Raw genomic sequence first — 144,179 nt, forward strand, 5'->3', positions numbered from 1 at the left:
TTTCTGTGCAAAAGTGAGGCAAATGTCCTTTTGGCCTGCATGACTCCAGTCTACTGCCCAGTTTTTCATCGTCTTGACACAAGAGTAAGACACTATTTAGAGAGAGAAAAAAATATTTTGTCTCAATCTTCTGTCTTTTTTGTCTACTTTTCATAACCAATCCTCTGGCCACAATTAATTTCAATGCGTCACTTAATTTTTGAGATATCGTGTCCACCAGGACTATGGATTCCTGTGCAAAAGCAAGACAAATGTTCTGTTTGGCCTACACGCCTGCTGCCTACTGCCCACTTTTTCATCGTCTCGACACAAGACACTGTTTATTAAGAGAAAAATTATATTTTGTCTCAATCTTGTGTCTTTTTTGTCAAATTATCATCACCAATAATATGGCCAAAATTGATTTCAATGCATCACTTAATTTTTGAGATATCGTGTCTACTAAGACTATGGTTTCCGTGCAAAAGTTGGGCAAATGATCTTTTTGGCCTGCACGACTCCAGCCTACTGCCCAGTTTTTCATGGTCTAGACACAAGACACTGTTTTGGGAGAGAAAAATAATATTTTGTCTCAATCTTCTGTCTTTTTTGTCTACTTTTCCTAACCAATAATCTGGCCAAAATTGATTTCAATGCGTCGCTCAATTTTTGAGATACCCTGTCCAGCATGACTATAGTTTCTGTGCAAAAGTGAGGCAAATGTTCTGTTTGGCCTGCACGACTGCATCCTTTTCAAGAGTTTTTCCGTGTTGACACAAGACACTGTTTAGAAAGAAAAAACAATATTTTGTCTCAATCGTCTGTCTTTTTTGTCCACTTTTCATTACCAGTCATCTGGCCAGGATTGATTTCAATGCGTCACTTAATTTTTGAGATACCGTGTCTAGCAGGACGGCAAATGTTCTGTTTGGCCTACACGCCTACTGCCTACTGCCCAGTTTTTCATCGTCTTGACAAAAGACACTGTTAAGGGAGAGAAATATTAATGTTTTCTTTCAGTCTTCTGTCTTTTTTGTCTACTTTTCATAACCAATTATCTGGCCAAAGTTGATTTCAATGCGTCATTTAATTTTTGAGATATCGTGTCCACCAGGACTATGGTTCTGTGCAAAAGTGAGGAAAATGTTCTTTTTGGCCAGCACGGCTCCAGCCAACTGCCCAGTTTTTTATCGTCTTGACACAAGACACTATTTAGAGAGAGAAAAATAATATTTTGTCTAAATCCTCTGTGTTTTTGTCTACTTTTCCTAACCAATAATATGGCCAAAAAAATGATTTCATATGCGTCACTTAATTTTTGAGATATCGTTTCTACTAGGACTATGGTTTCTGTGCAACAGTTGGGCAAATGTTCTTTTTGGCCTGCACGACTCCAGCCTACTGCCCAGTTTTTCATGGTCTAGACACAAGACACTATTTAGAGAGAGAAAAATAATATTTTGTCTTATTCTTCTGTCGTTTTTGTCTACTCTTCCTAATCAATAATTTAGCCAAAATTGATTACAATGCGTCGCTTAATTTTTGAGATATCGTGTCTACTAGGACTATGGTTTCTGTGCAAGAGTGAGGCAAATGTTCTGTTTGGCCTGCACGCCTGCTACCTAATGCCCAGTTTTTCATCGTCCTGACACAAGACACTATTTAGAGAGAGAAAAAATATTTTGTCTCAATCTTCTGTCTTTTTTGTCTACTTTTCATAACTTATCCTCTGGCCACAATTAATTTCAATGCGTCACTTAATTTTTGAGATATCGTGTCCACCAGGACTATGGATTCCTGTGCAAAAGCGAGACAAATGTTCTGTTTGGCCTGCACGCCTGCTGCCTACTGCCCACTTTTTCATCGTCTTGACACAAGACACTGTTCATTAAGAGAAAAATTTCATTTTGTCTCAATCTTGTGTATTTTTTGTCAAATTATCATAACCAATAATATGGCTAAAATTGGTTTTAATGCGTCACTTAATTGTTGAGATATCGTGTCTACCAGGACTACGGTTTCTGTGCAAGAGTGAGGCAAATGTTCTGTTTGGCCTGCACGTCTCCAGCCTTCTGCCCAGTTTTTCATCGTCTTGACACAAGACACTGTTTTGGGAGAGAAAAATAATATTTTGTCTAAATCTTCTGTCTTTTTTGTCTACTTTTCCTAACCAATAATATGGCCAAAATTGATTTCAATGCGTGACCTAATTTTTGAGATAACGTGTCTACTAGGACTATGGTTTCTGTGCAAAAATTAGGCAAATGTTCTTTTTGGCCTGCACGACTGAAGCCTATTTCCCAGTTTTTCCGTGTTCACGCATGACACTGTTTAGAGAGAGAAAAATAATATTTTGTCTCAATCTTCTGTCTTTTTTGTCTACTTTTCCTGACCAATAATCTGGCCAAAATTGATTTCAATGCGTCACTTCATTTTTGAGATGTGTCCAGCAGGACACATTGTATTGCAATAAAATTTTCTGTAATATTTTGCAATGATATTTGACAAGAAACTCTGGAAAATTGACAGGAACCGAAGAGTGAATGTAACATAATTTAAGGAAATTGCAGTCTGAAGGACGCTCCGTATTTTATTGTCATGCAACAATTTCTTACAAAAAGAGCCCACTACACAAACACTGTTCACTGCGCTCAGACATCTGGCCGTTTGAGATGGAAACACAGTTATTGTGAAAACGGGAACTCAAGATAAACACATTGTAGTGCAATGAAATTTCCTCTAATATTTTGCCATGGTATTTGATACGAAACTCTAAAAATTGACAGAAACTGCACAAAAAAATGACTGTAATATCATTTAAGGAAGTTGTAGTATGAAGGGCGCTCCATATTTTATCGTCATGCAACAATTTCTTACAAAAGAGGGCGCACTACACAAACACTGCTCACTGCGCTCTGACATCTGGCCGTTTGAGATCTAAACACAGTTAACAGGAACCTTAGATACACATTGTAATACAATGAAATTTCCTCTAGTATTTTGCCATGGTATTTGAAACAAAAATCTAGAAAATTGACAGGAACGGCCGAAGAATGATTGTAATACAATTTAAGTAAATTTAAGTATGTTTGTGGCGGCCGTTGTAGAAGTGAACACAGTTCTTGTGAAAACAGGAACTCAAGGTAAACACATTGTATTGCAATGAAATTTCGTCTAATATTTTGCCATGGTATTTGACACGAAACTCTAGAAAATTGACAGGAACCGCCGAAGAATGATTGTAATATCATTTAAGGAAATTGCAGACTTGCAGTATTGTGGCGGTGTGGACGGTAATTCTGTCCCCCGTTAAAAGTGTCCGGGGGGACAGAAATACCTTGGTAAAAGTGTCATCCCCGGCCCGTTAATTCTGTCCCCTCCAGGTTTTTTTGTCCCCCTAGTTTTGCAACGCAGAAGGCCAGTTCTCTATATTGTTTTCATGAATTCACTCTACAAGGTATACATTTTTTACTCTTTAGTCTGCCCTTCATGAAGATGAAAAAAAAATAACTTTTTGGTCTCTTTCTTAGATGTGAAATGTGAACACAATGTTTCGATCGATTCGGAGTACGGTGTAGCCCTATTCTACGGTGGACGCCTCATTGATATAACGCCTACTTGGATTGGACTACGTTCCCATCGTAGCGCATAACGAAATTTCCTATTGTATGAATTTCCTTTGTGTAGCGGGATACACATTATGTACACATATGCGATAAACGCTGCCACAAATCTTGCAGCATGTACTTGCGGCGATGCTCGCTCACGAACACGACTCGTATCATCGCATGGGTGATACTTGCACGGGGACACATTTTCCAGGGGGACACTTTCAACGTTGGGCAGGGGGACATATTTACCAGGGAGGGGGACAGATCTACCTAGGTAAATGTGTCCCCCCGGACAGATTTACCGGGTCACAAACCGGTTAATTTGTCCGGGGGGGGACACATTTACCAGGGGGGGGGGGGGGACAGAATTACCAGCCACACCGCCAAGCCATACATCCGCACGCCGTAGAATATTTTAGGTTTTGTTCATTAGGATTGTATTTGTTGCAATTAAAATGCTGTATTGTTACGGTCATAATAGCTTGATAATTTGACGTTTTTCTTATGAAATGAAATCTTTTGATGTCAAACATCGTGGCAAATGAGTGTACGAAAATTCATTTTAATATAACGTGTATTCAGTGGCGTAGCCAGGAATTTTTCAGTGGGGGGGGGGGGGCGCTGGGGGGGGGGCTGGAACATTTCATGGGGGGGCGTCATGTAGATCAATGATAATTATTTTAGAAACTCAAAATCTCAGTGGGGGGGGGCGACTGGGGGGGGGGCGACAAGATTTCATGTGGGGGGGGGGGGGGCTATGGCTACGCCACTGCGTGTATTTCTTGAGTTGTTGGCCCCAAATCGAGTTTGGTGGTGGGGATCGAGACCACTATAATAGAGGGCGCGCCACATAAATAGTGGTCTCGGCAACGCATCAATACGGATGCTGCACAATTGAAGAAAAGAACAACCTCGTTTCCGATGAACTACTCAAGAAATACAAAATGGATTCAATTGAAATTTCGTGCAATTAGTTTTCACGATGTGTAGCATGAGTAGTTTGAATGGCGTGAGAAACGGTGGAGCTATAAATATAATATGATCGTAACAATCTAGTGTTTAAAACGTTAACAATCCATGTTGACTTCCATTAGGATTGTATTTGTTGCAAATAAAATCCTGTATTGTTACAGTCATAATAGCTTGATTAATTGACTTTTTTTATGAAATGAAATCTTTTGATGCCAAACATCATGACAAATGAGTGTACGAAAATTCATTTTAATGTAACGTGTATTTCTGGAGTTGTTGGCCCCAAATCGGGTTTGGTGGTGGAGATCGAGACCACTATAATAGAGGGCGCGCCACATAAATAGAGGTCTCAACAACGCATCAACACGGATGCTGCACAAGTGAACAAAAAGAACAACCTCGTTTCCGATGAACTACTCAAGAAATACAAAATGGATTAAATTGAAATTTCGTGCAATTAGTTTTCACGATGTGTAGCATAAGAAGTTTGAATTGCGTGAGAAACCGTGGAGCTATAATTACAATATGATCGTAACAATCTAGTGTTTTAAACGTTAAAAATCCATGTTGACTTCCATTAGGATTGTATTTGTTGCAAATAAAATCCTTTATTGTTACTTTCATAATAGCTTGATTATTGAACGTTTTCTTCTGAAATTAAATCTTTTGATGCCAAACATCATGACAAATGAGTGTACGAAAATTCATTTTAATGTAACGTGTATTTCTTGAGTTGTTGGCCCCAAATCGGGTTTGGTGGTGGAGATCGAGACCACTATAATAGAGGGCGCGCCACATAAATAGTGGTCTTAACAACGCATCAACACGGATGCTGCACAAGTGAACAAAAAGAACAACCTCGTTTCCGATGAACTACTCAAGAAATACAAGAGGGATTAAATTGAAATTTCGCGCAATTAGTTTTCACGATGTGTAGCATGAGTAGTTTGAATGGCGTTAGAAACCGTGCAGCTATAAATATAATATGATCGTAACAATCTAGTGTTTTAAACTTTAAAAATCCATGTTGACTTCCATTAGGATTGTATTTTTTGCAAATAAAATCCTGTATTTTTACGGTCATAATAGCTTGATAATTTGACGTTTTTATTATGAAATGAAATCTTTTGATGTCAAATATCGTGACAAATGAGTGTACGAAAATACATTTGAATATAACGTGTATTCAGTGGCGTAGCCAGGAATTTTTTAGTGGGGGGGGGGGGGTGTGGAAGGTCATTCGGTCCCCCGGTAAAACTGTCCGGGGGGACAAAATTACCTAGGTAAAAGTGTCCTCCCCGGCCCGTTAATTCTGTCCCCCTCAAGGTTATTCTGTCCCCCAGGGATTTTTGTCCCCCTTTTTTGAAACCCGGGAGGCCAGTTCTCTTTATTGGTTTCATGAATTCACTCTCAGGCATACATTTTGGACTTTTAGTCTGCGCCTTCATGAATATAAAAATATTTAATTTAGTCTAATACTAGATGATATGTGAACACAACGTTTCGATTTGGAGTACGGTGAAATCTATCGCGATTCTACCGCGATAGGTCAATACAGCGGCGATGCATGGCGATGGCCCTCGTCTCATTGATACAACGCCTACTTGGATTGGTCTGTGTTGCCATCATAGCGCGTAACGACATTTCCTATTGGATGAATTTCCATTGTAGAGGGAGACGCATATGTACACATGTGATAATCACTGCCACATATCTTGCAGCATGTACTGGCGCGCGCGACACGCTGCTGCTCTCAGTATACTGCATAGGGACACATTTACCAGGGGGACACTTTTACCTGGAGGGGGACAAATCTACCTAGGTAAAAGTGTCCCCCCGGACACATTTACCGGGTCACGAGGGGATAAAATACGGGGGGACACATTTACCAGGGGGACAGAATTACCTGCTGTCACAGCGGCCGTTCGAGAAGTAAACACAGTTATTGTGAAAACTGGAACTCAAGATAAACACATTGTATTGCAATGAAATTTTCTCTCATATTTTGGCATGGTATTTGACACGAAACTCTAGAAAATTGACAGGAACCGCCGAAGAATGACTGTAATATCATTTAAGGAAGTTATGGTATGAAGGACGCTCTGTATTTTATCCTCACTGCAACAATTTCTTACAAAAGAGGGCGCACTACACAAACGCTGCTCACCGCGCTCCGACGTCTGGCCGTTCGAGATGTAAACACAGTTATTGTGAAAACGGGAACTCAAGATAAACACACTGTAATGCAATGAAATTTCCTCTAACATTTTGCCGTGGTATTTGACACGAAACTCTTGAAAATTGACAGGAACCGCCAAAGACACAGATACTGTTGAGGGAGAGAAAACCAATATTTTGTCACAATCTCCTGTCTTGTTTGTCTATTTTTCATGGCCAATCATCTGGCCCGAATTCAATTCAATGCATCACTTAATTTTGGAGATAGCGTGTCCAGCTAGACTATCGTTTCTGTGCAAAAGTGAGGCAAATGTTTTGTTCGGACTGCGGCCTGCAGCCTGTCGCAAAGTGTTGTTTCTCTATGTCGACACAAGACACTGTTGAGGGAGAGAAAAACAATATTTTGTCTCAATCTTCTGTCTTGTTTGTCTATTTTTCATGGCCAATCATCTGCCCCATATTCAGTCCAATGCATCATTTTATTTTGGGGATAGCGTGTCCAGCTGGTCTATCGTTTCTGTGCAAAAGTGAGGCAAATGTTCTGTTTGGACTGCAGCCTGCAGCCTGTCGCAAAGTGTTGTTTCTCTATGTCGACACAAGACACTGTTGAGGGAGAGAAAAACAATATTTTGTCTCAATCTTCTGTCTTGTTTGTCTATTTTTCATGGCCAATCATCTGCCCCAAATTCAGTCCAATGCATCATTTTATTTTGGGGATAGCGTGTCCAGCTGGACTATCGTTTCTGTGCAAAATGAGGCAAATGTTGTGTTTGGACTGCGACCTGCAGCCTATCGCCAAATTTTTTTATCTCCGTGTAGACACACGACAAAAAGTGAGGCAAATGTTCTGTTTGGACTGCGACTGCAGCCTATCACCAAGTTTTTCTCCGTGTTGACACAAGACACTGTTGAGGGAGAGAAAAACAATATTTTGTCTCAATATCCTGTATTTTTGGACTATTCTTCATGACCAATTATCGTGCCACGATTCAATTCAATGCATCTGGAATATAGGAGCTTCAAATTGTAAAGAATATGTTTTCTTGAAATAATTCGTCAGCATTTTCACGAAGAGACAAAAGTGGCCAAAATCATTATACAGGGTGGATACAAAAAACCCTGAAACCGAGATATTTTTGCTAATTGGAACAGAAGTAAGGCACATGTTAATCAAAAGGAGATATCATCTGTTAGGGTTGAATCTCCTCTTTAAAATGACACCCTGATCATGTAATTACATTCACGGTTGACTGAGCAGTGACCAATTTCATGAAAGAGAATTGCGCCACTTTTCAATTGTGGTTTTTGTGGTGTCACTTGTCACAGCGTGAAAGGCTATGGTTGCCAATCAACCCAAGTGGGGAAAAAAGAGATTTCTCCATGAAAAGTGGCGCAACTCTCTAAATAGACCCTTTCATAAAAATTGGTCACTGCTCAGTCAGCCGTGAATGTAATGACATGATCAGGGTGTCATTTTAAAGAGGAGATTCAAGCCTAACAGAAGATATCTCCCTTTCATTCACATTGTGCCCTACTTCTGTTCCAATTAGCAATAATATCTCGGTTTCGGGTTTTTTTATCCACCCGGTATAGTGATTTTGGCCACTTTTGTCTCTTCGGGAAAAAGCTGACGAATTGTTTCAAGAAAACTAATCTCTTTAAGCTGGGGGAAGTAATCGAACGCACTCATTATTTATTTTGATTTCATGCGCACGAAATAATTATCACGCGATATAATTTGAACTTTCAGGTTCTATGGAAACTCTATAGAAACAGCTAATCGGCATCGCTCATTATACTCATTTAAACTAGAAGATGACACGCCTATGGTAAGAAGTAATTTAGGTAATGTGTCCTGCTTGGAGAAAAATAATAAGCCTCCACATGATGAAAGAGAAAAAAACAACCACAATTTTGAATAAATAAACAAAGGAATCACAAAATGAACCATTCCCTATTAAGAATAACCGATTTGTTTATTTGCAATATTCACAATATCTTATAATATACATATTTCCCAGAGAAAACAGACATGACGAAAACAGTTAAACATTCAAACAAAGAAACAATAATCTAGAATTAATCATTTCAAAGTTTTCCCCAAAATGGTTATAGGTATTTCATACATAAATCAATAAATTTTTATTGTACATTTTCAGATGCTATAGAATAATACGCACAAGTACAACCAACGATTAATATTATTTTTCTTAATATTAGTTAAATTTGGCCAACATATTTCCATCAAGATATAATCCATCTCAAAATCCTTGACACAAAAAAAGTCAAAACCGCTTGATACCATTCCACTAAGCATTTCAGATATCGTAATCCTATAGAAATTACTACCAAGTGAAGTCAAACTAAAGCGCACACTCTGACAACCAAATATTTAAAGGACCAGCGAAGAAAAATGAAGCTGCTTTAATAGGCTGAAAATGTGACGGTACATACAACGCACACAACTTCTTTTTAAGAAGACTCGGGCATTTCCCAATGCAGTGCACCACCAAGGGCCAATTTTTCAAGCTTATGGTCGACAAAACACGGCCCATTTGAACGAGTATCAGTAGACAACTTGAGCTAATTTGTTATGGATTGAGGGCATAGCTGTCTGCTGTCATACCAAAAAACAACCATATTGATAAAAAAGAGAAGAAAAGGAATTTGTTGACCATCTCCCACAATGCACTGGGAAAATGAACTCTCCGTGGCAAACTCTTGGTGGCGCACTGCACTGAGAAACGCCCGGAAAACAAGAGACAGTTGTTCTGATGTTGACGCTTACGCAGGGGCCGACAATTTCCCAAGTGAGAGAATACATGGAGCTTGAAGATCACGATTTACATTATATAGATATATTATGTAGCTCCTTTTTGTTAAAAAAAAGAAAAGAATGTAGTACATTGTTGACGAGCAATATTTTGCAGATATATTTCCTGTTTTAATGTACATACAAGGTTCGGATTATCCACACACAAACAGAAAATCAAACATTGCCAGAGTGTGTAAATTGGAACTTTTAAGGCGTGTAGTTCAATACCGCAACAGCTTAACCGGTCAAGAAAATCGACTGCATGACACATTATCATATATAAACTCCCGAAAACTTTCATCAAGAAAAACTCAACTTGGAAATCTTCACAAACTATTGCCGCTTCGTGAGCTAGCTAAGCTCTCGATACATTTTTTTTTCTTCACTCGGCATCTTTTTCGAATACCAAACCCGAACAAATATACAAAAATTGAATATTTCTAACAACTCGAATGAAACAAACACCCCTCCCCCTGAAAAAAAAAGAACAAAAAAGAAACACCCCAAAACATACAATTTCATTTCATTATTATTATACAATTTCAATACATAGTGGAAGAAAACAATTACATGTATGTATCGAATAAAACACCAAAAAACAAGATATCAGAAAAATAATCATCCAGTGGGGTTTATGAAGCACAAATATTAAAATAAACCTTCTTGAGAAATGGTGATCTATCCAAGTAGGGAAGCCCTTTATTGGAGTGGGTAAATTTCGGTAAACACCAAAGAGTTTGCCCTCAAAAAAGGAAAAAACAGCGCGCGCCCTTCTATTGTATCCGCCCGATCTCGAAAAGGCCAATGGGATAAAAAGATAAAAACAGTACACCCAGCCAGACCGTCTGGGCACATTTCAAGATACATATTGAGATTTGAAGGTTTGCATGGTGGAAAGACATATTATTATATGTCTTATTATTATACGCATGCACTCTAATAGACAACCAAATTTTTGTTCAAGATGAGAAGATTGAACTTTTCAATATGAAAACGTAGTTAACATTTCTGAATCTTGTTCCTAATTATGCCATCAAGCATTCAAGCTGGAATGTCAATATATATTGTCTTTATACATATAATGAACAGAGCAGGTCGACACACACAGACTTAATTACTAACAACACTAATAGTTCGGCATTGAGTTCTTGGACGAATTTTCTTGTAACTGGTCAATCCTTAAAAAAAAAAAAAGCATCTACAATGACGCAAACACGCCAAAAATTGTGACCAATCAGTGTTCTTCTACTGCGGTGAATAAGGCAGATGATAACTATCAACCAATCAGCAGCCTCGGTGTCGTTTCTCAAGTACGAATGGCTCTGATTGGATGACGAGCGGGGTGTTTTAAATTTGTGTTTTTGCATATTCGCATAAAATGGAGGTTAGTTCTGGGCGAGCACTCGAACTATACCGAAATGTAGGCTCAAACCTTTTCAAAAAAATCTGAAATCACTTGTAAAAGAATGAGAATATACTCTACCGTCTTCATATATTTCATTCGAAAAAAAAAATCCGTTCATGAATATTTTGGCAGTAACATGAAGATGATTACTAACAAGACCTGTATCAAGCCAGAGTGGTTTTATCATCAGACCCTCGCATTCACAGCGACGGTATTCTACACATGCAGAAAGAAATTAACTTAAGGGATTCGAAATTTGGCCAATGGAATTTAAAGACGCCCTAATTTGACACAATATTAATAAAATATCAATAAAAAGGAAACATTTTACTAAGAAAAACTGCATTAATGAGTAAGATGAAATTTAGTCAATTGAAAGTAGTTCCTATCTCCCTTTAACGGGGATTATGATTACATTTTGAATTCATGTACAACAAAAGAGATTCAACAAACGATTATCCGTGTAAAATATTCTTGTTTTGGTTGACAGAATACATATATTATTGAAGTAAATCTTAACTTTACCTTTTCACATGGATTAGAAAATACTTAGAGCACGTGTATAATACCACACAATGTCTTTGTAAGTTTATCATTCAGAGTCTAAATAGTGCGGATTCTTTCTAATTTATAAAAGCAGTAGCTGCCAAATAGTGCAACGGTGTCATGAGTAATACAAATGCTGTACAAATGCTGTATATTGGGCAAAAACACCAGTCAATACGTGGAAGTTCAGATAACCATTGGTGCTGCATTTGGGCTGCTCTTTTACGGGTATGGAAGACCCATGTTCATCTTGATTTTATCTCATATTGTAACCTGCTCCTAGGCTATGGAATATCCCCTTGCACAGCAAGGGTCGATGACATGCGAGCAGATTCGGCGATTGATTTTGCGAAACAAGACTGTGTCTTGACCTCGAGATTCTGACCATTCGGCGGGCGCCTTCTATCGGGTCTTCTGTATAGTTGTTGTATAACAAAATCATGTCAGCCACATTGACCAATCAACAGCTTAGTCCACGTTTCTGATCGAAATGACGTCGCAAAGTCTAAAGTCGACTCTGATTGGCTGGCGCGCGGGGTTGCATGAAATTTGCATTGCTCACAATACAGGGCGAGTCAAAACAAACAAAAGACACCCAAATGGCAGGACCAATTTTGAATGAAGTTTTGCATCTAGCACTTTCAAAATCTAAGATAAGAAAGCCCAGTCATTAAGCTTTCTTTTACTAAAAGAATCATTCAAATCACTCATGTACTTTTCAAGTTATATTAGGGATGCATGTGAACTGTTTTCGTTTTACTGAAAAGAACACTTACTTTTTTGTGATCCGTGGACAGAACTTTAAAACGGCGCTTGTGTTCAAAATTCCGTAACTTGAAAAGTGCATGAGTGATTTGAATGATTCTTGTATTTAGGAGAAAGCTCATTGATTGGGCTTTCATATCCTAGATTTTGAAAGTGCTATAGGCAAAACTTTATTAAAAAATTGGTCCTGACATTTTTTTTTTTTTTTTACTCACTCCGTATATCAGATGTTACCGGTAGTTACGAATAGGGCTCCATTGGAAAACGACTGATACTCAGACTAACCAATGTATTGAACTCGGTCTACAGACAGATCCATTAAGCCCCGCCCACTGCGCACGTGGCCGTGGGCAATGACACGTGCACCTATCCAATGCCTCACTGCATGTTCAAGCCGCACGCGTTATATGCTAGAACACGCATGTCGGACTTTTGCGCACGCTTGTCGTACACGGCTGTGATTGGTCAACAGACATCATAGGGCGGGGCTAAATTAATTGGTCTATTTGGTAACACCAAAAACTGTCACATCAGTCATTTAGTGTGGCCAACTGCACTTGTTACAATGATAACTTAAAATTTACAATAAGACAGAAGTCTCACTAGCTCAATTTTGTATTAACAAAAATATATGTGCCTATACAAATTTGGATTTTGATTTGTTACAATACAAACAAAGTCAAGACAAATATTAAATACACAATGGAAACAAACTTGTTTCTGGCATTTTGTGTTTGTGTCTGCCTATTTTTCTTTCCTTGTTGTTTTTTGTTGTTGCTTTTAGGCAATTTTCTTCATAGTAAGGTGAGTTGGCACGGAGTTGTTGCAGTTAACAAATTATTTAAACTAGAAAACAATGCTATGAGGTAAATATCTTTCGTGAACTGGTGTATTTCAGATTTCATAACGCATATAAAAATGGGATAGAAAACGATTTTAGATGTCGAAAAAAAAATATACAAAGTGTTATTTTCCTGTATTCCATACGAAGCTGTAACAAACACTAATAGAATAAATGGCACTTACGACTAAAGCCAAAAAACACAGAATTTCAAGAGTTTAACGATGATAACTAGTCAAACTTTCTCAATTCAGATTCACAATAAGGTTCTAACTTTACTGTTCACATATGGTACACAGAAATACAAGCATATTATATATACCAAATACCAAAATGATCGTGAATAAGTGAAAACCACTCAAAAATGAGTTTGAGATTTGATTCTTATACTGGAAGGAAACTTCTTGCTTTCGTCAACTAAATTGACTGATGAAAGAAATCTCATTCACTTCTTTTTCCCCGAAAGTTGGGAAAATCTCTAAACTAACACTAGTGATATTGTTAGCATATTAAACATTTAAAAATCACTGCCATTTCACAACCATTTCTTTTGTTAAAAAAATTCCTTCCTCCGGCCACCTGTCCCTGAGAGTATAACATTGACAATTCATTGTTGTGATTTGTTTCATCAAAATATATTTACTGAATTGTTACATGTACATGAGGACGAATTTTGTTTATAGGTCCTTCTATAAATTCGGGGTCCAAATTGTGAGATTTTCCCTGTCACAGTCTACTCATTACATGTACTTTGTGATTTACCATTCAAGTACAGTATCATTAATTAACTCAAACCGCCCTGAATCCTTCAAAGTCCTCTTTGCCAAAGTGGAGGAATTTGGAGGATTGAGGTTATATGGCAAAAGCGCGTTACTGATTTCGTAGGATGCACTTTGTCAAGGTCTTGGGGAGGACTTTGTGTATTTTTTTTGCTCAGCCATGCATAAATATAGGCCTGGATTATGCTTGAAATCCTCTGTACTGCTCCAGGATGTCACTGGCCAAGTCTCAACATTCAACACATTCAGGATTTTGCAAGATTCAGGCAGTGGTCACCCCTCCACGGACCATATTCAGGAAATAATTTGCAGGATTGAGGCTATATGCTATTTTTCCATGAGGCCAATTTGAGGATTTTGCAGGATTGACGTTACATCCTAGCAAAAAGGCCTAGGGAGTTAGGGTTAACCCTAAACGATGTTATATTTGTTTGGTAGGGAGTTTGCTATTTATTATCACTCTTTGCGGACGAATGTATAAAGGATTGCATCAGCATTAAAAAGAATAAATCTCAGATGTAACAGGGACAGGAAACAAAGTGGGCCCATAATTTATAGAATGACATGTATAATTGTGTTGAAACATGAACAATTTTAAGAGTTGCATGTACATGCATTTAGCTTTGTATACAGACGGAAAACATATAATGGAGTTATTTTTGCTTTTAAAAAATGTCTTGCTCCTTAAATGGTGTTTACACGATTACAAATTCAACGTTTATACCCTGTTAACAAATCAAGACAATTTATCAAAATCAAAAAGCGACGGACTCAGCCTCAATTTTACCTTTTGTTCAGGGAAAACAAATTATTTCAAATGCAGCTGTACATTATTTTAATTTTATAAACATTTCAGCTTTGTAAACAAACAAGTTACAAAAAATATATATGATTTTTTTGTTGTGGGTGTTTCCTTGGCCCACGTAAATTTTAAAGATTTCTTCATCTTTTTTAGGAAAAAAAATGAAAACATCAATTTCAGTATTTTTAGGAGATCCGTTCACATAAGAGTTTCTATATGACCAAAATACAAAACAAAAATAATAATAAATGGCACATCCCATTGACTATTTGTTTCTCCATCCAATAGCTTTTATATGAAGATGTAATACAATAATTTCTGTACATTATATATGGCATTTTACTTTTCAATTATTTCAGCTGATTAAATTTGTACAAACCACATTTTCTCAAACTATTTACACAAAGGCTGAGAGAGAAAGAACAAACTGTTTCTTTTCCATCGAATGCAGCTTGGTAACCTCAGGAAGTATGTAGTTGTTTTTGTTTCACTTTTGCTTTCATTTATTTTATTTATTTTACAACAAGGTTTACTGGCAAGTCATGACCCAGGCACAGTTCTAGACAACAATGCAGCAATAGTGGGTTTAGCTTTCAGTTCCCTTTGATATTAAAGAGGTTGTGGAATGCTTGAAGACATTTCCGTCATTTTTCGGGTATATGTAGCCTAAGGTGTGATGAAATAAAAACGACTATTGTTTCTGTCATGAAATGAGTACAAAAGGTACGTACTTTTGAGAGCTGTTTTTCAAGTCCTGTCATGCCTGTTTCGACCCGAACGTGCAATTTGTGTAAAAGTCGTTGTTGCGGGCAGCAAACAAAACACAGTAAATCGTGACGTAATAAACAGGACTCCCGATGCAGAGTAGCATAAACGAGTCCTATTTATTACGTCACGATTTACTTTTTTGTTTTGCTGCCCGCAACGACAACTTTTACACAAATTGCACGTTCGGGTCGAAACAGGACCTGAAAAATAGCTCTAAAAATACCCTTTGTACTCATTTCATGACAGAAACAATAGTCGTTTTTATTTCATCACACCTTAGGCTACATATACCCAAAAAAATGACGGAAATGTCTTGGAGCATTCCACAACCTCTTTAACAGTACCCTTTTCTCTAACAAACCACAAAAAGGCAAATATTACAAAACTTGTAAGGCTAGACGATTTTAAGTGGGTACCATTTTAAAGAGCGGTTACAAGCACATGTTGACGTAAGGTGATCTTACTGCATCTCGTGATGGAACGGGATTGGCGAGGAAGGGGGGATCCAATGAGTTACTGGTCGATTCTCAAAGCGGTTGTTTTGGCCAAATTCAAATCTTCCACAGCTGTTCCTAGCTTTTTCTTACCCCTATTAACTTGTCAGATCAGGGATCAAGTAACCCTTTGTATTTCAAAGTAGCTTCTTCATGTGGTTTGAGGTTCCCCGACCTTTGAACCCCCATCTGTGACTTACCACCCAATTCTAACCAACCTTCAACTCTCAGCTGCATGCCTTTCTCCATGTCTTGACCTCTGAACTCAGGTTCCATAACCTTTGACCCCCACCTCTGACCTAAGACCCCCATTCTAGCCAACCCTAAAATCTCACCTGCATGCTTTTCCCTGTCATCATGTCTTGATGACCAATGAACTCAGGTACCACGAACTCTGAACCCCAACCTCTGACTTGCGATCCCATTCTAACAACCCTGAAATCTCAGCTGCATGCCTTTCCCCCATCTTTATGTCTTGACCTCTGACTTAACCCCAGGTACTCCTGTACCAAACCTCCAGAAAATGTATCCGTCAGCATCTGCCAGCATCCACCTTGTTGACCTTTGACCTCGCGAGCCTGGCCATACCGTCTGGACCGACGAGAGCAATCTGCTCCAGGTCCTTTTGATGCTTGTCCAGTTTTGTCTCATTTGCCTCCTCTTTCACAAGCTCTGCCCCCTGTTCCAACCCCTCAACCCCCTCCGCTGGGGAAGAATCTTCTTCAATTTCCTTTTTGATGGATGGGATGCTGTCCGACTCCCCGTCCAGGGACTTCTCGTCATCGTCGTCAACGTCCTCCGCAGGGCTCTCTTTGGCCTGCAAGCCCGCCATGCCCAAGTCGTACACCTCTTTGTACAGGGCAGGGATGGGCAGGTCCCCGCGGCCGACGCCCAGTTGCAGTTTCATGATGAACTGGGTGTGCAGGTTGTCCACTGTGCGGAGTTCGGGAAGTCGCAGGAGGATCTTGGCGAACATGTGGGGGTCTGAGCGGTGGTTGCGCTGCACCTCCACCTTGAGTGCCATCAGGAGCTTCGCCTGCATGGCCGCGATGGCCTTTCGATCTATCAAATTCTCCCGGTCTGTACATCAAAAATAATAACAAAAAAAGAATGATGAATGGAAAGGTTCCACAAGTTAGCGTTGTACATGTAGTATGAAAGGTTTTGATGCTCCAGTAGCTGTAAAATGGGCCTGCCACACCATCATTTTTGCTTATTACCGGTCCACTGTAAGGGAAAACTAGGTACCATCGAACACGGATAGGCAAGGCGCACACCAGGATGTATACAGCTCGAGTGTAGATTGTTGGTATTCTACCCCGGTATAGCTTCTCTACCTAGGTCATGACCAGGTTTGGATTTTATCCGTGTAGATCAACGCACCAGTGTAGGAGCCATGTTTAATTCTTGCTGGTGTGAAAGGGTCCCCGAAATCCCTGTGTTGGACGCGGGTCCAACACAGAGATTATGGACAGTTTGAAAGGCCCTTGAGTACATGTATATAGCTACAATCCCGGCCAAATCTTGCTGGGCCTTCTTCCTCCGGCCCCCGGTCAATGTTGTCTCTCATTGCACGGTCTGTGTTCCAGCTAAAGACAACAACATTTGACCGGGGGAGTGAGGGACCGGGGGAGGGTATGCTTGTTGTCACGTGTCCCCACCATTTTGGACGGGATTGTAGTTAGCTCTCTAGGAATTTGAGATAGCTCTGTAACCCAGAAAGACACATACCGTCGGCATACAGAACAATAGCAGACAGCAGCGCCAACTCGGTCAACGTCAGCCGCAAGCGGTGCAGCCGTTGGGAGAAATCGTAGAGTGACTCCACCAGCTCCGGGGGCATGAACTTGAGCATGTTGGGCCGGGTGATGAGCAAATCCTTGTTGAGCATGAAGGCGTCGTAGAGCACCAGCTCGATGCTGTCTTGCACCGTCAGGATCTCAAAGAAGCCCCCCTTGATCAGGACCATCTGGTCCTGCTGGTCTAGCACGGCAAAACCTACTCAAGGCAAAGGGAAAAAAAGTAAAGTCTGTGACAAGCCAAGATGGTACCTCAGGCCGGCATTTATGCCCAGTTTCTGTGGCTTGAAACAACTGAGAATATTTCTAACCCCCCCCCGCCTTGGATAAGATTTCAGTCCACAGGTTACTCCCCACCTAATGACGGAACCCATTTATACTCCTGGGTGGACAGAGGCCAGTGGGGGTGCAGTGGATTGCCAAAGGACACAACACATGGCTAGCAGCTGGATTCGAACCGCTAACCACTAGGATACACTCTCCCGTAGGGGCAAAGGAACAGTTCGCAGTTTCATGTACAATGTAGCTGCTCAGCAATGTATATTGCTCTTACCAGGTTCTCAGCTGATTTTTGCTTAGGAGATAAACTGTTCTGCTTTGCGGCTCCACAAAACTGGACACTGCTCCTTAAACCTACCCCAACCCCCACCCCCAATGGAGTGAAAACTTTCCATGGCACAGTGGACCAATTGGAAAGTACACTATGGGTTTGTTTGAGCATTCAATAGGGGACGTTGAACAATAGAGGACAATATATAACTGACATAGAAATCCTTGTCATTGGATTGGTTGAACTCGGATCACATGTCATTCATTATTGATCCCATCATCTAAGGAACAATACCATCACCTCCGTGCTTGCACCATCAAAGGCACCATCCCATCACCTACATGTATCTGCCGTACTACTACGTTTACTTCTCAGACCACTGGAGCATTGACAACTGAAAGGAACCGGTTCGCTGCATAAAATGCATACATGTATACCGGTACGTGTATCCAAGATATTGGAAGTTGACAAACTAGTTCTAGAGGCAAAGGGGACTTGGTCATGAATAGTCCCATCTACATGTACATGTATTAGGCTCTGTCCCAGCCTCGACTCCAGGGGCGTGTGCTCGTTCCTTACACTAACCCCTGGCTGTGATGATGACCTAAATGACACTGAATGGCTATTCACAGCGTACTGCGCGGGCATTTCGAAGATTGCACGCCGGGTGCGCCCATAATGCGCTCGCGCTCGCGTAATGAGCTTTGCACGTAACGTCACGTACAAAAAAAAAAATTATGATTCAAAAGTCGCGAAGCCTGTACGATATGGATTATGTCAGCCGCGTTTTTCGCTAAAAAAAACCTGTATCTGTGGTTGTCAAGGCACGAAAGGGGTACGTACATTTAATACAAATCTTTGCTAATTAACACAACGTCCAAACGTTGTGTTTGAAAGGATTGATTCTTGAAAATCACAACTTTTAACATTTTAAAGATGGCGCCGGCACGTAAAATGGATAAACTGCAGCCCTAATTATAATGTACCGTATTTTGGTACAATTAAATTACACAATTCCAGGGGTTACGATCGCGCAAGGCATGATGGGAAACAACATGGCGCTGCAAGATCGTACCCACGGAGTACGAGGTTGGCTCTGTCCACTTTGCAGATGGGCAACAACTCATGCTCCTCTTCAATGCCATATTGCATGTAGGACACATGTAGGACTCTTGTGTCTGCTTGTCGAGCATTAGGTGATTGTTCAAAACACCAGGTGTTTTTTTTTTGGGGGGGGGGGGTTTGGGAGGGGGGGGGGGAGCTAATGGATCAGTTTTCATTTATGAAAAAGATTTTAAAACATAGATTTTCATCCCCACCAGACAGAGTTGTAATGACTCCAGTCACGAATCGACTTGAGTCCAACTGAATTCACAAATTGATGGTGACTCGACTTGACTCAAGTCCGAACGGATAAATGACTCAACTCGACTCGAGCCACTGCGAGCAAATGACTCGACTGGAGTCCCTCACCAGAAGACTCGGCTCGAATCGAGCAAAGGATAATAAGACTTGATTCCAAAATTAAAAGCAAAACTTTGCAAAAATATTTGCAATGACTTACTGTGCAAAATTTATGTTCATGTCAATTTGCGAATACAGTACGGTACAGTGGCCGCTTGTCATGTACAAACATGTGTCACAGACTCCCACCTCATGGTTCTGGAACGCACAGAATACTATCCAGGAACCGGATTTTAAACACATTTTCCATTCGTTGTTTCATCATGGGCTTTGGGTGATTTATTATAAAGCTCCTGGACTTGAACGCCAGTTAAATATATGTCCTCCTTTTAAAGATTAAAAAGATAAATGCCCTTTTTTAAATAATCAGAAACAGTTTTGTAATGCAATTTGACTCGAAGCCAAACCAGATAGCATATATAAGATCGAAGTTTCACTTCTTAACTGTTTGTGATACAAATTCCTTTCTCTCGTCTTTATTCGTTATTGTATAGTGTTGTAATATTAGTGACTCAAATTGATTCAAGCTTCATATTTGACTCGACTCGACTCAACCTTCTTGACCTAATGCTCGACTTGACCTTAGTCACTTCTTTAACATAACTCGACTCGAGTCACTTCTTTAAAATGACTCAACTCACTTCTTTAAAATGACTCGACTCCCTTCTTTAAAATGACTCGAATCGACTCAAGTCACTTATTCGACTCACTTCTTTGAAATGACTCATTTTGACTCGAGTCACTTCTTTAAAATGACTCGACTCGACTAGAGTAAAAAATATCAGTGATTCGTTACAACTCTGTCACCCCCTCAAGGAGTTTCATGCATCTTACCTGGTATATACTTGCAGAAGGTGACAATTCTCTTGATGAACAGGGACAGCATTTGTGTGACAACAGAACACCACATCGTCAGGCCATTCATACCTGGACAAAAAAAAAGACAAATAAAGAAGAAAGAAACAAAACAAAGTTAATCTAGCTGTTTCTTCAAGTAGGCCTAATACGGGGTCAACATGTTTTTGTTAAACAAACGGCCAAGCAACCAAGATTTCAATCAAAAGTCAAAAGTGGTTACTGGCCTGGGTGGCAGTCTATTTAGACCCGCAAAATGGCATTTTATCAGTATGATTCATCTCCAAATGATTGAAAGGACTTTGTTATATCATGTATTGGATATTATAGATCAATACAAATGGCAATTAACACTTAATTGTAAATATAAATTGAAAAAAAGAAAACACTACAAAAAAGGGGAATCCAAAAGCAAACAAACAACCCCCACATAAAAAAGTCCAATAACAATTGCCTGCATGATTTACTGGGATGGCCATTTGCCCCATACATGTCCATGTATTTTTCTGTGAAGCTTTATAAAACTATCCGAGAAACAAGAAATCAAAACAACATGCTGCACCGTGCACAATGACTTGCTGCACTTTAATACATGTATCATCTTTCAAAATGGAAATTTGTAAGAGGATTTGTTTTTGTCGGTGCTTTTATCTTTTGTTTTCTATTGTAAAGCAGATTGAAAGCACAACGATGTTTTTTCGAGTCCATTAGGGATGCGATGAAACTCTTGGGAACTGACGTTGGAAATATTTTCAAAAAAAAAAAAATTGTTTAGTATCAGTTTTTTGGGTAGCCTTTAGCCAAGTCCCACGCACTTACCCGGACACGTGACGCACCCCGGATGCTGACACGTAAAAAGACTAACACGAGCGGCGAAGCCTCGAGGGCCTTTACCATCTCGTGGAGAACTCTTATGTTTTTCTTTACATTCGTCTACCGATTTGGTAGACATGCATAATGCATTACCCATTGTGAATTGACCAATGAAGATGCAGAATTACTTAAACGTAAATCAGCCGTAGCTTGGCGCCAGACAGCACGCGCCATGCTGTTGCTGGTAACCGCAAACCACCGTTAGATGATTGGTATATATTGCTTGATTTATATTACGCGAATAAATGAATAAGTGATTAGTTCCACGAGATAGTAAAGGCCCTCGCGGCTTTGCCGCTCGTGCTAGTCTTTTTACGTGCCAGCATCCAGGGTGCGTTACGTGTCCGGATGGTCCGGGTATAGGCGCGTGGGACTTGACTAAAGGCTATTTTTTTAGAAAAGCCATGACTATTTGAAGTGTGTCAATGCATGCAGTTTAAAGAGTAATCCTGCAGTCAAATTGTAATCCATGTAGATCGCATAATGCATTGTATTGAAAAGGTTTTACAAAAAGGGAAAAATGAACAGAAAAGCCAAACCATATTACACAACCAACTGAAAAATAGTAAACCTCTAATACAAAATTGGTTTATCAAAAGGAACTAAAACAATATAGAAAACAAACATGATCAACAAATTAATTTTAGTGAAACAAATCACAAAAATGTAATCAAGGGGAATAGGATATTGAGATTTTATTATTATTATTTTATTGGATATTGTCCAAACAGGTGGCTGTGCCCACTCAAAGGTGTGAGTACAATGGTAAGAATAATTTCATGAAGTGACAGATGGAAAGTTCCATTCCATGAGGCGAAGCTGAGTGAAATAGAACATTCCTTCTGTCACCTCATGAAATTATTCTTTCCATTGCATGAATGTGAAACATTGATTATTTGTTTTACACAACACCTGAATAAATCCTCGTCATCTGATTGGTCAGAGTCACCAATAGTGTGACCATGCAATGGAACTTCTATTTACCCTGGAATAGAAGTTATTTTTTGCGGTGCGGCTGGGCCTGGGGTTGGGGAGAATAATTCAATGATATGTGATCAAAGACGCACCAATCAGCATGATCAGATGACAAGGATTTATTCAGACATTGTACAGGGTGAGTAAAAAAAATGAAACCTAAATGTCGAGACCATTGTTTTAGTGAAGTTCTGCATGTAGCACTTTCAAAATCTAGGATATGAAAGCCCAATTCATAACCTTTCTTTCAGTACAAGCATCGTTCAAATCACAAATGTAATTTTCAAGTTACGGAATATTAAACACAACCACCATTTTAAAGTTCTGTCCACGGATCACAAAAAGGTAAGTGTTCTTTCAGCAAAACGAAATCAAATCACATAGGGATGTGTGAACATGTAGTTCTAGATATTATACAGGGCGATTCAAAAAAGTGAAACCCAAATGTCGGGACCACTGTTTTAGTGAAATTCTGTATGTAGCACTTTCTAAATAAATCTAGGATATGAAAGCCCAATTCATAAGCTCATCGACTAGATGTTGGCGTATAATAGACCTTTCTGCAGGGTACGCTATCTTCATAATCATAGCGAGGCAAATGAGGCAAACAAACATGGCGGCGTAAATAGTGTGTGCAGTGACCTGGTGACTCTCGCAAAGTTACAGCTGATTGACAGTCAAATGGATGGATAGCTGAAATTCTCCTGAAACATCAATCAGTATTCTGTCTCATTGCATTTTGAAGAAGGATCTTAGACTATAAAGCCTAAAACAGTGGCCGAACTGAAGTTTACGTGTAGGATAGTTAAGTTTTCGGTGTAGAACAGCACCGCCATCAACGTAAGACTTTCTATTTTCACTTTTCCATCTGTGGCATTTTCTGAAATGAAATTGCATTTATTTTGGTAGGAACTACAATCGCCTGCTCTACTAATACACAGGTGTTTAGAAGGACCGTATTGCTTTGCATGTAAACGAGTCGGGGTACAGTGCACAACCTATGAGACATTTCCCCATGTTAGAGAACTTTCTCATGTTCATACCGGGCTCCAGTTCCTCTTATTTCTGGGAAAACGGCAGGTCCTGTGTTGTAAGTAGTTCCTACAAATAAATGCAATTTCACATGTTCAAGCTCAGAAAACTCCATGGCTTTATAAGATCCTTCTATAAAATGCAATGAGACATGACCTACATGTACCTAGAATACAGATTGATGTTTTGGGGGAATTTGAGCTGGATCCACCATTCGTCAACACTTAAAGGGAATACACAACATTTGTAAACATTGAAAAACAAAACTAACACGTTTTTACAAAATACCTTACTAGGATGTTGATAAATGACAGTCTAAAGCATCCCGTAAAATTATGGCACCTGGTGTGAAGTCATTTTCAAGAAAAGTGGTATTTTGTATAAATTTCCAACAGTGGTCGGCCGACCACCGTTGGAAAAACCTAACTATTTTCCAACTACTGCTCCAAATTTACCATTTTTTTCAGTCCAAATTTCCTTTGCTTATTGTTACATGTTCACGAACGGGTGCAGGCCAGCTGGACTGGTTCCCTTACCGTACAATTTTCCGGCATCTATAAATTGATCCATTTCATCCTTAGTGGAGTCAGGGAACCAGACTACTTGAACATTTTTGGTTTTCTTGGTTTTACCAGCATTTTTGAACGCAAAACTTCAAACATGTCAGTGTAACAATATTTGATCTATTATACTAACCCCTTAAATAGCTCATTTCTGAAAATTACAGCAAAAGCCAATGATGTACACTCCCTTTAAGCGCCTTTAACAGACCTGGAATGATATCAGCACCCCTATCCACTGGCTGTGTATAAAGGTCACAGGAGCGTGATGGTTACGCACCATAGCCACAGTTTGATATACATCTACACGTACATGTGTTCGTAGATACTGCTGAAGATGATAATTCCAGATCAAATAAAAGCTGAAGTCAGACAGCACTGTATCCCCCGTTTATTTGTAAGCAGTTTATATTTTGAACATGCCAAAAGGTAGTCTTGATCCAAGACTGGATTTGAATTTTTCTTCCCCTAGTTTTGGACAAATGCAGTTAAAGGGAAGATACAACATTTGCAAACATCAAAAAACAAAATGACCATATTATCGCGAAATAGCTTACTGGATGGTTAGGGAATGACATTCTAAAGCACCCTGTAAAATCATGGCTCCTGGTGTGCTGACATTTTCAAGAAAAATGGTATTTTCCCAACGCTGGTCGGCTGACCAGCGTTGGAGAAAACTGGCTTTTTTTTCAAACAACTGCTCTTAATTTTTCATATTTAGTTTTTCCGCATTTTCTTTGCAATTGATTGCACACCTGTGAAGGGGTACAAGCCTGCTGGACCGATTCTCTGACCTTACAATTCCCCAAAGTTGACAAACTGCTCTGTTTCATCTTACATGTAAGTGGGGTCAGGGAACCAGACTCCAGTTTTTTCCAGCATCTTCAAGCCCAAAACGTGAAACAAGTCAGTTTAACAATATTTGCTATAACATTCTAATCCCCCATATCCATTTACTACTGATCATTGCAGCAAGAGCAAATGTTGTACATTCCCTTAAGTTGCTGCGGCGTTGGAGGTCTCTATCAACAAGATTGAACTTGGTAATATTGGCAGCGGTTCCAAAGAAACTTCCCAAGAAATTTCTGGGTTTTTGTTATTTTTTTTTTTTAATTAAATATGTTAGATAATTAAGTTGGGGATCAGTTTATCTGCAATCTGCCTATTGTATGCAGCGGCGGATCTAGTTTCAAGAAAGGGGGGGAGATTTAAAGGGGTTATGTGAATCTAAGGAATACCCCCCCCCCCACAACCTATGACGATTTCTCCTGCATTCTAAGGCAATTCAAGAATAAATTTACCAACTTCAGCATTCCATTTATTATTTTTGGCCCATTTTACTTAAGTTTCATAACATTAGTCAGCGGCTTGGGGGGGGGGGAAGTTACCACTCCCCCCCCCCCCTCTAGATCAGCTACTGGTATTCGGTAATAGTCGCAGTATTCTGAACAATTTCCACAGAATATGGATATTTTTTTAGATGACTCCTAATACAGCACTGCATGCCAAGACGGTGAATTTAGTGCCGTTGTAGCGTGAATTTACGTTTCTATGAAATTCGGACTCATTGGTAATACCGCGCATGCGTAAGTATGGTAATTAGGAAAGTGACCGGTCACGTGAGAGAGATTAACCAATAATAGGGAAAAGGGGTCCGATTTTCATAGGAGACGGATTTTCATGTGACACCAGAAATCAGACTTTATCCAACCACTTAAAATATTTGTCCACACAGAGACAGATGTGCTCAGTCAAAGATAGGGAAAATATTTGGGGGATACAAGCATGGCATATGGCATAGGGTCAGAGTATGTCATGAGAAAGATATTTGGCTAATGGGCCATCGCAGATTTGTCCTTTTACAAAATCTAGGTCGAATAATAAGCAATTTTAAACATTTTCAAAATGGCTGCCATTGCTTGTTATTCTACCTATATTTTTTCAAAGGACAAATCGGCGATGGCCCTTTAGCCAAATATCTTTCTCATGACTGTGTGCCAAATGCCATGCTTGTACCATCAAAGCCACAATCCAATCACTTATCTGCCGTACTAGAATGGCATATGAAAGTAAAGTCCTTTTGGTACCAGTTCTCTTTTTTCACCTGTTGTGAAATGTCAACAAATTCCCGTGTGAAGAGCGCGACTGCACTCGCATTGAATTTCCCTATTCATCTTGAGCTCTTTCAATTGTGATTATTGTTTTCATTTTGTAGGTCCTAGCAAATACTACCAGATTTCCCAATGTGTATTCTAGACGAGTGAACAAAACTGACAGTTGACGTGTTCTCGCATAATATAATCTTGATATATGTGACAGGTCAAAAGCTGGACGATACGACAAATATTTATTGTGCTGGAGAACGTTGCGAGTCTAATCTCACCATCTGCATCTACTCCTGCAGGAAGGATAAAATTGCTGTTGATGTGATTGTTAAAACCACAGTACAGGGTGTGCAAAAAAATGAAAACCACTTTTGACAGCTATTTTGACCTACTTGTTGAGCATATGTTTTAAAACTTCAATGTAATGGTATTAAAATATTGATTTTTAAAAAATAAGTGATGACAAAATGATTGCAAATGCATATTTTGTCTCTGACATAGAAGAGTTAGAAACTTCATGTGCTATTAAAAACCTGTTTGTCCATGGACGGCTTTATTCCATCCGCTTAACTGAGCTCCGGAGCTTGATTTGAAGACAAAAAACACAACACTAGACTTCATACACGTGGACAACAGTGATTTTGGTGACTTGTATTCAAATTAGCAAAACAACACTATTCTACCAATTTTTTAAAGATTTTTTTCACCATTTACGGTTGAAGAGCTACACATGTACTTCACTACCTTGTAAAAAAAATACAGTTCCAATAAGTTCAGTAAGTACCGGTAGGTCAAAATTCCTGTCAAAAGTGGGTTTCTTTCTTTTTGAACAACCCTGTGTTTTTTTTCCTTTCTTCCTTCGTCATTTTACAAATGTAGAGGGAAGACGTAATTTGATTTAAGGTGTACAATGTTCATGTATCTAACCTTTATTTCTTTGTCAGACTTTTGTAGTTTTGGGATACGGCTGTTGGTGGTTTTGGACAATTGCATCAAGTTTTAGCCAATAGTTAAACAGCATTCCAGTAATTTGTTTTTAAGGTTTGCAATTTGGTTTTATAACTGAATAATTTGTTGCTCAAACCAACCTCCCAATGTTATTGGTTTTCGTTACAAATGCAACAGCTCCATAAAAGATCCCTGATCATTTCAAGCCTCTTACTGTTTAAACAGTCACAGACAGTCATAAATTCCATCCGCTTTCCCTGCCACAGTCACCAACAGTCAGATCATATTTCTAACAAGCACTCTGACTAGACAAATTCAGTCAACAGACAAAAGCAGGCAACTGGTTGCACAGTTGTCTTATCAATCACCTTCAGTCAAAACATGGCTGTATCAAGTGGCATAAACAGTCACAGCCAGGCAATCCTGCTTTATGAAGGCTGGGAGCTCTTAACAAACCAGTCACTTGATTGATTTTGACTGAAAGGACAACTTGGCACAGAATGTATGTTTGCATAGGGGGTTAAAGGGAATGTACATCATTGGCTTTTGCTGTAATTTTCAGAAATGAACTATTTGAGAGGTTAGTATAATAGATCAAATATTGTTACACTGACATTTTTGAAGTTGGGTGTTCGAAAAGGTTTGAAAAACCAAGAAAAACAAAAATGTTCAAGTAGTCTGGTTCCCTGACTCCACAAAAGATAAAATGGATCAATCTATAGATGATGGAAAATTGTAAGGCAAGGGAACCAGTCTAGCTGGCCTGCACCCGTTCATGAACATGTAACCAATAGCAAACAAAATTTGGACTGAAAAAATGGTAAATTTGGAGCAGTAGTTGAAAAATAGTTAGGTTTTTCCAACGCTGGTCGGCCGACCACCGTTGGAAATGTTTACAAAAATACCATTTTCTTGAAAATGACTTCACACCAGGTGCCATAATTTTACAAGATGCTTGAGACTGTCATTTACCAACATCCTAGTAAGGTATTTTGTAAAAACTTGGTAGTTTTATTTTTCGATGTTTGCAAATGTTGTATATTCCCTTTAATATTGATGTTCGTTTATAGGGTATTAGGCATGTCAGTGTCCATAATGGTTGAAATTCTGTTTGTCTGTAATTTTTTTTTTACTGTCTTTTGGGGATTTTGTTTTGTTATGTTTTGTTTTGGTTGTATTTGTTTTTGTTTTGTTTTTGCTCTTTCTTTGTCATAGGTACATGTAACCTTAACCAAAATTAGCAAAACCTGTGGATTGTTTACATCACACATTACACCATAGACAAGACAATCCCTATATCCTTTTACATACAGTGTAGTATGTTTTCAATGCATATCCCAAATGTTCCGCAAACAATGGAAACTTATCTGCAAACATGACATCAGCCAGACCGTATCATATAACTGACAAATATTATTTAAAAACAATGTGTGTCATGTACATATAGCTGTCCCTATGTACGGTACGTGGATTACATACATTTGTACATGTGCATCTTGAGGACAGACACACAAAGGGAGAACAACAGATTCTCTATTGTCCTCAAGAGTTCATCTTTTGTTGAAAGCGGTCCTCGATCATGAGCTTGTGTGCTTAGTGTATGGGAGAGTGTAATATTATTCAGAAAAAGGGGAAAGACAACGCCTTGTCCTCGAGAGTTATGTAAAACATGACTACATGTCTTTATCTGTTTATGACCAAACCTTGTGTTCTTGCAATTGCTATCTTTGTTAGTTCAAATTATGTGCACCACAGCTAGAATACGAACCTCTTTTACTGTACGTGTTCATGTATTATTCGGACAAAGGGAAAGACAACACCTTGTCCTCGAGAGTTATGTAAAACATGACTACATGTCTTTATCTGTTTATGAACAAACCTTGAGTTGTGGCAGTTGTTTTCTATGTATGTTCAATTTAAGTGTACCACAGCTAGAATTCATGTACGAACCTCTTTTACTTTACACATTCCGGTACATTGGTTTTGATTTGTGACCTGTGACATGCAAAAAAATAATGGTGTATGGAAGCCCTTCCCCCCCCCCCCCCCTCCATTTGAAGTCTCTACCCTCTCCAAACTCTAGAGTTCTTACTGTTAAGTTCCAAGTCCGACTTCAGGTCCTTGCAGTCATGGACTCGGCACGGCAGCTCCAGGTTTCCCTTTAAGAAGTCGTCAAACTCGGTCTGTATAAAGCGAGAGTTACAAAGAAAGAACACCTCTTTTGGTCAATGTCAGCATGATACATGTAATATTGGACCTTTTATATGCACAGTGGCCATCTTGTATTACAGCGTATTTTTTGGAATAATTTTTCAAATAAACCACAAAGGGAGACGGACTTTTTGCTATTTTCCAGGTTTGCAGCACCGCTGATGTTGCTAGCATGGGTGTCTATCAGTTGGGGGGGGGGGGGGGGGGGGGGGGGGGGGGGGAGTCTCCCTTTAATTTGGGGGGGGGGAACACAAGTCCCTCCCCCCACTTTTTAAAGTGGGGGGATATCATATCGTTTGCCCCCCCCCCCCCACTTTTTTTTCGCCCCCCTCCAAAAAAATGTAGCCCACATATTATTCTACAGCTCAGAATAGCTGATTCAATAACTCCAAACTTAAAAATGATGTTTAAATTGTGATCCTTTGCTGAAAAAATGTGTTAAAGTGATCAGAAATTGCCTCAGATCGCACCACAGTGCGTCTAGAATCCAAAATTGTTCGGGCCCGCTTCGAGCCCCAAGCCATAACGGCTTCGTGTTTCCCGCTCGCATTAGTTCCGTTCAACGAAGTCCCCCCCCCCCATCCCCCCCCCCCACTTTGAACAGTGATTTACGCCCTTGGTTGCTAGAATTGTGACTTTGGACATGATCCCTGGTTACCTGGTATAAATGAGTTTATAGCCTAGACTCTAGGCCACTTAAACAAAGACATCGCCAACATGGGGAACCGCTAACATACATATACCGCTCGATAGCTCAGTTGGTAGAGCACCGGAACAACAATCCGGAAGTTACAGGTTCAAAACCCCACTAAGGTCAATTTCTTTGTTCAACTTTGAAAAATAAAGGGTTTTGTTTTTACGCTTAATTCAGTAACAATGAATGCACAAAACATCTAATTGTGCATACAAGTCCTGGTATCTTGTGTTTTTTAGTTTTGTATTGTACCCAGTGTCAACAAAAGAAGGAATTTAGTGACCCGAAATGCCCTTCGTGCATGGTTAAAAGAAAAGTGCATGTCTACGTAAACATTACTAAATACAAGGCGAGTCAAAAACCAAGTGGCCTTGACTAATGATTTTCTTCCCCTTACAAAGCAATAACATTGACACACCAACGAAGCATTAAATGAGCATTTCCCTTCCACACATTGGAAAACGGAATAACTGACATTGATCCATGCTATGAAAAGTTAATGCAATTTACTAAACTTTATAATCCCTTTTTTACAGCTTTTTATGGAATGCCATATGAAGCTACATGTACATGTATTTGGCTGAATTACACACAGAGATTACACACAGGCATTCAGATACAAATGTCATTTTCACAATTTTTGTCGCAACTAAAACATTTCTTTTACTGTCATATTTTGTGTTTTTAATATGAGGAATTTTTTTCTGAAATAATGAGGGTGGTTTTTGTCTGTTTTATGCAATTTTCATTCATTCATGAAGGCAGGAAGGTTGTTTCATTGTACTTGAACAGGGTGACGGTTCAATGTTCCGACACCCCTCTGTTCCGACAACCCCCACATAAGATTGTGTTACTCCCGGCTAGGGTTAGGGTTAGGAATGTGCAGTCGGAACATAGGGGTGTTGGAACACAGGGGTGTCGGAACATAGGGGATTCGAAACATAGAGGTGCAACCCTTGAACAGTAAATGATCATTGGTGGAAAGCTGAAGTTCGTGGTGTTTGTATTGAAATAGACATAGCTTGTAAACATTTTTATGAAAATTACGTGAAATGCTCACAGTTGCTAGTCAATACTATTTGTCACACTACACCACTGATGATTGATCACCACCCTCTGTTTGTACTGAACATGTACCCCTATATAAACCTTGTATGATGATGCCCCGCTTCATTGCATCTGATGAAGTAGTTGTTGCTACTAAAGCTACATGCAAACTTATAGTGGTACTAGGCCTTAAGAGGGATCCTGGCTTTTTGTCACACTACACCACCCTCCGATTTTACTGAACATGTACCCCTATATAAGCCTTGCTTGATGATGCCCCTCTTCATTGCATCTGATGAAGTAGTTGTTGCTACTAAAGCTACATGCAAACTTATAGTGGTACTAGGCCTTAAGAGGGATCCTGGCTTTTTGTCACACTACACCATTGATACCGGTAATTGATTGATCACCACCCTCCGTTTTTACTGAACATGTACCCCTATATAAGCCTTGCTTGATGATGCCCCTCTTCATTGCATCTGATGAAGTAGTTGTTGCTACTAAAGCTACATGCAAACTTATAGTGGTACTAGGCCTTAAGAGGGATCCTGGCTTTTTGTCACACTACACCACCCTCCGATTTTACTGAACATGTACCCCTATATAAGCCTTACTTGATGATGCCCCTCTTCATTGCATCTGATGAAGTAGTTGTTGCTATGAAAGCTACATGCAAACTTATAGTGGTACTAGGCCTTAAGAGGGATCCTGGCTTTTTGTCACACTACACCATTGATAATTGATTGATCACCACCCTCCGTTTTCACTGTACATGTACCCCTATATAAGCCTTGCATGATGATGCCCTCTCCATTGCATCTGATGAAGTGGTTGTTGCAACGAAAGCTAAATGCAAACTTATAGTGGTACTAGGCCTTAAAGGGAAAATACAACATTTGCAAACATCATAAAATAAAACTACCAAATCATTTTGAAAAACCTTGCTGGACTGTTAGTGAATGACAGTGTAAAGCATCCTGTAAAATCATGGCACCTGGTATACTGTCATTTTCAAGAAAAGTGGTATTTTTGTATCAATTTCCAACGCTGATCGGCTGACCAGCGTTGGAAAAACTGGATTTTTTTTCAAATACTGGCCCCAGTTGACCATCGCACTTGTTTGCAATCGATTACACACCTGCATATGAACGGGTACAAGCCGGCTAGACTGGTTTCCTGACCTTACAATTCCCCAATATATGTAAACTGCTGTGTTTCATCTTAAATGGAGTCAGGCGAACCAGACTACAGGAAAATGATTGTTTTTCTTGGTTTTTATAGCATTTTCGAACCCAAAACCTCAAAAAAGTCAGTGTAACTATATTTGCTATATATATTTCCAACCCCCCATTCCATCCATTTCTGAAAATTACAGCAAAAGCAAATGATGTATATTCCCTAGCTTTAAGAGGATCCTGGCTTTTTGTCACACTACACCATTGATAATTGATTGATATCACCACCCTCCCTTTTTACTGAACAAGTACCCCTATATATAAGCCTTGCATGATGATGCCCCTCTTCATTGCATCTGATGAAGTACATGTAGTTGTTGCCTTGAAAGCTAACATGTATGCAAACTTTCATTCCAGTTGACCTACCTTACTTTTATATACAGGGTGAGTAAAAAAAAAGCAGAACCCAAGCCCCAACAATTATATTTCATATTTGAAAAGATTTGTAGCACCAACAATAATTATGACTGGAAAGCCAATTTCATAAGCTACTTTTAGATGAAAAAAATTCTGAAATTGGTCAATCCGTTCAAAGAATATCACCATCTAAACACAATGACACTAAAACCTGTCTCGTCCAAAATATGCGATTTCAAGAATCGTCGCCACAATTGTCTTCAAACATCACTTGATAAAATCTCAGTTTAAACATTAATATTCAACAAAGTCCTTTTGAAGGCCCGTCTTAAAAAAAAAGAGGAGATTTTATAAACCATATTGTTTGCCTTACCAGGGTTTTTAATAAAGATACTGTGTACTACACTTGGTGACAGTTGTTGAAACAAGTGTTCTATGTCGTTTTCTTTGCTGTTCCAAACAGTCAAAACACACAATAAGTTGCTTTTATTTTTCAACGAGACAGGTTTTAGTAGGGTCAATGCGTTTCAATGGTGATATTCTTTGAATGGATTGAGCAATTTCAGTATTTGTTTTCATCTAAAAGTAGCAAATGAAATTGGTTTTCCAATCATTATTATTTTTGGTGCTACATATTTTTTAAAATATGAAATATATTTTTGGGGGGATTTGGGTTCTGCTTTTTCGACTCACCCTGTATTTGATTTTGCCTGACTAACAGGGCTGCCCACCACTTTTAGTCAATAATATGCAGTGGCGTAAATCTGTGCCGGCGAGTGGGGAGGATGGGGGATGACCTATATCCCAAAATTGCCCGGCCGTGGAAATTCTAAAAAAAAAAAAGGGGGGGGGGGGCTGACACCACATTCAGGATATAGATGTATTTTAATATACTCGAGCTTACATCAAAAAGGCGTATTTTAAAAGCTTTTGTTGTTTGTTTCTCCACTTTTCAGTGATACTGCATACATTTTGGTTGTTTGGGATTGAAAAATTACCTCAAAAATTATTTTTTGTTTTCTCATCACGAAAAAGTGGGGGGATGATTCAATAGCCCATCCCCCCCCCCCCCCCCCCCCCCCGTCAAACAGTGGGGGGGATATATATACCCCCATTCCCTCCCCCCCCCCCCCCCCCCCCCCCCCCCGGGATTTACGCCCCTGATAATATGTACTTTATCCCTATGTTATTTTTATTCAATGGAACGAATCTCATATTTTTACAAATATTTTTTTCTCATTAGGGCACTTCCTTTTGACTCACCTTGTACATAAACATGTACCATCACCAGGTGCTTTGACAAAAGAGATTCAAAAGGGACTTTTATTCAACAAAAAAAAAGGAACTTGGGGCAAAATCGTTAGGATGTCTAGACAATTAATAGCCAGCCAACAACCGCGATGAACGCGAATTTACATGTACCGATAAACTAGCTACCAGTACGTGTACATGTCCGCCCCTGACTATGGCCACTGTAGCATGACAAATCCTAGCCAATAAAAGGTTCTTTGAAAACACGAAAGCAAGCACAGAAGAAGCGGCCCCAGGATTTGAAGCAGCAAAGCAAAGCCCTCATCAAAGTATGACTGATGACGTTTCTGCATCAGTTCCCACTCAACAAACAACACCTGGACAACAAGGGCCAAGTACCCAGTAAGTTCGAGCGTGTTCCTAGCTCCATGGTTCGAGCAAGGACCAGTGGTTATGTTAACAGGTGGTTGGTTTGTGACGTACCTAGGGCAAAAAAAAATAGTTCTGCTTCTGGTTTCCCAACCTTTCCCATTCTGATAGCCCCTACCTTAATTTTTTTTTGGGGGGGGGGAGGAAATGAGAAAAGAAACACCCAAAACCATGAATTACTACCTTTTGCGCTTGACTGCATGCAGACACCTCCATATGATCATACACAAAAAAAATTCCCCGAAAATTCCCTATCTACCGGTACCGTACCTACCCAATAATGCCATGTAATCGGAAGCGAAACTTTTTTGGGTTTGGCCTAGCGCATGTGCACTGAAGTTGAAGTGTTAACGACTCTAGTCGAACTATTTTCATGTCAATGACCGTCAGAAAATGGCGGTCGCACAATTATTCGACTCTTGTTGTTTCTCTTTATTTCACAAAACTAGTTATTGTGTATTGTTTTGCACACCTCACATAATCGCCAATATTATTGTACAATGGTGACAAAAGTGACATATTCGCAAACTAACATGGAAAAACTGTGCAATGAAAATGACCTTTAGCGATCACAGTTTCATTTTCCATCCATTTTTGTTGATAGTTGGTCCCCTCTGCAGTATGCTATGGAAATTGCTATGGATAACCAGCTATACATCGCTGCGCGACCAGCCTTGGTAGGCTGGTTCCAAATAGTCGACTAGCATAGTCAACCATCGTCGACCAGACAGAGTTCGAGCTAACTTTAATCAAACTATGGTTAACCACTGGTCAACAATACCGGTAGTTCTTGTGAGTTCTTGCCCAAGATTGCTAAACTCTATGGGCTGTGTGCACAACTACCCCCTCACTGGCAAGAAAGGGAGAGTTGGCGAGATCAATTGGAGTAACATTCAAATGCACCGCCGACAACGCCCAACGCTCACTCGAAGACGCTATATGGCTTTGTGCACATTCAGAACAAATTAAGTCGTGCGTATGTATTTCACGCTATACGCGTTCGAACCAGTACGCACACGCAGTGTGTCCCGTCCACGGGGTTTCCAAAAGTGGTAATACCGGTACAGCGCCCTCTTTTGTAGGCGCACGAAGCCCATTATTACATGAAGGTGCATTCATGGTCATGAATGGAGGACACTTAAAATTTAAAAAGGCAAAAATATTGGTAATTTCTTTATTCTGTTTTATTTGTGTCAACAATCCTTGCATACATCAAGGAAACATCGCTTTTGCTATGGGCCTTATTCACGAGTCGGCCATACTGAATTGAAAGTGAGGTAAGATCTTAATTTTTGGAACTTGCGAAGAGAAATGAAAGCAAGTCAATTCCTAGTTAATTCCAGTCTGCTTCAATGAATAATTTTAAATTTGTAATTAAAAATTCTGGAATGTTTAAAGCCAGATTGAAAAAAAAAAACCCCAGTAAATTAAGGCTGCATTGTGCCTGCAAAAATAGTCTGGCGTCATCCCATTGAACAGTTAACACTTAATGAAATACATTCAGGGAACGCGACAAAAATGGTCAACTCATGAATAAGGCCCATAAAATTTAATAATTCTGTATAACAGATACTGCATGCTTGATCTGGAAAAACAACACGGTCTCCCTCGCAACTTAAGTGCAGTGATTTAGTTAAAGATATAGTCCATCATTTGTAATTTGTGCATTTTGTCCGTTTGAAGCAACAAAAGTGCTCAAAATCTAAAGAAGGGTACTGAACAACTAACCTGATGAAGCTTCAGCTCAGCTTCAGCTGTATATTCCGAGAAAAACAGCATTCTAAGATCTCAATTTCAAATCAAAATTTGCTGAATCATGTTTTGATTTGGGCCTGAATACAGCGTCCCAGACTCGTTTTCACTGGCCAATTGCAGCTACGCGTTGTCGTGCACTGATCCGACGAATTATAGCAACCGCGCGTGCATCGTGCCAATGCGTGCACGCGCTTCGCCGAATAACAAAACGAACTACTAATTTAAATTTCCTACGGTGCGTCTTAAGAAGCACCGTTGCAAAGGCCCTCTTTTGTTGATTACTTCAAAATGACAGCTTGCCAGAAAGAATAATTTCACAGGGAGTTTAGTCCCCTTACTATCTTTCAACCAAGTATATTTTTCAACAATAATTACGCCAGTTACTTTTCGGATAGCTGCAAATAATTGACTATAGCTTTAACTAAGTAGAAGATCGTTTAATGCTGATCAGGACAATTAAACTACTGAATAGGCCTACTGTGTACAGACGACAGATCTTGCTTTCTCTTTGTATGAGGGCGACACGCCTTATTGGGGTGACAATTTGGCGTCGCCCTTTTGTCAAAACTACCCTTAGGAGAGGGAATTTTACTGTTGCAAACCATCTAGATCAATTCCTCGTGGCCTGAAACATCAGAATACCGAAATTCGTGGAGGCAGGGTAAGGTAAACATGGGTTAGGCGACATTTTAGGTCCGTGCACAAGTCTATGAGAAAGTCGCCCTATTATAGCATTCGGTAGAATTATAATACGTGTAAAGGTACCATTAAGGAGACACGTTATCGTGATTTCTTCGCACGATGGGAGACATCAGTCATTAGGGAGACATTTAAATGCCTCCTTATTAATGTCACCCCCCCCCCCCCCCCCCCTTTGTGGCAAAATTTTATTGTCGCAATTAGGTTATATTTATTGCTCGTGGTCTAATTAGTAAGCATACGGAAATGCGTGGAAAAAAGGACAAGGGAATATTGGGTTAGGCACATTTAAATTTTGTGCACAAGTCTATGGGAAAGTCTCCCTGATGACCCATTTCCCATTATCATTATTTTCAGGACGTGCTTGTCAGCTCCACACTCAAAAACATTCATGCAGAAAGCATCCCCTCTTCTTTCCCTATCAAAGAAAATCAACCTTAAACTAGCTGGTCAACAATTTCAAGGGTTGCTCACATGGGATAACCTTTCAAAGGTCCAGCTTGACGTGAATGCCTGAGCTGATCAAATAGTCTTGCGATGTGCAATTTGCAACATCAGTTGTTGTTTGGCATGCCGCATTAGGCACGTTTGAGCTCACGATAGGTCACCCCGTGGCAAAAAAAAAATAACCTCCATTACGAGAACTGTGTAGGATTAGACCATTATGTTCAAGTAGATTTTTATTTAAAGGCTTTTTTTTTTGTTAATCCTGTCTTGTTTTTGTTTTTTTGTTATCAGCTTGTTATCAGGGACTGAGTGAGTAGACTCCAGCAGGCAGATAGCAAGTATAAATAGCTACACTTGGCCTGAGGAGTTTTTCTTTTTTTTTATTTATTTTTATTACTTTTTCCTGCCAGCTCAAACAGATGCATGCCCGTATCAACGTTTGTGTTTCAATACACACAGGTCTTTCCATGAAGTGGAGATGTATTCAATCTTTCGTTCCCTACTTGTGCACATGTCCAGAGGGTACCATGTAACAGATCAAGAGTAACATCGTGACACATTTTAGATAACTACATATGTACATGTACATGTTTAAAGGGAATATACATCATTTGCTTTTGCTGTAATTTTCAGAAATGGATGGAATTGGGGGGTTGGAAATATATAGCAAATATAGTTACACTGACTTTTTTGAGGTTTTGGGTTCGAAAAGGCTATAAAAACCAAGAAAAACAATCATTTTCCTGTAGTCTGGTTCCCTGACTCCATTTAAGAAGAAACAGAGCAGTTTACATATATTGGGGAATTGTAAGGTCAGGGAACCAGTCTAGCTGGCTTGTACCCGTTCATAGGTGTGTAATCGATTGCAAACAAGTGCGATGGTCAACTGGGGCCAGTATTTGAAAAAAAGCCAGTTTTTTCCAACGCTGATCGGCCGATCAGCGTTGGAAATTGATACAAAAATACCACTTTTCTTGAAAATGACAGTATACCAGGTGCCATGATTTTACAGGATGCTTTACACTGTCATTCACTAACAGTCCAGCAAGGTTTTTCAAAATGATTTGGTAGTATTATTTTTTGATGTTTGCAAATGTTGTATTTTCCCTTTAAGGAGGTCACTCTGTGTACAACAAAAATTGTTATTACAAATGTTGGCAGTGACTTCTTTAATTTTTTTTGCTTCTTTTTCCATATGTTTAATAGAGCACTCAAAGCAAGAAAAACAAATAGGATTAACAGCCTGGGGGGGGGGGGGGGGGGCATCCGACAAAAATATAGGGGGACAAAAAATAAAACTGCAATATTGAAATTTGAAGGTGAGGTGTACCGGTAAGCGCTTTTTAGAAAAAAAGACGGCAAACATATAAAATGTTCACACAAAAGAAGACACTGCTTCGTCTCACCTGTTTTGTGGGGTAGTTGGCTGCGCTGCCTGCCCCTCTCGCGAGGGAAGACGGCTTTGCCGCCCCACTTGGTGCAAGGCACCAGGGGCCGATTTCACGAATCTCGTCTTATCTTGCGACTCATCTTAGAACTCAAGATGAGTCCCCGCTCTAAGATCGATCTTAGCTAAGATGCGTCCTAAGACCGATTTCACTTAACCCATCTTACAAGCAAAACGCATCAATGACAATTTGATGGCTGTTTCACGTTTGGTTTTACCGCTTGACCAAAAAGTCATTGAAAAGAACCGCGCGAAAACCAATTTCCCTAGAACACGAACTTTTGCCAGAAAAAATTACTCAACTCAATATATTTCACAGCCAAGTTGCGATAGGGCAATTCCTGCTCCCCGTTTCATCACTCTATTTTAAAAAAAGTCGACTAAGTGTTGGCGTAGGCTATCATTAAATTTTGTTAATAAGCTATTTCTACATCGGTTTTCTTCCTCAAAACTGTTACTCTAAGACGACACTCGTCTTTAAAGGCATTGATCTCCATACGATATACAAATTAACGTACGCATTAATGAGATAAGACGACCCTCAGACCGATCTTGAGTTATTAAGATGAGTTCAACCGCATAGCTAAGGAAGTGAGGACGTCACGGTGTTGAATGCATCCTAGGGTTGGTGAAATCGATCCTAGGATAAGTCATGAGTTAAGACAAGTTACCCTTCCTAAGACGCGTCTTAGCGTTTCGTGAAATCAGCCCCTGGCTTGCGGCACATGTACAGGAATGGCATTTGGGACAAAAGAATCTTACATAATTCTTGGCGGTCTCTGAGTGGGCCTTGACGACGTTCTCAATCAGCTGCGTGGTCTCTGGGTCCGCCTCTATTAATGGTGTGGACTGGTCCGCGTCGTGCTCCTGCAATGCCTCGATTGTGAAAGGCTGGATGTCGGCAAATTCCGTCTCTTTCTGCTTGTTAGGAATTCTCCCTATCCGCACCGCTGCCCCAAAAGAAAAAACAAGAAAGGTGAACCACTTTTATAAAGATGCATTCATCATGCTATTTTTCCAGTTTTATCCTGAAAAACACGGTAGATTCCTTGTCCCACCAAAAAATCTAACAGTCCAATTGGGCACGTTTTCAGAAAAGTGGGGGTAGTATTTAAAATCGTATCTAATGTATTGCTGAGTAGAATAATTGGTCTCCCAAATGCTTTTTGGTTGGTTTCATTGGGATGTTTTGTTCAAACGATACAACAATCACAATACGGGACTTAAAAAAACCCACTTTGGCCACTTTTATTATTTATCAAGTTTTACAGATCAAAGCCGGTAGAATAAGTCACACGTTACTCTTAAATCTGTTGAGTGTTTCCCTAAACCTGCGCTTTCTCACTTTCAAGGAAAGTGGCCCAAGACGATTTTCAACCCTGGAGTTCGATGAAGTATACATGTAGAATGCATCGATTTGAATGAAATAAAGTTTGTATGGTAGATTGGTTATCTGACTTGAAGAGGTAATTTGAAAATATTCCAAAGCTCACATGCAATATACAAATGTACCTTTATCAAGTGGTTTTCGACTGTAAGGTTTTTGTGTAACAACGTGTACATGTAGGTTTATAAATTGCTTTTTTTTTTGCAATACAAAAGGTATTCAATTTTGAATGAGACTTTGACAGAAGAAAAATCGGCCCATGTTTAGTAATTTTGAATTATTAAATGCATGTACAAATGTACTTGACAATTTCAAATTATTGGCTACCAGACAATAATTCCATTCTTGCGGAGTATCGGCTGGTCCCCACCCCATATCCGTAACGTACAGACCAGGAGCCAGCCTGCTCGCAAAGTGGATCTGTGCCCAAAACATTTTATTTATTTTTTTCAGAGGGTTGCAGACATCCACAAAAGTAAAAAGAAGGCTTTTTGGTTGGAATAAAATATCCAAATTGAAATGTATTCATTAAGAAATTGGATTTGTTGAACATGTTGAATGAAGCGCAACTTTAACCCCCAAAAATATATAAACTTTAACCAATGAGAGTATTGTAACCACATTAGTTCCTGGGAACAGACGGCAGAATTAACACGGAGCAATAAGTGAACAGCTTCAATTCAGTCTGACAATTAAAGATTGTAAAATTATCATTTTAACAATTACAGAGAGTTGTAAACTTATGTCAATAACCAATAAAAATACTCATTTCAGTTTTTCCCACCCAAACAAAAACAATTTAAAGGAAGTTCTTCCCTTATTAGGTTTTCATAAAACACTGGAAAGAGTAAATTTATTCCGTACTTAATTTTGACAATATGTAGACCATGTTGCATTTGTTTGCAAATTGGATATTAATGTTGTCACGTCAAGCAAACTTTCAGCAAACTATTCTCTTTGTTATTGGTGTCAAAGTGGTGACATACATTAAACTGTTTAACTGTCCTGCTTTTTAAGCAGTCACAGACAGTCAAAATGCACTTCTGCTTCCCCTGCTTCACAGCAAGCACTGTGTCTAGTCGAACTGGGTCAACAGACAAAGCAAGCAAGTTGTGGTCACAGCTGTTTTATCACTCACCCGGAGTCAAAGCATAGCTGTATCAAGTTACTTAAGCAGTCCCAGGCAGTCAATCCTGCTTTATGTAGGCTGGGAATTCTTACGGGTTAAAAACAGTCACTTGATTGATTTTGACTGCAAGGAAAACTTGGCACAGAATGTCAGTTGCAAAGATGGGTTCATGTGGGCTTTTAAAATACATGTAACACACAAAAGATACTGACATGTGGGGTGCTGTGGTCCAATGGTTACGGTGTTCAACTCGTGTGCTGTGGTACATGGGTTCGAGTCCTGACCGTGGGAACATGGTGCTTGCACCCCTGAGCAAGGCACTTTACCATTATTGCTTCGTCCTTCGGATGGGACGTAAAGCCGTAGGTCCCGTGTGTTGTGTAATGCACGTTAAAGAACCCAGTAACACTTATCGGTTAGAGAAGGGGTTTGCCCCTGTGTTTCTGGCAGTGGCTGCAATATGCACCGCAGCACCTTGTCAACCCTTATAAGGTGCTGTACATAATGGGTCTCATATTTCTCATATACTTTATTTACCTTTCTTTAATAATAGACATAATTTCCAGCGCCTTGAGTACCTAATTGTTGGTATACGTGCGCTATATAAGACTCCTAATATTAATTAACGCCTGTTAATATTATTATTGTTTGGGTTGCTCGTCGGTTTGACGTCACAGGATACATGGTCTCTTTGTAACATTATACATGTATGTATACAAAAAAATATGAATTGGGTGAAAGTGATGACTGTTTTGAATGTTTTGCATTTCACAAGGTACGCACAATGTACATGTATGTACCAGTACATGTACATTGCAGAGTAACTTTATTATCAATCAAGCATGCAACTGGGGATTTATTTTAAAAAAAAAAAAGAAGAAGAGGAGTTAAGTCAGAACCACACAAGACTTACATGTATTGTACATTTCTTTCTTTTTTCAATTTGTAATGGCATTCATGAGAAGTTAAAAAACTGAGAAAATCTGCAGATCCGAGGAAAAGTGGCATGCCTGATCAATAAGTCAAAAGTTGGTGGCCAAATGTTACTCATGATTTTCTTTGGTTGGGTAAAATGCAAAAATATCATCTGTGTTTTGTTCCATCTGGAAGAACCCTGATATACCGGTATTAATATCTGGAATAAAATTGGTAAAACCCAGTGCATGGGAACCCACCCGAGCGAGGCAGTCTGACAAATGTAAAATGTACATGTAACTCAACAAGCTCCAGCCTTCCCTTCCCTTTAATACACAGAGTACACACACAAATCAAATTAATCCCATGAAAAATGACTTGTTAAATGATTGGACTTTCCTGCTGAACTGTGCATAAGTTGATACAGCGGGGTCTACCCGATGTTCCCCAATACCTATGTTCCCCAATACCGAAGTTCCCCGAAATCCTTAGGATTAGGGTTAGGGTTAGGGTTAGGGTTAGGGTAAGGGCTAAGGTTAGGGTTATAGGGTAAGGATTTCGGGGAACATCGGTATTGGGGAACATCAGTATTGGGGAACATAGGTATGCACCCGATACAGCAATGCGTGTACACAATTGAATGTGAATGAGTTTGTTTCTGCATTCAATAGGGGACGTTGAACAATAGAGGACAATAGGGTCCCCAGTTCCGGAGAGGTCCCCAATTTGGATTCGTGTACAAAACATAGGGGAGGTCTTCCTAAAAAGTTAGTGTATAAACAAAAGAGGGGCAATAGGGGGTCCCCGATTGCAGGCAAATACACACTTGGGTGTGTACATGTATGACTTTTTTTCTGCATTCAATAGGGGACGTTGAACAGGGCCGTATCATGAGTCCGATGCCTCATACCGGTAGGTCAATTTCGGACTTATGAGGTGTCGGACTTATGAGGCATACATGTAAATTCCACCTCGTTCCCGGTAGGTCTGACAATGGACAAAGGCTGTTTCGGACTTATGAGGCGTCGGAGCTACAAGGCATCATACTGATGCGGCATCGGACCTACATGTATGAGGCGGAATAAATATATTTCATTCCTCGTAAGTCCGTGGCCTCATAAGTCTGACGCCTCACAGGTCCGAAGTTTCAGACTTTATGAGGCGTGGGACCTATGAGGCGTCGGACTTATGACCCCCGTAGAACAATAGAGGACAACAGAGTCCCCAATTTGGCAATGTGTACAAAACATACCGGTATGGGAGGTCTTCCTAAGTACAAACAAAGAGGGACAATAGGGCATGCTGTCGTTTTGAAGAAAAACAACAAAAGAAGGTCACTTCCAAAGATGTGCCAAGTGACACATATTTTTGGAAATTTCTGTGAATTTATCAGAAAATATCAGAACAAAAACAAACGCTCTTTTGTGACTATTCGAAATAATCCCCTCCCCTAAAAAGAACACCAAAAACAAAAACAACTGGGCCCAATTTCATGGCGCTGCATGCTTAACAGTTAGCAGAAAAGTTGTGCTTACAACATATCCGTACTATAGCAGGAAATTGTGCTGCTGAAATTTCAGCACTACCGTATTTCATGGCATGGAAGTGCTAACGATTGCACGCGCATGGAGATGTCTATTTTGACGTCACTGATTGAAGCAACTTTTTCCTCAGGCTTAAGTGTGCTTTCACTGTGCTTAATGATAGTCTCTTTAACAGACAAAGGCACAGTTAGCATTAAATCAGCTGTTAAGCAGAGCTATGAAATTGGGCCTGGGTGGAAACTCTGAACCTCACAAACTCACAAAAGAGATTTCTTGTCACACGGTGCACCCACAAACTTTCTCTAAATGACATGTAAGCCTTCAAAATTCAAATGTAATCTATTGTTGCCCCAAAATTGTCCCTCTTTGCCCTATAATTCAATGTGTGCGATTCACGGTGTATAGTGCTCCACCAATAGTTAGGCCACGGAGAGTCATTTTTCAACTTTACAGTCAACAAAACATGGCCCATTTTAACGAGTGTCAGTCATTTGTCAGTACAACTTGAGCTAATTTGTTACACACTGGGGCATAGCATTCTACCCCCTTACAAAAAAACACCATATTGATAAAAAGAAAAGGAAAAGGGCAAACATGTACTCGACTCACACGCTTACGAAACTGCTGACTGTAAAAACTAACAATTTCAAATGTCCCGCGCCGCGAATTTGTCAACCATCTCCCACAATGCACTGGGAAAAAAACTAACTCTCCGTGGCAAACTCTTGGTGGTGCACTGCATTGTGAATTGCCCAAGTTGCTTCAGTTATTTTCAGAGAGCACCATTTTCCATAATTTACCATCTTTGGACATGCCCAGTTCCGTGCATTTGGTGTACCGGCATGCCGGGCACCGGTTCCGCTGGTTCCGGCTCACCTCACACTTCCCACCGCGGACGCAGACGTATTCCTTCTGCCTCCGTAGGCAGCGGCGGAAAAACCCCTGCAGAAACAGAAACAAAGAAACGAAACATCGTTTGAGACTATAAGTTCAAACAATGACTCCACAATAAGACAACGAGGAATTCAGATCTAAAACTGCATGTTTTTAACATAACCTACATGGACAATGTAGTCACTGTTTTTGAGGAAGTGACTACAATATTGTATATTTACCAGCAAACCACGTTGGGATAAAACCCCGTAAAATATATATTCTCTACAACATTTGAAAATACATATGTAATTCATGTCATTGTCCAGTTGTTGTCTTAAAAGCATTTGTTATTGACAAGATACATGTATATTCATTAAAACCTGAGACAGTTTACCCATTCCTTTTGGTCGAGAGCCCATTACGTGGTTTAAACAGCGGTTGGCAAAAACACTGCTTAGTGTTTACATGTACATGTTAATATCAATGTTTAACCCTAACTTTCACAAATCCTCCAAAATCCTCTGTACATAGGTAAATGGAGGATTTTGAAGGATTGAGGCCGCATGGCAAAAATGTGTCGTTGATTTTGGAGGATGTATTGTGTCAAGGTCTAAGGCTGTACCGTACACATACATGTACCTTGTGTTGTTTATGCTTGGCCATGCTTAAATTTAGGCCTATATTTTACTTGAAATCATTTGCACTGCTTCTGGATAGCATCCGCACTGCCACAACATACCGTATAACAGTGATTGTCAGAAGATTTTGCAAGATTGAGGCAGTGGTCGCCCCTTCAATGAACTACTTCAAGAAAAAACAGATGATTTTGAAGGATTGAGGATGCATCCTAGCAAAAAAGCCTAGGGTATACCGGTACATGAACTGGTTTAAAAAGGCCAACGGACTGGCTTTTGATTGAAAAGGTATCGAATGGGGATAGGAGCAGTTGTAATATGTGATGTCTAAAACTGGTAAGGGGCCTGGTCACTGTACCGGTACAGGGTGTCCCCCAAAAAGTTGTGCAATCAGATATCCTTCAATTTCTCAAAAACTCCTTAACGTGAGTATTTCATCTTGATGGAGCATATTGATTATACTCTGTGCATGGGCGTCGCGAGGGGGGGGGGGCAAGGGGGGCGCTCCCCCCCCCCCCCCCGGAAAAGCCACAAAAAAAGGGAAAAAAAAGAAGAAAAAAAAAAAGAGAAAAAAAGAAAAGAAAAAGAGGCGCAAAGTCATAGTGGTGTAAATTTAATGGGTTGGGAGGGGGGGGGGCGAAATATCCCTGCCCCCTCTAAAACTGATGATTCGAGAAAGTGTTGAGAAATAGGCCCTACAAGATTTTTTTGGGTAAAAAATATGTTTTGCCCCCCTCTAGAAAAAAATCCTGGCGACGCCCATGACTCAGCTGTGTATCAGTAAAAATACCATGGAAATCCGTTCGTGCAATCCAGAGATCTAACAGATTATAAAAGGCTTTGCTGGGTTTTTCACCCATTCCAATGGGATGGGATTTACACAGTTACGATACATCAGAGTGAAAAGGTTCATGACAATCTGATGCACTATCACTAACTGTGTACTGGTAAATCCCATTGGATTGGGTGAAAAACCCATAGCCTTAAATTTTACAATGTGTTAGACACGAACGGATTTCCATGGCATTTTCACTGATTATACACAAGACTACCGGTATAATTAATATTCTCCATGACGATGAAATACTCATGTTAAGTAGATTTTGAGAAATTAAAGGATAGATGTACACGTAGCTGCCTGCACAACTTTTTTTTAGGACACCCTGTTTTATCCCCTTTTAGTTTTGTCACTGAACATTAAGAAAATTTGCCACTTTGCGTGATTACCGTAATTTTGCGTCAAAATTTGCAGTTCTGCAGATTATGCAGAGGACATCATAAAATATCCCAAAATACTAGTTTTGCATGTTTTGGACGGATTCATCACTTGATGTCCTTTGAAGAGGATTCAAGAAGGTTCGAACTTGAAGAATAAAAATCCGCCATATAAGGAGTTCTGGGGGTAACAGTGGTTAATGGTGCCCAATATCTAGAGCATTTTTTGCATTTTTTTTTTCATTCATTGTTGGAGTTCGTCTTCAAAGGGCAATCATTTACTCTGTTTTTCTCATTCTTTTCTTTCTAAGTGGCAGTTATGCAGACAATTCATTCTGTGGGACGTTTATTTCATTTTTTTTATAATAATTTTTTTTCGGTGACAGGTGCGTTAAACATCCGTGGGAAATAAAGTTGACGTGTATTTCATTCTCAAACATGCGTATAGCATGCATACATACATCATTGTTCCAGCGCCAAGAGACGTTCTGGGCCACTGAATTAAAGCCATTCGTGCCAAAGTGTCTAAAGACCATTTTCTAATATTTTTAGAAATTATACTTTTGGATTCTTTCCCTACGTGTTCAACTCTCAAAGGGTCATAACACCCACGGCAATTTACAGGCAAATTGTTCAGGCTGATCTCCAAGGGGAAAAAATATGATTTTCCTATCAATATAACATGTGTACCGGTAGCTGTTCACTTTTGAATGAGACATCAAACGAACAAAAATCCACTGACGTTTATTGAATTATTTTTTTCACAACATTTGAATTATTGGCTGCCAGTGCCAGACAATAATTCGGCCTCGCATGGTGGGTTCATTTGTGTGCAAAATGAAAGCCCCTTTCCATAGGGTTGCAGATGCCCAAAATTGGAATAAAGTACTTTTCAGAGGGTTGCAGATGCCCAAAATTGGAATAAAGTAGTTTTCTTTTTAACTCAAAACATACAAATTAAAAGTCTGCCGGCGAGAAAAAAAATCCTTTTCTTTTTCTTGAAGAGCACGTGGTACATGTAAGCAACTCACTATCAGTTCGGCCATTTTGGATTAAATAATTCATTGTTTAAAAACAATTTATAGAAAATTCATGTACATGTAGATGTACGTTAAAGAAATAAAAAACATTTGCAAACATCGACAAATAAAACTACCAAGTTTTTACGAAATACAGTACCTCACTAGGATGTTGGTTAATGACAGTGACAAGCATCCTGTAAAATTATGGCACCTGGTGTCGAGTCATTTTCAAGAAAATGGTATTTTTGTATAAATTTCCAACGGTGGTCGGCCGACCACCGTTGGAAAAACCTAACTATTTTTCAACTACTGCTCCAAATTTACCATTTTGTTCAGTCAAATTTGTGTATGCTATTGGTTACATGTTCATGAACGGGTGCAGGCTAGCTAGACTGGTTCCCTGACCTAACAATTTTCCGGCATCTATAAATTGATCCATTTCATCTTTAGTGGAGTCATGGAACCAGACTACTTGAACGTTTTTGTTTTTCTTGGCTTTTCCAGCATTTTCGAACACAAAACTTCAAACATGTCAGTGTAACAATATTTGATCTATTATACCAACCCCTCAAATAGTTCATTTTTAAAAATAACAGCAAAAGCCAATGATGTACAGTACACGTACATTCCCTTTAATATGAATGTCAAGTTTATCTAACGAGGAATCTATAAAAACTTGCAAATGAAATTTGTATGCGTGTGTAACATGCACCATGTGTACAACATATGGTGAGAAAATTGTACTTGTCTGCACATGTAATTTTAATCTAATCCGCCATAATTAAAGAACCATTTTAGACGGATGTTGCCTTAATTATGTTGTCATATTTTTGTCCATTTTTATACTGTTTTTATTCTTTATCCTTTAAACCAGTTTAAGGCTCCTGTTTTTTTATCCTGTCTTTTTTAAAAGGTTTTTAGCACTAGTAATGTTTTTAACTCATTGCTTGTTTTGGCCGTTGTCTTGTGTTATTGTGTGCTGTCACACAAGTGTTGTGTTGTCTTCTGTTGTCTCGTCGTGTTTTGTCTTGTCTTGTTACATGTATGTCTTACAGTGTGTTGTCTGGTCATGTTTTGCATTTTGTTGTCGTGCATTGTCTTGTCTTGTCGTGCGTTGATACTTGTCTTCTCTTGTCTTGTTTGGTTTTTCTGTATGCTGTCGTGTGCCGTTGTGTCCTGTCTTGTCTTGCCTTGTGTGGTATTCCGTTTTGTAGTTTTGTCTTGTAGGCTACTGCTTCCTTTTGTTTTGTCGTGTCTTTATTTATAAAGTTTTATATAATGTGCAATGTTTAATTTGAATTTTCATGTCTGTCATGCATTGTCTTGTCTCGTGTTGTCTTGTCTATCTTGAGTTGTTACTATGTATGCTGTCATGTGCTGTCATGTCCTGTCTTAATTGTCTTGCCTTGTTTGTATTCTGTTTTGTTGTTTTGTCTTCTACTGCTCCCTTTGGTTTAGTCTTGTCTTTATTTATAAAGTTTTATATAATGTGCAATGTTTAATTTGAATTTGAATTTTCACATCCATCGAGCATTGTCTTGTCTTGTCTTGTCCTGCGTTAATACTTGTCTTCTCTTGTCCTGCGTTGTTACTTCTTCTCTTCCCGTTTGGTTTTTCCGTATGCTGTCGTGCATGTGCTGTCATGTCCTGCCTTGTTTGTATTCTGTTTTGTTGTTTTGTCTTCTACTGCTCCCTTTGTCCTGTCTTGTCCTTTATGTCCTGTCTTAATTGTCTTGCCTTGTGTGGTATATTCCGTTTTGTTGTTTTTTGTACTGCTTCCTTTTGTTTTGTCTTGTCTTTATGTACAAAGTGTTATATAATGTGCAATGTTCAATTTGAATTTGAATTTTCACATCTGGATGTGGGATGTCCTCGACCGTAGTGATTTTTATTACTTTTGTTTTCCCAATACCCATCCTGATTGTGATGTATATTTTTGTATGGCATGAATAAATAATAATAATATGTACGTATCATACAAGTACCTGTACATGTACATGTAAAATTGTACACACATATACATGTACAGCATACACATCGCTATCCAATTTCATTTACAGATTGTGTGTATATGCATGCACATCATATACATGATGGTGCAATGCATAGAGGTGGTTGCACTTTGTTGAAAGTTCAAATGACATCATTTTTTCAAGGCCGCAGAGTCATGCAGCTGTGGGTATTGGTTACAAATTGTCTTGAATACTGTAATTCATTGACCATAGATCGGCCAGGTGTCCAGCCTACTGCTTACACTGCCTTAAAGGGAATGTACAACATTTGCTTTTGCTGCAATTTTCAGAAATAAATGGATTTGGAGGATAATATGTTATAGCAAATATTGTTAAAATGACTTGTTTCACGTTTTGGGCTTGTAGATGTTGGAAAAACCAAGAAAACCATTCATGTTCTTGTAGTCGGGTTCCCTGACCCCACTTAAGATGAAACGGAGAATTTATAGACTTTGGGGAATCGTAAGATCAGAGAGTCAGTCTAGTAAGCTTGCACCCCTTCACAGTTGTGTAATCAATTGCAAAGAAAACACGGAATAACTAATACCATTTTTCTTGAAAATGTCAGCACACCAGGAGCCACGATTTTACAGGATGCTTTAGACTGTCAATCCTTAACGATCCAGCAAGGTATTTTGTGATAATTTGATCATTTCGTTTTGTAATGTTTGCAAATGTTATATCTTCCCTTTAATTACATATGTGTAGGGCCTGTCGCGAGGGCGCGTGTGTATACCGCGCTTGCATCGCAACAGAGAACTGCAACCTCTCAATCTCATTGAGTTAAGAAACAATTGTTGACTGTCTGACATGGGACATACATTGTACATGTTGTTAGAACCTCGAGGATACATGTACACGTACCACACTCCGTTTTGCCTCGAGTGCTACGTGTACATGTAGGCGTACCCCCTCAAGCATAAAATTAATAGTTCATATCACAGCAGTCAACAATGTGTACAGATTGGTGCCAGCTGAGGTTATCACATTGTGAAATAATAATAATAATAATAATAACTGGATTTATAGAGCGCCAAATTGCCAAAGGATACAAGGCGCTGAAACAAAGAAAGAAGAACTACAGAAAGAACAACAGAAAAACAACAAGGGCGTACGACCAGCTATGGTGTGGGGGAAAAAAATGGGTTTTGAGAGCCTTCTTGAAGGTTGGCACAGTATCGGAGTTTCTGATAGGGATGGGTAGACTATTCCACAATCGGGGAGCAGCAATAGAGAAGGCCCGATCACCTGCGAGTTTATTTGTTTTCTGGACAACAAGAGATTTCCCATGAGAAGAGCGAAAGGAGTGAGACCCGGTTCGAATTGAGAGAAGAGAAGAGAGGTAATCAGGGGCAGAGGAGTTGAGAGATTTGTAAGTGTGGACCATAGTACGGAATTGAATGCATTGTGCAACTGGAAGCCAGTGTAACTGGTTAAGAAGTAATGTACAATACGTGTACAGGGTGAGCAAAAAAAAAAACGTAACCCAAATGGCAGGACCAATGGAAAGATTTCCATACAATATACGAAGTTAACTCAACACTCTGTCATGTCTGTGTACAAACCCTATGAGAGTGGACTGAAAAATTCTAAGTGTTTTCTAAGAAAATGCTTGTATTTTCTCACTGCTCAAATTGACTTTGATGACATGAAAATGATATCTGGGGGCTTGTTATAGTCAATACAGAGGAAAATTAGTGAACTTCGCATATGGTAATCTTGCCGGACCAATTTTTGATTGCCTGTAGCACTTTCCAAATACAGGATGTGAAAGCTAGCCCAATCAATGAGCTGTCTTTTAGCACAAGAATCATTCAAATCAGTCATGTACTTTACATGGAATTTTAAAAACAAACAACGTTTTAAAGTTCCGTCCACGAAAAAAGGTAATTGTTCTTTCAGCAAAACGAAAACAATTCACATACATGTACATCCCTATGAGAATAAGCCTCCGTACTGATGACGTCACACTATGTTTACATGTGCACTTTCCTATGGAGCCAGTGGGGGGTCCACGGATAGGAAAGCACACACGTAAACAAAGTGTGACATCATCAGTACAGAGGCTTTAATGTTTTTGTTTTGCTAAAAAAAAACACTTCCTTTTTGTGTGATCCGTGGACAGAACTTTAGAACGGTGTATGTGTTCAAAATTCCGTAATTTGAAAAGTACATGAGTGATTTGAATGATTCTTGTACATGTACTAAAGAAAGTTTAATAACTGGGCTTTCATATCCTAGATTTTCAAAGTGCTACAGGCAAAACTTCATTCAAAATTTTTTTTTCACTCACCCTGTATATGTACAACCATAGAGCTAGCTCTATGGTACAACATGCCAAAGTACAAGTGAATAACCCCAGAGACACAATCAATTGGTTATCAGAAGTTCACAAGGGGGGGGGGGGATAAGGGGGTCTAAACCCATCCCCCACCCCTCTCTTGGGTTGCAAACAATAGGACAATCATGCAGAAAAATACAGCAAAATGCCTGCAACATGTAAACCCACCTCTTGGTAGCTTATATATAACCACCCTCTTGACTAAAACCTGATCCGCCCCTGCACGTACACATACAATGACCATGTGCACGCTATAACCACAAGTCAATTGCAAGTCCATGGATACACAAAACGAGTCAAGTCACAAACACAAAACGAGTCAAGTCACAAATCACAAGTCCATAACAAGTCATGAATCCATAGGCCCAACCTCGTACCCAGGGTGTCAGGCAGTACGTGCCCATCACTACCTGCTCTTCCACCCTGGTATTGGATCATTTGCATGTGCAAGATTTTTGAACACGTATGGGTTATGAGGAATAGTCTGGTGCCTGCATGTGCGTTACATCAACGTTTGTTTTTGTATGCTGTGTCTGGGGTAAAAACATCAATTCGTAGCAGCGCGAGGGCGTGAGTTACGAAAACACGATTTTTATTCAATTAAACTGTTACGATCTTAACGAAACAATATGCAGTATCACATTTCATATTAATATTAACAAACTGGCAAGGAAATTAATATTTTTGAGAAGGCGTGGACGAATGATCGCTAAAACACGTACTGCATGTTGTGAATAACAACACCAAGTACACGATAAAGATCCATTACTAGCCAATTGCGGTATCGAATCAGGATACAGGAAGAAAGTTTCCTATCCAGGGTTTACTATTGGAAACCGTGTTGGAAATAAAGTAAGCACTGGGGAGGAGGTTGCCATACCTGTAGGCCCTACTCAATATTATAAACACATAACAACTCCATTACACGCCCATTACACAGCCAATCACAAGCTTGTTACAAGCCATCACAACTCAATCACACATGATCCTTAATTAACACTATACCAAGTTACATTGTACATGTACTGGTACATTGTAACAAGTTAATCACATTGTCAAATCACAGAGACACATGTCAATCACAAGTCCATCACCAGTCATTCACATCAGGGGATAAACAAAAACAAACAAGTTCTTTTCCCTCCATTAAGCATTAAGTCACTTAAATTATTTGACAGCCATCTGGAGAAACTAGAGCTTAATTGTGACTGACTTGATTTACACACCTGTTAACCCTGACAAAGTAAGCACATTGCAGTTGCACCTTGTCCAGTAATAGCCTGGAGATGTTATGACTTCACACTTTAATTTATTCTTATCTGTTATGGGAGCCAGGTGGGAATGATCAATGCTTTAAAATTGGCCTGGTGGTCTGACGGAGCACTGGATTAGTGGTCTGCGGGTAATTCTGCAGGTTATGGGTTCGAGTCCAGCCTGGGGTTGTAGTGCGTGTGTCCTTGGGCAAGGCACTTTGTCACTCATTGCTTCTCTCCACCCAGGAGTAAATGGGTACCTGTGAGGGCAGAGATGATATCTTATTTGCGGTTGATTTTAGCTGCTTTGTGCCGGAATGGCACCATCGAGCTGTATACTCCCCAGGGAGCTGAGATTGTCTTTGGAATGTTTCGTTGGCCCAATGAGCAGGGTAATAATGATGTAGCGCCTTGAGCACCAATACCTGAACGTGTGCTTTATAAATTATAATATTATTATTATTATCTACATAGGGATGAGTCCACATTAGCTGATCGACTAAGTGTTGATCGATTGAAAAGATTTGTAAAATTGGAACCCTGCATGTTCACGTGCATACATTGTACACATACATGTACACAAACATGCAACTGGGAATTTAGAAAAAAAGGAGTAAACTCCAAAACAAACTGGAGTTTGTACAGTGCTTTTCAATTTGTAACGGCATTCATGAGAAGTAAAAAAAAAAAAAACGAGGAAATCAGTGGATCCGAGGAAAAGTTGCATGCCTGTGTACAGTTTAATGACTTTTAGTTAGCACTGGCAAATTTGTGTCAATATTTGCCTCGAATTGAACTAACAGGGCAGTGCTCAAGGTTGTTGTTATTTAACGGTTTTCCTTTTTACATGTAGAACAAAAGGAGGTGTTCAAAAAGCAAACAGGGTGTTAATAAGACCCTGGCCTTGACACCCCTCTGACTATAACCATAACAATAACCCTAACCACCCCAACTCCAATACTCCATCAAAATCCATCCCCCCCATTTTGGTAGATTTTAATTGGGGGACTTGGTCCAGAAGGCCTGGCGTGACTAAATATCGATGGAGTATTATGGACTTGGGCCTAATGGCCTAAAGCAGTGCTAGGGATATCCGATTGATTTTGCCTAGCTTCCTGTACTGCTATTGTGATAAAAGTCATAGTCCATGAATGTCCACCAGTGTGTCAGTGGTGGATTGCATTATGTCATGTACAGTTTTGTATTGGACGCACAGTGATTGATGGATTTTGATGGACTTGGTCCAGTTCCTAGTAAAAGACGCTAGGGATCGAGTTAGGGTTTTTAAATTAATGATCTTCTTAGAGACTGGACACGTACTTTTCAGATATTATATAAGTACAGGAAACCTGTATTGACATCACTCTTTTTGTGTGGTTATGCTATACAAGCTGATTTACCCGATCATAGATCGGGCAGGGCGTAGTGTTGGGGATGAAAATGTGGGGAGTTAAATGTAAATGTGGGGATATAGTTGGGGAGACATGCAGTTATAGAAAAGCAATTTCTGTGGTGTGATCTGAGGCAATTTCTGACCACTAAAACCAATATGAGCAAAAGATCATCTTTTAAAGTTTTGAGTTTGGAGTAATTGAATCAGCTACATGTATTCAGAGCAATAGAATTATTATTGTAGGCTACAATTTTATTCAGGGAAGAAAAGTGGGGGGACCAAACAATGTCCCCCGCTTTAAAATGTGTGTGTGTGTGTGGGGGGGAGGGGGTGGTTTCCCCCTGTCCCCCGTCGATTTACGCACATGATAATTATGTGCCATGGCAACTGTCTGTAAATGTTCCCGTTGGTCTGTTAAATTGGCATTTTGTGAGGCAGTCGCATTTGGAAAACGTAGTGAAAAGGTTACTGTAGTACACAGGCGAAGGCTGATTGTACAGTTTTGACAATAAATCATAATGCAATAAAACATGAAGGTGTCATTTGAAACGAAAATGTTGAGTGTTACCATAAAATGGTAACATGTACTTCAACAAACGTAAACTTGAACTTCTCACAATTTGCGAGACCGTCTGCGAGGAAAAAGTCGATTCAACTTTTATTCAAGTTGGTTCAACCATCTATATAAGAGCAAGTTTTATTCGGCCTCCGAGAAATGTTTTCTCCTGAAAGGATCCGAGACCGCAGTCTCCCACGACGTCCGTGGAAAAATGTGGAGGGTGTCTTCCGCCGGGTCGGGCACTTCGGGTCGTCCTAATTTTTCCGTACGGACCGGCGATCCGTTTTATCGATTTTTTTGTGACTGCGTTTAAGATCGCGATATTTGAAGCAATGCATAGATTCTTCGTTGATCCCAAACAGGCCCCCGAAATTATAACGCGACACTGAATTATACGTGGCGGGCAGCGAACTCACAACGCTCAGCCTTGGTGGTAGATCATGGAGCTGTAAACACATTATGGAAGCAACAGCACTCTATCACGCGACGTCACATGCTTGTGCTTCAAATAGCGAGCACCGTAGACCCAACCTCGTTCCAGGGTGTGGATCAGGCTGCAGTACGCGTTGCCATCGACGGTTTTATGCAGAGCCCGGAAGTACACAGTGTAGACTTTCGATTGGTCAGACCGTGCAAGGCACTAATGTGTAGTCCTTCTGAGTATTCATTGCACTCGGCGCAGGGGCGGCAAGCAAAGCATAGGAAAGAATAGGGGCACTTGGTGGCCACGCACCATGACGAAAAAATATATTACCAAGGTCACCCCAGACTACCGTTCGATGAACACTTTTGTAGAACGGCCAAGTAGAACACGTAAACGAAACCCCTACGTTGAAGCCGCTGACCACGCACAGTCTCGACTCGCAGAAAAGCCAACACAGAGGGCGGCCAGGCAGTCAACGTGAAAGCGCACACGACGGCAAATTCCTGTGCAAAACGCAGTCACGAAAAATCGACGAAATGGCTCGCCGGTCCGTACGGGAAAATTAGGACGGCCCGAAGTGTCCAACCTGGCGGAAGACACCCTCTGCATTTTTCCACGGACGTGGAGCGATTTTGGCGCCGCGGGAGACCGCGGTCTCGGATCCTTTCAGGAGCAAACATCATCTCGGAGGCTGAGTAAAACTTGCTCTGAGATATCCAGCACTTGGCGTATGCAGGATTTTGCTGGGGTGAGGGAGGGGGGATGCAGGATTTTTTCCAGCCAGCCAGCAATCGGGAAATCAAAATGCTGGGGGGTCACCGTCTGACTTTTGGAAACAATCTTCCTTGACAATAGGTGGCACTCTTCGTTGCAGCAAAAAAGCTGTGAAATGCCATTTTTGGTTTAATTTTGTTGGGGGGGGGGGGATGATGCCATGCACCCACCTCCCTTCCCAAATATGACAGTGATATCTGTAACTCACCATTGTCATGTGAGATACATTGTTATACCGGTATTTACATATACAAATTGCTGATAAAGTGTTATGTACCCGATAGAATAACAACACAACAAAGTGATGCGTGTAAATGTACTGTGTAGCCATGTACGGTGTAGCCAACATTTCCGTACTGACATTCTTTAAACAACTCTCTATTATTTCAAAACTGTAAATTGCAACTCAATCCTGACATTGACACTCTCGACGGTTCAAGCCCGCCATAAATAACAAACATGTGTCGTATCGAAATATTCACCTGTTTTTAATCGGTGAACAATATACCCTTCACAAAATGCGAAGAAAAGTTGAACTCTCTGCTGTTCAGAATTCCAAAGAATATTTTGTATAATGTACGTATTGCTGTAGTTGTTTTTGTGATAAAAAGCATGGCAGTTTCTGATAGGCCTACAAAAAATAGTTTACCAAAATGTCTTAACTGTTAACCCTACTGTACCTCCCTAGGCATGTTTGCTAGGATGCAACCTCAATCCTGCAAAATCCTCCAACTGCCTCAGATGTAAAAATTATATACAGCGTCATCCTGCAAAATCCTCCGTTATTTCTTGAATGTGGTCCTTGGAGGGGTGACCACTGCCTCAATCCTGCAAAAAATCCTCCAGCAATCACTGTCAATATGTTGAGGCAAAGCCAGTGACATCCTGGAGCAGTGCAGAGGATTTCAAGTATTATCTAGGACTAAATTCATGCACAGCTGAGCATAAACAACACAAGGTCCGGCCTAAGACCTTGACACAGTGCATCCTCCAAAATCAGCCACATTTTTTTCCCATATATATCCTCAATCCTGCAAAATCCTCCATTTTGCAAAGAGGATTTTGGAGGATTTGGGAAGGTTATGGTTAAAATTAATGCTATTTTTTTATTTTGAATTATTACATGCATTGATATCAAATAGTTTTTTTTTTTTGTACAACAGTGTACACATGTACATGCACATGATTGTTCATGTACAGTGTACATGTACATGTCAATGAATTCTCTCTATTACATTGCATGAGACAAAGCAGACACAAACCGCGTACCAGTGCATTGATAAAGAAAACAGAAAAAATAGTGATAAAAGCTCAACAATTTCACCAGACACATACAAAAAAAGGTGACAGATAAAGGCAAGATAGCATCCAAGGAATAACAAACTCAGAAAAAAAAAATAATATAAAAAAAAGAAGATAAAAGCCAAATGCCAATGATGACCCTAGCCGACCCTTCCATAGCCCAGATAAATCCAGGGTTCATTATTTCTTAAAAGCATCAGCCAGTGAGTTGTGATGTTATGTTGAAATAGAATCAAAAAGAAAGGTGAATAGATCAGTGGTTATTAAGTCTCTTTGAACCCAAAGTACACATGCACTTTGTAGGTTTTGCTCGGACGCTCCTGCATTTTCCCAGAGTGTAAATTTCAAAAAGGATTGTTCAAAGATGTTTTGTAGAATCTCTTTTGCACAAGAGCATAATTTAGGATGGGCGGGGGGGGGGTATATACCCCACACTTTTTGACTGGTGGAGTGGGCTATTAGATTACCACACAAATTCACTACACAAATTCACCGCAAAACCTGGGTAGTTTTGCAAAGTTTGTTTGTTTAAAAATTTTGTTTTCCACCAAAAGCTTCCCTGAATCCAAGCAACCCATTAATTAACAACTGCAGTCATGGCAAAATAAATTGCATTGCAAAGTGCTACGTTTTCTTTTTTTTTGAATAGCAAAAAAAACAGTTCTCTTACGTTCTCAACAAGAAATTCTGTATCTTCTATATATAGCCAAATATTAGAATTGCCTGGCATTTGTGGCGTTGAATCAAGGGAAATCAGTCCCTGTATTGCTGTAAGAGTAAGACTGACTTATTTGTGATCCATCTGGAGAATAGATGAATTTCAAATTACCATTGAAACCGTGGGCCTCTGTGCTTTCTTTGAAAAAAAAGGATTAAAAACAGCAGGTGGTTCCCCAGGCAATAACAATATCTTAGCAAATAAGAGCCTCTGCTGGGATTGTATTGAAATTCATCTTCTGGGCTATTCCATGAAAACGTGGACTCGGCTGAAAAGTGGAGCACATTTACGAAACCTTCAGAATTACAAACATCACAATAGAGGGTCTGGGTGATATGGCAGTGAGCTGGAATATGGTTAAAAATGTATTTGTTTTGTAAAAAAAAAAGGGGGGGGGGGCTAAAAGCATCTAGTTATCACATCAAAAATGCAAGTTGTATAGTGAGTTTTTGCATTTAAGGTAGAGAGATAAAGGCCAGTCATGTATATTATGCCAAAAGTCTTTTTTTGTTTGTTTGATTGTTAGGCCAAAAAAAAAATTAAAAATAGTCGGTCTCTGGTCAGACCGAAGTTCCGGAATTGATGCGGCGATGTGGTTTTTTTGTGGTTTTTTTTGCTTTTTTTTTTTTTTTCAAGCTTGAATTGTACATACAAGGTGGGTACTATTTTGCTTTTTTGTGTCCTCATAGTATACATGTACATTGGTGTCCTCCATAGTTTGCCTTGGTGCCCTCCATTATTTGCCTTGATGCAATTTCCCCATTCCTTGGTGCTCCTTGGTACAAAAATTTGATGGAGGTGCGGCAATAGAGGGCACTGTTGTAGCTTCCGTAGTAAATTTGAAGGGAAAAAAAGGTTGACGCGCATGATTAAAATCGACACGCGCGCTGACCAGAGACCAACTATTTTTGGGGGGGTGGGGGCCTTAGTTTCTTATTTCTTAACTTGCACCAATGACTTGTACAGCGAGTAACCAGCCTTTTTGATGGGCCTGCCCCTACGTCATATGCATCCACACACTTGTTCTGTAGGTGTGGGGACTAGACACAAATTTTCCAATGGTACTATGGCATGTACATGTATGGGGACTGAAGACGCTGTGGGGACAGCAGAAAGTCCCCATAACTCGGTCCTAATTTGCCTAACAATAAAAAAAAACCTTCCCCATAACGCGGTGACGGCCCGCCCAGTGGTATCTGTGCATACATCGTCACCAATTTCACGAAGGGACGGGCATGTCAAAATTGACAATTTTTTCGATTTCAAGGTTTTTTTCACAATTTTGCTTTAAAACATGGTACTTAAGCATTCTCACATGTTTCTGTACGCAAAACATCATGAATTCCTGAATAACATTTATGACGTCAGGGGCAGGCATCTCGATAATTGCATTTTGCAATTTCACGAAGAGACGCGAACATGCCTGTCCCCGTGAACACGTTCAAAACATATTGCACGGAAAGGCGGTAAAAGAAAGTCAACGGAGATTTTCGTTTTCACGAAGGGACGGGCATCTTTGTTACATTCTCAGCTGCGCGCACGTAATCGAACACGCGCGCCCTTCCCTATGTAAAAGCACATTAAACAAGAAGGGCGTAGATGTGGAACAGTTGGATTTTCGCTTTCACGAAGGGGCGGGCATCTTTACTAATTAATTTTGGCTAATTAACCACTCTATTAATTATAATTACTGGGTTCAAATTAAAGTTTACCTATCAAAGAATTACGTCAATGTTTCCTTACTGCATAAAGTTGTTGCAAAGTAGTAGTTTTTGCTGTTTTAAAAACGGAGAAACTTCTCTTGTGATTATCTCAAAAACATTTTCTTTCTTCAAAATCCACATGTCCGTCCCTTCGTGAAACCGGTGACAACATGTTCACATACACGTAAACACAGACACCAAAATAGTATTTAAATCCATACATGTATGTGCACATGTTCAAGTTGGACAACAGCCGATCAAAAACTGTTTTAACTGAGTTTTGATAGAAGCAAAACCGTCTGACACATCATGTGTAAGGGGGCCCCTGGGAGACACACACAACAAATGACTTGGGAGTAATTTGATTAAAGAACAGGAAAAAGTAGCTGAATCTGCAAGTATTATACACATATTACTCACGATATTCTTCTCTTTTTTTCACACGAGTTAGAGCGTCGATCCCCTGAGCGAACTCATACCTGCAGCGTCACTGAATTTTCAACAACCCCTCTTTCAAATTTGCAAATTTATGTTTAGCTTTCTCCCAGGGTTTTCACACTGAACCTGTTGACCTGGGGTCAATAAAGTCACTTCATTAGAATCCAACATGTAAATGTTGCGCAGTGTACAAGTGCACATACATTGTACACATAAAAAGAGCCAAGTTGCTCATTATTGTCCTAAGAAAAATTATAAAATTAGTGTACTTTGTTCCCTTTGTTAAATTGCATGGCCTCAATCCTGCAAAATCCTCCGTTATTTGTTGAGTGTGGTTCTTGGAGGGGTACATGTACATGTATATGTGACCGCTGCCTCAATCCTGCAGAATCCTCCCGCAATCACTGTCAATATGTTGAGGCTTACATTGTAGATACTTTGGTAAAAGCCGTTAAACTGCCACACTGCACCACAATATTCAAGTTGCGTTCCCTGTGCTCTTCAACAAATTCTCTTCTTTCTTTTGTTTCCTTCCTAAATCTTCCAAAATATTCTGTTCAAAATGGAGGATTTTGCAGGATTGAGGCTACATGTACAATGTACCGGTACATGTACATGTACCGGTACATGGCAAAAATGTGCCGCTGATTTGGGAGGATGCACGGTGTCGAGGTCTTGGGCCGGACCTTGTGTTGTTTATGCTCAGCCATGTACTGATTTAGGCCTAGATGTAGATTTTTACTGGTACAATACAAGTGCGCATACATACATTTTGTACATGTATGTAAAAAGGCCAGATTTGATATGGTACCGTACGTGTAAACTGAGCAGGGTTGAGCTCATGTACAGTATAGGGTCAAATGTGATCTCAAGGTTTGGCAGTGGGAGTATGAATTTTGAGTGTGAAGAGTCACATACATGTAATTGCTCTAACCCAGATGTCACCAAAAAAACACGATTCCCCCCCCCCCCCCCCCCCCCCCCCAATGGAAATATCGGTACAGCCACCTGGATGTCCCTTTTAACAACTTCCAATGCAAATTTTAACACCCTGTTTTCAAATGTCTCAAATTAATTCATGTGGGGTCCAGGGCCCACTTAAGGGCCCGTAAACTTTTGGATTCTAGATGCTCTGTGGTGCAATCTGAGGCGATTCCTGGCCACTTTTCAAATACATTGTAACACTCAGTTTTTAAGAATGTAAGCAAAATGTTGTTAATTTTTTTAAAATATAAGTCCTTAACTCTTGCTCTTAAAATGTTTCTCCATACTTAAAGTGGACAACCCTGTATTTCCATCTCCATATTTGTTTCCATATTATTTTGGAAAAGGGTGTAGCCTATGACATAATTTTTAGGTTGTTGCTTTCTGATGTGTGTACTACATTGTACATGTATTCCTTCCTCCAAGTTTTGTCAAAAGTTGATAGGTTTATGATTTATCAATATTACATGTACATGTAAGTATGGGTAGAACACAATGCTTGAACACTTATTTAATTATACGATGAACTGAAATTGGAAATCAGTGTAATTTAATCAAAGTAAAACTGAAACAGAAGGGCAAATACATTGCAACTCTTCACCTAGACTGTTTTTACTTTCAGTCATGTCATGACTATGCAAATGAAACCATGCGGTCCTCGAAGTTTCTTCCCCCTTTTCCCCCTTGGCATAAGTTTCAGGTTTTTTACCCTTGAATTTATCCTGAAATTGTCTTGGTTTAATTTTAGTCCGTCCAGTTTCAATTTTCAAGAATACTTCACTCAGCTTCAGGCCTATATTTGTAAATAAAACCAAGATCGCCAGCAAGAAATTGTAACAGACTCATCGTATGTGTACTGTCCTCTGGCAGAAACTAGCCATCAGCGATTGTTAATTTCTACAGTGTACGACACAATTTGTAGGAGGCATCATCATTTTTATATTGTAAAAATGTACTGTAATTTTAGATGATGACGTTGAGAAATAGAGGTTGGGAATCGCTACCTATCCAGCGTCAGCCAGGGGCGCCAGCAAACTAGGATCTGAAGTAGAATCATAGAAAATTCCTCCCACGCACTTGAGAAAGCAAGACATCGCATTGCGCGTTCTGTCATTGCCAGAGCATGTCTGAAGCACTGATTTGGCTTTCTGACAAGAAACTGCTGATTGTTTTTTGTCCTAAAAATAGATACATTGTAGGTTTCTTTTTAGTACCAATCTTCTAAAAAATTTATTAGCAGCAACGAGTCCTAACATCAAAAACAGCTTTTTGGATCGCAAGTTTCTTCTAAAAAAAAATTCAACCAGTTGCGGACATTGTATGGACAGATCCATACATATCTGCAGGGGTTTAATATTCAATCTTTTTTTCGGAGTTTTACATCGTTTACTCGAATAAATTCTTTGCGAAAATTATATGGTAACATTGAAGAACTCATTTTCAAACAAGGGCATCTGTATGACTCCTTGACAAATATTATTTGCAATGTTATTAGCGATGGAAATGCAGGCAAATTGTTCAATACCAAAGCACACCCCTTGACGCAAATGATGTGGTCCAAAGCGCACATGTGACGCGCACATGTGTGACACGCACATGTGGACAGTGGAGAGTGCTAGCACTTGCACTGCACAATACATGCAAGTTACATGTTCTGGTACTGCCTGTGTTCTTCGTATAGAATGCATACGAGAAATGTACATACGCATCCGTGTTTCCCCTGCCCATTCAAACGTGAGGTGGCCCACCTCAGTGACCACCTAACTCAATTTTTGCCAATATCACCACCTCACTGTGAATATTTGCAATAAAGGAAGTACTAAATCAAACAATTTACATTTTGTGTAATTTATGAGCTTTTCCTGGACCTCTATGTATCAAGAACTCACAATTTGGATGTGTAGATGGAATCATTGCGCATTTTTGTGAGCGCTTTTTGTTTTCAGTTTGCAGACTGCATAAAGTTTGTTTCAATCATCAATTTGAATTTTTACCTCCTTGCTCAGTTCATTAGAAAGGGGAAACACTTTTACGCATGACAGTGCGTCGGCCTACTCGACATAAACCTTGTGCCTGTAAATGTAGGTACAAGGTTTATTTTCAAAGCTTCACGTCGTGCCGTACAGCCTGTGCGTGACGTTTAAAGATGCTGCACTGTAGCCAACGATGGAAAATGAACAAAACGGACCGAAATAATTTTTTAAAGCATGCATATTTTCTTAACATAGCGGCACCATAGCGGCCCAAGTTAATAAAGTGCAGCGCTCATTTCCAAAAGCGCAGCGGGTGCTTAAAGGAAGATACATGTACAACATTTGCAAACATCAAAAATGAAATGATCAAATTATCACGAAATACCTTACTGGATTGTTAGGGAATGACAGTCTGAAGCATCCTTTAAAACCGTGGCTCCTGGTGTGCTGACATTTTCAAGAAAAATTGTATTTTTCCAACGTTGGTCTGCCAACCAGCGTTGGAGAAAACTGGCTTTTGTTCAAAAACTGCTCCTACTTTTTCATATTTAGTTGTTCCGCATTTTCTTTGCAATTGATTACACACCTGAAGGGGTACAAGCCTGCTAGACTAATTCTCTGATTTTACAATTCCCCGAAGTCTATTAATTGCTCTGTTTCATCTTAAGTGGGGTCAGGGAACCAGACTACAAGAACAAGGTAGGTTTTCTTGGTTTTTCCAGCAACTACAAGCCCAAAATGTGAAACAAGTCAGTTTAACAATATTTGCTTTAACATACCGGTACTAATCCTCCAAATCCATTATTTCTGAAAATTGCAGCAAAAGCAAATGTTGTACATTCCCTTTTATAAGCGCTGCTAGAACACTAGCACCACGTTCAGCAAGCAAGTGCTGCAGTCTAAGCCAAGACCGAGGCCAAAAAAGACAATTATGATAAAATGTTAATAACAAATCTCTTCTCACCTTACAACCCTCACAGGAGATGATGCCATAGTGTACTCCTGAGGATCGGTCACCACAGACCTTACAGGCTATTGTTGGAAAATCTGCAAAGAAACAGAAAGGAGGGTTGTTTTTTTTTCAAGATAACTCAACATTGCTACATGTACCTGTACTTAACCCATTAATTTTAAAGGGAAGATACAACATTTGCAAACATTACAAAACGAAATGATCAAATTATCACAAAATACCTTACTGGATTGCTAGGGACTGACATTCTAAAGCATCCTGTAAAATCGTGGCTCCTGGCGTGCTGACGTTTTTAAGAAAAATGGTATTTTTCCCAACGCTGGTCGGCCGACCAGCATTGGAGAAAACTGGCTTTTTTTTTAAAAACTGCTCCTAATTTTTGCAATTGATTATGCAACTGTGAAGGGGTACAAGCCTACTAGACTGACTCTCTGACATTACAATTCCCCTTTAGTCTATAAATTTTCCGTTTTATATTACATGTAAGTGGGGTCAGGGAACCAGACTACAAGAACATGAAAGGTTTTCTTGGTTTTTTCAGCATCTACAAGCCCAAAACGTGAAACAAGTCATTTTAACAATATTTGCTATGACAGTATACTAATCCTCCAAATCCATTTATTTCTGAAAAATTGCAGCAAAAACAAATGTTGTACATTCCCTTTAATACTAGCACCTGCACTAACTACATGTAAATCCAGGAGTTTCTGTTGTTCCTCTTCCCTTTTCCTTTGTACGGTACTTCATTGGTTTTGTACACGTTTTCCAACCGAGGAGTCCTCGGTTTGGTTTCTGTCCTCGATTCATTGATGATGTTGCACATATGTGTCCTCGATTTACACAATAAACATGCACCTGTAAACATATCGTTTAAAACCTTAACCCCCTCAGGTCTTTTTGTAGGAACCACCTCAATCCTCCAAAATTATGCACTTACGGTAGGTTCAAATGAAGGATACCCAACGCCTCAATCCTTCAAAATCATCAGACAGTACTGCCTAAATGTACATAGTTGTATTATGTTGTGTTATGGGAGGACAGTTTGGGGCACGACAATGACAAATCAATATAAGTGAATGAAAAAAAACAACATTTGTGCTCCCAAAAGGGGCCGGGTATGGCAGTATCTAGCAGAATACATTGCGTTTGTTTGTGGTGTAAATCGAGGACACACACGTGCAACATCATGGGTGAATTGAGGACAGGAACCAAATCAAGGATGACCTCAATTAGTGCATACAACGGGAAAGGGAAGAGGAACAAAAGAAAAGCCTTGATTTACACCATAAACAAATGTGCCGGTACATGTACAGTATGAGTCTTGAGATTGGACCATCTGTGGATGGGGGCGCTGTTCAAAATGTTGAAAAAAATAGGGCATTTGAATGGAAAAAGGCAGTCTTTACAAAATATTGGGGTGGTGGTAAAATCCCCCCCCCCCTCTCTCGGCTACGCCTATGCATTGTGCAAACATTGTGCAAATGTACCTTGGAACAAATGTACATACATAGATCGCAAGGCTCGAAAGAGTAAGGGGAAAGAAGCAGGCCATTTTTAAATTAAAAAATAACAAACTTTAAATGTAAAGTATGCATGTGCTTGTACCGGGGTACACGTACATAGTACAAAACAGTATACAAATATTGAATGCTTCGAGTGGTGTAGTAAAACTAGCCTCCCGAGGTGATCCATGGACATTCTATTTTCCCGAGGCGAAGACGAGGGAAAATAGAATGGTCCATGGATCACCGAGGGAGGCTAGTTTTACTTCACCACGAGATAAAGCATTCAATATTTGTTTTATAACACTTCACCCACAGATTCTGCTTGATTTTAATATTTTAAATTATTTAAATCTGAACACAGTTGAAATACATGTAAACTTCAATTTCAATACAAAATTGGAGGAAAATGTAGGCCTATGTCTCTCTTCCAAACTACCCCTTCACAAAATGTTTGAACCCAAGTCTGCGGCGCGCTCTCTTTGGAACAATACGCGCTACGCGCAACGCGCACACCAGCATGCATTTGCACACAAATACCGCGCCGTGGAAATAGTACTTTGGTTGCTAATGGTATAGTACTTTGGTTGCTACGGGTATAGTACTTTTGGCCGTGCACAGAAAGATAGCAAAATTAGAAAATAACATGTGACTCGCTCTCGGCCAATCAAGACACAGAATCTGTGGGTGAGGTGTTATAATACAAACTGTTGTATTGCGAAGCCACTTGCAAATCTTGTGCATCTAGACAGTATGCAAAAATATGCAGACAGAAAAATCTCAAAGTATGTATAGTATGTACAGTATGTACCAGTACATGTTTGGAAAAATATTGCATCATTCATGTCATTAGATATTTTACTATTTTTTTTGGGGGGGGGGGGGGGGAGAAGGGGTTTCAGTTGTATGTTTATACATGTACATGTATGTAAATGTACATGTACATGTGTACAGGTATGTAAAGTACGTGTACGTGTATGTAAATATTTGTACACACATCAGTAGGCCTACATATTTTTGGAGGCGTGGTCAAAAAAACAAAACCAATATGCACCTTCTGACAACCTGACACTGCAATTACATGGTGAGTGACTTCGATCAACACCTCTAACGCAACTGCACACTGCATGCCCACCCCCCCCCCCCTCCACCCCCCCCCCCCCCAAGTACTTCTCCAGACATTTCAGTGTCCATGAAGGACACGGGCGGCAAGTAATATTATACATTTAAACTGTATGATTTACATGGACGGCAATGTAAATGTCACCGGTTCATTGTATCAATGGTGAATTACATCAAGAAAAACATACTGCCTCTTTCCAAGGGTTTGATTTCATGGTACTATCAGTATTCAACATATGTGATGAGATCGAACTACAGTTGAACACTGTAAATGACTCGTTTGTCAACCCCGGTCAATATTTTTTTTATAACAGATTTGAAAAGAGCACAATTTCAGCAATACTGCTGAGAAAACCGCATGCTGATACCATTTTTAGTTCAAAAATTATGGAAGTCGGAACACCAATAGATGTGAAGTGAAGTGATGTGATGAAGTGGCCCTTTTTTTGGCCTGTACCGTATCTCCAAATGAAAATTCCTGACAAACGACTCATTTAGCTTGATCACATCACATATTGCCCCTTCAAATTTATACACATGCTGTACATGTACATTGTAAAGTGCATTTTCAGGTAGCAAACAAATTGTGTGAAGCAGAACTTTGATATATATCAAATACTTGAATATTCGATCAACCGAATATTCAAAGGGCCCAGGCTTTTGCCGGTTGGAATATTTGAAAACAAAAACTACGCACGTACATGTACATGTGCGCACGACTGTGAATTTTTTTATTGTAAAGCTGTGGCGCTTTATTGTCAGATATGACACTTTTTTGTTGACGGGAACTTTTTTGTCGGCCGCGGTTCATTGTGCACTTCCTTTTAGCAGTTTAAAGCCCTTTTACAGAACTTTATAAAATACTAACTAGAAATACTCCAGTTGCCCAAAAAGATCGATCGCCACATACCCATTTCAACTGGCACACTCTTTGTGCACTTTTTTTACCGGCGTGCAGCATGCGGTTGTAGCTGACAGTTTCAAATATCCGAATATTCGGTCAACACAGTTTGGACTGATTGAATACTAAATTGTTGGAATAATGGGCAGCACTACGGTACCACCTCCAACCCACCGGTACTAACCGAGGGTAGTTAAAATTACATGAACCCTAACCGCCCTGAATCCTTCAAAATCCACTTTGCCAAAGTGGAGGAATTTGGAGGATTGAGGTTACATGGCAAAATTGCGTTACTGATTTAGTAGGATGCAGGTTGTCAAGGTCTTGGGCCGGACCTTGTGTCGGTTTTTGCTCAGCCATGCATAAACATAGGCTTGCATTATGCTTGAAATCCTACGCACTGCTCCAGGATGTCACTGGCCAAGCCTCAACGTATTGACAGGCACTGCCGCAGGATTTTGCAGGATTCAGGCAGTGGTCACCCCTCCACGGACCATATTCAAGAAATAATGGAGGAATTTGCAGGATCGAGGCTACATGTAGGCCTGCATATTTTCCATGCGGCCAATTGGAGGATTTTGCAGGATTGAGGCTACATTGTACATCCTAGCAAAAAGGCCTAGTAAATTGTCTGAAGGGTTATAATTATACAATATTTCCTTTTGCTGTAATTTTTAGAAATGGATGGATTTGAGGGTCAGTATAGCAACTATAATCACAAAAGAGTAGATGCTGGAGAAAAAAAAACAAGATAGAAATGCTGTTCTTGCAGTCTATTTCCCTGATTCCACTTCAGAGGAAACCGAGCAATTTATAGGTCAGGGAACCAGATTAGCTGGTTTGCACCCATCCACAGATGTGTAACCAATTGCAAACAAAATGCGAACTAACAATTGGTAAATTGGAAGTAGTATTTGAAGAAAAGGGACATTTAGCTGGTTGACGCGCACGTTCCTTGTGTGTGACGCGCGTACATGTACATGTACACCAGGGGATTTGTACTATGTACATGCAGTGGTACTGGTACAGGGCCGCACGTTGCGGTAAAATTGCAGTCAGGCAAGATGGCGTCGGTCCGTCACCCCCAACTGTACTTTCTTTGCCGGTGAGACGGTAGTTTGTGAACGGAGCGGATATCCCCTTTGGAAAATATTTGATCTGCCACTGACAGTGTTTCCCCTGGCTAATGAACTGAGCGAGGTGGTAACAATTCAAGTTGATGACTGAAACAAATTTATGCAGTCTGCAAACTGAAAAGAATGCAGCGATGATTCCAAAAACACATCGAAATTGTGAGTTCTTGATACATGGAGGTAAAGGAAAACGCTCATACACAAAATGAAAAATTTTCAAAAATTCCTTTTTTGCCAATCTTCACAGCAAGGTGGTGATATTGGCAATAATTGAGCGAGGTGGTCACTGAAAGTAGCGAGGTGGGCCACCTCAGGTTTGAATGGGCAGGGGAAACACCGGCCACTGATAATAAACAAACCAACATGCATGTATACCAGCACATGTATGGAAGTTTGGATACCGTATCCTTGAGCTTATAATAATGCAACTTTATATAGCGCCTTACATGTCATTAGACCTCAAAGCACTTTACAAAGATACCATCTGTCATTATTCGTTCAACGTCAGGAATGAAAATAGGAAATAGCAGGCATGACCTCCGTCATGTCTGTGAGAGAGACATATGAACGGTGTACATTAGTGCAAAGCTGACTGTTGATACTTGAGTCATACAACTCAGACTGGTGAAGATCCAGGGGTGCCAATGGCCGTCAGCTGCCCCCCCCCCCCAAAAAAAAGGCTCTTAAGATTTGCTAAATGGCCAAAAGAAACCCATGTTTTCAATTCAACAATTTCTGAGCATTAAATATTTCCTTTCAATGATATGACTTTCTTTGAAGTGTTTTTTTATTTACATTCTCGATGGTACGATACACATTGCAAGTTTAAAATGAGTACTAAGTTTTGCAACAAAATTCCAACAAAATTTCAGGCACAGGTCCTGTGCTCTTGTCATCTATGGGGTGAATTGGGGTAAAAATGCCCACTTGACTTGTTTCCACTCCTAGTGAAAAATGACAAGATGAATTATCAAATGGAATATATTTCTACTAAGTACAATGTACATGTGTAAATAAAAATTAATAATAAAAAGAATTATATTTGTAAATATTATAAGGGTACGTACATGTAGGTACATGTAGCCTACTGTTGAAAAAAACATAAAGTTAAAAAAAAGGTTCTATTTTTTCTAATTCTTCTTTAGCTAATATATATTAAGAGACGGGGTTAAGTACATTTTATAAATGATTAAAATATTAAAATCAATAATAATATTTGCCTAGTAATGTTTTTTCAGAGGACGTTTTTCTGCCAAGCAAAATCAAGGCCCCTGGGGTAAAAATGCCAAGTAGAAACCTCAACAAAATATCTTCAACCCTGAAAATACAGACCTGTACAAAAATGCCTGGTTTCTCACTATGTAGGCTATCATGTACAATGTAGCTCTCATAACTACATGTATACATGCACAAAAGGAATACATTATTTTTCTGAAGTCAATTTTAAATGGTTTATTTTGGGTAGTTAGGACATGTACTTCAAGGTTCATCATTGTTCAGAGTCACAGTAGCGTTTATCAGACTGTTCTGAGTGTTTGTTTTCATTTAGTTTGCATGATTCAAATATTATCATCTGACGCTCATGATGTTCGTCGGATGCGGCTACCGGTACCTGTAGCTTTGTGCAAGCTCCAAATTCTGAGCAAAATTATGGTCAAATTTAATAAAGGGCAGCTAAACATTGAATTAGATAGCGTTCCATAATGCAGCAGGCTATCAAGAGATAGAAGGCTGGAAACATGTGTATACCTACTGTACATGTAATAACATGGATTATAGGCCTATCCTTTGGGTAAAAACATGATTGAGTTTGTAGTTACAATGTACATGTATAACATATTAATTAATTCAGCCTGTTTCCAATGTTGGCAGGTATTATGTACATATAAACCTGCAACTTTTTTTCTTTTTTTTTATACAACGGCTGGAAAAGTTTGGTTCAAATAAACCTTTCCGAAAAGTCACCAGATTAGATTAGACATTACACGTAGGCCATGTATTCGTACCATGTACACAGGCTGTGAATTCCCAAATATAATGATAAATCACACTGGATTTGTTACAGAAGATTTGAGGGTGGAAAAGACACCCAAACATTATAAAGTCATCTATTAACCCTCCTACTGTTTTAACAGTCCCTTGCCATGCCTTTTACACAGGCTAGTCACAAACAGTCAGATCCTATTTCAAACAAGCACTGTGACTAGACAAATGCAGTCAACAGACAAAAGCAGGAAACTGGTGGGCACATCTGTCATCCTTGCTCTCTGGTCATATCAATCACCTTCATTGTACAGTCAAAGCACAGCTGTATCAAGTTACATACATTGAGACAGTCACAGCCAGTCAATCCTGCTTTATGTAGTAGGCTGGGAGCTCTTAACTGTTGAAAACAGTCACTTGATTGATTTTGACTGAAAGGACAACTTGACAAAGAATGTTTGTTTGCACAGCCGCACAATGCATTACATTGTAAGAAAAGAACCTTGAACTCTCTCTCTGCCTTTGTGTCCATTCCCCCCCCCCCCCTACTGGCAGAAAACGGGACAAAGTACGACGCTTTTGGCATTGTGAATGGTTCTGTATAGGCCCTATAGAATTTGTTAAGGTCCACCACACAAGGAGTTTTTTGGTTCCGTAAATCTTTTATTTGGACAAAGATGACACAAATATTGTTAAAAAAAAGACAAGGACACGAGAAACAGACGCCACAACAAATGGGAAAACTGTACACAATTAACAAAAAATGCCAAAAAAAGTAATGTTTCAAGAAAAAGAAAAAGAAGTTTCCCCCTCATTTTACGTTTGAAGCTTGAAAAACAATTTGTCTATACACCGGTAAGTACCGGTACCTGCATGTCTGCATACATGTACCGGTAGAAGTCCAAATTCATAATCATATTCAACCATAAAAATCAATGCAAATTGAATGTGCACTAGAAATAATAGTACCGGTACATTGCTAGAGTGTTGCATTTCATTTGAATTTCATCACTACTTGATTCAATCATGGAGCTATAGAGCTCCATGATTCAATTGTCCAGACAGAGCCCGAGATCAAGTTTCACTGTCACTATCCGCTCCGTTCACAAGTACCCCCTCACCGGCAAAGGAAGTACAGTTGGGGGTGACTGACCGACGCCGTCTTGCCTGACTGCAATTCATTTGCCGCGAAGCACGGCCACTGCGCGTAAATAGAACAAATCCCCTGGTGTACGTGCGTCACACACAGGGAAGGGTGCGCGTCAACCAGCTAAATGTCCCGCCCATGGGACGTCGTTGTTAGGTAAAAGGGCGCCCTCTTTTGGTAGCGCACGGAGCTCATAGTATTGGGAATAAAGATGATACAAGTACAACATTCAAGCTCTCGAAAAATGCAATTGTTTGGGCCTCGTAACTGTATTCCTTGGAAAAGTGTGCCTTTAACACTTTTTTTTTACCGCCTCCAATCACTGATATTTTCTTTCAAACAATATACATGTCCTTTCATACCAGAACAGTTTCACAATCACAGGGAATTTGATACCATCCCCATCTTCACTTTGACTCTTTCTCATCAAATCGATAGGTTTGTTTCTGAATAATTACCAATTTTCCCAGGTGTACCTGCCTTTAAATGCATTAATTGCGCCTCTTTTCACACAGCTGTTGCGGTAGTACACAGGTACCGATAGCCACAGAGGTCTGCAAATAAGTAACTAAATATACCGCGCCAGTACACTGTATACACTGTATACATACATGTACACTGTATACACTGTATACAACACAGTAGGGCCTACACTGTATCATGTACATGTACATGTAGGTCAAATCTTGAGTTCATTTAAAGTTGCAAACCCTGTGCTCTTCAAAAACTGGATTCTTCCCCGACGAATTTTTAGCTTGTATGTTTGGTTTTAATCCTCACCTCACCAACCGTAAAGCTATAAAATACTACTAGTACAAAAGTAGCAAACTGTACTACGAACTAAGTGCTCAGCATTTGTGCACAATTCTGCAGGCTTATACTCAGTTCTTTATCCCAAAGTACCGGTGCATATAATGGCTAGGACATTAGGGTTAACAATATACTATATTCCAAGTTTTGGGCATTGATCTGCAACCCTCTCAAAAATGGGTTTCAATTTGCGCACAAATGAACCAACCCTGGAAGAGCGGAATTATTGTCTGACAGCCATTTTTCTGTGAATTAATACGGTAGTTCAAGTGTTATGCTCACGATTAAACGCGCCGGTTGACGTTTTCATTCGATGTCATTTCAAAAGGTGCATACCGGGTAGTTTACATGTAACTTAAATTATATTACCAGGAAAGAGATTCTGATTGGAAAAAACAATCTATTTTTCGAGGTGAAACTGGAAAATAGCACGAGCAACACATCTTTAAAGGTATAGTCCATCATTTGTAATTTGTGCATTTGTTCCTTTGAAGCAACAAAAGTGCTCAAGATCTAAAGAAGGGTGCTGAACAACTAACTTGATAAACTTTCAGCTCAGCTTCAGCTGTATATTTCGAGAAACAACATTCTAGGATCTCGATTCCAATCAAAAGTTGCTGAATCATGTTTTGAAATTGGGCCTGAATTCAGTGTCCGATACACGTTCTCACTGAGCCGATTTGAGCTGACTGATCCGACGAATAGCAACCGCGCAAGCGTTTGCGTCATTCCAATGCTTGTGCGCGCTTCGCCAGCACCGTTGGAAAGGCCTTCTTTTGTTGATATCTTCAAAATGACAGCTTGCCAGAAAAAGAATAATTTCACAGGGAGTTTGTCCCCTTACTGTCTTTCTGAAACCAAGTATTTTTTTCAACAATAATTACGCCAGTTACTTTTTGGATAGCTGCAAATGATGGACTCTGGCTTTTAATTCAGTCCTGCACGATGTACATGTAGCAGCCCATAACACAGTGAACTTTGTATTCTTAGGGATAATAGACATTTTACACTTTGATGTACATGTACATGTATACAGGTAGCCTAACGATATGCACGCCTACGTGCAGTGACCTAATTATCAATTGAGGAGTGAAATGTAGGTCAAATAAGTGACCCCACATGTACACATGTACATGGACAATGCACTGTACATGTGGGCTTTGGACTTTAAATGAACTTGAACACCAGCTGACAGACCTGAACTATGTACTGTACTCATGCACAACGCGTACGTACAACATGTACATGTACGTGTACAATGTATACGGGTCACATACATACTTAATATGTAATACCATAATAAAAAATTGTCAAGTTGGATATTATTGTCAGATTTCTGTTTGAACATGTTGAATACAATCAAGTCATCAAAGTACATGTAACTGGTAACAATTGTTGACTGCTGTGATGTGGGATGACGTTTTGAAAACCTGGAGGGGCGCATGTACGGTATACCGGGCACAAAGCACCTGAGACATAGCCGTCCAGGGTGCTATAGTATACATGTATCTTCGCCTCGGGTGCTATACATTTTATATGCACCCCAAGGGGGTTAAAAACGGCTTCACAGCAGTCAACAATTGTTTTGTTATCGTGCCAATACACATGTACATGTACATGTGCTCAAAAGATAAATGGTTGTACCGGTACCATACCTACTGTGCGAGAAATAAATTAAATGATTGCGATAGTGTAACCTTTGGTAACTGAAGGTTTTGATGTCCTGCCAGACACATGTGAGACGTTGTACATGAACGTTGCAGTTCTCATTGTGCAAAGCTAGCGCGCCAGCAGGTTCAACTATCGTGCGCAACGCGCGCACTGAACGCAACGCGATATCATCCTCAGTGTGTAACATAGGCCTACATGTATGCATTTTTATTGTCCACTGACACGTGGCCGTGCGTAATAAGCATTTTGTAAAAAAATCTTGTCATTATTCATGCACTTTGGGTGGAATTTCTAATTGCACCTATTGTCTTGCTAGCCTTGGGAATTTTGTGTTTGTCAGCCTAGGCAATGTACCGGGATTAAAGGGGCACTAGGTCCTGAAATCCCCCCAAATTTCATGTTTTGGATCGTTTACTTATCCTATTTCAAACATCTGGTTCAAAGGAAACCAACCTAATGTCTTACCGCTCCCGAGAAAAGACAAAAAAACCTTTACATCAGACACGACGGAGTACGAATACGCTTTTCCTGTCGTTTTCACTTTCAGCCAATTTTGGGGGTCGCAAAATTGGACCCCGAAATTCGTTCACGCACGCATAATACAGGAATAACAAAAAAACATCCAGTTTTGAAAGGAAAATTGTGTGGATGTATATATCCTACATGTACTTTTAAATGTTCTTTCAGATTAACATTATTTCGTTCAAAGCGCGTTTTGTAGGCTGTTCTAGGACCTAGTGTCACTTTAATGCGAGACTTTTGAGACATTGGTGGCAGCAAACACACCGGTCCTTTCACATTTTGTTTACGTCATGTTTTAAGCTAATAAGCGTGCATGCTCAATATGATGCAAACAATGGAAAAAGGACCAGTGTGTTTGCTGCCACCAACGTCTCAAAAGTCTCCCATTAAAATTAACAAGCAACATTTCAGCAAACCTCGTTACAGCACACTGAATGTCTTTTCCTGTCGTTTTCACTGAATGTCCAATACATTGTTCATTGTATGCTAAATATTAGCCCCATAAATGTGGCCTATTTACTGGACTGCCTCCGTAAACATAGGCCACACATCCACATGTACAAAAAACGTGTCGACTTTGCCAAATTTTGATTTTCACATTTAGGCTTACTTTTTACGTTTTTTTTGCTTTAGAAGCATTCTCACCCTCTATATAGGCTAATCAGAAAGTGCTGCCTTTTTCAGATGTCCATTTTTCGTGAAATTTCCGGATACATTTGCACACGTTTGCGTATCAAAATTTCAACATGAAATTTCACACAAAAAAGGCAGCACTTTCTGATTAGCCTATATAGAGGGTGAGAATGCTTCTAAAGCAAAAAAAATCTACAAAGTAAGCCTAAATGTGAAAATCAAAATTTGGCAAAGTCGACACGTTTTTTGTACATGTGGATGTGTGGCCTATGTTTACGGAGGCAGTCCAGTAAATAGGCCACATTTATGGGGCTAGCTAAATATATACCGGGTACATACATTTGTACCCCGGTACACTGGCATCACTTGCACATGGTGTGCAGTGATCGTGTATAAAACATACTGTACATTTACTGGTATAAACATTTCTAAACTTTGGATGACATTTTATTTTTACAAATCACTGGATATCCGCAAATATTGGTAGAGCCAATTTCAATAGGATTAGGAAAATGAAAATGTCTGATCAGATGTTTGCAGATAGAATTAAGCAATTGTACCGGTACTCTTGAGAAAAAAGAAACAAGAAAATTGTTTTCAGGATATGATTAAAGGGAAAATACAACATTTGCAAACATCAAAAAATAAAACTACCAAATCATTTTGAAATACCTTGCTGGACTGTTAGTGAATGGCAGTGTAGAGCATCCTGTAAAATCATGGCACCTGGTATACTGTCATTTTCAAGATAGGTGGTATTTTTGTATCAATTTCCAACGCTGATCGGCCGATCAGCGTTGGAAAAAACTGGCTTTTTTTCAAATACTGGCCCCAGTTGACCATCGCACTTGTTTGCAATCGATTACACACCTATGAACGGGTACAAGCCAGCTAGACTGGTTCCCTGACCTAACAATTCCCCAATATATGTAAACTGCTCTGTTTCTTCTTAAATGGAGTCAGGGAACCAGACTACAGGAAAATAATTGTTTTTCTTGGTTCTTATAGAATTTGCGAACCCAAAACCTCAAAAAAGTCAGTGTAATTATATTTGCTATATATTTCCAACCCCCCAATTCCATCCATTTCTGAAAATTACAGCAAAAGCAAATGATGTATATTCCCTTTAATAACGGACCGCCGACTCTTGCATCTAGGATTCTCCTGATTGTTTTTTTATCCACCCCCCACACATACCGGTACGACAAACCAATCTTAATAGCTTTTGTTTTTAACTGGAATGCAGGCTACTATGAGGGTCATATCAACACGTTCCAAAATGTGCAATTTTGAATGCTCAGAATGTACTACGTACCGATACATGTACAAGGGGAACGTGTGTGTTCCCGAGGGCTGATTTGCACTGCCAGTGGGAACGGAATTGCCCCTCAGCTCAATGGCATACATGTAGGAGTGGGAGGCACTGAGGCATGTGACCCTTACCCCTCCCCCTACATGTTTCTTCCCCCCTCCCCCCCCCCCCCCCCCCCCATGGAGGTTGGGGGGGGGGGGTGCTCCCCTAGAAGTTAACCGTTAAATACGGTACGTGGCTGATGTGTTGCAATGACAATGGGATGGTTTCGCAGACATGAAGAACCCCATTTTCCACAAGTCCTGTGCATTCTGCTGGGTAAAGCGCTGTTTAAGGCCCCCTAAAAAGTCTCCGGTTTCTGATATGGAGCTTGCCCAAAAAGTGGTGCGGCGACGCGGCTTTGTTTTTTTTACCTGATTTTTTTGCTTCAAATGTCGGCTGATGACTGCAAATGGTGCCCGACTAAACTTAGTGCAAATACATGGGAGTCCAGAGAGGCCACATAAAGCTTATTCTCGACCATAACCCAATCTAAAAACACGTTAAAATTGTGCAGCAGCAGGATTCCAGTCAAACCAGTGAGTGTGACGGTTTTGAGACATCATCTTTCATTGAACAAAAAACTTTTTCATTTTGCCGACGCGCATGGCTACGGCGACCCGTGCGCATACCAGAAACCGGAGACTTTTTTTTTTGCCTAACAGGAGCCATTTTTCAAAAGATTTCCAACGACTGCCCAATGGCTACCGGTAGGCCTATACATGGCTAATCAATGCATGGATGGTTAAATTCTTCTTCTTGCACAATAAAATAAAAAGTTTGCCCCTGGGCGTACTTTTTATAATGACCCTCCTTCAGATCTCTGGCTGTCCAATTCATCAATGCCATCAAAGTAGTCAAAACCAATCACTTGTGACTGTTTCTATAACAGTTAAGACCCGATCCCTGCCTACACAAAGCAAGATTGGTTGACTTGCTTTGAATGTAGGTAATTAATAAGCCAGTTGTGCACAAGTTACATGTACACTGTATACATGTACCGGACTACCGGTATCTACATGTACATGTACTGGTCAGTACAGTGTACGGTATACTGTACATGTATGTAGCTCCATGGATACATGTACACATGGTTTTGTCTGGTGGTGGAACTTGACTAGTCACAGATTCACAGCTGTGCTCACTTGAAATATGATCTGACTGTTGTTGACCAGCCTGTGTACCAGGCCCATTGCCAAGGGGGGGCCTAGTAGGGCTGGGCCCCCCTTGGCGATCAGTTATTCCCCCTCCCCCCAACGGCAACAGCCATACATATATATTTTGCATTTTTTATGGTAGTGGGCCCCCTACCCCCTAGTTGATACTATGCCCCCCCCCCCCTCCCCCGATGCGCAGGGCTGGCGACGGGCCTGCTGTGTACCGGTACGGCATGGGGGAACAGGAATGATACATGACAGTCTGTGACTGTTCAAACAGCAGGAGGTTTAACTACGGTAATTATGTGCTAGCAACGGAATTCAGCACCATACTCAAAAAAATTGGCAAATCTTTTTCTCTATATTGATTTTTCTCAAAATGTACAGCGAGTTTTAACTTCAGCACATACATACATGTACCGGTACATGTACACAGGTATCTACATACCGGTATTGATACCGTTACATTGTAAGTTGTTATAAATAAACTACCGGTATGCACGGTACACACTTGCAAGCTGCAGATTGAGCAATACTGTTGTTTCAAGCAAGAAAATGCGCAACAAGCAAACAATCCTATAGCGCATGAACCCAGTTAAACTTCTCGGAAGTGCTGTCACGCAAACAGCTACATGGGTCACATAATGTGACCTACATGTACATTGCACGTACTTGAACCCAGGTGGAAACTGGGTTGCTCACCCATCCCCAGATCATATACACCATGAAGGTAATCAGGTCACACATGAATGATTTGCAATATGCGGCCATATACCGGTACCTGTCTGTACATTACACGTAACATACAGTCACTCCTGTTAAAGGGAATGTACATCATTGGCTTTCACTGTAATTTTCAGAAATGAACTAGTTGAGGGGTTAGTAAAATAGATAAAAATATTGTTACACTGACATGTTTGAAGTTTTGTGTCCGAAAATGCTTGAAAAAACCAAGAAAAACAAAAATGTTCAAGTAGTCTGGCTCCCTGACTCCACTAAGATGAAATGGATCAATTTATAGATGCCGGAAAATTGTAAGGTAAGGGAACCAGTCTACGGTAGCTGGCCTGCACTCGTTCATGAACATGTAACCAATAGCAAACACAGCTTGAACTGAAACAAATGGTAAGAGCAGTAATTGAACAATAGTTAGGTTTTTCCAACGGTGGTCGGCCGACCACCGTTGGAAATGTATACAAAAATACCATTTTCTTGAAAATGACTTCACACCAGGTGCCGTAATTTTACAGAATGCTAAGTGACTGTCACTTACCAACATCCTAGTAACTTCGTAAGGTACATGTATTTCATAAAAACTTGGTAGTTTTATTTTTCGATGTTTGTAAATGTTGTATATTCCCTTTAAACTCACCTGCACCTTTCAAACAATTTTTGTATCCCAATTTGGTATTGGGCAGAGTGCCAGTCCCATTCATGGGCCACATAAAGCACAGTTGGGACCAGGGCTTTATGTTACCGTTTTTGGGGTTTTTTTAACGTCAATCATTATTTACCAGAATTTGAGTGTGACAATATTTTGCTTTATAAATGAGAGTCAACATGTATATGTATACATACATTGTACATTATAATTTGACACATGTACCTGCTATGTACGGTACATAAAGTTCAATGGTGGGACAACACACTTTCAAGCCGCACTGTGAACATTGTGAATGGTGGAAGAGCATGTTTGAACATTAGGTCGTTGTTTGAAATGTACACGTACCAATGCCAATTTTTCATGTGTTTGCTTAAAAAAAAAATGCAACAGCAGCCAAAGCATTTGCCAAAGCATTTGCGGTTGCTACTATTTTTGTCAGTTTTTTGCGTGGCATCGCGTAGCTGCAATCGGCTGAATGAGAACATGTCCCAGACGCTGATTTTGGGCACAATTCAAAACATGACTCGACAACTCACACCATTCATCCTCGATCCTCAAAATTCCTCCCAAACCGCCATGAGGATTTTGGAGGATTGAGGCGGGTAAGGGTTAATGTCAAACTTTCTGACGCCCAAAAATTGTGAACTGAAAAAAACCCAGATTTTGTCAGATTCTCATACTCCATACAAGTACCGGTACATGAACACCAGTGGAAAGCTAACACAGGTAAATTAGCACAATATTCCAATGCACCCAAAATCCCAGGTTTCAAAAATTGTTCGAAGCGACTGTTTTTTGTCCTGGGAGTGTCACATGCTGTTTCACATTGTTGAACCTGCAGGTTTTGGGGTTTTTGGGGGGGGGGGGGTTTGGGGGGGAGGGTGTTGGGGATGCGTATTAATAAACACATTATGTGTACGTACATGAAGTACATTTTTACAATGTATAATAACAAGCATTCCTGATCATCAAAATTCCCAGTTTTCAAAAATTGTTCGAAGTGACTGTTTTTTGTCCTGGGGGTGTCGCATGCTGTTTCACATTGTTGAACCTGCATTTTTTTTTTGGGGGGGGGGGGGGGTGTTGGGGGTGCGTATTAATATACACATTATGTGTACACCTGAAGTACATTTTTACAATGTATACATGTAATAACAAGCATTCCTGATCATCAAATTTCCCAGTTTTCAAAAATTGTTCGAAGTGACTGTTTTTTGTCCTGGGGGTGTCGCATGCTGTTTCACACTGTTGAACCTGCATTTTTTTGGGGGGGGGAGGGGGGGGGGTGTTGGGGGTGCGTATTAATATATATACACATTATTATATATTTTACAATGTATAAATGTAATAACAAGCATTCCAAATCATCAAATTTCCCAGTTTTCAAAAATTGTTCGAAGTGACTGTTTTTTGTCCTGGGGGTGTCGCATGCTGTTTCACATTGTTGAACCTGCAGGGGTTTTTTTTTGGGGGGGGGGGGGGGGGTGTTGGGGGTGCGTATTAATACACGTTATGTGTACACCTGAAGTACATTTTTACAATGTATACATGTAATAACAAGCATTCCTGAACATCAGGAAATGCAAATTCACGACTTGCATGTATCACAACTTTTGTCATGTTTGTCTGACTTTTTGTTGTTGTACTTTTGACTGGATTGCGTGGGGCTGTCTTGTGAGTTCAATCCCGGGGGTTTAATCCTCCCACACATGCATCTGGGAAAAAATCTTCAAGTGTTATCTTTTCCCCTGATGAATATTCTGGCACAATTGTTTTTCACTGTGGTACAGCGCTGAAATGGAATTTTCCCTGTGGGTCCATACATGTATAATAACAAATTGCCACAAGAAAGAGAAAGAGAAAAACTGTAACGAGTCGTGGCAGACTCATTTTTAAAAAAGTGGAAAACATTTGCAAACAATCAAAGATGAAACAGCCAAAACATTATGAAGTACTGGTATCCCACATGATAGCAAAATGTACATTTGTTTTTTGGTTACATTTCCATAAATATATTTCCAAAAATGTTTCACTTCAGTTTGAATTAAAATGTGTCCCTTGCTTCAATAGTTCCAGAATGTTAGCATGCACCAACTAAAAAGGTTCAGTTTTTAGTTTAAATTAACAAAAAAAGGACTGAGCCTTCACACTGCCGGGAGTCCAGTACCCTGTAGGTTGGCTATGGGCCTGTACAATGTACATGTACATGTCAAAATGGCATACATGTATGTGCGCACTGCGCAGAGAATTTTTAGTCCAGGTTCGCAGATGTTTTCTACTCTTTTGCGGCCATGGCCTCTATTAGAACATTGCACATACTAGGTCTGTACCGGTACATATTGACGACTCATATTTCTCCCTTGAGAGCACATGTCTGACATTCATTTGGTTATGGTGTACATGTAGCAGTGACTAATACTAGCCCTAGATGTGCAATGTTGAAACAAAGTTGATGTGACTTTGCGATTTATATCACTTTACTAAGTTGCCCATTAGTTCCTCTACTGCCCCTCACTCCCCTGTCGCTGTCAGTTACTCCTTTAAAGGGAATGTACATCATTGGCTTTTGCTGTAATTTTCAGAAATGAACTATTTGAGGGGATCGGCCTAGATCAAATATTGTTTAACTGACATGTTTTGAAGTTTTGTGTTTCGAAAATGCTTGAAAAACCAAGAAAAACAAAAAAATTTAAGAAGTCTGGTTCCCTGACTCCACTAAAGATAAAATGGATCAATTTATAGTTGTTGGAAAATTGTAAGGTAAGGGAACCAGTCTAGCTTGCCTGCACCCGTTCACGAACATGTAACCAATAGCAAACAAAATTTGGACTGAAAATTGTAAATTTTGAGCAGTACCGGTAGTTGAAAAATAGTTAGGTTTTTCCAACGGTGGTCGGCTGACCACCGTTGGAAATGTATACAACAATACAAGTTTCTTGAAAATGACTTGACACCAGGTGCCATAATTTTACAGGATGCCTTAGACTGTCATTTACCAACATCCTAGTAAGGTATTTCGTAAAAACTTGGTAGTTTTATTTTTCGATGTTTGCAAATGTTGTAAAAAAATTTCCCTTTCATTCATGTCCAAACTAAATCTCCCCAGCGCTGCAGATGATTTTATGGATGCATCCAGAGAAAAATACAGTGTATCTTAACCTGACACAAGTACTGGGGGAGGGGGGGTGGTCCTGCCCCAGCACCAGCAGTGACCGAAAATGTTCTCAAATTGTCATTTTTCACTCGAGAGAGCATTTCTGCCCCGCCCCCCCCCCTACACCCTTGCCCCCCTGGTAGTTACCTCCTTGGATGCGCCCTTGTACAATGTATGGTGAAGAATTACAGACACCTTGATCATGTGTACACACATGCCTATGAAGGTAAAATGTACTGGAAGCTTTATTAAAGTCAACCCTGCCGACATTCTTTGTAAGTTCTTTAACTACCGTACATGTATTGAGGGTCTCGTTAACTGCGTCTGGGTTGTTTCATTCGCAGTCTTGCAAAAATCCTCCAAATACAAACCACTTGATGGCTATTGAAGGACCTTTTAATTAAACGACCTGGGAGGATACTTGCCTCCCCAAATCATTCAAAATTCACAACATAGATTTAGAGCATACCCATTCAAACTTGGTACTGTACATGTACTGGTACAAGGCACAGAGTGTGCCAAATGTTGGGTTCTTACACCTACCGGTAGAGATGCTGCAGGATTGACAAAGGTACCATGTTCATGTACATAAACCCAGCTATTTTTGGGGGGGGGGGGGCTTGATTCTATTTAGAAAAAGAAGCAGTCTCCGGACAATGACTAGAGCAGGCTAGTCGAAACGTTGAGACCAAATACAAGTTCTTTTAGAACTCAAAGCAGGACTGTTCTTATCAGAACTAAAATCTAACCTGGCTTCTAAAACACTTGCCAGCTGCTCTACACTGGTGAACATTTCAGACCTGGTCGGGACAAGGTTGAGATGCTCTTCCTGGATAGAAATTGAACATTACTACTGAAAGCCAGACTGTGTGAATGCTTGCTGACCAGTGTTCAAACTGACCTGGGACTGCCTATGGTGGATCCGTGTTGATTTTAACATGGGTAGGCAACATGGGAGGGGGCCTAGCAGTCGAGTTCATGACTCATGTTTAGAAGATAAGGGGTTAAGTCCAGCTGCTGGACATGTGTCCTTGGGCAAGCCACTGCACCCCACTTTGCCTCTCTGTACTCAGGAGTACAAATGGGTACTGGCATTAGCTGGGGAGTAACCTGCAGTGGACTGGCATTCCATCCAGGGTGAATATTCTCAGTCATTTCATGCCACTGAAACTAAAGATAAACGTCATTTCCTACAGACCAGCCATGCGCCATCGTCATTTTGATCGTCAACTTGCATAATGTGCATCGGCTGCGTCGTATTTCGAACATGTTTCGAGCAACAAGCGGACCTGTTTGGAACATTTTCAACACTGCGCAATGAGTGCTTGATTGCGTAAAATACACAGCTGCTGTTCTCCTACAGAGATGGCCGTCTTTGAGAGATAAGCTTGTGACAGACTTTACGTTTTTACTAGGTACCGTAAGATGATAGTACGACACTTGGCATTTTGCAACTTACCGATTCTATTTCCTGATCCCGTCCGGTGGGGGCCCAGGGGCGACTTGGCCATGCCGTCCGTGTCATTAGACTGAAAGCTAGTTGGGGAGGACACGTCCACTTGGACAGGCAGCTGGCTCACATCATCTATCTCACCGACTTCCATTCTTTAAGTTTTATTCTTTGTCTTGACAAGGCCTTTTGGTGCAACAAAAATCTTGATGATTCCAGGGGAAAAAACCTATGAGAGAGCAGTGTGTGTCATAAGAAATTAATCTCCACAGGAGTTTTTGAAGTGTGCTACTTATAGCGGTAAACGCACAGGGACGACGTCTTTAGCAAGATCCCAAACAACCGGCCCGAAAGCATCCGAAAGAAACTGTGATCCATATTTCCATTGTTTTTGGAGTCTATAGGATGCATGTAGGTTGGGTTGCTGTGCGTCCCCAGTGGGCTGTCACGTTTGGCTTAGCGGTATGCTCTAGTCCTGTGTAGAGACAAAGATAAACTCATTTAGTGTAAAATGGAAACATACGTACATGTACGGTAAGGTAGCACTTTAAATGACTAACTCGAGTGAAAGCGTGCATAAGTTTTCGTGGCGCAATTCTTCATCAGATGCGATGAAGAGGATAGCCTTGACCAAGGCTATCTACTTGTTCCCTTAACAAGCGAGCGGCCACTACCGTACAGCTTAGACTGATATGTCCGGTACCTGTTGTACTCTAATGGCCATGGCACAGCGCCGCGCACACTGGCTTCAGTTATCCCTTGCTTGTCCCTGATGCAATGAAGAGGGTAGCCTTGACCAAGGCTGTCTACTAGTTCCCTTAACAAGCGAGCGGCCACTACCGTACAGCTTAGGCTGATATGTCCGGTACCTGTTGTACTGTACAATGTACTTGCCATGGCATAGCGCTGCGCACACTGGCTTCAGTTATCCCTTGCTTGTCCCTGATGCAATGAAGAGGGTAGCCTTGACCAAGGCTGTCTACTAGTTCCCTTAACAAGCGAGTGGCCACTACCGTACAGCTTAGGCTGATATGTCCGGTACCTGTTGTACTGTACTTGCCATGGTACAGCGCCGTGCACACTGGCTTCAGTTAGCCCTTGCTTGTCCCTAATGCAATGAAGAGGGTAGCCTTGACCAAGGCTGTCTACTAGTTCCCTTAACAAGCGAGTGGCTACTACCGTACAGCTTAGGCTGATATGTCCGGTACCTGTTGTACTGTACTTGCCATGGCACAGTGCCGCGCACACTGGCTTCAGTTAGCCCTTGCTTGTCCCTAATGCAATGAAGAGGGTAGCCTTGACCAAGGCTGTCTACTAGTTCCCTTAACAAGCGAGTGGCTACTACCGTACAGCTTAGGCTGATATGTCCGGTACCTGTTGTACTGTACTAGCCATGGCACAGCGCCGCGCACACTGGCTTCAGTTAGCCCTTGCTTGTCCCTAATGCAATGAAGAGGGTAGCCTTGACCAAGGCTGTCTACTAGTTCCCTTAACAAGCGAGTGGCTACTACCGTACAGCTTAGGCTGATATGTCCGGTACCTGTTGTACTGTACTTGCCATGGCACAGTGCCGCGCACACTAGCCTCAGTTATCCCCTTGCTTGTCTGCATAGGTCCTAGATACATTCGCACCACATACGTACAGTAATCATATTTGTAGTGAAAGACAGCCTTGATGCAACGGTACATCCTCACTATGATAATTCGTACGGGCTATGGTAAACAGTCTTCTCTGGTTAGCTAACCCTAACCCCCTAGTAGTTCCTCTGACAGGACTACCCTGCTCAATCCCACAGAGTCCAACCAGAGTTTCCTGCTCAATCCATTGTGCCTCATTTTCAGTTGTCTGCTGAATCCAACAGAGTCCAACATGGCGTTATAATGTGGTTCATATGCCGGCTCGGCGAGTCGGTTACTTGGGCCAGGCTCGAGTAAGCGCGAGAAGTCACGTGAGAGGTAAATTGAATGCTGTCGCGCTTGCACAAGTAAGCGCGGGGGAAGTAATCAAACGCACTCAACGTACAAATTAGGTCAACAGAGGAATCCAAGATTGTTGACGTACATTTGTAAAATACGTTGCTGTGATTCAAAAATGCATTTTACAATCTGTTACTTTTAAGGATGTGAAGTCTGGACACGTTTATAAGGAAAAAAAACATTCTAAGTCCGTTTACAAATTTTCCAAAATGAAAATCCGAACTACAAAACCTGAATTACAATCTTCCTTTGACTTGTAAGAAGCATCGTACATCGCACAAACAATTAACAATGTTTTTATTTTATACTTGATTTACAAAACAGAAGTACCACAGTGCTTGATTACATTTGGGTTACACGTGGTTACGTTTGTACTTTTTCAATGACTAATAGTGGATATTTATAAAGCGCACGTATCCACCAGGACTGGTGCTCAAGGCGCTACATCATTATTACCCCTGCTCATTGGGCACATGAAACAATCCAATACCATACTCAGCTCCCTGGGGAGTATACAGCTCGATGCAGCCTGTTAGGCGCAAGGAAGCTAATTCACAATAACCATCTCTGCCCTCACAAGTACCCATTTACACCTGGGTGGAGAGAAGCAATGAGTGACAAAGTGCCTTGCCCAAGGGCACACGCACCATGACCCCGCCAGGACTCGAACCCACAACCTGCAGCTTTACCCGCAGACCACGAATCAGTGCTCTTAACCACGAGGCCACAGCACTCCACTAACTGGATTGACTGACTGGATTGACATCTTTTGGGGGGGGGGGGGTAGGGGCACTGCACACACTGTTAACATCCTAACCCTGCTGAATCCAACAGGATTCAACTATATACCCGATGGAGCCTGTTGGATTGAGCAGTAGACCCGTTGTGTACATTCCTCGTGCAAAATGTTGGATTAATTTCAGCAGGCAACTGAAATGCATTTTAACGCCAAGTTGGACTCTGTGGGATTCAGTAAGGCACAGTGGATTGAGCAGGAAACTCCGGTTGGACTCTGTTAGGGAAAGATTTCCATATACGAAGTTCACTCAACACCCCGTGTACAAACCCTATGAGATTGGACTGAAAAATTCTAAGTGTTTTTTAAGAAAATGCTTGTATTTTCTCACTGCTCAAAATGACTTTGATGACATGAAATTGCTATCTGGGGGCTTGTTAGTCAATACAGAGGAAAATTAGTGAACTTCGTATATCTTTCCATAATCCAGGGTGGGGTTATTATCATGTTTATAACGGTGTTAAAAATGAACAGGAATGTAGTGGAAATAGGGCAGGGTTTTGAATGTTTGAGGGAAAATGTGGGGTAAAATGACGACCAAGACGAAAAAAGACAACACGAAAAATAATACGGCCATCACGGCCATGCATGCAATGAGTGTGAATGCACAAGATCATGGAAAATTGTTTGGGGGAAAAAAAATCACATTTTCTTTAAAAAAAAAATAAGGAAAGATTCCCATATCTGGCCATCACTAATTTTTCCCTTCAGTGACCGTACTTATCAGTATCAGCCATCAGAAAGTGATGTCCTAAAGTCAAATTTAGCAGGGAAAATATTGAAGCATTTACTGAGAAAACAAAGAAATGTTCAGACCAGTCTCATAGGGTTTGTGCACAGGGTGACAAGTGATGTCAATATAGGAATCTTTCCAAAAATACAGTTTAAAACTTGAAAATTACCAACATAACGCTAGGAGTAGGATCATATTAACAAGAAAGGTAAAATCAAGGTGGCAAAAGTCATTTTGGAATGACACTAAACTCCACAATTGCTTTTCGCCGGTTGCTGTACAAACGTCATTTAACTGTGTAGACAGTATTTGTTTAGCGTACGAACAAGGCCTACGGTACATCATTGACATAGAGCTACATGTACATTGTACATGTCGAGGTCACTTGGCGATCTCGTTCGGCAAGTATGCCATTGCCAAGTTCACGTTCCGCTCACCTACAAAAAAATGGCCTCAATCGGACTACAAATCTGCCATCGAGACGAGAGTCAGACAGGGTGGACTCCATGCGTTGACACAGCAGCTGGAGCAGGCTGTAGTGATTTCAGCTGCCCCTCTTCCGGCCCGAGAACGTCAAATTTCCAACTTTCTAGCTAGTCATTGCTACTGCTAGTCGGTGTACAGGCCAGGGCGCATGTAGCGCAGGTGACGGTGCTAGTTGCTAAATAGATGGCGCTGTCTACACAGTGCATGTCAGCACGTACACGCGATGCGCATGCAGGGATACGGATGCATGCATCATAATGCAATTTACTAGTGTGTTTTTTTCTGTCAAGGTCACAATCATGACAGATTTGTACAACTACCCAAGGGGGCGTCAGTCAGATAACTTGTGGTCAAATTAATTTAACAAGTAAATAGTTTTTATGCACTCTGATTGGATTTCGGCAACTTATTCGTAAACGTCTATATCCCCTGAAGTTCATAGAGTAACAAAATAGAGGGCGCACTAACTGTTTACTGATCATGGACCAGATATTTTATGAATTTCGTACCCAACATAACTACTCGCCAACAATTTTTGATATAATGCAAGACTTGCCTGCACAGTATTTTTTTTCCAAAAAAAAAATTAACTTTTTTACCAAACAACGTCACATTCATTCTATAAACTGAATGATATATCAAAATCACGGCCGGACGGAAAAAATAAAATAAAATGAAAATCACTGTGTTGGTTTGATGACTATGGCTTTTTTTAGTCCAGCGGATATGTGACAAAATATGAATTGTGCACTTTTGCATAAAAGCGTGAAACTTGGCACAGATTCATGCGAGAAAATGTTTTAGGGGCGTGGCATCAATTTAAAAAAGGGGGGGGGGCAGGACTCATCATGCCCGCAGTGAAAACAGTTGTTCCCACTTGTCACAAAAGAAGGAAACTTCACAAAGACATAATTATATAGACTATAAGTGTTTTCCAGATTCGGAGCCACCAAAAAAAGTACCTTTTAAGGGGGCGTGGCAGCTATTAAAAAAAAGGGGGGGGTAAATATTATGCCCATCTTGGGAAAAATTGTGCTCATATTTCATGAACGAATAAAACGTCCCACAGACGTTTATATTCATGAGGGGAAAAATACAGACGTGGAGCCATCTCGAAGATACCCTTGTAGGGGCACCCATATGAGAAAAAAGGGGGCGGGGTTTTCGTTATGCCCACCATGGAACCATTAAATGGAACTTTTCCACAGCCATTGACATTCACGATTTTAGATGGCTCCACATCTAAAACATTTTCTCGCATGAATATGAACATTTGTGCCAAGTTTCACGCTTTTATGCAAAAGTGCACAATTTTTTTCACATATCCGCTGGACTATATGGTCAAGGGGGAAAAAACACCCTCTCAACTATAACTTCCAAATTACTGATGTGCATTAAGGCAAGTAATTGTGCATATATCCACGAATGCCTCTCTTATACTAGTTGAGGGCAATCTTGGCTTTTGCTGAAACAGTTATCTTCTTTATGTTATTTTCTATAGGCAATTATCTTTGTTCTATTACCAATGCGTAAGGGTTAAAATTGGAGGGGGGTCTAAGGGGGGGGGGGCACTGAAGGCACATATTATAATAGGCATGTATTTTTTGTTCAATTCAAGGGAGGGGCCGGGGTTGGTACGCACATCGGGGGGGGGGGGGCACATTACACCTAAACGTAACATAAGCACACAGATTCCTCAAATTCAGACAAAAGGGTTACAGTCTGTATTTTATTTTCAAAGTAGTTTTCACCACCCGTATATCTATACACTGATTACGATACGAGGTAATAGAACTACCGATACATTACGATATGAGAAATTTTTCCTCCCCCCCCCCCCCCCCCCATTTTTTAAAAATACATCTGGCCTTTTAAAACTGGCTGGGGGGTCTCTATGCGTCATATATCTGCGTCCAGGCCCCTATATAGCTGATTTTTAAACGTACTAGTTAAATACCGAACAAGCACATATCTATTCCCATTCGTAAATACCTTTTCGTTCCAGGAAGGTGATCAGTGGCGTAGCCAGACATTTTTCAGTGGGGGGCGCTGGAACATTTCAGGGGGGGGGGGGGGGGGCGTTATGTAGATCAATGATAATTTTTTTAGAAACTCAAAATCTCAGGGGGGGGGGGGGACTGGCTGTCGCCCCCCCCCCCCCCCCCTCCCCCCCCCCCTTTTATCCTTTTATACATGTTCCACTAGTTTTGTTCTGTAAAGGTTCATTGTCATATTTTCTGTATTGTTTTTTGCTGTATGAAATCTTGGCCGAATAAATATAATAATAATATAGTAATAGTAAGAGGAGCAGTAGTAGGAGCAGGCCTCAGTGCCCCTCTTCCATTCTTTTTTTTTTTAACAAGGGAATAAGTATGTGCTGGGCCAGTTTATAAACAAGTACATTTCAAACTGGCTAGGTGTCAGGATGTGGATAACGGGCCGAGCTGAAGATGAGGGTCATGTATCTCAGTACAGGCCCCTAGCGTCACCTGGCGTGACTTGGCGTGGGTCTCGGTATCGACCAATGGCAGCCGGCAAAAAGGGTGATATTTATCAATTAATAACTCGCGAAGCAGGCTTTTATGCACATTTTCACTACACACCATAATGGATAGGAACCTTACTAATGTTCGTGAGGCTTGATTTAAAGATATTGCAGAGGTCAGTGTTACAACTTTCAAAAATGCACGTAGCAAGGCCTATTTTTTCAAATTTCTTCGAAAAAGTAATGAACATATCACAACGATTTTTAGCACATAATTGGATCATTATAAGGGAAATAAAACCTGAAAGTTGCATGAAGATACCGTCTTCCAAACGGGAGAAATTAATTTTCAAAGATTTCGCCCGCCTGTGTGAACAGGTATGTGTACATGTAGTTTCATTCAAAATAAAGTGCTGCGTAGCCTTTGGAAATCGCCCTCCGCAACCACATGGCTGGATAAAGTTACGTAAAACTACTTTGCAGGACGTCGTGCAAACTGCCCAATTCTGAAATACAAAATGTACTTGGAAACAACAAAATCTAAGAAGGGTAATTGACGATGTTGTCATTTTAACTAAACTCTGGATCAAGTTGATTAAAATATTACTTAAAAGAACTGTTCAAAACGTTTGGCAGAATAAAAATACAGATTTTCAGGGGTTACACAGCTTACATGTATTGGCTCCAATGCTGAAATACAGGTTTTCATAGGTTTTAAAAGTTTGCTGTGAGGCTTGATACAATTTTAAATGTTGAGGGACTTTGACGTCTTGCAGAAACTGAGAAAATGCTCTGAATAAACGCAGTTGTTTACATCAGATTTACACAAAATAAAGGTTAAACTTTCAAGTCAAATTGTTTGTGAAGTTGTGCTATAAAGATGTCATTACATCATGACAACCATGCAAACTGCGTTCAAGATGACCACGTCAATTTTTTTTACCCACGTGACCATCGCATGACTAAGTATATAATCCATCCTTTACAGTGTTCTTGTGTGAAGACTTTATATATAGGATTGTTTGCAATTGTCATATTTGTATGTAATTTCGTGACATGGACTGATTTAAGGGCTATTAATTTATAGCAGACATCGTTCTGCTGTGCAGTTCCATGTTTTGTGTCCATCTGTACTGGAAGAACACCCAAGAACGCTGTCTACTTTCAACCATCAAAGAGCGGCTCACAGAATCTGTCATTCATAGAACCCATGGGTCACAGGGAGTGCCCGAGTGCCAGCAATATCATGGTAAAGTACCGGTGGTAACTTGGCAGTTTCATTTTTGAGTGATACCAAATGATCTTATATGCCTTTAAAGGGAATATACAACATTTGCAAACATCGAAAAATAAAACTACCAAGTTTTTGCGAAATACCTTAATAGGATGTTGGTAAATGACAGTCTAAAGCATCCTGTAAAATTATGGCACCTGGTATACTGTCATTTTCAAGAAAAGTGGTATTTTTGTATCAATTTCCAACGCTGATCGGCCGATCAGCGTTGGAAACAACTGGCTTTTTTTTCAAATACTGGCCCCAATTGACCATTGTACTTGTTTGCAATCGATTACAAACCTATGAACGGGTACGAGCCAGCTAGACTGGTTCCCTGACCTTACAATTCCCCAATGTATGTAAACTGACCTTACAATTCCCCAATGTATGTAAACTGCTCTGTTTCTTCTTATATGGAGTCAGGGAACCAGACTACAGGAAAATGATCGTTTTTCTTGGTTTTTATAGCATTTTCGAACCCAAAACCTCCAAAAAGTCAGTGTAACTATATTTGCTTTATATTTCCAACCCCCCAATTCCATCCATTTCTGAAAATTACAGCAAAAGCAAATGATGTATATTCCCTTTAAGGAATCACATTTGACAGAGGCATACATATTAGGTGTTGGAATCATCACTGGGCTTGCTTGTACATGCTTTCCTCACACTTGGGCTAGTTGACAATGGTTTGAATAGTCTAGTTGACTAGCTTACTCAGGTACGTCTTACCACTGGTTGCCCACAGCTGGGTGTATCGGAGTGTACCACAGAGAGTCAGTGCTGAGAAGTTCCTTGATAACATTTGATAAGTCACGAACAAAAAACAGTGCATATCGCACAGCATCCGCAACCAGACTCTCCACATCATGTCCAAGTCTCAAGTCCAACACACGACTCTCTTGGAAGTGTGGAAGTTTAAATGGTTTCCTACTCTAATTCTGGACACAAGATGGCTTCCTTTGAGACATAGATTAAACACTGCGTTGCTAGGACTTCCAGGGAAAATTAATGATGCCATCATGACAGGCCGTGCTGATTTAAGGGTTTTTAATTTTAAGTTGACTTCGTTCCACTGAGCTGTTTAGTGTTTTGTGTCCATCGATGCTGGAAAACCACAAAAGAACACTGTTCACTTTCAACCGACAAAGTACAGCTCGCAGAATCAGTCATTCGTAGTTGATGATGGTCGGACTAGTCTAGTCGACCAGTTATTACTCAGGTAATTGTTTACACTGGTTGTCCACAGCTGGGTGTATTGGAATGTATCACAGAGAGCCAGTAATGAGAAGTTCCTTGATAACATTTGACAAGTCACAAACAAAAAACAGTGCATACCGCACAGCATCCGCAACCAGACTCTCCACATCACACTAGGTTTATGTCAAAGTCTCAAGTCCAACACGCAACTCTCCAGTGTAGAATTTTCAATGGTTTCCTATTCCAATTCTGGACACAAGATGGCTTCCTTTGAGACATAGATTAAACACTGCGTTGCTAGGAATTCCGGGGAAAATTTACGATGCCATCATGACAGGCCGTGCCTTCTTGGCTTCTAAAGACGTCTCCGCTGCGCTGGCAAATCCGGTTCCTCCCTACAAACAAGATGGCAGAACAAACATTAAACGCTGCAACAAGGAAATAGATTGGCATTTTAAACAATATGAGTATATACTGACTAGATCATGCACATGCCCGGTGTCATACATTAAGCAGTGAAGCCATGCATGAGACGCTTTTTCGGCCTCGTATGGTCGCTTCTTGCATATTCAAACAGAGTCTTGTATCAGACCATGCACGCGCATGGGAATAAATTTACTAAGGGAATAAATCTGTGTTTGGGAGGTATTATAACACTCAGTTTAAGACTGGTGGGAGTGTGGATGGGTGATAATTACCTGAGGCGAAGCCAAGGGTAATTATCACCCATCCTGACTCCCACCGGTCTTAAACTGAGTGTTTAATACCGACCGAACACATGTTTATTCCCATTCATAAATACCTTTTCGGTCAAAAAAAACAAATCTTTTCGGTCCAAAAATCAAAAAAGTTAAAAAGTGTACGTTGCCAACCATTTTCTTCAACAATTTTACTTCATGTTTTACGAAACACCCCTCTGACTATAATATGGAATGCCCCTCCACAACTCGTTACCTTATAAGGACATCGGTGTGCGCATCGCGCGTACTGCGCTATATCGCGCAAAACGCAGCTAGGCTGGTGTAGTGTGAATTTCGGACCATGAAATACTGATTTACTGGTAGTATTGCGCATGCTTACGTGAGGAATGTGAACATTCAATCAATGAAATGTTATAAGGCACCGGATTTCACGGGAGTCCAAATTTCATGTGACACTGGAAAAGTGCTTAAGACCAGCTAGCCATGTCTTTATCATCCGTTTAAGACCGGGCTCTCGACCAATAGGAATGAGTAAACTGTCTTAGGTATTTATGAATAAGGTTTCAAGTGATGGATTCCATATAATGCATACCCGTCTGATCTTGATGATGTCGTTGTCTTTCAGCGTGTCTCCCGTGAACGGATCTCTCATGTCTTTCTTGATGATTTTCTCCACGCAGTCCAGCGTTACCACCTTCCCGCTGCAAGACAAAGTAATACAAGAGGCCGGTCCATCAAAAACTTACATGTAGATCAAGACTACAATCCCGGCCAGAACTCGCTGGGCCCCCACCCCAAAGTTGTCTCTCTTTGCGCGGTCTGTGCTCAAGTGCGAGATGACAACATTGACTTGGTAAGCGGGGTCCAGGGGGCGAATTTATTTATCCCAAATGACAACCACATCGCTATGGCATTTTCGACTTAACTTTTATAAAAACATGAAAAGAAAATATAAAATTTGCAAAAAAAGTGAATTTGAATGTTATAAAATTCGGACTTTATTTCCCTTTAAAAAAAATCCTCCAAAGCCCCAGGTTAGAAAAGGAAAAAAATGTGGGTGCAAAACCGAAATACGAAACCGCAACCTCGCAGTGCAAAATCCTACTCGTTATTGACCGAGCTGTCGCACTGCTCTACAAAATGTGGGGAAACACATAATTATATACCTGCATGCATATCATAAAAGTATCGATGAGGGCGCTAAACAACCATGTATGCGGATGTCGTTTGGGAGAAAAAAATTTGCGTCCAGGGGAGGGTATGCTCTCGTGTGGTGTCCCAACCATTTTGGCCGGGAATTTCTGAATGAATTTACCCTGCATTAGATGTGGAGAGGGAGTGTGTGGACCGGGGGACCGAAGGAGGGTATGCTCTTGTGTGGAGGTGTCCCAACCATTTTACCCATGATCGTCTGAATGTATATACCCTGCATCAGATGTGAGACAGGAGTGTGTGGACCAGGGGACCGGGGAGGGTATGCTCTTGTGTGGAGGTGTCCCAACCATTTTACCCATGATCGTCTGAATGTATATACCCTGCATCAGATGTGAGGCAGGAGTGTGTGGACCAGGGGAGCGGGGGAGGGTATGCTCTTGTGTGGAGGTGTCCCAACCATTTTACCCATGATCGTCTGAATGTATATACCCTGCATTGGATGTGGAGAGAGAGTGTGTGGACCAGGGGAGCGGGGGACCGGGGGAGGGTATGCTCTTCAGTGGATGAGTCCCAATTATGTTGGCCGGAATAGATAAACCTAGTAAATCTGGTCCCAGAACGATTTGTGCTAGGGGGTCTAGGTAGTCATCAGAGTCAAATTGGTAAGGCTGAACTCTAACCTTCCCAAATCCTCTAAAATCCTCTTTGCAAAATGGAGAATTCTGCAGGATTGAAGCTGTAATGGCTAAAGTGTGTGGCTGATTTCAGAGAATGCACTGTGTCAAGGTCTTTGGCCGGTCTTTGTGTTGTTTATGCTCAGCCGCGCATACATTTAGTCCTAGATTATACTTGAAATCCTCCACACTGCTCCAGGATGTAACTGGGGGAAGAAAATCTGGAAAATAGGCCTAACAAAAATCCATTCTGGAATATGGGTCACGCGCATAAACCACCTCGCGCCAGGACAATTTTTTGCCGAAAATTTTGATTTTTCCCAAAAGGCAATATTTCTCCCCAACTTCTAATATACAGCCAAACGCCAAATACTGATTTGCAAGAGTCATTTTATGTGTACCATATTTCTTGCTGAAACTTCATATGCTTCAATACTCCGGGGTGTGCGTAAATTGTACAACAATTGGCCGCGCACAACGGCCAATTCAGGATCAACGCACGGTCCGCCTCCACAGACTTCAGACTGTGAGTGTGTGTACAAAAGACACGAGGGATTAGCGTGTTAAGATGCCACCCGGAGGCGAGTCAAGGCAATCTTGACATCTTAAAAACAGCCAGTGCGTGTTATCACGTCCTCCGACGTGAACTGGTTAATAAATAGTAGCAACTTCGTAAAATTGGGTCTACTGTACCTGGGTCTGAGTACGGCACACGGTGTCTTGTTGGACAGGACGTCGTGGGTGACGGCGCACTTGTACCGAATCTGCTTTGCCACCATGGGCCGATTGTCGTTGGCGTCGTCAGCCCGCACGAAGTTGACCGGAATTAGATTCTTGACTTTCAGCGGCTTCTTGCTCATGGGACAGTAGACGGTTTTGTCCTGTCCATCAAATAAAGCACATTACACAAGTCAAAAAACAGAGAATTGTGACACAGTGTGACGCAATTATTATTATGGGGCGCTGTGGTCCAATGGTTACGGTGTTCGACTCGTGTGCCGTGGTACATGGGTTCAAATCCTGACCGTGGGAACATGGTGCTTGCACTCTTGAGCAAGGCACTTTACCACTATTGCTTCGTCCTTCGGATGGGATGTTACGCGGTAGGTCCCGTGTGTTGTGTAATTCACGTTACAGAACGCAGTAACACTTATCGCTAGTAAAAAAAGGGGTTTGCCCTGGTGTTTCTGGCAGTGGCTGCTTAATGCGCCGCAGCACCTTGTAAACCATTATAAAGGTGCTACAAATGGTTCTCATATTTCTCATGTACTTCATTTACCTGTCTCTAATAATAGGCATAAATTCCAGCGCCTTGAGCACCTAATTGTTGGTAGATGTGCTACATAAGACTTAAGTATTATTCTTATTGTTGTTATATCATGTGCTTGGATACTGTAGTTTTATTGGTCGAGAACAGCCACGCGTCTGGTCCATAAAAACACAGGGCACACACGGAGGGTGATATCGCACTGCGTTCATTGCACAAGTCTGGAGCCTGCTGGCGCGCTAGCTTCGCACAATGATAACTGTTACATCCAATACTTAGTCTCATGTCCAGCAGGACACCAAAACGTTCAGTTACCAAAAAATTAATCGCAGTGATTTAATTTATTTCTCACACGGTAAGTTACAACCATCTATCGTTATGATTTATTGGCACGATACAACAAAACAATTACTGACTGCTGTGATGTGGGATAAGCTGTTTTTAACCCCCTCAGGGTGCATAGCACTCTAGGCGAATGTGCCCTTGGGGGTTACAAAAGTCATATCCCACATCACAGCAGTTAACAATTGTTAATTACTATACCTCATACATATTCATGATCCAGAGCCGAACTCTCCAGTCAATAAGCCATTTGCGTGTTAAATTTGAATAAAATCTGGAACGCTGACTTAATACAATGCTTTGCACGTTTTAACCTAGCATTCTCCCGACCAAAGAGACTGTTACTATATCACGTGATTCGGGGCAAGCCTTATGCTAGCAACACCCAGCTCTGGCATGGTCTGGTGTCTTTGTGCCATTCTCACCCATTGCGAACGATGTATTGGTGCTGAGCGTCTCTTACGTAACTATGCAAGAGCTTGCCCCGAATCATGTGACTAGCAACAGTGTCTGTGGTCTGGAGAATTCACAGTTAAAATTTGCCAAGCATTCTGAGCAAGTCATTGTACCAGACGTTTTTCAAATGTAAATCCCAAAGGGTATCATGGGTATAGGTTACTCGCAAATGGCTTATTCACCATCATGTGCCAGATGTTATTTTTGCTGTTTACCAAGCGCGCGAGGATTCACGCACAGGGTGAATACGCATGCGTAGTAGACTGTGGCATGGGTTACCCGTGTGACAGTCTACTACACATGCGCTTTACAAAGCAATCGTGGAACTGTCTCACGGGTGTAGTACGCACGCGCGAGCATCGCCCAAATGAACTACACACAAAGAGATGGTTAAGGTTGCATGGCGCGTTATTTTCCCGAGCTCAATGATGCCAAACTAGAGAATATTTATGGACAATTAAGATGCCTCCTGTACAAAAGAATATTGTACATGTACACAAAACTACTGTATTTACAGCTGCACTGTATGGTAAACGAATCAGTGAAGTTGAGCAAAACGATTCTTTTGGTGAACTGGACAAGTTTTTCACACACAAAAATATTGTTTGAGGTTCCTTCATGCAACAAAAACAAAAAACAAATCAGTGCTGAATACGTACGAGGTATAGAAAAACAAACATAACATGGTTTATTTCGGGTGGACAGCCGATATTAGCTTCCCTCGGTATTGGAAGATGACAAACTAGTTCCCTCGGCGTTTGTCAGCTTCCAATACTTTGGGGAGCGAATATCGACTGTCCACCCTCAAACCAAGTTATATTTGTATAATAGTTACAGGGCAAGTCCAAGACTTCGTTCAGGGAGTTTTTTTCCAACACGATGTCTTGCATACCGGTTTCTGGATGGCAGTAGCCTTTGCCTGCGGCGTCAGAGACGGAATCCAGAAACTTGGAAGCTCTGACTTTTTCTCGCCGTTTTCTGTCGTGCCTCCAGCTTTGCTGTTGCCATTGCTGCTGCTGCTGCTAGTTGTGGGCGTGTCTTGTTTGGACTCTTCCATTTTCGCTCTTTTGGCGGGGGGAGCCTCAGTGAAGGGGTTGAGGGGCTTGCTTGTGATGCTGCGCTCTGAGAAAAAGAGTTTGTTTGATAATACAATTACTATAATTTATAACAAAAGTTGACTGGAAATATCTTGGTTTTGTAACTTATATCCTACCTATTGTCAGTATGAAAATGTTTTTTGTAGTTTTCAATTCAAAACTCCTTTTATTTAAATCTATCTATTCAGCACAATATATTCAGGTTCTTTGTCAGTCAATGAAAAAGTCTGGTGCCAACACTCTTTAGTGTGTCTTTACTGCAGTAGTTACAAGGACTACAACAACAGATTGATTCCGTAAAGATTACATGCCCCGACTACATGTCTTCGAAATGGTTCCAGAGGGAATTTTGGTGCTACCAAAAAAAAAACACCGCATGGCAGCGAGCTTGATACTCACCGGGATGACGTCAGCTGGGCGCGTATCATTTGTACTTCCCGGACGCGCGGCGGAATCGGCCAATGATAAGATCCAATTTGATCATGAATATTTATGAGGTGTTGTAATGAGGAATGTGATGTTAGTGTGAATTGGGGAAGAAGGGGGAATATTAGTATGTAAATTATGCAGTATGTAAATTATGTAATATATATGCAAATTATGAACATTACCTTTTTCAATGAAAGCCTTCACTTGATCTTCCTTTGCAGACTTCTTAGCCTGGCTCTCTTCATCCTGGAAAAAAAAGAACATTTTCCCCAAATTAACACAAGTTGTAGACTTGAGTTCCCTCTTAGAATGCAAAGTGTAGCATTATCTCTAAAAGATCCAAGATCTGAGGGAAAACACTGTGTGGAATAACTCAATCAAAACGAACCTCTTAATAGTAAAGTGCCGCTGCCAGTTTTTTGCCTTGTATAATTAACACTAACCTTCCCAAATCCTCCAAAATTCTCTCTGCAAAATGGAGGATTTTGCAGGATTGAGGCTATAAATAAGTCAAAAACTGTGCAAGATTTTGGAGTGCACTGTGTTAAGGTCTTGGGCCGGACCTTGTGATATATTTATACTCAGCCATGTATGCATTTAGGCCTACATTATATCTGAAATCCTCCGCACTGCTCCACGATGTCACTGGCTCTCCTCAACATAGACAGTGATTGCTGGAAGATTTTGCAGGATTCAAGCAGTGATCACACCTCCAAGGACCACATTCAAGAATTATCGGAGCATTTTGCCAGATTCTGCAAATGTACCAAACCTCACAGACAAAATTTAACACCTGATCCATCACCAGCAATACAATGCACAGTGCTCAAACCTACCGTATGTTGTCAACTTTGAGGATCTGGACTCCCTAAATTTGAAGGTACCAAACCTCACAGACAAAAGTTAGCGCCTGATCCATAACCAGCAATACAATGCATGGTGCTCAAACCTATAATGGTCAACTCTGAGGATCTGGACTCTGCAACATATGCAAATATACCAAACCTCACAGACAAAAGTTAACACCTGATCCATCACCAGTAATACAATGCATGGTCCCGAAACCCATGTTGTCAACTTTGAGGATCTGGACTCTCTACCTGCAAAGGTATCGAACCTCACAGACAGACTAAAGCATGCTACTTCCCTAAAGATTACAGTCTGAAGTGAGGTTCTGAACCTCACTATATGGGAAAGTATTGAACATCGTGAAGTTTTGTCTCTGCAAGTATGCAAATGTACCAAACCTCACAGACAAAAGTTAACACCTGATCCATCACCAGCAATACAATGCGTGGTCCCGAAACTCACGTTGTCAACTTTGAGGATCTGGACTCTCTACTTGAAGTTGAAATGTACCGAACCTCACAGACAGACTAAAACATGCTACTTCCCTAAAGATTACAGTTTGAAGTGAGGTTCTGAACCTCACTATATGGGAAAGTATTGAACATCCTGAGGTTTTGTACCCTCGGGGAGATGCGTAGGAGTTAGGACAAACCTGGTGGAGGCGACACTGGCGATGGTACTCCTTGAGCTTGCGCTCATAATCTTGTTTCTGTTTGAGTACATACTCTATGATCGCTTCCTTATCGTAAAGGTAGCCTTCTTCCCTATTGAACAGAAGGGGGAAAAAGAGGTTAAAGAATACATGTCCAGCTACTAAAAAAGGCGCTAGAATATATTTTGGATTACAATGTGCGGAATGTAAAACCCAGATCACAAAATCACTCCCAATCACTTTCCTGGAACGAGAGCCAGACAGGAATGTCTTTAACGCTAACCAACCCAACTCCATCAAAATCCATCCCCCCCATTTTGGTAGATTTTAATTGGGGGACTTGGTCCAGAAGGCCTGGCGTGACTAAATACTGATGGAGTATGATGGACTTGGGCCTAATGGCCTGAAGCAGTGCTAGGGGTATCTGCTTGATTTTGCCTAGCTTCCTGTACTGCTATTGTGATAAAAGAAGTCCAAGAATGTCAACCAGTGCGGCAGTGGTGGATTCCATTTTGTCCTGTACAGTTTTGTATTTAATAGACGCACAGTGCTTGATGGATTTTGATGGACTTGGTCCAGTTCCTACTAAAAGATGCCAGGGTATGTTTGCTAGAACTCTGCCAAACGTAGCAACATGCAACACTTGACTAAGTGACAAGCCTGCCAAATGTAGCAAGATCCATCAGAGGAGAAGTCTCAAGGCCCTACTGCCTCAGAGTCTGTGGTCACCGCAAGCAGCAGGATACAACTGAGGCATTCTCAATGGGACTTAGCTCTCATTGTTTCAGAACTGGCCGTTCATGCACTGGTGTTGGTAGCTTTTAATGCATCAAAAACCCTTTTCACACTACAGCCTCTCAACCCGGGTTGAACTCAACCCCAGGCGAACCCAGTGCCGCCCCGGGTTGAGTTTTTGATTTTTCAACCCCACGTTCAACCCCGCATCGTTTCACACTTGTTTCATGCAAATCAAGCTGATCATGCTCAGTTACTACTGTGTTGAACCCAGGCAAGATTTTCAACCCGGGTTGAAAATCTCTACCCTGGTCTGGCGCAGGGTTGAGTTCCACCTGGGGCAAAATCAATCTCGGGATTGACGCAGGGTTTACACAGGGTTGAAATTCTTCAAGTGTGAAACGTTGCATGTTTTCAACCCTGCGTCAACCCTGTGTCAACCCCGAGATTTGTCTCGTGTGAAAAAGGCTATAGTGCACCAGTTCTTTTCCACCTAATGCACTGTGTCATTGCGTCTGGCAGGGTTAGGGTTAATTAAATAAGCTCATCTACATTAATCAAATTAGGTTTTGCCCTTCACCGACGTTTTAAACACGGTATACTCAGTGTGTTACCTCCCGGAAAAATCATTCAGGTGGGACTCGAACCCACGACCTCCTGCTTTCTAGTATACAGTGTTTAAAACGTCGGTGAAGGGCAAAACCAAATTTGATTTATATCACCCCGACGCAAAATTCCATCTCATCTGCATTGTCGGTAAAACATAAATTAGGTCATTCGGTTTTTTTTTTCCAATCCAAAAAGTGTAGATGTTACTCACGTATTATTAGTTACGCTTCCAGAAAGGGTCTGTCAAAGGCAGTTGAGCACTGGACATGGTTGCCAGTCTGACAAAGTTCCTACCTTAGGAGTGGAACGAAACTAATAATATGCCAGTAACATTTTCACTTTTTTGGATTGGAAAATTCATGTGCAAGACAGGAACTTATTTCCAGAAAGTGCATTTTCCCGCTGTCACAAGAAATGTCCAAATGCTTGTAGTTCACTTAAAGGTACAGTCCATTATTTGTAATCTCTGCATTTTGTTCGTTTGAAGCAACAAACGTGCTCAAAATCTAAAGGGTGCTGAACAACAAACCTGATGAAGTTTCAGCTCAGCCTCAGCTGTATATTCCGAGAAAAACAGCATTCTAGGATCTCGCTTTCAAATCAAAAGTTGCTGATTCATGGTTTGAATTTGGCCTGAATTCAGCGTCCGAGACATGTTCTCACTGAGCCGATTGCAGCTACGCGATGTCGCGCTTTGAACTGACGAATTATAGCGACCATGCGCGCGTGTTCATCATGCCAACGCTTTTGCGCACTTCGCCGAATAAAAAACCCAACAACTAAAGGAAATTTCCAACGGTGCATCTTTAGACGCACCGTTCGAAAGACCTTCTTTTGTTGATTTCTTCAAAATGACAGAATGCAAGAAAGAATAATTTCACAGGGAGATAGTCCCCGTACTGTCTTTCAACCAAGTATGTTTTTCAACACTATAATTATGTCAGTAACTTTTTGGATAGCTGCAAATGATGGACTGTAGCTTTAACTCACCTTGGGCCTTCAGCAAAGTCCGTGAGCGATGCCATTTCAAACTGTATGTTTATTTGCAATAGTTGTACAATATTTATAATAGCTGTTTTACAATCATGCAATAAATAAATTTAAATATAGACACAGAGTGGAAGGCATACGTTATGACTGGGTTTGGGCACGGCTGTAACGTCAGGCAGCAGCAATCAAAGTCACCCACCGAGTCCTTCCCTAGTCGGGTCTTGTTGGTGCCGTAGCCGGACTGAGCTGCACGGGGACAAAATAATGAACAGAAGTTTAGAATGGGTCTACATGTACATCAACAAGAGTATAGTTGAGCATCATAAACTGATTTGCAATTTGGAATGTGACTGACATCAAATTCATAAATTTCACACTTGTACGTTTTCACGTAATTGAAAATTGGAGGATTTGAGGGCATGCAAATCGCGATTTGGCAGGCGCAGGCAATAAGCCATTTGCAGATGAGGCTATATACCCTTTGCGAGTAAATTTGAATAACATCTGGTGCACTGACTTGCTCGTAATGCTTGGCACGTTTTAACTCTGAATTCTCCGGACCAAAGAAACTGTTGCTACCGGGTACGTCACATAATTAAGGGCAAGCTCTTGCATAGTTACATAAGAGACGCTCAGCATCAATACATTGCTCTAATTGGATAAGAACGGCACAAAGACGCCAGAACTTCGAGTGCTGGAGTTTGCTAGCGTAAGGCTTGCCCCTGTCGTGGAAAGTTACCGTGAGTGCCTTGTGCATGAAACACTTATTGCATGGAACAGTCATTGTCTTGCTTTCCACGAAAAACGCACCAGACAAAAAATTAATCTACTAGCGGCACCTGAAAGCGGTATGGTACCCATATATTGTTGATGTACCCTAATGTGGCGCGGCCCTCAACGTGGCGCACTTTGATTTTTCGCTCTCTATAGTGCCTTGTTAGAGTCAAATTTCACACGAAAAAAAAGAAATTTAATCAAGCTCTTGACATTCACATTCCTAAATCTTGGGTTTACATACCCGCTACGAGGTTCTAAGGAAATTCTATTTTGGCGTGATTTTCAGATTTTTTTTCAAAGTGCACAATGAACCCTTTTAAAACTCTCCCCAAAATAAGAAAATAATTTGCTGACAAACTTGTAGTTGTGTATGTGAGTGGAGGTAATAATGATTCAATAAAATTTATCAACTTTAATGAAATTCTTTAGACGTTAATGTGGGATTTTAAGAGATTTGTTCAAGTGTGCCACGTTAGGGACCTCTCCGCCAAATTTGAGCCCAATTTTCGGATGCCACCGTTTTTGAATATTGGACTTATTCATGACACTAAAATTGTTCACAAAGGTTCAACAGCAAGCATTATTAAGGAAATAGTACCACTATTAAACTGAATAAATTTGAAGGTTTTTCTATGGAGAGGTTTGGCAACACTACATGAAGAAAGTCGGGGGAAACGTGCATACATTACAGACTGCGCAATAGTCGTAGCCTTGTTGCCATTTTGTGATTGGACAATGAACGACGTTCATTTGATGGTGTCTTCGTACCTCCAGTGCAAGAAGCTGCAAGTGGGGTCGCAAGTAGTGCTGCTTACCGTACGCACCTGGGATCCGTCCGCACTCGATCAGTATACAATACGTTCAGAATCATTTTAGTGACGGTCTGTTTTCATAAATGAACATCATGTAAAGAAAATAAATTTCCAATTTTCCAAATGATCTATGATTACATCGTGAGATCGTTTAGACACCCCCCCCCCCCCTATAAATGCATGAAAGCATGGAGGAAAGTGAATACGGAATTGGAGTGTTAAGTAATTCTTCCGGTCACATTATCAGTCCTTTTTAGATATTAGGGAGGTATTTTTTTAATTAAAACAATTATTGAAGAGAAAAGCAGGGATCAATTTAATACGCATAATATGTACATAAAATTAATAAATTTACATTCACAACATAATTTTTTAAAGAAAATATGAATATAGATGAATAATATACATGTAAGTTTCTTTTTAAAGAGAGAAGTATTCCATTCCCAAAGTTTATGCACAAAATTAATGTCCAACGAATCATTGCACTGAGATAGCTTGCAATGTTCATTCAAATATCGAGATGTATACACAGTAGGGTTTTGTGAAATGATTTTTCTTTTCCCCCTTTCTGTATCATTATGTGAACGAAATGTGTCACAAAAAACCTGCAGAATCTGGCCTTGTACGATGAACATGTACATGCGACGCCCGTACGTGTACATGGTACCGTACGTACTTGCGTACATGTACTTCAACGTCGTTAATTGACCAATCACAAAATGGCAACAAGGCTACGACTATTGCGCAGTCATTACAGTGCAGACGCCATTTTGAAATCGCATGGGGGAGCATTTTCGGGACGATATTTGTGGAAGATGATGAGCAAAAGTCGTCTTTTGGTCAGATGGATCAAAATATTGGGACCAAAGAATGTTTTTTCAAAAAGGTATGAGTTGCTCTACAACTAGGAACCTTAACTTTGGATATTTCTGTCCTGGACGAGAAGAAAATCTCAATCAAAATCTGTAGCAAAATCGCTACATCAGCGGGAAAAAAAATTCGGTAATCCTTACTTTTAGGACCCCGTTCCTATATAAGGTTACAAGACTCACCAAAACAGCTGACTAAATGACACTCGAAAGTGACATTCTGATATTTCTTGTCTTATATCTGAACAGTATGACCCTTCTTGAATATCAGCAGGTTTAATTTTGTGGAAAGAGGCTGACAGGGATTTGATTTATGAGGGAAATTAGGGGGGGAAACATGGCAATGACAAACAGTAAACAGACTCAAAAACCAAGATGGCAAACTGCAAAAAAGGGTAGGAAAGTCACATTTTCTTTGAAAGTGCTTTCAAACAACTTTAGAACATTAATCAGAAGATAAAAGATTTCTTTAGCCTGCAAAGGTCACTTTGGTACTGGACAGTTGCCAAAGTCAGTTTTGAACAGAACTTGTGAAAAATAGAGGTGTCCTAAAGATAAGGATTACCAAAAATTCAGTCTGTGTGGAAGCATTGAGTGTCTGGCCGTACTACAGAGCTCGCGATAGTACTGTACGGCCAGACGCAGTCGGGCTACCTATGCAACTTTATAAAAACATGAGAAGAAAATATAAAATTAGAACTATAGAAGGAAAAAAGTGAATTTGAACGTTATGAAATTTGGACTTTTGTTTTCCCTTTTAAAACAAAATCCTCCAAAGCTTCAGGTTAGAAAAGGAAAAAAATTCGAGTGCAAAACTGAGATCCGAACCTGCAACCTCGCGGTGCAAAATCCTACCCTTTATCGACTGAGCTGTCACACTGCTCACACTAGTCGCAACACGTGGGGAAACAAATAATTATATACCTGCGTGCGTATCAAAAAAGTATTAAAGGGCGCTAAACAACGCATGCCGTAACGATAGCCACTTCGCTGCATGGAAGGTGAGCGCGTGACGAGTGCGTCATTGTACCTGTGGCCGTTTATTTTCATTATTATTAGGGCGGCCTACGTAAAAAATGAAACAGCTCCATGAGAAAACTTACCTGCATCTTTCTGCCGCTCATGATAAGTGTAAACCGTCCCAGCAGTACAGTTTCTTTGATGCCGCGTCATTTTCAAAGAAAAGTTGTGTTTTCGCCCAGTATTTACGGTCCGTTTAACTAGGGTTCTAGTGTGCGAAATGAAGATTTGTGCATATGATCTGACAATCTAGCGAGCACGTACAGCCGGCCGGCCAACGTCGTTGAACGTTGTTGCGCCCTCTAGTGCTAGCGTGCAGTGCACTAATTCAAGTTAGAATTTCTACGCGAGCTCACAACATTAGCATAAAAGGTACCCCTCCTTCCCCCCCCCCCCCTATCTTTTTAAAACGGACACCGTTTCGGCTTTAAAAACAGTGGAATTGTGTAAATATGGTCAAGAATCAACTCCCTGGTTTTCGGGACTTCCATCTGAGGGCAGACTTGATAAAATTACGGTTGAAAAATGAGTCCTATTTGCCTGAGAAAGTGGAACTTAAGTTCTGGAAGGGCTTCATGCAGGCTTGGGAACTGTTGCGTTTTGGTGTGAATATCAATGTATTTAAAAATATAATTGGCTAGTCTACCCAAAACTGAAAAGAAATAAAAAGATGACGGACAAGACAATAATTTAATTTTGGTTTGAGAAACCCCAGTGATGTCGGCCTGCATGTTATTTGGCCCTGAACTTTGTTAATTTTACACTGTTTTCAATGGGGCTTGAAAGGGTTCAGAATAAGGGAATAACAGTGTGAAGAGCCGGTCTTCACTGCGTGATAATGACCGGGTGTGGGGGTGACCGCTGTTAATGGACCGAGACGAAGTCCACAAATCCACAACATTTTTCTCCAGCATGGACCGGACAAGCCATGTCTCAAATTGGATGAGGGATAGGGGCCGACTCCATTAGATTTTGTTAATATCTTATGAAGTACTTCAATGCTACAAAAGTGCAAATGAATACACAGAAAAAATTCATCTGAAGTTTTCACTGATATTTTATTAACTTACACTGAAAATGTTGCCTAACATTCATTGCAAATAAGTGTCAAAAATCATAAGACTTATAATCTTTCCTTTTTGTTCATCTTAAAGGGAAAATACAACATTTGCAAACATCAAAAAATAAAACTACCAAATCATTTTGAAATACCTTGCTGGACTGTTAGTGAATGACAGTGTAAAGCATCCTGTAAAATCATGGCACCTGGTATACTGTCATTTTCAAGAAAAGTGGTATTTATGTATCAATTTCCAACGCTGGTCGGCCGATCAGCGTTGGAAAAAACTGGCTTTTTTTCAAATACTGGCCCCAATTGACCATCGCACTTGTTTGCAATCGATTACACACCTATGAAAATAATTGTTTTTCTTGGTTTTTATAGAATTTTCAAACCCAAAACCTCAAAAAAGTCAGTGTAACTATATTTGCTATATATTTCCAACCCCCCAATTCCATCCATTTTTGAAAATTACAGCAAAAGCAAATGATGTATATTCCCTTTAACTTCCAATATTACATTTCTAATTACATGCTATTCAAAGTTTTTTATTTAAAACCTGCAAAATTCTCACTACATGTGCTACAGGTCAGTGGCCCACCCAGGATTGGGGGGGGGGGCTCAATTTTTTTATTATTTCTTAGAAGATATCAAAATTTCAAAATGTTAAATTTTCCCAAATTTTTTCGTCGCAGAATTTTTTTGGGGTGGGGGGGGGGGGGCGAGGGGATGGACTATTTTGACGTTGGTGGCGCCACTTACACCCCTATTATACTACTCCAAAACAGGCCGCATACACACCACCAAGGTCAAATCATGGGAAACCTTTTTTTGGGGGGGGGGGGGAAGCCCCCCCCCCTCCCCGGTGCGCCACTGCTGCAGGTTGCTGTAGTTTCAACACAGCGAGAAGACATACATGTACTTTAGTGAATTTCATCAATTGCTCCTCATTTAGAATAAAACCATACCATACAGAATACCATACAGATCATGTAACACTAAAAAAACACTCTTTTTTACACACTATTTCCTCAATTGTTCTAAAAAACAAAACTATTGATACATAACAGAGTTCAACCATTTTTCTTTTACACAATTTTCCTCAATTGCTACTTATTTATAAGGAAACCTGCATACCGGATTTTATAACTTAAAAACAAAAGTATTGATACATGTCGGAGTTCAAAACCAATTCTTTCTATACACAATTTTCATCAATTGTTCCTCATTTAGAAGAAAACCTGAATATCATACATGTTATAACTTTAAAAAAAGTCTTGATGCATGTCCGAGTTCAAAGCATTTTTTTTTACTGAGCCAAAGGCTAATAAATGGCCAAAATCAAATGAACCTTTGGTAATAAATGGACAACAAAAACTAAAGTAACACGTTTTCTGTACCTCCAGGACATTGTAGTTGACTTTAATACTGTAAAAAACTACATTCTGTTTGATAATACATACACATGTACAACCACATGGACTATATTCAAATAAGTTTAACCTTGGGGATTTTACGGAAGCGTATTTAGGACATGACCGAAAATATTTTTTCGGTCTTGACCAATATTGACCCAGGTAAGACCGTTTGAATGTACGTCACATTCCTTCTTTTCGCTAATGCAATTTTTAATTTTTATGGAATATTGGGGGGGGGGCCTAGACAAAATTGGGGGGGGGGGGGCCTAAAGCCCTCCCCCAGCCCCCCGTAGAACCGCCGCTGTTTACATTTTAAGCTCTGGCAGGGATCATTTTGATCATATTGATATATTTCATGCAAGACTTTCTTGCAAGACAGCCAGAGCTTATCCCAGTGGGCACATGACGTTGTTTCAACGTTGAATGTTGGTTGAAATGACGTCACGACGTCGAAATACCGTAAAACAACGTTATTTCAACGTCACTTTTGCGACGTTGATTTTATGTTACAGTTTGACGTTGTTTCAACGTCGAATAAATGTTGAAATTGCGTCGCGATATTATCAACCTAAATTCAATGTCTATCCAACGTCGGTTTTGTAACGTTGTTCCAACGTCCATATTTCGACATTAATCCAACATTGAATGTTGGTTGAAATTGCGTCGCGATATTATCAACCTAAATTCAATGTCTAGCCAAAGTCGGTTTTGTAACGTTGTTTCAACGTCCATATTTCGACATTAATCCAACGTTAAATGTTGGTTGAAATTGCGTCGCGATATTATTAACCAAAACTCAATGTCTATTCAACGTCGGTTTGGTAACGTTGTTCCAACGTACATATTTCGACATTAATCTAACGTTGGATAAATGTTAAAATTGCGTCGCGATATTAACAACCTAAAATTAACGTCTCTCTGACGTCGGTTTGGTAACGTTGTTCCAACGTACAGATTTCGACATTAATCTGACGTCGAATAAAAGTTTAAATTGCGTCACGATATTGACAACCGAAATTCCATGTCTATTCAACGTCAGTTTGGTAACGTTGTTCCAACGTACAGATTTCAACATTAATCTGACGTTGAATATGCGTTTAAATTGCGTCACGATATTAACAATGTTAAATTCAATGTCTATCAATCGTCAGTTTTGTAATTGTTCCAACGTATTTTGACATTATTCTGATGTTGGATAAATGCTTAAAATTGCGTCGTGATAACGACCTAAATGTACCAACGTCGGTTTGGTAAACTTTGTTTAACATACGGATTTTAATTAGTCCAAAGTTGAAAAAATGTCGAAATTAAGTGCGTCGCAATCAAACATATTGCATTGCTTTGAAATTGAGTATCCTCGCGGTTACTTCAACGTCAGTCCTGCTGTATCAATTAACGTATAATTTTAACTATCAAAGTGCAAAATATTATGTCAAGAAATATAAACAAAATAGCCGACTTAATTGAACTTTGTGGCCTTTTTTATGAAAACATATTATTTGTCAGCACGCCAAAGCTGTGACGCTAGCCAATCACACGGCGCGTAATTTGTTCTACATTCCAAGGTTGTGACGCTGGCCAATCAGTTTTCATGTACTCTCTTTGAATCACGATATGGCGCGCAAGCATATGACCGTTACATATTTCGACATCATACTGCAGTTGTGTGGACGTGTAGCGTGCAGCCGACATCATTTTACTCAAATAACAGGTAAGAATTTTGCCATCAAAATTCGTAGTTATTGTTATGATGTTGCTTAGACATACCTGACGTTTATTCGAAGCACTTACTTATTAATTGCAACCAATTTCTCCCCAAAACGATAAACAAATATTGACACATCACTGGGGTCGGGGACACTGGCATGCATGGTCACTGATGATACCGGCGTCCGGTACGTATGGGAACCAGGTCGACCGCATGCATCCCGGCACTCGGAACAGTGTATTGCTGAGCTGTACTAAAACGGGTTCAATGGGAAAGTAGTGAGAGAAATCCTGAGAAATAATCCTCCATTGGCGTTTTGAACTGTACAGTATAATGGACGTGTGACTTAAACTTTCCGAGACGATATTGTTACCATGAATAAATGTGGCTCAATTACTGGATTTCCTTTGTATTGAAAAGTTGTTTCTGAGGAAATAGAAATTGCATTTTTTTTCACTTGGTAGACCTTATGGACATGAAATGCATGATGATGAAATGTACTTAAGCCTACCTGGTTAAAAAAAATAATAACCAGGAAAAATATAATTCGATTTTCTGCACTGTAGAGTTTCAGTTTTCATGTAATTTTCAGGCTAAAAAGTAAAAATGGATCGTCCAAAAGTGATTGTAGAATGGAATGCAGTATATTTTCTCGAGGTCAATTACTGCCATACTGGATTTCTTCGTACAGCTACACAGCGGTGATAGGTCGTGGGTCATGTACATTATACCGTTTTACTTCCCCTGATTATTAAACCAGGTGGGTTATCTTCCATAGGGAATAGGCCTATCAAGTGGGGGATAAACACTCCCGATTTCGATTTCACATGTTGCTATCACCACCCCGGTGCTCTTGTACATGTACAAGTCACAAAACGGAGGAAGTTGCTGGGTAGTTCCTTGATCCTTTGTGTAAAACTAAAAGTTGCTGTGACAATAGTGAGAATGCATAACAAAAATTTCTGTATCAAAACTTTAGGTAAATGCAAGCATGGATAATTATACCGCTGTTTGTAGCCTGTGCTGTGAATGGTGCAATAACAAAATGGACTCACGGTGCAGGGAGTGAGTAATTACGTAAATGTATTGGCCTAAGTAATCAATCATTGCATAGGCAGGTGGTATTTCTACATAAACTTGTTTTTGTTTTGTGTAGATACTAGACATGGTTTGCATATTTTTTGGGGAGTATGCAGAGTCTAAGTTTGGCAGGTAGGACAGGTAGGGTAGTTAATCTCACTTTTTCAGCTTCTGAAGAAAAAAATCCTTTTCAAAATTCCAGAAGAGTTTACAAGACCTCACAGATGACGAAACCCCACTCAGCAATGATTCATACAGGAATTGAGGAGGAGCCAAAGTCAGCATGGATTGTCGAACCAGTATGGAGGAGTTATGTATGACTTTCGAAGATGCTTCAGTTTGAAATCTTTCGGACAGTACTCGCAGTGCCGTAGCTGGTATGTATATGCCGACAAAAAAAAAATTCAGGGCTAAGTTTTATGGCAAAAACCGATTATTTTATTCTTAAGTCAATAACACTTGCAGAGATGTAGCTCTGATTGCAGTCATCGCACATAAAAAAAGTGGTATTCAAATCCATTTCTACTTGTGCGAACAACAGACACAATGGCCAGTTCATTCAAAACGTTAACAAAACGCAAAAATGAAAACAGATTTGTGGCTATATCTTAATTGAGTGTTGGCAGAAGTTTCGTCACAGTGCATTGTATAATAACTTGTGTTTGTTTACACTCTTCCGTTATCTTTTTTCCTGATGGGTCTTTGCTTTTGTCTCTGAGCGTTGTTTTTTTTCTCATCCAACAGGTGCATGACCAAGTGATTGAAGACAGTTCAACAATGATGGGCAGAGTGGAACTGAAAAAAAGCAGATGAGGAGACGGACCTTTTCAGTTTCGCAGGTAATTTAATTTTCTTCGCCAGATTTAATTTATTTTGACCAATTATTGATCTTGGTTAAAATCTCATTGTGTGGTACTTGGTTGTATGGTTGATAATTGCTGAAGTGTCAGGAAATACAAGTGGTAGTTTTTATAAGTGCAAGTTTAATAAAAGGAATCATTCTGTTGATTTTTTGTACACAATGTCAGCACATAAAATGATGACCAAACGTGTTGTCGCTTTGTTGAAACTAATATGGTTTATGTATGTATTTCTCTTTGTTTGTGTTTGTAACATTTTCGTTTTTGAGGGTGATTTGGTTGTGTCAATGAATAAAGAGATGGTTGGGGAGGAAGCTTGCAATTCTAAAATATTACACTATCTTTTATTTGTCTTTTCTAGCGAGGTCTAGTAACTTCGTAATCGGGCAAGGTGATGGATGTTGCTGCTTGTTGAGTTTTTCATCTCCTGTCAAGTTTGCGCCTGAAAGAAGAGGTGATGGAGGGACACACTGAGGGCCCATGCACCTTCACATTCAGTCGTACCTTTGGACTGTGTTAAATATTTCAATATTGGAACAGTTGATTAATAGTAATTGTTCAAATACAGTAAGTTGCTCTGGAGTGGCTGGTATCTTTCCGTAAGTGTAACAGGTAAAGGCTCTTTAAGTGATGGAAATTCAACCTCTGCCGCATCTTGTACTTTTCATCTTGAAACTTCCACGTTCGAGAAGTGGGGGACTGTTATAATAATTATATACAGTACATGTATTGTGCATTATTTAGTTATTACTGTTGATTCTTGGTTGACCTGTTCAAATGTTCAATTGAATCATTTAGATTAATTTTGTATGAATGATGCTGTTTGTTTTATTATTTTCTATTTGATAGTTTCTAATGCTCTTGCCCAAGTCTGCCGCATAACCTCTTGCAATATTTCACAAGAAAATTCATAGATATGATAGAATAGTGCTGCAGGTAAATTTGGAAAACTAATATGAATTGTATGCAAATGAAAAAAAAGTGAATTTAGACGTTTAAAAATTGTACCTGTATGCTTGTTAATTCGTGTTATATTTCTGATGTAAATGCACTGGGCAGTGCTGCATTTCTTTGAAAAAAGAATCAAATTCATTATCATGTATCTTTTTAGAGACTAGTACCCTCGTTTAGGCTATAATGCTGTTGGAACAAGTCAATCTAATTCTGAATTTTACTATGTATGGATTAATTACTACTTTGTTGAAACCTAAAAGGTGTTGTATAAGCTGATAAGGTTGGAAGTTAATTAATAAATACACACATTTTTTTATAGAAAAATTAAAGTGATTGATAAAGAATGTCATTTAAATTTAAAGTTATTCAATTTCGACATGGATTTAACAACACTCCTCAGCTTGCAAATTTATTTAACATAGAACGATTGGAAAAATGCCAACATCCACCATTATCAGTACATTCTGGCTTTAAATCTTAACACAAACCTTAACATATTTTGATTCAAGAATTGCATTTATTTAACTGTGATATTTCTAAGAATAGGATGTCATTTAATGTTGATTATTTATACGTTGATTGAACATCATGTCAGTGCTATTTTAATGTAGAGATGTCGACGTTAAATCAATGTTGAAATGTCTACGTTAACTCAACGTTGTGATCTTAACGTTGTTTCAATGTCGACATTTCCACGTCGCTTCAATTTGCAAATTCAATCATTAATCAACGCTGAATCAACGTAGAATCTCCGACATTAAATCAACGTTGACATATCTACGTTGATTCAACGTCATGCTTTCCACGTTGGTTTAACGTCAGCATAATAACGTCAGATCAACTTGCAAATTCAATCATTAATCAACGTTGAATCAACGTAGAATGTCCGACATTAAATCAACGTTGAAATATTTACGTTGATTCAACGTTGTGCTTTCCACGTTGGTTTAACGTCAGCAAAACAACGTCAGATCAACTTGCAAATTCAATCATTAATCAACGTTGAATCAACGTAGAATTTTCAACATAAAATCAACGTTGAAATGTTGACGTTGATTCAACGTCGGCATTTCAACGTCAGAAAAACTTTCAAATTCAATCATTATTCAACGTTAGTTCAACGTCGGAAACTGACGTTGTTTCAACGTTATTTCAACGTATTTTGCCCACTGGGATAATTATTGTGCACTCGCACTTGTTACAATTCAATACAATTAAGACTGATACACAACTCACTTCAAGATGCATAACAGGTGCCCTTCAATAGTGGATTTTTCCTCATTTATCACAACAGGCAATTAAGCTCAATATTATAGTATTCTTTATATGTTATTATACATTCGTTGTATTCATTATATTTACACCAACTAAAATTAACCATTTGTACATGTATATCCATTCTTCACAAGTGAAATTGCGGACTGATCTTAAATATCCTTTTACTCACTTATGGCCCCCCCCCCCAAAAAAAAAAACAATGTCAACTTTATTCCTTACAGTCATTTGTATTATTTCATTGAAAGCTCACTCGGATATGCTGCAAGACAGGTCACAGACTTTAAGACTATTTTTAAGACAATAAGAACAGCTAAACCCACAACCCCCTCCTGGATCCACCCATGGACATAATTGTATATAAAATACATGTGATTGTTGCCTTATCAGTTTATTATAAGTATTCTCACACATTTTTTTTAAGTGCCCACAACAAAAATGGGTTTTTTTTCTTGGGAACACTTCTTGTGCAACCTTTTACTCCTCTTAAATGTATGAACATTATTTCACATCCCCGTTTTTTTCTTTCAACAGTTACAATTTTCCCTGCTTTTCCAGACAACTGAGGGCACTGTTGGCCGTGATGTCATTTCAGAAAAACACTGTTCACTTATAGGGGTTTTCCGTTCAAATGTGAATCCAAAAATCTGCTAATTGAAAACAGGAGTGAGAAAATGCTGCTCATTGGCCTTCAAAAATGAATCACCAAAGCAAAATTTAGAAAAGCAAAATATCACAAATTTGGTAACTTTTTGTGCTGAAATGGCTGTAACAGAGGTTTCTGCCTGAATTAAATGACATCATACTTTTGCTCATGAATATGGAAATTGGCATTAGCATAAAAATAAAAAAGGCGCCTAAATACCCTTGAAAATGGCAAAACGAAAATTGAAAAGGTGAAATGGGGCACAAAGGTACAAGGACTGTATCAAAAAACTACATTGCATGGGCCCTTTTATTAAGTCGCATTAAATGGTCAAAGGGAAAAACAGACTTAGACTGAGAAAATAAGAAGCAAGCATACCTTATCATTTTTTCATAATAATCCAAATCTGGCAGTAAGACAGATGAAGTACTCCCAAGCATTCCATGCTAAGAATAGGAACAGTTTGCAAAAGATAGTTAACCTTTGGTCCAAAATTACCGGAGAGCCCCAGAGAGATCTTAGTCAGTTTTGCGAACAACAAGTACTCAGAAAAGCCAAGTCGATCGTAGCCAGTGAAAATCATGTGTTGAAAACCATGTTTGAGTTTCTTCCATCGGGAATGTTCATCAATGCCAAGAGAACCTGTCTTCTGCAGCATCTAGGGACAATATATCTCTATCCTCACAGCTAGCTACATGTATAGTACCAATTTATAATCCTGGGTGGAGAATCAATTGTAGTAAAGTGTCTTGCCCAAGAAAAGAAATACTGGTCTGGTTCCCTGACCCTATATACTTCAGACAAAAGGGAGCAATTTATAGACGTTGGGAATTGCCAGGTCAGGGAACAAGACTAGCTGGCTTGCACCCGTTCGCAGATGTAACCGATTGCAAGCAAAATTTGGACAAATAAATTTGGTAAATGGGGGGGGGGGGGCAGTATTTGAAAAACGTATGGTTTTCTTCGAACAATTGTAGGCCCCCATCATTTAAAATTGAAACAAAAATTCTACTTTTCTTGCAAATGACAGCGCAACTGAGATGCCATGCTTTAAAGGAAATTCACATACAGTCAAGTGAGTTATACATAATCAAACATTCTTGCTATAATTAAGTGGTTATATTACATTGCTGTTTATACATTTTGTGACTTTATACATTTTGTGACTTTTGTGACATGTTTATACATTTTGTGACTTTTGTTTCCCTTTCTAGGATTCGTTTCTGAAAAATCAAAGAAAGGTTATTCGAATTGCAAATGTAAGAGGGGAAGAGATATATTTGCCTGTACTCGAAAACAATGTCAAAAGGACCACTCGCCCCTGCAGGCCGCCCAGGAAGATTAGAAGGGTGAGGTGCAGGGACTGCAGCGGGAGCTTATGGAACACAGCCTGAGCCATGCACAAAACATTCAGGGAAAAAAATCTGAACCTCAGCCGCAACCGAACCGAACCTGTGGGATCAATTTCACTACTACAAGCAAGGGTTATATTAACTAGATTCATGTTCCCCCATTTCTCAATGCCCTAGGATGCACAAGATGCACAAGATGCAAAATTGGAGGATGTCATCGAGGACACTATCAAGGAGCTGATCTCCACAGGGGACATCAAGGTTAGTAATCACCACATGGGAGAGGACATCCTCCTCCCAAATTTCTGGGTCAAAATGACTTGTGCGATGGAGGTGGACATAGAAGAGGAGAGACAACGGAGAGAGGAGCTGGAAAAGGACATTAAGGGAGGAGATCAAGCATTAATCTTGGGTCAGCATTCCATGTCAATATATTCGTTGTATGTAGCCGTTCTCATTGATGAATATTCTATAGTTTATATTATAACTAATTTTATTTTCTAGTTTTTGATTAACACATTTATTGTACATTTGCTGTTTAATTATTAAGTTTAACTTATTTTTTGTTTGCTTCTTATGTGTCGACCTTTTACGGCAGGCGAATCGGGCTCTGAGGCAGAAACTGAGACCCCATGACCCGAGCGACCTGGACTTTGACTTTCAGGAGGACTTCACTGATGAAGGTATGGTGAACTTTCCTGCCGGCATGCTTCGCAGATGCTTTCTCCTTGGATCGTACAGTTAATCCACATTTCTATATTTTAGGAAACACCCGTGTAAACTTGGTCTTTTGTATTGGATGGATTTTTTTATGTGCAGGATTTTTTTCTGAAGAGACATCAGACGGGGCAAGCAAAGGCAAAGATGATTTTGTAATTATGCAACCTTGACAAGAAAAGTTGATCCTGAAGACTTGATATGATGCACTATCAACCAGGAAGATTCAGGTCTTCAGGGAAGCTAGATTCCACAGGCAGAATCAAGCTGGCTTTCAGGGATCATCAACCAGGACATCATGGATTTACTAATTGTCACCAGCTCCGGGCATTAGGGGGGCCACAGTATGAATTAGGGAGGCACACTACAAGCAATAACACACCTCTATACGTTTTACGCTTATGGTTTTTGTCGAGGGGAGGGGCAGTTGCCCCTTTGGGGGGCGGCCTCTGCCCACCCACCTCCGTGATGGGCCTGCTTGGAAGGGAATTGTAACAATAATTGACACCTCTATCCTCTATCCTCACACTCCCTGGCGTCTTTGACTGGGAACTCTAATCATTTACACTTATTTCATATTCAAACATTCTTGCTACAAAGAAAGAGATTCTTCCCAACAATGGAAGATCCACCTCCATTGTTTCATCAACAACTGGAAGATGGCAAGAACCTGGTGCAGGCTTTCTCCAAACCTCTTTTTTGGCCTAACACCTATCATCATGAAGAATGATCCAGAGTTTAAAGAGGTGGCCAAAAGAATGCCGCTGGAACGGCTTGTACTGGAAACGGACGCCCCCCACTTCATTCCTCCATGGTCCCGCTCGAGCTACAGCAACCCAACAAATGCCCGCCTAGTAGCCCACGAGGTTGCCTGCATCCGACGGATGAATGAGGAAGATGTCCGGACACATTGCCTGCGCAACACCACATTTCTGTACGGTGTTACTTTTTAATTACATGTACACCAGCAACTTGTCTTCCAGAAATAAGGGGCCCATGGAGTGCCTTTTTGTTTAAGTACATTTTTTGTACTAATTTAAGTTTAAAAAAAAAAAAAAAGAGTCTGTTCGGCAAAGAAACCTCTTTTGTCGGAATAAATAAAGAGTTGTTTGAAAGTCTAGAAAAAATATTATTTCATAGGCCCTTTAAAGTTGAACAAAGTCCAACCAAGAAGGGACTTTCAAGAAAAAAAATGGTATTGACCAAAATATAACATGGTTATGTTAGTAAACGCAAATTATTTTGCCAACAATAAATTGTTATTAGGAATGATTAAGCTTTTGAAATGAAAACTTTAAAGCCTTACTGTTGAATGACAGAAACAAGTGGTTTTTAAGGATTACAAGATCGAGTTGAATTTAATTTTGTTCATTAAGAAAACAAGGAGCGTACCAAGAAAAATGAAGAGAAAAGAAAGAAGATAAAAGTGCTTAAATTACGAATAATACTTATAATGGTAAGACAAGAACTTTAAGATCACTGCCTTTTCGTTGGAAGAAAAAAAAGAAGAAAAAAACTGAATCATTAGAAAATTCTTAATACCAGGCAAGAGGTTTAACCAATTTATTTGAAGACATTTGAACAACCAGCAACAAGCAGGATGCGCTGGAACGGGCCGAAGGAAAGTTTCGACACAGTAATTGGTGACAGATGGAATGTTCCATTCCACCCGGCTTCACCTTGTGGAATGGAACAGTCCGTCTGTCACCTCCAGTGCGTTCGATTACTTCCCCCGCGCTTACTCATGCAAGTGCGACAGCGTTAAAATAAAATGGTTTAAATAGGATGTATGCTGCAAAAATAAAATACGCAGGCTGGAAGAAAAAAACTGTCTGGTTCCTTTTTGCACAAAAAAAACATTATCATTCAATACTATTATTGGATACAGGGAACATGACTGAAATGGTGGCACTATGATAAAGGTCTATTGTGCATTTTTTTGTTCAATGTGGAGAAAAACATCAATGTAGAAATCGTTGACACCAAAACATTTTTTTTTTAAATGAGATAATTACACTTTGTAACAATCCAGATGCCCACAGTAGAAAAAAGAATACCTGTTTTGTTAAAATCTGATAAAAGTCTTTGGGAGAAGTTTTAAAAAAAAATTTAAAAAAAGATTATATTTGTTGACGAGAACAGACCATCTCTGAATCTCGCTCGATTGTCAAACTCAGGCCCCAAAAAGATGGACGCATCTACCACCATACTGCGCCTGCAGCAGGAGAAGCGAGACCTGCTGCAGACAAACATCGACCTGCAGAGCCAGCTAAGTGACTCCAGGGACGAAGTGGCCAAGGCCAAGGTGCGGTAAATGCAATGAACAGAGTACTTGGTGACAGATGGAATGTTTCTTGTGGAATGGAACAGTCCGTCTGTCACCTCCAGTGCATTCAATTACTTCTCCCGCACTTACTCATGCAAGCGCGACAGCGTTAGATTTACCTCTCACATGACTTGTCGTGCTTAGTCAAGCCTGGCCCAAGTAACCGACTTGCCGAGCCGGTTACTTGGGTAAATATCCCATATGAACCTTTTTAAACGAGCATTATTCCCGAATGGAAAGAAGATCCATAAAACTAGGCCACAATTTTCTTTTTAAATTTCGTGCTCTAAAATCTGTGCATGCTTTGGAGATTCAGGCCAAACTAGGGCCACTTCATCACATCTGTACAGCAGGTGTTCCGACTTCCATAATTTGTTTAACTACAATGTTAAGATGGTACCAACATGTGGTCTTCACAGCAGTAATGCTGAGATTGCGCTCTTTTTAAAACTGTAGAAAAAAATACTACCACATCGGTGCATCAATACAGTCAGATACAAGTGTGTCCAGTGAGCTTTATAGCAATATACAATATATCAATTTTATGTGTGTTTGTATAATGCTTATATATGTGTATGTATTTTGTATTTTTCAGATGCTTTAGATGTGTATAATTTGTTTCTTCCCATGTGATTCCTTACTGTAAAAATGGTAGTTTTTCTTTGTTTTTAAAGGGGGTGTATATATATTTTTTCCTAAGTAATATCTGTCATATGTAATTTGGTTTCATCACTAGCATTTTGCTTGTCCTGATATATTTTCAATTCTAATAAGCATAATATAGAGGGAAGAAGATATGTGCCTGCAAAAAATAAGGGAACAATTATACAGTTGGAAATTCCTTCTGAACCGGTATGTCACCCAGTTGTGGCATTTAGTGTAGACAGACACATTTACAGTCCGGAGGACATGATTAAAATATCATATCTAATATAATCATATTATCTTGAAATCTCTAATTGCATGAATAGCAATAAGTTTATCAAATTTTTGGAGTTCTTTTTAGTAAAAAAAATATTTGTTACTTTAAGACACGATTTCTCAAAAAATGTTTCTCATACTTGAATGTATAATCTGTAATAAAAATGTAAAACTGGGTTGAAACATTTAACTTTTTTTTCTTAGACTTGCCCCACTCGTGTCAAAGACCACCCTACAGACGAAGCAATGAGCCAGAAACCAAAGGTAAACAGTTAGTAGTATATACTGAGCAGCTCGACCCCCAATGAGGTGGCATTGAGGTGAGGCGTGAGGCGGGATGGTGAGGCGGGTGAGGCGGGATGAGGCAGAACTACAAGCATTACAACAAATTTGGTATCAAATTAAAGGGGACAGCAAGCTCTTTCATTTGAGTGGTATGTCATGGGGATGGAATATAGTTAAGGGTGATTTTGTTGGTCAAAAAAAAAACATTTTTGGTCAAAAGACATGTTTTTAGGCTAAAATCATGGATTTTGGGTAGTCACATTGACACTTTGTTTAAACATGCAAACAGTATGTGGTATTGTGAGATGTTGTTTTTAAGTTCGAGAGAAAAGTTCAAATTCTATGCCAAAAGAGTTTTTGTAATTGATTATTAGTATCATAAATATGTTTAAACTTGTTCCAAAGATAAGCGGAAAAGCGAGGCATCTTATAGCGAGCTATATTAGTAACAAAAATGCTAAGGATCGTTACATGGTATTTAAAAGCACCAAAGCTTTGCCAATGTGTTTCGATCAAAAATAGGGTCGGATGCAAAAAAATCAGATGACAGGAACGGTACTTTATGACGTAATAATAACGTCACAATATACTACCGAGCTCGTACATTAATTAATTGTAGAAAATAGGGTCGTGAAGCGTTGTGATGATATTCCAAGTAATTAATTTGACATTTTGAGGGTCAGGGAATTGAAGAGTGATATAATCGGTGACATTTAAGTAACAATAAGCTGATTTGCTGTTGCAGTGACTCACTACTTTCAAATTTTCTGGAAAAATCTAAGCATTTTTGATTATGGACAAAAGTGCTACAATGACGGTATTTGTCACGCAGAAAATAAATTGTGTGAAATTGTGCGGCTCCTTGAATTTGGTCTTTACCACATCCATTTGTTTTGACCATTTACTATAGCTGGAAGACGTAACATTCTTATATGTGTTGTATATTACGCGTAATGAGGTATGGGTTAGGAGCCAGACAGAAAGGAACGTGGTAACCTGATATAGATTAACAGAGTGGCCGGAAATGGTGAGTGTACGTCTTTTAACAATGTATTACAAACGGGGGCCGCCCGATAGTACGAAGGTCCAATAGTCCGCCGAAGGTTCTTTAGTCCGAAGGTTCGCTGTGGGTGCTGCAGCGCCCCCAACTTTTTCCCAAAGTGTGGTAAATCGTTTGCTCGTTGGAACCTTCTCATCAAGTATTTCCGGAGATGTCATCGCAACGCTGATATTAACAACGATCATCATCATGATGATGACGCACTTCAAGAGGGTCCCGCCCAGTTTCCTGAAGAAAGAAACGAAAACGAAGACGATCTGTCCCGCATCTACAGGGAGAACTGGGGGACCATTAGATCTAGGCTAATCACCGGAAGGCCCATACAAGACATTTACAATATTAGAATGACGCGACCTGGTGTCAACATGAGAAACATTTTGGAAGCAATTTTCAAGCGATTGACTTGTCGTTCGAAAATAAGTCTATCGTTCGGATTTGTTTTGCGCAATACTGAAACTGGTGAACTTAAGTACTTTCACCCAAGTGACAATAATGCCACCGTCACACCTACCCCATTCACTGTTGGTTCTCGCCAAGATCTTGAACAACTGATCACTAAGACATTGGCGAACACATGCAAAGATACGTAGAAGAAGAAGGTGTCATGAAAACACCACGCCGGAGCCTAATTGGTAGCATGCACGCATCTCGACTTTTGTTTGCAACACCGCTTCTGAAATGGTATCTGACCCATGGACTTGAGGTAACTCGCATCTATCAGGTGGTACAGTACGCCGACTCACCTTGCTTTAAACCTTTTGGAGATGCTGTCAGTAATGCGCGGAGGGACGGTGACGTGGATCCAGCCAAGGCCATTATCGCCGATACGATGAAGTTGCTCGGCAACTCGGCATATGGCAAAACCGTGACCAACCAGGAGAAACATCTTGACGTTAAGATTTGCACTACCACCGAAGGATCATCCCAAATGATCAACAACCCCCATTTCCGCGCCTTACATACACTAGAGGACAATCAGCTATACGAGGTTGAACCCAATAAAAAATCTGTACGCCTGAACCTGCCTCTACAGATTGGGTATTTTGTATACCAATATGCTAAAATGCGGATGTTGCAATTTTACTATGATTTTCTTCTTAGATTCATCGATCCATCGGACTTCCAGCTCTGTGAGATGGACACAGATTCCGCATACATGGCAATCTCTGCACCACATCTGGATGACATCATCAAGCCTCATCTGCGGGACGAGTACCAGCGGGAGAAATCATCCTGGTTTCCGCGTGACGACACCCCCGACCACCGTGCGTATGACAAACGAACACCCGGCCTCTTTAAGGTTGAGTGGGAGGGGGACGGCATCGTTGCTCTTTGTAGTAAAACATACTACTGCTTTGGAGAAAAAGACAAAGCTGTATGCAAAGGACTGAACAAAAAGACCAACGACATAACAAAAATGAACTATCTGGAGGCGCTAGAAAATCAACCAGCCGGTGAAGGAGTCAACAGAGGGTTTCGCATGCGTTCCGATGGGATGTACACCTACGAACAGGTCAAGACTGCCTTTACTTACTTACATAACAAATTAAATTTAACATCTTTTACAACTGGTCTTGAAAATTAAAAAAGAAAAGGGAAAAAAGCGGATAGTCGTAGGGGACTCAGGAAACCAGGGCCTTAGAGCCGTGCTCGCGACTTCATCGCTCTCACACGAGTCTCGAGACAAGTCTCGAGACTTACGTTACAGTTCCACTCCGTTCGGGTTACTAGCGTAAAGCCAATGTCGCCACTAACGTGGCTCCGTAATGGAGGCCTGCTCGCAACTTCGTCGCTCGTACACAAGTCTAGAGGCTTACGCCTATACCCACTCCGTTCGGGTTCACTAGCGTGAGCTCACTGTCGCCACTAAAGTGGCGCCGTAAGCTAAGACATCTTAAAATCTAAATAATATTACAATCAAATTTAAAGGGAAAAAAAAAAATGCCACCTCACTACTACCTCCACCTCACTATCACCTCCACCTCACTACCACCTCACTACCACCTCCACCTCACTTCCACCTCATCCCGCCTCACCATCCCGCCTCACCCGCCTCACCATCCCGCCTCACCTCGATGCCACCTCATTGGGGGTCGAGCTGCTCAGTATATACTACTGGCCTGCGTCTGTGGTACCCCTGAACAGACTGCACACCTTATCCTGTTTGAGTGCCCGGACCTCGGACCACCTGGAGATCTCCATATAGATCTTACCAACCCAACCTCGGAGACTGTCACATGGCTACATCAGCTGCACAAGATGTTTAGTGGTCAGCAAATCATACGAAAGAAGAATGTTTCTGGTTTTGAGGGTAATTGTGATACTGTCGTAATGTTTTCGTTGCTTGTGGAATCTTTTGTGTGTTTTGTATTTTGTAATAATCATTTGGGTAATTGACCACTTTAAGTCAGTTTTGTATTTCTTATTTGTACGATTTAAGCATTGTTCTAGTTTTGATACAACTTTGCGTTAGTTATATCATTTATTTGGTTGATTCGGTTGTTGTAATCTTGTTTGACTTGTTTAACATAGTGTTTGGTCTGTTTCACAATGCTTTTAGTCGAATTTAAAAAGTGTTCTTTTCAGCTTTTATTTCTGTTTTTTGAATGCTGTTCATTGTGAGGTCTCATTTTGATTATTACTATGTTGGTTTTATTTTGATATTTATATTTACAGGTGAAAGTCCAAAGACCTGTAGCCGTGGATGAGGAATGTTTCACTGGCCCAATGAGCAGGGTAACAACGATGCTCATTGTAATGTCTGGAGCACCAGTACTGGTGGGTACATGCACTTTATAAATACCCACATTATCTAAGAATTTTATACATTGCTTTTGGCATGATATCAAAGAATCAAAAGTTGTGAATCCCCAAAATTGTAAATTTCACTTAACGACCAACAGAGGGCAGCACTGTCATCACGGGATCTGAATGCCCAAAGATCCCAGGAACATGCCAGCAAGCTTCCTGTGCCCTCCAAGCCTCGCCCTCTCCAGGTGAAACCCATCAACCCATATATGACCACAGAGCACAGACTGAGATCAAGAGTGGTTTTTTTTTTGGAAGGAGGGTACCGGAGGGCCTAGAGAAAAAAAAACCTCCTGGCACAGGAGACAACCAATGCACAATTCTACTCACATATGGTACAGTGGGGATCCTTCAATTGTTTAATGAGTAACGTCGCATCGTTGTCAAAGAAGCATTTGCCCCCCCCCCCCCACACTATATGTACAAATAGAGTAATTGTGATTATTTTCTAAGCTGATAAGATTCATAACAAGTTGAAGATAGAGAGTTAATCATCGGTTCTGTGGACATATTTTGGGCCATTAAAAGCATTATAAAAGCATTAAAAATGACTACATTCTAAGTTGCTCTAGTGGCTTATTTCTAGACCATTGACAATGGGCACGCACACGCGTACACAGACTTTTAGTTCCGGTTCTTTTCAGAACCACACATTCTCACAAAAGAGCTTTAATCACATGGTGCTACCGCAAACTTATCTTGTCTTAGTATTTCTCCACCACCTTCAAATCTCATGAGACTTTTAGCTGCCATTTATTTATTGGCTCTTCCTTACTTTCCCCTTAAGGGCCGTTCACAATTATCAACATTTTCACAAGTGTACAAAGTGTACACTTTTTCAAGACCCCCCCCCCCCCTCCTCACAGGGTAACGACAAAGGTGCAATGACTGCTGCTGTGAAGCCTGGAAAACCGAGTAAGATTTTCAAACTTTAAAGATGGCTCTTAACTTTTAATTAGAGGCAGGACTTGTGCCAGTCTATTTAATATATAGGGCAATTCCACACCAAAGTGGACATGACACCAAACAATTCAAATACATGTGACTTTACATGTAAACAAATTTGACATCAAATGAAAGCTGAAACTAAAGTCTATAGTTTCAAGATTTGAAGTCGGAATTTTATTTTTGATATTTTTGAAGTGTGGTTTCTCGAAGAAAAAACACAGTTGCTTCTTTTTCTGTCTGTCCTCAGGGAGGGTGTCCATGAGGTGACAGATGGATTGTTCCATTCCACTTTGCCTTGCCCCAAGAATTTGCCGTGAAGAGTCCATTTTTCAATTTTACGGTTGACAAAACATGGTTCATTTGAACGAGTGTCAGTAGACAACTTGAGCTAATTTGTTAAAGATTTGGGCATAGCGTCCTGCCACCTTACAAAAAAAACACCATATCATTAAAAAGAAAAAAGGGCAAACAGATACTCGAATCATACACGTACTAATCTACTGACAGTAAATACTAACAATTTCAGATGTCCTGCGCTGCGAATTGGTCAGCAATTTCCCACAATGCACTGGGAAAAATTAACTCTCCGTGGCAAACTCTTAGTGGCACAATGCATTGCGAAGCACCTAAATTGAAAAGTTCATCTGACACTTCATGACATTGTTCTTACCATTGTACTCATAAAAATTCCTTACTAGGAGCCACACCCATCCTGGCAAATTCCAACACCATATGGGAAACTGCACACACATATTTCTGACTTTGATTCTGGAGGTGTGCCAACAAACTTGATCAAACTTGTTGTCCCTCGCACCCAGCGTTCATGGGGTACTCATGCATAATTAACACTCTGCAGAATCCCTTTGGAACAATCTTCCTTTGCACATAAGTTCAGCGGACTCAACTAACCAAACAGTTTCTGAACAAAAGTCATAAATTTCTTGTTGATTTTTATACATTTGTATTAACTTTGTGTCCTCCTTTCTTAACACAACACCCCCCAGCCCCCCAAAAAACCTCCTCACAGGGTAACAACAAAGTTGCAACCACGACTGCAGCTGTGAAGCCTGGAAAACCGAGTAAGATTTTCAAACTTTTAAGATGGCTCTTAACTTTTAATTAGAGGCAGGACTTACGCCAGTCTATTTAATATAGGGCAATTCCACACCAAAGTGGACATGACACCAAACAATTCAAATACATGTGACTTAACATGTAAACAAATTTGACGTCAAATGAAAGCTGAAACTAAAGTCTATAGTTTCAAGATTTGAAGTCGGAATTTTATTTTTGATACATTTCGGTACCAAAAAATAGGATAACGTAATAATCCTGTTTTAATCCTAAAAATGTGAGTAATAGTGATATGAAAGTATTCTACAATACACACACAAAAATATGTACTAATGCCATCAGTTTCTGTCATGAGAAAGTATTGGTCTTGAAAAACCGACAATTTTTTTTTTAGGGTTTGCCTAATTTGTTTCGCTTCTGTGACTTCTAATATTTCAGCCTTCGAAAATGTCCTTCCGTTACCGAAAAAATACATATTTTTAATTTATTTTTAAAGCTTGCAGTATGAATGTATTGAAAGTTGTTGTGCAAAGCAAGTTTAGGTAGGCCTTCAATATGCCATCATAACTGACACTGCTGTACATGTAGGTACAATCATGGCAAAGTACTCGTACTCATACTCGTGGAAAAGTACTCTACTACCCCTACTAGAAAAATCGGTCATCATCAGTAGAATTGGGCATCATTTGGTCATCAGTAGGCAAAAAAGTCATCAACAGGCATCAAACGGTCATCAACAGGCATCAAAAGGACATCAACGAGTCATCAACAGGTATCAAACAGTTATCATAAGGCATCACTCGTCATCATTTAGGTCATCATGGGGCATCAATGGTCATCAAAAACTGGCATCACAGTCATCACATTGGATGACTGTTGAGAAACTTTCTAAGAAAGAGGCATCACATCCTCCAAAAACTAAGTTTCAGTCATCAAATCCTCCAAAAACTAAGTTTCAGTCTCCAAAGAAACATCAAGAGTCATCAATGGACTTTGAAAGTACATGTACTTTGCACTTAAGGTTGCATATACATACTGGTATGTACATATTTCATGTGGTAAGTACATACATGTACATACATGTACCTGGAAAGTACACCATGTGTACACACACTCTTAACCCTAACCCACCTCACTCCTCCAAAATCCTTCTGGCGGTTTTGGAGGATTCTAGAGGATTGAGGATGAATGGTGATTGAATCAAATGAGGATTCTGGAGGATTGAGGATGAATGGTGATTGAAGCACATGAGGATTTTGGAGGATTGAGGATGAATGGTGATTGAAGCACAAGAGGATTTTGGAGGATTGAGGATGAATGCATTTTGAGGCAGGACTGTCTGATGATTTTGAAGGATTTGGCGTTGGTTATCCTTCATTTAAACACGAGTGCAAAGTTTTGGGATGAGGAGGATTTTGGAGGATTGAGGATGAATGCATTTTGAGGCAGGACTGTCTGACAATTTGAAAAATTTAGGCGGATTTGCAAAATAGTGGAAAATTTTGGAGGATTTTGGAGGATTGAGGATGATTGTAAGCAACAAGGGCCTAGGGGGTTAGGGTTAAAGAATTTTCAGGACAGGTGTCTCAGCAGAAAAGACACCAAAAGTATACACAGAATTAAAACTCTTCATTAAAGAAAGTTTTACAGTGCCCTACATAATTTCTAACTAAAAGATCTTTAATAATGAGGCATAAAAACGAAGAATCTTATGTGAATTCTTATAAGTAAGAAACACTTTGAGAAATCTTGTGGCAAACATATTAACACTTTGAAATAGGCAAGACTAAACTTTTTTAATAAAGTATATTTAGCAACTGACTTTTATGGCAAATTCAATTGCTACCCAAGACAAAGTTGCAAACAACTATCTGATGATCAATACTTCTGCGTTGATGACTTGACAAAAGATGATCTCCAAGAAAAGCGTCAATGGGCAGGCAAGGCCAGCAAAGCTTGCAAGGCAGGGAAGAAATTCTGCTTCTATGCAGATAAGTGGCGTGGAAACGGTGGAGTATTCACTGACTTTTACAAGTCATAAATATCAAACTCTCTCTAACAAGATTCTGGACATTTAAATTGTTCATTGCCTTTGCATGCTTTGTGTGCATGTAATTTGTTGTTTTGTATGTTTAATATTCATTTAGCTTGCTTGCATGTATCTTGTCATTTATTTTGTTCACTTATTTTTTTCTTGTGCTTTAGTAATTATTAATATTATCTTGTTGATTAAAATCGGAAAAGTTTCATCTCTGCTAATTTGTTTCTTGTGCTTTTAGTAATTATTATGTTGATAGTAGTTAGAAGATGTTATTATTTTCTGTATTTTGTGATGATTGGATTCTTTTGGGGTTTGTCTTTGTTTGCAGCGTGGGGGCCGGGGGTGCAGGTGCAAAGTGCACTGCATGAATAATAAGTGTAAGTGTAGGCGGCTTATGTTCAAATGCGACTTCACGTGCAAATGCAAGACCTGCCAAACAGTTGAGGTGAGATATAAATAATGTGTTGTTATGAATTCATAAATTATTCATAAGGGAAAATAGTGGCAACGGCCTTCTTAAGAAAGCTACCGTCAGTTTCATCACACCACCAGTTTGGACCTCTGTGGGGAGTCATTAAAGGGAACTGCATCCTGGAATGAGCCCAATTGGGCTACAAAACATGCTTTAAACGAAATGTTGTTAATCAGAAAGAACATTCAAAAGTAGAATATAAACATCCATTAAAAACTAGGCGTTTCTGTTTTGTTCTTGTGCTATGCGTGCGAGAATGACTTTCGGGGTCCACTTTTGCGACCCCCAAAAGACGGGCTGCGGTTAGTTATGATTCTAGCCATAGAGTATTCACCTTTTGCGGATGTGTAAGAAGATATTTTGTATCCAAGATAAAGAAGTGGCGGTGCAAAACAGCATGTACAACTAAGATGTGCTCCTGTAGGAATCTGGGTTACTACTGCACACTGATGTGCAGATGCACCAAGTGCAAAAACTGAGCAGCACGGGACAGACAGTAATAGGCAGAGATAACTTACTGTGTTGTTATGAATTCTGGTACAGAGGGTACCATTTGACGAAGGCATGTCTTTGCTGGTACCTTAAAAAACTTGATTGCAGGCATCATGTTATGCCAAACAAACTAACTACAACATAATAATAATAAGAATAATAATGAAAATATATAAAGCATCGGTATCCGCTGCAAGTGTTAAATTATCACCAACCCCCTGTTTTTTCCTGGTTGGTGTAGCTACTACCAGAGAAGGACAAAATGCCGAACACAACTACCATGGGGGTGGATGTTCTATGCAAGGGTGGGAAGGTCGTCACTTTAAAGCTGCATTCAATATTTCAAGCCATTATGTTGCAAGCTGCAAAAGACTACCCAAAGTCGACCAAGACAGAATCTCACATGACATCTGTAAGAGATGCCATTAATGACGAGGGTAGGAAGGTAGCAGTCAAGCTTGGGCTTATTAAAATTACACCTCGCATGAGCCAAACTGTTGTATTATTCTGTTAATTCAATTTGCTCCCACATTAGGCCCTCCTATTCTCGGAAAAGTACAGGTATTACTGTCAACCATAAAAGAAACTAGAACTTCCGGATGAAGAAGTCAGCCAGACTCAACTTTGAAGAACTGCAATGTATCCAGCCCAACCTGTCCAGGAAGAAGGCCGTACAGAAGCCGTTTTGTGGATGATTTTGAGCTGATTTGAGAGGAAACAAGACAATATCAACAACATCAAGACGGACCAGGCCCTTATTAAGAGCCATTTAGGTTTAACACAGGGACAAAAGTCGGAACCAAGGGTTGTGCAAATCTCTAACGATCAGGTATTGTTGGGATGCGATGGAATTGGTACGTGTACCATCATTAGGGCTGCCTATTCTGAGTTGTACACTAAGGCATCAGGCCCAAAAGAGTTGGTCCTGAAACTGATGTCGGCTCTTTTTTTCAAGTGAAGATCTGGCTAGAAGCAACTTTCATGGGGGGAAGTTGTCTGCAAGGGAGGGGTCATCAGAAAGGACGTGCTGAAGCACACTAGGGTATTTCAGGCAATACTGGCACAAGCGGAAAAAGAGTTCCCCGATTCCACAAAAGGAGACGTATACAGGAAGGCACTCACAGACGCCGTCAACGGAAAGTGTCGAAAGATAGCAACTAAGTTTTAAAATCATGGTTTGCCAACAGATAATTAGATAATCCGGTTTAATTTCGGTTTAAAGTTAACCAGACTGAGGCAGTAAATTTTAAAATCATGAAGTGTCGACACAGATAATTAAATAATCAGGTTTGTTTTCTGTTTGAAGTTAACCAGACTGGGAAAGGTTTATTTTCAGTTAAAAGTTAACTGATATATTTTTTCACATTGTAGTTTCAACTGGAAATCAAACAAATCTATCAATAGTACAACTTGTATCCCTTTGTTATTGATGTAAAAAAATACATGTACTTTGTGGATGATCATCCTAGTGAGACTGGGAATGCAAATATCACAGGAAAGAAGTAATTGCCACTTCAATAGGAATGTACATAAATTCCAAAATAGCACGACTCATCTATTAAGAAAGGTTTGAAGTAATCGTCACCCGCCGATGATGTTTATATTTCTTCCCTGACCGAAACAACAATAGGTCTACCGTTTTTGGAAGGTTAAAAAATTTTTTTTTTTTTAAGGTATTCATCACTGCCCGCCCCAGTTTTCACATTCGGCCCAATGTTTAATATTTGTACATTTCTTTGTAAACTGAGTATTTTCTCAAATAATTTTTTTCTGACACATTTCTCTCTCATCCTCGAGCCAACTCGAAAACATTTTAATCAACAAAGCTTGGTGCTTATGCATTTTCTATTTTCATTAATTTTGTTTTGAGATTGCAATGCTTTTGTTTGTGGCGATTTTACGAAGCACAATTTTCTGTGTGAACATCACCATGTGCCAGTGACCACCGGCGATACGTAGCCTGCGTGGGGCCGCGGCCGGTCAACATAGCAGTCCACGCACCACGAGTGTTACTGCACGGTACGGACCAAGTCCGGCCAAGGTGAAGCATTTTTTGTAAATGACTTAAAATTCCTTCTTTTTTGAAAGAGTACCACTTGTCTTCAAAATTAGATCCGTTAAAACGGCATCAACTCTTTTAGGTTTAGTACCATAACATAACATATTACAAATCAGGGTTCGACCTTAGCGGTGGTCCGCTGGCCAAATGCCAGTTGAATTGCCGGTGGACCAGCTGCACGCACACCTTTGCCAAGTGGTCCGGCTGGCCAGCTGAAAAAAATCGGCAAGGGCAGACTAATCAGCAAGGGCAGACTAATTTAGTTTGTGGCATTACTGGACCAAGCCCAGTTCACGAACCCACCCGGGATTCCAGGGTTCGTATTATGAGCCCCAGGCCCTACTGAGATAATGGCTCTTTAATCAAAATAGACCTTAAATATGTTGGCAGATATCTATATATATAAGAGAGAGTTTAACTCGGCCTCCGAGACCATGTTTGCTCATGAAAGGATCCGAGACCGCGGGCTCCCGCGGCGCCAAAATCACTCCACGTCCGTGGAAAAATGCGGAGGGTGTCTTCCGGCGGGTTGGACGCTTCGGGTCGTCCTGATTTTCCCGTACGGACCGGTGATCCTTTTCGTCGATTTTTCGTGACTGCATTTTGCGCAGGAATTTGCCGTCGTGTGTGCTTTCACGTTGACTGACTGGCCGCCCCCTGTCCTGGCTTTTCTGCGTGTCTAGACTGTGCGAGGTCAGCGGCTTCGACGTAGGGGTTCCGTTTACGTGTTCTACTCGGCCGTTCTGCAAAAGCGTTCACCAAATTGTGGTATGGGGTGACCTTGGTAAAATATTTTTTCTCCATGGTGCGTGGCCACCAAGTGCCCCTATTCTTTCATATGCTTCGCTTGCCGCCCCTGCGCCGAGTGCAACGAATACTCAGAAGGACTACACATTAAGTATGCCTTGCGCGGTCTGACCAATCGAAAGTCTACACTGCGTAGTATTTCCGGGCTATGCAAAACTGTCGATGGCAACGCGTACTGCAGCCTGCTCCACGCCCTGGAAACGAGGTTGGGTCTACGGTGCTCGCTATTTGCATGATTTGAAGCACAAGCATGTGACGTGTATAGTGCTCTGTTGCTTCCATCGTGTGTTAATACAGCTCCATGCTTCCACCAAGGCTGAGCGTTGTGAGTTCGCTGCCCGCCACAGTGTTGCGTTATAATTTCGGGGGCCTGTCTGGGATCAACGAAGGATCGATGCATTGCTTCAAACATCGCGATCTTAAACGCAGTCACACAAAAAATCGACGAAAATGTGTCTTATCCGGCGGAAGACACCCTCCACATTTTTCCACGGACGTGGAGCGATTTTGGCGTCGCGAAAGACCGCGGGCTCAGAACGTTTCAGGAGCAAGCATTTCTTGGAGGCCGAGTAAAATTTGCTCTTATATAGATGGTTGACCCAAGTTGAATAACACAACAGTTGACTCGACTTTTTCCTCGCAGACAGTCTCGCAAATTGTAAGAAGTTCAAGTTTACGTTTGTTGAAGAGTCCAATATACTGAAACTTAATTATGGCCTTCCTAATCAGCCTTCGCCTGTGTACTATGGTAAGCCTTTCAAGTACGTTTTCTCACAAATGCCACTGCCTCACAAAATGCCAATTTAACAGACCAACGGGAACATTTACAGACTGTTGCCATGGTACATAATTATCACGGGCGTCAATCGGTGGGGGACGGGGAACCCCTCCACCCCCCCCCCCTTTTAAAGCGGTGGACACTGTTTTGGTCCCCTCCCCCCACTTTTCTTCCCCGAATAAAAATTGTAGCTACTACATGTATAATGATTCTATTACTCAGAATAGCTGATTCAGTGACACCAAACTCGAAAATGATGTTTAAAAGATGATCTTTTGCTAAACAAAAAATTGTTTTAGTGGTCAGAAATTGCCTCAGATCGCACCACAGAAATTGCTTTTCTATAACTGCATGTCTTCTCAACTAAATCCCCCAATTACATTCATCTCACCACATTTTCATCCCCAACTCTACGCCCTACCCGATCTATGATGGGGTAAATCAACGAGGGATCGATGCATTGCTTCAAATATTGTGATCTTTGAACTATGTTGGGTTGGAATAACGAAGAGTGCATAAATAATAATATTGGCGGTTGTTGGCTGTTTGGCCTTGCTTAAATTATGGTTGAACCATGCCAACTTGAATAAAATAGTTAAATCGACTTTTTCCTTGCAGGTCTCGCAAATTGTAAGAAGTTCAAGTTTACGTTTGTTGAAGAGTCCAATACTGTACCTTCATAATGACCTTCCTCCATGATTCAGACTATGTAATTTTATGGTAACACACTCAACATTTTCATTGCAAATGCCACCTTCACGTTTTATTCCATTATGATTTATTGTCAAAACAGTACAATCAGCCTTCGCCTGTGTACTATACGGTAAGTCTTTCAACTCAGTTTTCCCACATTAACAAACGCGACTGCCTCACGAAATGCAATTTAACAGACCAACGGGAAAATTTACAGACAGTTATACATGCCATGGTACATAATTATCATGGGCGCGGCGTCAATCGGTGGGGGACGGGGGACCCCCACCCCAACATTTTAAAGCGGGCAATATCGTTTGGTTCCCTACCCCCACTTTTTCTTCCCCGAATAAAAATTGTAGCCTACTATAAGTTTGAACAGCTGATTCAATGCCTCCAAACTCGAAAATGGTGTTTAAAAGATGATCTTTTGTTTTACTATCGTACGTGGTCAGAAATTGCCTCAGATCGCGTCACTTGCTTTTCTATAGCTACATGTCTTCTCAACTAAATCCCCCATTTACATTTAACTCCCCACACTTTCAACCCCAACACAAATACGCCCTACCCGATCTATGATCGGGTAAATCAGCTTGTTAATAATAGGGGTGGGAGTGCAGTGGTTTGTCCTTGATAAACAGTCAGGCTATCCCCAATGTACATGTATGTGTGTCTGTTGTCCAGAGCCGTCTGTTGTCCAGAGCCAGCCTGCCTCCCATCAGAATTTGAGTGATGAGTGACGAACCAGTTAAGTGCTGGAAAGCTACCTACATCTGATATAAGAAAGCCACATTAGACTGGGCTTGGTCCAGTAATGAGTTTATACAAACGATTGTATCAAGATATCAACAAGATGTTTCTTTCTGCTGGGCATTGCGTGTCATTCGGCAGATTTTTGGTGTTCCAAGCACAATGTTTTTCAATTTTCCGTCTGAAAATGTGGCGATTTTTGCCATCCGTTTCGAAACCAAATGCTGAGAAATCGACCTTCAAACGTGAACGAGACACCGAATATGACAAGACTAAACGCAAACAATCTTATAGGAAAGAGTAGGAGAAAGAATTCAAGTGGCTGTCCTACGATGACAAAGAAGACCTGATGTTCTGCAAGAAAGACCTGTCGGGCAAACGGAGTTACAGGCGACAAGGGGAAGAAGCAAACCAACGTTTTCTGCACCGACAATTTCAAGAAAGATTCAGTAAAGGTCCACGCTACAAGTGACAACCACCAACTTGCGTTGGACAGAGACAAGGCCAAAAAATGTGCCCCAGGAACCAGCCCAGCAGAAGTCATGCTGAAAAACATGAATATATAGCTGCCTTGAAGCGTCTACAGATTCTGTTCAGAAACGGATGCAATCGCACTCAACTGCCGTCCATTTACGGACTTCAGCTGGATGACCCGATTGGACCTCACCAAAGGCCTCGATATTGGCTCTGCATTGGCTCTGCATACCGGACCTACAAAGCGGCACGCAAATTTGTACATTTCATTGCAGAGGTGAGTTTTGAGATGTTGAAACAAAAATAAATCAATTTTTAGGGCCTAACAATGCTCGACTTTTTAGGTTTATTTTCTTGTCAAGTATTTTCTGTAGGGCGTTCAGTTAGTTCTAATCTTTTTCCTTGTAAATTAAACTAATTTAGTTCTCTGCTTTGTGTGTGTTGTCATTTCTATCCCAAACATTTGTCCGAAAAATAAACTTATATTTATAGCGGCCATCGTTCCATTTGTTGATTAATGTAGACTAAAATTACACCCACCCATAGTCGCATTAAAAAAAGAATTAAAAAAAATTTTAAAAAATGCCTCCCTTATTTATAAAGCAAATGCTGGAACGACGTCCAGTGCCGTACGCCACTCCCAGCCGGTCGCTTACACCTAAAATTAGTAAAACTTTTCTGACAATACATCATGACCGGGCAGCTCGACGGTCGAGAACCCGGCCGCAATGTTTTTGTTTTTTCGGGGTCTGCATGCTGGCCAGGGGGAGAGCGCGAACACGTGCGTGGTGTGCCATGTGGGCCAGTACAGTGTTGTGGGTCATGAATATGCAATCATTTTTGTGACGTGTGATGCCATGTGCATTGCGTAGTAGTATTACCTTTCGCTCACCGGAGGTGTGCAAGGCTAGCTCACTCAGCGCAACAAACACATGCTTAGACTGGTTCCCATGTTTCACTACGTTTATTTGGCGTTATGGAAGAGTAGCCCCAGACCACGTTTGTTATGATCTGTGTATGTACATGTATGGTGTTTACGGAAATATATCAAACGAGCGGTATGTTGTTTTTTTGTCATGCTTTTTGCAGTGTTTGTCAGTTTTTTAAACAATAAGTTGCTGAAAGTGTAACTTTTTATTTGAGTCATGTCATGATTATGTTAGTCCAGGTTGTGGACAAAATTTTAGTTGGCTGTTAAGTGTGTGTGGGGTTGGGGTGAGGGGGGCGGGGGTTCGTACCATACTTTCAATGGGGCGCTGTTCAAAACAGTGTACACACTGCCCCCATAACCCAGCTGGTTACACAGTATTAATTCCACAGGCGTATACATACCAGTGAAATTGTTTTCGGGTGTCAGAGCGGAGGGGGGGGGGGAAACATTATTGAGTGGTCGTGCACAACCCGACCACTCTTTGCAATTGTTCCGATTATTCTTTGTTTAATCATTCTGCACGGGTTCTCTCCTAAATGGTATATGTTATGAACTTGTAACGCTTAACATATATCAACCCTCATCTCAAGTGGTGCACATTATGCTGACATCATGGTGACGTCATCAGGTGTCAAATTTTAAATGATTTTAGCTGAAAAAGTGACCAATTGCTTTCACCTTTAACTCTCGAACAAAATATTCAGTGATGTTCGTATTCTGTAATCAGATAGACCAATTGATAAACATTTTTATGTCGTGTACGTGAACTCGCTTGACCTTTACTTCTGGGTCAACTGGAAGGAAGATCAAAGGTGAATTTAAAATACAAACAGAAGCCTCAAAATCAAAACGGTCCGAATTTCTTCCAAGTGATTTATGGGATTTCGATAAAACCTGGTATGAACTTGAACCCCCGTCCGATGCAAAAAAATCTGACTTCATCATGACGTCATCGGTTATCAAGTTACAAGCATATTAAGGGCCAAACTTGTGAAAATTAACAGTTTGAGATATATCTTTAGAACTAAATGGAGATGTCGTGTTCCTTTTTTGCGTGAGGTTATAAATGATGCCTCGATCAACAATTCTTATTCCCGGGCACAAAAGCGCTTGAACTTCACCGGAAGTGAGATAAAAAACATTGTTAATACAAATTCTGAATATAATCATTATAAAGCCTTGGTCCTGAACTTTGCTTTCTATACACTGATGAATGGGACTGACGTTCCTCTCATAATATTCTGATTTTTTCGATAGGTCCGCGCTGAGTTTGTTTTTACGAGAGTCAACTTTATAACTATGATCTCATTTTTATGGTTTACTACACACATGCATTTTGCAGTTTAGAAATGTATTGAGTCAGCACTTCCATTTGTAATGTAAAATATACAACAGAACAAACTGTGGCATTATTTTGATGATGCTTTTATATGATTGCATTGGATTGGATTTTTTTTGTTTTTTTGCAGCCACAACGACCATGCCGATGTAACAGCGGGTGCCAAACTGGAATGTGCAAATGCAAAAGGTTCAATATAAAATGCAGGAAATCGTGCAAATGCCAAGAAGGCGAGTGCGCCAATAGAGAGGTGAGATATAAGTAATGTGTTGTTATGAATTCATACATTATTGATAAAGGAAAAATAGTAAAAACGGCCCTCTTAAAGGGAAAATACAACATTTGCAAACATCAAAAAATTAATCTACCAAATCATTTTGAAATACCTTGCTGGACTGTGAGTGAATGACAGTGTAAAGCATCCTGTAAAATAATGGCACCTGGTATACTGTCATTTTCAAGAAAATCGGCCGATCAGCGTTGGAAAAAACGGTTGTTTTTTTCAAATACTGGCCCCAGTTGACCATCACACTTGTTTGCAATCGATTACACACCTATGAACGGGTACAAGCCAGCTAGACTGGTTCCCTGACCTTACAATTCCCCAATATATGTAAACTGCTCTGTTTCTTCTTAAATGGAGTCAGGGAACCAGACTACAGAAAAATGATTGTTTTTCTTGGTTTTTATAGCATTTCCGAACCCAAAACCTCAAAAAAGTCAGTGTAACCATATTTGCTATATATTTCCAACCCCCCCAATTCCATTCATTTCTGAATATTACAGCAAAAGCAAATGATGTATATTCCCTTTAGAAGGCAGTTTGACACACCATTTTGGACCTCTGCGGGGAGTCATTACAGGGAACTACATCCTGGAATGAGCCCAATTGGGCTACAAAAACTACAAAACATTTGAAAGTAGAATGTAAACATCACACAACTATCTGTTACAAAATGGGCATTTTGTTATAATAATCTTGTGTTATGCGTGGGAGATCGATGTGGAGGTCCACTTTTGCGACCCCCAAAAGACGTGTAAGAAACCACAATAGTGCATTTGATATGCGCAAATATATAAGAGAAATGATGGCTCTCTCCCATTCGGAGACGCCTCTCCTATAGATTGGCTTGTGAATAAAGAATGTGCGTAAGAACAACACATTGAGTTATTCCATGGTGTGATATTGTGTGGTCTATTTCTTCAATTGAGACGCATGAAAGGGGTGTTTAAATTAATTTCACTGCGTAAAAATCTAATTTTCATTCTATATTTTTTTAGATTTATAGTGCCTTAAAGTGTCGAGACATGAAAGTAGACACTTGATACTGAAGAATGACCCATAGGCCCCACTTGCTGGGAGTGTACATGCAGGAAGGATAGAGATAAACCCACGAATGATTCTAGCGTAAGGTTGATGCGTTGGCAGTTGTACTGTTTAACTATGTTCACTATAGGGTGTCATTGGGTACATTGAATTTTTTGAAAAGAAGCTGAAACAATTAGAAGCAGTAAGTGAAAATTAACAAAAATCCACTTTGACAAAAGATGTATATCATAAATTTAATTAAGCTAGTTAAACTGTGCACATTAATTTACTTGTGCTTTTAACAAATTCAATAAACATATAAAATCTGATATCAAAAAGTAATTTCATCCTCTGCAGGCTGAGTGTAAACATTAAACTGAAATCCACAGGCAAAAGGGGAACTATGTATTGGTGGAGTGAGTAAATTATGGATGTGACATTTACACGTTTAAACATTTAAAATAATAAACAAAGTTCTAAATCGTATTTTTCCAAAGGTTTTAACAAAGGGGAAACATTATTGAGTGGTCGGGCACAATCCGACCACTCTTTACAATTGTTCCGATTATTCTTTGTTTAATCATTCTGCGCGGGTTCTCTCCTAAACGGTATATGTTATGAACTTGTAACGCTTAACATATATCAACCCTCATCTCAAGTGGTGCACATTATTCTGACATCATGGTGACGTCATCATGTGTCAAATAACAAGTGATTTTAGCTGAAAAAGTGACCAATTGCTTTCACCTATAACTCTCGAACAAAATATTCAGTGATGTTCGTATTCTGTAATCAGATAGACCAATTGATAAACATTTTTCTGTCCGCTTGACCTTTACTGAACTTTGCTTTCTATACGCTGATGAGTGGGACCGACGTTCCTCTCAAAATATTCTGATATTTTCGATAGGTCCGCGCTGAGTTTGTTTTTACGAGAGTCAACTTTATAACTATGATCTCATTTTTATGGTTGACTACACACATGCATTTTGCAGTTTAGAAATGTATTGAGTCAGCGCTTCCATTTGTAATGTAAAATATACAACAGAACAAACTGTGGCATTATTTTGATGATGCTTTTATATGACTGGATTGGATTGGATTTTTTTTTTTTTTTTTTTGCAGCCTTATCGACCTTGTCGGTGCGGAGGCAAGTGCTCGAATGGTATGTGCAAATGCTATCGGACACGAAAAAGTTGCACACCATCTTGCAAATGTACAACAGGCACTTGTGAGAACCGCGAGGTGAGATATAAATAATGTGTTGTTATGAATTCATACATTATTCATAAGGAAAAATAGTAAAAACGGCCCTCTTAAAGGGAAAATACAACATTTGCAACAACTTTATAACTATGATCTCATTTTTATGGTTTACTACACACATGCATTTTGCAGTTTAGAAATGTATTGAGTCAGCACTTCCATTTCTAATGTAAAATATACAACAGAACAAACTGTGGCATTATTTTGATGATGCTTATATATGATTGGATTGGATTTTTCTTTCTTTTTTTGGCAGCCTTATCGACTGTTCAAACAACATGTGTAAATGCTTTCGAATGCAAACTACCTGCACACCGTCGTGCAAATGTGCTAAGGGCACATGCGAAAATGATGGAAGGGACAGAGAGGTGAGATATAAATAATGTGTTGTTATGAATTCATAAATTATTCATAAGGGAAAATAGTAAAAACGGCCTTCTTAAGAAAGCAGTTTGACACACCATTTTACCTCTGCGGGGAGTCATTACAGGGAACTACATCCTGGAATGAGCCCAATTGGGCTCCAAAAACTACAAAACATTTGAAAGTAGAATATAAACATCACACAACCATCTGTTAAAGAAATGGGCATTTTGTTATAATAATCTTGTGTTATGCGTGGGAGATCGATGTGGAGGTCCACTTTTGCGACCCCCAAAAGACGGGCTGCGGTATAGTTTCGATCCAGCCATTAAGTATTCACCTTTTGCGGACGTGTAAGAGACCACAATAGTGCATTTGATATGCGCAAATATGTAAGAGAAATGATGGCTCTATCCCATTCAGAGACGCCTCTCCTATAGATTGGCTTGTGAATAAAGAATGTGCGTAAGAACAACACATTGAGTTATTCGATGGTGTGATATTGTGTGGTTCATTTCTTCAATTGAGACGCATGAAAGGGGTCTCAAGAATTGGGAAGAAATAAGAGAGAGAAATCAATGGAAGTTTTGACCGTAGCCAAGTTTACCTAGGCAGTGGGGTGGGTAAGGTTTTACCTGAGGGCAATAGCGGAAATTAGACTCACTTTTCCTCAAAGTGAGTTCCATTTAACTCACTAACACATACCTACGGATTCCCTGAATCCAGCGGCTGATGAGTCCCTGAAGGGACGAAAATGCATTCCCACTATTGGCCTCAGGTAAAACCTAACCCACCCCACTGCCTGAGTAAATTTGGCTACGGTCAAAACTTCCATTGATTTCTCCCTCATATTTCTACCCAATTCTTGAGACCCCTTCATGTGTCTCAATTGAAGAAATGAACCACATAATATCACACCATGGAATAACTCAATGTGTTGTTCTTACGCACATTCTTTATTCACAAGCCAATCTATAGGAGAGGCGTCTCCGAATGGGATAGAGCCATCATTTCTCTTATCTGTTCAGTTTTTACTCCTTGCACCTTTAGGGTGTATTGTGGGTTGATGGTATAAACAAGAATCCTGCCCTAGAATACCAATCCATTAGTGATAGCGGTATCTTCAGGTTTGCTTTCTCTCGAATTAGGATATTCTTATCCTCCAGATTGACACTGTTATCATTGTGTACGAAATCAATGCCTAAATTGCATCCCAGAACGCATGCAATCTCAGGTGAAATCTCCCTATCGTGAAACATACACAAGGCACACCCGGCCTAAAGAAATGTTCCACACCAGTAGCTACGCAGAGATCCTGGCACAATACCCTGCAAACTCTCCCGCACAAAGGTTACTGGAACAAAGCTCTGACCCCAAGACATGTACAAGGCACACACACCTACAACATGTTCCATCCCAGTGACCACAGTAGGATCCTGGCGCACACACACGCCAACCTTCCCACCATTCAACACTGAACGCAGAGCTTCCACTGAGATACGCACCACTGAAAACCGACCAGCCATTCATTCACGCAAGCAAAGGGACACCATCCTTTGTGGTTTATCACACGTCCGCTTCCCAGGCATATTTACAGGCTCGGGGCACTTTCTTGGTCATCCGACATCATGTCAAACCAAGACTCAAGCCCTCCAAGTTCGCCGTTCCCATGTGCGCAGGTTATTCCTGAAACTGATTTGTCTGACTCAGACTCGTCTGATAGCAGTCAAAAATCTCTCTTCAATAGTCGTCTGGCCCATGAAGTGCAAACTTCAATTAGGCATATCTCATTAAGAGACACAAAGAGTAAGAATAAACCGGCCCCCAGAACAAAAGACAAGCAGCGAACCAGTAGAGACCACCGACTAGAACACGAGGACTACAAATTTGTCCGAAGACTAGCGGTACCTCTCCTCCAACAAATGGTTTCAAAGCGAGTCTCCCTGAACAAACAGATCAACTTGCTGGAGAACGCCGTCAAGCACAAGAACCCACCGAAGTACCTCCTCAGCCAAGTTCCAGTCCCTACAATAACAAGTGCAAGTGTACACCACCGTACTTTTGGTCCATTTGGGGGCAGTTCCTCCTGGATACCACCCAGCCACTACACAAAATACCACGTGACCATAATATTATTGCACATATTTTGTCTCCATTAACACAATTATAATATACATCTTTCTGAATTGTTACAAATTTAAAAAAAAAAAAAATTGAACCAACAAAATCGCTAAGACACATTACCAAGACGAAGACGGGGGCCAAACACACTCGATCCACCGTGTTTGTTCCTTACAAGACTCAAGCCAATGGTTTGGGGACCGTTTCAAGCCACATACATACCTCACGACCAGTTTATGGGTCTTCTGGCTGGCCATTACACCAAACGTTGACGGTATAAATGAATTTTGTTATTAATAATTAGAAAATGTGGCACATGATCTCCATGCACCGGCAGTAGATAGGGCTGTTGTGAATACTCCATCAAAATCTTTTTGCCTGTTGGAATATTCAAAGGGGAAAAAATATGCAGGCACACAAATGCATCTGCACATCAGTGTGCAGTAGTAACCCAGATTCTTACAGGAGCACATCTTATGCTGTTTTGCGTATCTCCCAGAATTCTATTTCTTCAATTTTTAGGAACAACTGTTAGTATTTTGAATTCTTCTGCCCTGTTAGCATAATTGTAATAAAAAAAATGTATAGCAGTATTAATTACATTCATACTCGTCAATTGTTAATGCATATGTATCACTACTTTGGGGTATTCAATTTAATCAGCACTTAAACTTGCAGCATTTAACCTCTGATCTATCTCTCTTTTGGTGCATTTGCACTTGTGTGTGCAGGACTAATTGCTCTGATGCAACTGCATATATTCGTCTTGCAGTTCCTTCAGCAACAGCATCTTATCTTGGTTGGTCCACTGACTTGTGCATTTGCACTTGTGTGTGCAGGACTAGTTGCTCTGATGCAACTGCACATATTTGTCTTGCAGTTCCTTCAGCAGCAGAAAATGATGATGCTTTGCAGAGTTTGAAGTGTTGCGTACTGCTCAATTCATAGCAGCTAGCCTCTATCTCCATTCATAACAACACATTATTTATATCTCACCATTCAACATTCAACACTGAACGCAGAGCTTCCACTGAGGGAAGGTCGTCACTTTAAAGCTGGATTCAATATTTTAAGCCATTATGTTGCAAGCTGCAAAAGACTACCCAAAGTTGACCAAGACAGAATCTCACATGACATCTGTAAGAGATGCCATTAATGACGAGGGTAGGAAGGTAGCAGTCAAGCTTGGGCTTATTAAAATTACACCTCGCATGAGCCAAACTATTGTAT

General features: G+C 40.2%; 2 protein-coding genes and 1 long non-coding RNA gene across 5 annotated transcripts; 1 reads left to right on the forward strand and 2 right to left on the reverse strand.

Moving 5' to 3' along the window:
* Positions 1 to 15,742: 15,742 nt before the first annotated feature.
* LOC119727405 (nuclear receptor subfamily 1 group D member 2-like) lies at positions 15,743 to 88,604 on the reverse strand. 2 transcript variants are annotated; one of them, XM_038199280.1, is made up of 9 exons: positions 88,126 to 88,604; positions 84,188 to 84,653; positions 64,250 to 64,332; positions 44,464 to 44,605; positions 39,451 to 39,638; positions 29,209 to 29,299; positions 20,603 to 20,695; positions 17,687 to 17,953; positions 15,743 to 17,035 (listed from the first exon to the last, which is right to left on the reverse strand). In XM_038199280.1, exons 2-9 carry the CDS (start codon positions 84,330 to 84,332, stop codon positions 16,488 to 16,490), a joined length of 1,557 nt encoding a protein of 518 aa, XP_038055208.1. In that variant the 5' UTR covers positions 84,333 to 84,653; positions 88,126 to 88,604; the 3' UTR covers positions 15,743 to 16,487. The 2 variants fall into 2 exon arrangements, with proteins under 2 accessions (XP_038055208.1, XP_038055202.1); XM_038199274.1 differs by having other exon boundaries at positions 88,122 to 88,604.
* A 4,128-nt stretch (positions 88,605 to 92,732) lies between these two features.
* On the reverse strand, positions 92,733 to 106,845 carry LOC119727421 (nitric oxide synthase-interacting protein-like). The gene is made up of 8 exons (XM_038199292.1): positions 106,646 to 106,845; positions 103,225 to 103,330; positions 100,751 to 100,862; positions 99,432 to 99,495; positions 98,616 to 98,845; positions 96,352 to 96,539; positions 94,422 to 94,530; positions 92,733 to 93,523 (listed from the first exon to the last, which is right to left on the reverse strand). The coding sequence occupies exons 1-8, from the start codon at positions 106,713 to 106,715 to the stop codon at positions 93,446 to 93,448; spliced, it is 957 nt and encodes a 318-aa protein (XP_038055220.1). The 5' UTR covers positions 106,716 to 106,845; the 3' UTR covers positions 92,733 to 93,445.
* A 2,904-nt stretch (positions 106,846 to 109,749) lies between these two features.
* LOC119727430 lies at positions 109,750 to 113,247 on the forward strand. 2 transcript variants are annotated; one of them, XR_005270944.1, is made up of 4 exons: positions 109,750 to 110,751; positions 112,031 to 112,205; positions 112,573 to 112,667; positions 113,050 to 113,247. It is a non-coding gene; the product is annotated as an uncharacterized LOC119727430 (long non-coding RNA). The 2 variants fall into 2 exon arrangements; XR_005270948.1 differs by lacking the exon at positions 109,750 to 110,751 and adding an exon at positions 111,712 to 111,813.
* Positions 113,248 to 144,179: the final 30,932 nt, after the last annotated feature.

Source organism: Patiria miniata, unplaced genomic scaffold (genome assembly GCF_015706575.1).
Source record: "Patiria miniata isolate m_02_andy unplaced genomic scaffold, ASM1570657v1 HiC_scaffold_1, whole genome shotgun sequence".
Lineage (NCBI taxonomy): Eukaryota > Metazoa > Echinodermata > Asteroidea > Valvatida > Asterinidae > Patiria > Patiria miniata.

What these genes read in the sequence shown, in the direction of transcription:
- LOC119727405 (XM_038199280.1), bottom strand. Translation starts at nt 84,332, where the DNA reads ATGGAAGTCGGTGAGATAGATGATGTGAGCCAGCTGCCTGTCCAAGTG. An exon ending in ACTGGGCATGTCCAAAGATG is followed by an intron (nt 39,639 to 44,463) that starts GTAAATTATGGA and finishes CTTTTGGGGCAG; the next exon opens with CGGTGCGGATAGGGAGAATT. An exon ending in CTTCTGCAAGTATATACCAG is followed by an intron (nt 17,954 to 20,602) that starts GTAAGATGCATG and finishes TGCCTTGAGTAG; the next exon opens with GTTTTGCCGTGCTAGACCAG.
- LOC119727421 (XM_038199292.1), bottom strand. Translation starts at nt 106,715, where the DNA reads ATGACGCGGCATCAAAGAAACTGTACTGCTGGGACGGTTTACACTTAT. An exon ending in GCCAGTGTCGCCTCCACCAG is followed by an intron (nt 99,496 to 100,750) that starts GTTTGTCCTAAC and finishes TTTTTTTTCCAG; the next exon opens with GATGAAGAGAGCCAGGCTAA. An exon ending in CTACTGCCATCCAGAAACCG is followed by an intron (nt 96,540 to 98,615) that starts GTATGCAAGACA and finishes TTTGATGGACAG; the next exon opens with GACAAAACCGTCTACTGTCC.